The 144,179-nt window shown below is 38.4% G+C and overlaps 1 protein-coding gene across 2 annotated transcripts; it reads right to left on the bottom strand.

Moving 5' to 3' along the window:
- Window positions 1-25,519: 25,519 nt before the first annotated feature.
- dchs1b (dachsous cadherin-related 1b) lies at window positions 25,520-125,590 on the bottom strand. Of its 2 annotated transcripts, none has more exons than XM_028466381.1 (29): window positions 125,220-125,590; window positions 111,364-112,209; window positions 111,091-111,288; window positions 109,962-110,735; window positions 54,157-54,345; window positions 52,440-52,671; window positions 51,224-51,460; window positions 48,537-49,592; window positions 48,273-48,460; window positions 47,405-47,501; window positions 47,182-47,339; window positions 42,137-42,577; window positions 40,627-40,922; window positions 40,379-40,494; window positions 37,347-37,586; window positions 36,305-36,430; window positions 35,967-36,176; window positions 34,919-35,175; window positions 34,628-34,834; window positions 34,150-34,546; window positions 33,955-34,068; window positions 32,140-32,351; window positions 31,795-31,946; window positions 31,578-31,708; window positions 31,203-31,489; window positions 30,558-30,699; window positions 30,278-30,449; window positions 29,789-30,198; window positions 25,520-29,006 (listed from the first exon to the last, which is right to left on the bottom strand). In XM_028466381.1, exons 2-29 carry the CDS (start codon window positions 112,189-112,191, stop codon window positions 26,947-26,949), a joined length of 9,927 nt encoding a protein of 3,308 aa, XP_028322182.1. In that variant the 5' UTR covers window positions 112,192-112,209; window positions 125,220-125,590; the 3' UTR covers window positions 25,520-26,946. The 2 variants fall into 2 exon arrangements, with proteins under 2 accessions (XP_028322182.1, XP_028322183.1); XM_028466382.1 differs by having other exon boundaries at window positions 34,919-35,172.
- Between the last annotated feature and the right edge of the window lie 18,589 nt (window positions 125,591-144,179).

Below are 144,179 nucleotides of genomic sequence, written 5' to 3'. Positions count from 1 at the left end.
GCGGGGTATGGAGTGTCTCATTAGCATTTAAAGAGACCTCACCAAAACGAGTTGCTCTCAGAAGCACATCAGAAAAGGGGTAGAAAAGGGGTGGAGCTATAATAATGAGGAATTCAGACCCAAGCATTGCAGTTCTGCTTTATATAGACCACAACTGTATGATTTATATGTAAAAAGGAAGGGTTTAAAACCATGATATGTCCCCTTTAATGCTCAGATTGGTCATTATGCTAATGCTGACATGAATGTTGATCATGTGGCCCTTCAATCAAACAAACACATTTTTGCGGCCCCCCGCTGTGACAGAGGTTGCCCACCTCTGCTCAAACTAAATTCTACAATGTGAAGAGAAAGAGCTAAAGATGTTTGGGAGACAAACAATCTCATCGGGAAGTGAATTCCTAAAGGGCTTACATGGATTTTGGTATGCAGGGGGGCTACCACCCAAATAACCTCTTACAATCTTCTTTCCTCTGGGTAGGACAACTCATCAAAACCAACTTACCCGTATACAGTACTTAATAAACCTTGAGGTCAGAAACAGGGCAGACTTATATGTAAAAAACAGAGAAAAGTATTTCTAAAATGCTCTTTCCAAATTCTGTGTTTTTTACCCTCGGTCTGTGTCAGATTCAGTTTCTCTTTGCTGTCTAAATGTATTCCAGTGCGAGCACATCTGTAAGCCCCATCAAAACCAGCACAAAGTGTTAGTGAGTCGGCTCTGGCACTGCTGGTTGCCATCATCCTGTTGGGAGATTTACAGTTCAGTAGAGAGGCTCACCTCTCCCACAAGTACGTTTTACACATAACAGTGTGGCTCTCCTTCTAACTTCATTCACATTTTCTTCAAATCTCTGTCTTGGTGGATTTTTTTATTCATGTTAAATGGAGAATATCATCTGACATTGGTAAAAGCTGTCTGGGTGATTAATAACAGCAAACTGCTTTTGCACACTTGGTCGACATGGACAGAAAGCAGAAAATGGCTTCCATATTAGAGGAAAGATAAAAGAAAAGATAAATAAAAAAAACAAATCAACTTCACTTTTCTACTGTGTATGATCCTGTGCATATTTTTCATTCACAACTTTAACAACCAAACAAAGGATCGTATTGTGGTTTTAAATGAGATGTGACAATGCAGCTCGCCTTTGTTTAATGAAATATATATTTTTATGGAAGGGGCAGATGTTGTAACTTTTACTTCTTTCTGCTCCTTCTCATTCATGTTTTTCTTGTTTTTTTAATGTGGAGGAGAAAGAATTGTTTTTTGAATATCTTGAAATGAAATAAATAAGTTAATAAAACAAACAAACAAGGGTGAAACCAGACCAGAAACTTACACACTGAAAAATCCAATGAAAATCCATGACACAAAACTACTTCCTGGGAACATAAATTTAGAAAAAACAAACAACAGCCATTAAGGTGAAGAAATGATGAAATGCAGACAGGGGTTGATAATGTAGGACAATGCATAGACAAACAGTGCACAAGCATCCAATTTTTAAATCAAAGTTAAAGGCACTTTTTTTTCTCTACTGCGTATGATTGAGAGGGAGATTTTTGGTCATGTTGTAGTTGTTGATGTAATGTGTTTGTTGATGATTTTAATTGATTTTACTGACGATTTTAAATGTTCTTATTGATTTTAAGCCGTTGAATGTTTTATCATGTAAGGCACATTGAGTTGCTTTGTGTATGAAATGCGCTATACAAATACATTTGCCTTGCCTTAAGAAGTGTGGGTAATCAGGAAGATGGACTACACCTGAGAACAGAGGAGAGAAAGCTCTCTGCTATACACAATCCATGGCTATTGGATGTTACAACTTAAAGATGCAGTTTGCAATGTTGGAAAGCTAGCATTTGAGCTAGCAAGACCTCCTTTAAGTTCCACCCCCTCCTCTCCTTCCCGTAGGGGCTCCTTTCAAAGCCACGCCCCCATAATCTTGGACACTCATCTGATGTAAAAATAACAAATAAGCAAATCTGTCCAATAGAAAGACAGAAACCAGACAGACATTGAGAAATCTGATTGGTCAATAGTTTTACAGCTGCTACAGAGGTCTGATTATTGATGTTCCTCTTTCTGAATACATAATGTATTGACTACTCTCTCATTGGAAGGACTTTTCACTTTTAACACAGTGCTCCATCAACCCAAACCAACTGGGACTAACACTAGCTGGGTTTCCATTACAGATTTTTGACATATTTCAATATCGAAATGTCTGAAATACCTCCTCATGAAAGCGTAAAAACTTTTGTGCAATATTTGAGTGTTTTTTTGTTTGTTTTTTCCGTAATTCAGATGTTTCCATCACCAGTTTTTTATTGAGCTATTTCGATTTTGCTCATTTCCAAAGGTAATGAAAACGGAGCAACTAACACTTAAAAAGCTGAACATAAGCATGAAATCAAAAACAAAATATACAAACAGAACACAGATCGGGACAGTAATATATTATTTTCAATATATTCAAATTCAATTGCCCATGGCTGACTTCAGCCTACACTTCAAGCAGAATAAAACTTAAGTCAAGTTGTCATAAAGTTGTCAGGTCAGCTGTCGTTATGTTTCCAAGACAGCTTTACTTTTAAGGTCTACACACACGCACACACACAGCTGAGATCGTAGATCAGTCGACATCATGCCCGTAAATGGTCATGCTGTAATTTTTCTCACTGGCCTAAATCTCTTTGGAGAGTTTATGAAAACCTGCAATCCTGGTTTAGCAGAAGATTTGCTGGAGAAAAAGGAGCCAAAGTAGCTGCTTGATGTTTTATCCTGTTTCCAGCTACTGTAAACACCGTGTTGACCTGTTTTTTTGTGTTTTTTTTGAAAAGACGGAGAGGTTTACTGTGCATTTTTTCTGAAGTTCTTCCAAATTCTTTTGTGAGAAAGAAATTACCAAGACATTTTCTTTTTAGTAGATCCAGCTTTACGTTTTACTCTAACCTAAATTGTGTGTAGACGATTTCTTCCATGGTGCAGTTATTCTGCTTTCTACCTTTCAGGGTCATGTTTAAGACTTGTCGATTACAGGGCTTCTCTCTGAACTTCACTCAAAACCAAAACCTTATGTAAATCCAAGAAGCTCCTCACATTTTTTGTTCAAACCCAGCAGTTGAAGAAGTTGGAACTTCTCCTCGGTGGCTGCAGCTTAAAGCAGAGCTCGTCAATGCTCCTCAAAGCCTGCTGTGGCTTACTGTTAAAGCAGCTCATGTTCACTGAGCAGTTTGGGTTGATATCTCTGAGACGTGTGTCTTTCACAGTCATATTTCATCACTGAGCTCTTACAGTATGTAAAACAGTCTTACTGTTCAGTATCTATCTGACTGACTGTGTGAAACTAGTGTTGAGGGGTTTTTGGTTGTGATTTACAACCCAAAGTTAACTTTAATGTATTCTCTTTATACTTGCTGAAGTTCTTTTTACTTTTACAAGCCACAAAAGTAGATCGAAGTAGAAAAGAAATCTGTAAGTGTAACTGTTTTTGACCAGCGACCATTAGGAGAAATTTAGAACGCACTGTAAGATACAGAGAGTTTAAGATATAAACGCATTTATCTTTTTCTTTTTTTGGATTAAAAGTTTCGATACAAAGAAACGGGAACGACTAAACCACTTTATTTGCATAAGTACTTGAGTATATAGTTGCTGAAATATTCCTTAAAAGTAGTTTTAATGCAGCATAATTGTTACTTTTTCAAACTTTATTTACAGTTTTTCACATTTTACAGATTAACACTGTGTAGAAATACAGTATATACATACAAAACAAAACACACCCCATCCCACACATAGGAAAAATAAAAAATGAAACAATGCATACCAAAAAGACATAAAATAAACAGTAAATGTATGAATAAATTACAAAAGTATAGGAACACTTGACATGCATTTGCAACAATAAGACCAGCTTACAAACAAAAGGAGGGGCAACTGTTCAATACAGCATCATTTTAATGAGTGATTTTACCATTTTATATGATAAATAAGTATTGTGATAGGACTGTGAAGAAGAGTTGGAGTTATAAGCAACAGTTTTGTACAAGCTTGTAAATAATTGCAAGCCTGTACTGTTAGCTTTAGTTTAGTTTGAGCATAAAGTTCACAGTAATCAAGAGTTTGTAACAATACATAAAACACTGAGAAAGACTGTCTCCAGAGAAGCATCTTTAAACAATTTGTTGGTGACGAAGACCTCATTTTAATGTACAAACAGCAGCCAGTTTATCTCCTTTTTTCTTCTTGTTGTCAAAAATATAATAAATTGGAGTTTCATAAAATGAAATGTGGCTTTGCATTGCATGTGTATGAGGATGAGGCGATGCGTGTGCATCCAAAACTCCTCACACCAAAAGTAAAGCCATAAACCTGATTTATGACCATCTGAGTGTGTGTAACATTCCCATTTGCTTCTTTCTGCCAATGCCAGAACTCTGTTGTTGCACTCCTGCTGAAGTGTTTTGCTGCACATCATGTACACATAAAACAGCCAAACTCTCAGATGTCGAGCGTTTAAACCCACGCCAATGATTTTGTATATAAAAGCTTTGTTTTTTCAAGATTGCCTAGAATTAATCAGTAAAGAAAATAATTATCATGACTATCAGTGGTGGTGATTTACCTAAAAGGTGATGTCAGGTGAGTGTTTTTCCTTATTAGTCATGCTTCATGAAATACTTCAAGGTAGTTTATGCTTTTTCTGACTTTCAGCTCTTTTAAACATAAATTAGCTCAAAGGGTTTCTGGTTACACTTTGAGTTTGTTTTTCTTCCTCTTAAGGTCAGTCATCCTTTAAAGCTATTCTCACCTATCTAAAACACCATGTATTCTGACCTTTGACCCTTTATACCCACATCATGCATATCAGGTTCACACAGGGTCAGACGTGTCCCCCTCCCTTCTGAAATACAAAGCTGGAACAAAACATTGAAATGCAAACACGTCTAAACGGACTTTTTTGGACATTTCAGCCTGTTTTCTGTGTTTTTGTATTGAGGATAATTAATGCTGCGCTGGGCTCATTGTTGCATGAGAATTCCACAGAGAATTCCCCCTCCTCCATGTGTGCGTGTGTGTGGTTAGCACACAAACGACTAAATCAATAGATGAATAAATTGCGCTCTTCACCATAAGAGGACCCAGAGGGTGAATACAGGCAAGGCAAACGAAAGGTCAACGGAGCATAAATCAGTTTGAAACCAATAATCAGATCATGTTTTTTTTGTATAATTGCTAACTATAAGATATTTTCTTACCCGACATTTAATCCAAATGTAAAGAAAGTACATTTAGATTAAATGTAGCAGCTCTGCTTAGACAAAGAGGAGCTTCTACAGCTCCATCATCCAGTCCATCCTCTGCTCCTCCATCACCATCTGGTACGCTGCAGCTACGGCCAAGGACAAGGCCAGACTGCAGCGTATCATCCACTCTGCAGAGAAGGTCATCGGCTGCAATCTGCCCTCCCTCCAGGACCTGTACGCCTCCAGGATTTTGAGGCGTGCAGGAAAGATTGTGGCCGACCCCTCCCACCCCGGTCATAAACTGTTTCAATCTCTCCCTTCTGGTAGGAGGTTTCGGTCCATCAGGACCAGAACCTCCAGACACAAAAACAGCTTCTTTCCCTCTGCCACCATCCACATGAACACACCCCAAGTCACCCACTGAACCCCCCCCCCCCCCACCCGATCACCACCTCCACCAGCTTGATACCTGCTGCACTGTATATATATATTTATATTTATATTTATCCTATTTATCCTTTATTCTCTATCTATCCTTTATTTATCCCTCATCCTTTATATTTATCATTATTATTATTATTATTGTTGCTGGGTTGTTCTTTGTTGTTTTTGTTTTTATTTCTTTTATTTCTTTTTGTAGCTTGTTTTGTGCACCAACCACCAAGTCAAATTCCTTGTACTGTCCTCAAAACTGTACATGGCAAATAAAACATTTCTGATTCTGATTCTGATTCTGATTCCCAATGTCTTATACGATCTATTCAGTGACAGCGAGCTTCCCATGGGACGACTTTAATTCAAAGGAGGCAAAGCACTCAGCCTGCTGATGTCCTCTGCACTATGTGCATCATATGGCACCCTCAGTGTTGGCTGCAAGGCTCTGATAATCAATGTGCTCTCGGCTTTAAATGTCTGCAAGCACTGCCTTCACTTTGTGGATTTCAAACACGGACCAGTTTTAATGCAAGTCGACCAAGATTATAAGCGGAGAAAATGAATAACTTCAACACAATCCCTTACCAAAAAGAAGTATACCTAAAGTACATTACACTAAGTATACTTAAGTATGTTTAAGTATATTTTGTGCAGTACACTTTTAGGTAACAAGTACACTTACCCAATATACTAGCACTTCAAAATGTATTATTTCATTACTTCTTGGGACTAAATTGGCCCAATTTTAGTTTACCAAAAGCTTTATTTTATACTGCAAGTAAACTTATAGGTATACTAATACTATACTAGAATTAGAATACTGGAATCTAACCCAGTTAAATGAGCACTTTTTGTTATAATATACACTGCAATATACTTTTAACTTTATTTCACAAAGACTTGTTAACGTGATTATCCTACTTAACTATCTCTGTTTTTTTAATAAAAAGATAAGAATTCACACAAAAAAAGTGTTGCATTTTATCACTATTTAAGCCATTATAGATGTGGGGAGAAAGGTATTTAAATCAATCAATCAATCAATCAATCAATCAATCAATCAATCAATCAATATTTATAAAAAGTGCTTTTCATACAAAAAAATGTAGCTAAAAGTGCTTTTACATGATTAAAAATACACCCACCCCATACAAACACAGACACACAAGTTAAAATGAGGACAAAATAAGCACAATGGCACATTGTATTTATTAGGCTGCAATCACTAAAATCTGCGCATTCACAAGCTGAATATACTTAAAGGTATTTCAAATACGTGTACTAAGTATTCTAAAGTGATGCCCTTTTAAGTGTATCTCTGATAAGTACATAAAATGTAAACTGAAAGTATACTTTTAAATTTTTTGTTTAAAATAAGTATACTCTAAGCAAATTAAATAGACTTACTTTTCATAAGGGATTTTTGTGCTCTCATTTGCACTTCTACGTATAAATGATCATAATTCCAGTGGCTCCAGTAAAGAATGTAAGGCACCGACAATATCCAAGCAATAAGTAACAGGTATCAGTGCCTGCGTTATATTGACTCAGTGCATCCGGAAAGTATTCACAGCGCTTCAGTTTTCCCACATTTTGGTATTTCAAGGTCCTGGCCACTCCAGGAACTTGAAATGCTTCTTACAAAGCCACTCCATTGCTCGTGCGGTGTGTTTGGGATCATTGTCGTGCTGAAAGACCCAGCCAGGTTTCATCGTCAATGCTCTTAGTTTTCTGTTTTTCATAAATTCACCAAAAAAAAAAAAAAAAACCTTCCTATTGTCTTTATGAAGTATTTTGTGTAGCATTGTGAGGAAAGAGATTGATTTAATATGATTTGGAATAAGGTTGTAACATAACAAAATGTGGAAAAAGTGATATACTGTCAATTTCTTTGATTGTGTGAACAATTTTTATTTAATTTGGGGAAAATCTGTGAAATGATTTGAATTTTTTACAAAATTGAAAGATTTTCATTACAAAAAAAAAAAAAAAAAAAAAAAAAAAAGGTGAGATTAATGCTCGTTGGCATTAGTTTTTTCTTGTTCTTTGAAATAAAAAAATAAGAAAAATTCTGCTTCTTTTAACTAGGGAGCAAAATCAGTGTGGCAATCCAAACCATACCATAAAAAAAAAGCCAAAGGAAAAGCGGGATAGTGGAATGACATTCGCAGATGGATTCAAATTACAGATTTGGACACCAGAACATGGCTGTTCTTCCTGCAGAACGGATCTCTTGCACCTTTTAAAGAACCCATTTAGAATGTAATGGAAATGAAAGATGTGACTATATGGGGTTGTAATGGTTTAGCATTCTATAGTCGACCCTGTAAACACTCAACATTTGTGTGTTTTTTTACTTGATTGGTGCCAGTGACAGTGTCTTATTCTGGGGTTGTTGTCTGCAGCTGGGAGATTAGGTGACTGTGACGATATCTAAGATAAACATTATTATGACCTTTAGAGTTAATCCACATATCCATCAAGTCCTTATCATGACCAGTGTTTGGAAAACACAGAGAGGAATGTGACCAAGTGCTGCAGGTAAAACACACTAAACAGAAATATTAGAATATGATAATGCTCAAACCAACAATGTGCCAAAAGAATTGTTGGCATTAGCGCGTTGCTGCATGTTTAATGTTGAGTGGAATCCATAAATAATGAATACATATTTGCAAAGGTAAATAATAGACTCTAGCATTATGTATTTCATCAGGCCACACTTTGACACAATGAGCTTCATACAGTATGTGGTGATGAGGAGCATTTTATTTGTCATTTAATAAAAAGCCTAAGCGTTTATGTGAATGTGAGCTTTGATATCTGACCCCAACATGCATTATTTAACTATTCAGGGATAACATGCAAACTCCACAGACAAACTTGGGTTTTCAGACTATATTCTAAAACAAGGCTGTGAAACTCATTTTCACTGCAGGGGCCAAATACGGAACAGTTTGATTTCACAAGGGGCCACAGGGAAAAAAGAGCAATAACAACATGCTTGTGCCCAATTTAGCATTTCCACATATAAATGATATGCAGTCTGTAAGGCGCTGACCATATCCAAGAAATAAATAAATCCGTGCAGGGTCTCCACTATAAAATTGATTGATTTTTGGAACATATTTTTGTGTAATTTAGATGAATTTTTGTGGAATTGGTTGTGGAAAATGCAGGATGTCAAAAAAATTATTTTTTGTGACTGCAGTCATGTGATATAGACACAAGGAAATACAGAGCTCCTGCAAATATTGAAGAGTTTCACTGAATTTATGAATCTGGAGGGACAGATTTATATTCAACTGAATGATTTGGTAATTTACATAATGATCATTGTTTTCCCTGTCGTTCTTACTTTCTCCTGTGGATTTGGATGCTCTAAAGGGCCAGATTTTGTCCCTGAACCTTGAGTTTGACACATGCTCTAGGATTTAAAGCTGCGTAATCACTGAGAGCACATGCAAACTGCACAAAGGAAAGCCTTAAATTCAGAAAATTATTTGAGTGAGGCAGCGTTGCAATTCTCCTGTTTTCCCAAGAAAGGCATTCTTGTTAAAAAATGTAATAAAATGTATTAAAAAAAAAAACAAAAAAAACAAAAGCACTAAGAGAACACAAACCTCTGCCAAACCCCAAATATTGTCTTTGCCAGATATTGGCAGTTATCTGGATCAGTGATTCGAATCATATGCCGTTACTATGTTCTTTTACATTTTAAAAACTTGGGAAAAAAAATCTATCTTTATTAACAATGCAGTAGATCCGAATGTATGGGCACCCCAATATTTTTCAGGGAAAGTTGCAAATAAATGTGGAATCCCAAAGAAAGTCATTGGGGTAATTGAGAAACCAAATCAAATTTCATAACGATCAGTCAATTACGAACCGCAAAATTAATTTTGGGAATTCCGTCATTGAGCAATTGGGATTTTTTTTTTGTTTTTTTAAACTGATCCAGAATCAGTATATGGATCCGGATCCCCTCCAAAATGTAGTGGAATCTTCCATGATGTCAGGTCTGTTTATGGTTAAAATTTTGTCAAAATCTGCCAAGCACTTTTGACGTAACCATGCTAAAAACAAACAAACAAACAAATGCTGGTGAAAATAATTCATCAGTCAATAACTGGAAACAGAATGTTCACTAACAATAAAAGAAAACCTCGTTAAGTCAAGCGTTACACATGCGATAGATGTGATTAGATGTGCAAAACATTTTGGGTCGTACCATCTCAGGCCTTTTTTATGTTAAACCAGTGAGAAAGTAAATGATAGTTATTGTGGTTTAATTCACTTAAACTTATATAGAGTTACGTTTAGTAGAACCTCTGCTCTGAGAAGTCGATACAGAGAAAAGCTGAGCACGAGCAAAGGATAGAAGGAAAGAGAAGGGTTATAAAAGTGTTCATGAGGGATCTTTATTTAGTTTAGACCGACTCTAAAGTAAAAGCAGATGGGACCTGGCTTTGGAATATTTTCCACTGGAAGTCTTGGACTGGTGTTTACTCCGTGTGCTCATTCCACATTTCTTCAACCTGTCTTTTCCTTTTGGACAAACAGGAGCAGTCATGCAAATCCTTTCATTTCTTATAACATAACGGTTGCATGTGTGCATTGGTGCGAGACCCCCCGATAGTGTGAAGTTTTTGTTGCATAACATTGTCAGTTAAGGTTTGTGAACTCAAATACCGTATATGCTGAAACTGATTTTGTGGCATTATAAATTCAAATATTAGACTGTAATGCATTTTAAAATATGGGTTAAAAAACAGAAGTGACAGAGACTGTAAATGATCTTGTTTTGATACTTTCGGTTGGATAAATATGTATAGAAAAAAGAAATGATGGTAATTTTATTTATATTTAATGATTGCATAGCTGAAATTCACAGATGTTTTTTGTTATTTTTTAAGAATTAGGTGATGAAATTTTGTTGGAGAGCCCCTCGGTATTTTCCAAACAATTGCCTCTGCCCATCAACCCTCAAACCTGACTGCAATTTATTTACTAGTTGTGATTTTTTTTTTTAAAGTGTGTGGTTGCCTCATAGCTAACCTTTAAGTTTACAATGGGATGTTACTGCCAATAGTAAATACATCTGCAATCAGCGACTGTTGTGTTCTCTAAACACACAAAAAAGCAACAATGAATGATTTACATTTACTGTGACTTCAGCCAGACACACACACACACACACACACACACAGAGAGAGAGAGAGAGAGAGATAGAGAAAAAGAGCAAGAAAACAAAGGTTATTTTACTTTTTTGTGTTTGGACCTATTCTATATTGAACATTTTCAACTACCTATTTTCCATGTGTTGATTTAGATCCAGTTCAGACATTATATCAGATGCACGCGTCCCACAGTCTGCCACTTATAGCCATGGAGCCAAAAGAGGAAAAACTAAATATGATGGCTAAAAAGTCTGTTCAAGTAGATGCAGTCAGCAATTTTTCAGCATTTTGACCTCAGAATGACTAATGATTCCCCTTTTAAATAAAGTACGTGGTTACCTACAATATGAGTAAATTCAATATTAAGTTTGAACACATTTTTTATGCAAACAATACGAAGGTCAAACACATAGCCAAATGCAAGTTTCTGAAAACATCTCATGTTAGCCTCCACATACATTTACAGTAGTTGAAAAGTTCATAGATTTTATTGCAATTCTATGAAGAGAAAAGAAACTGACGAAGTGAGCAGTGCATACATAATTTACAGATGATTATTTAAGAAAACTTTTGAGTGTGAAATAAACATACTTTTTTGATAGAAAATGTATTAGGAGTTCAGTTTCTTTTAAATGTAATAATTCCTGCAAGATCGCTTTGTCTTCTTTTTAAATAACATGTTAAGGTTTCATTTATTCTGACAACTTTTTTCAGAAATGTAACTTTGATCTCTGGTCATGTTTCAACTGCCAACTGCCAGTTTTCCTCAGAGGGGTCTGCTGATTGCTAGCAGCAGACATCCACACTTAAAGAGTAACTAAAGCCTCTGGTTTTGGCTGACCTGTCACTATGAGGGGGAAATTTAAAAAATGCCTTACTTATGGGCGGGTCTCCTGTATCAGTTAAGACACGGCCACTCTATCATAAAATCTCCAAAGAACAATCTATGCTAAGCTAACTAGCTATTCAATACTCACTATACCTCTTTATTCACAATTCTATCAATCCAACCTACTCACCACAGGATGCAGAGTCCACAGGTCCAAGTTATTATAGGAGGGGCGGAGCCAAGAGTGATGCACGATGGCCCAATGACATCACAGAATCTCGTTCTCAGCCAATACCAAAAATCAATTGTAATAGCTGGGTTTCAACCCATAGAGGGCAGTCACTGACGTTTTACTACAAAATATGCCAAATTAAAATACTTTGACTAAAATGTTGAATGTTGGACTAGAATCAATCAATAACACAACTTAATACCCAAACACATTTGTTTTCAGCAGAAAAAAGTAGTTTTGGAGTTTAGTTACTCTTTAAAGGCGCATAGGGCAGGATTTGAGAAAAAATAATTGCGAATTTTAATTTATTTCTTGCTAATGATGAAGTGCTCTAAACCAAAGAGAATAAGCCCACACATTTCTACCTATTGCCTTGAAAAGATTGTGTGATACATTTCGTACTGCTGTTCTGGACGGGAATTTCCTGCGGACGTGAAGTCTAATGACGCTGATGGTGATGGCAAATGACGTTGCTCATTCTCGATGGCTTGGAGAGGCGTCCCAATACCGTAAATAAAGCAGAATGAGAAGAAGACAAGCACGGCTGACTAAACTAACTGTCCTCTGCTCCATTCTCCCTGCACCGTGAATCACAGCTCTCACTGTTACAGATAAAGTTGCATTCTTCAGGGCTACAGCTGCTGTGGCTGCTGCAGCAGGAAAGCAAGAATGCTGAGCGCAAATGACACTATGTGACCGAACCGAGTTCTAAATATCTGTCCGAACCCAACCTGTCTGGTGCCGTCAGGTCCCGTCAGCGTTCAGTTGGGTATCCATCCTCTAACCACATCAGCTCCGGTGATAAACAAACATTTGATGCGTGCTCTCGCTGCAGCTCGGCTAATAGCTGCAGTTACCCTAACCACCGTGGTGTCACTATGGAGTCTGATTTCAAAATCCTGGCCTTTGCTTCTTTAAGTTAGTATGATATACGGAGCCACTGGAATTTGCTGTATAATGTGATGAATGAAGAATCAATAAACATGGGATGTGATGTTAAGCCGTCCTTTGTGCCAAAACATGGTAGTCAACATGGGGTTTACCATTTGAAAGAGGCTTGGGAGCTGTGTCTCAAATATGGGAAGGATGTACATTTGGGACTCATCATCGGTAGTGTTCCTTTAAATAAGGTGATGTTTTAAACACTAGACACCCTCATCAAAGGTGGCCAGCTACAGGGTGATCAAGTCTGAGCTTGTGTCCTATAACTGTTTCAATAAACAATAAAACAATGATCACGTGTACAATATGTCTCATTAGGAAACACTCTAAATCGTTTCAATGCAGTTTCAAACCTGCATCAATGAGAAAAAAATATTGTATCAACCATTCGGGCAATAGAGCAAATGTCACGACACAATGGCTACATAGCATATACACATCAGGTATTATGAATCACTATTTTGTGGCTATAAATTGGTATTTTGTGGCCACAATTAATTATATTTTTACCATGTTATCAAGTCTGGGGCTCCATAGTAATATTTTAATTGCATATCAGCTTCTGTGCTGTTCTTTGTGAGGCCAGATGTGCATTTTTTAAAATATATTTTATGGCTGCATTGACACACTGAAGATGTGTATGTGTGGTTTTAAACTCCCTGACTAAATTCCCAATGCCCAACACTTGGAAAATTCCGTTGCTGATTTTGACATTTAATACCTCAACTGTAAAATAGTAGGCACTAAAAAAAAAAGTACAAATTGGCCTCTGAAAAGACAAGGAATTCCCACCTCATCTATCTTACTCCAATACACAATCCTCCGGGCTCATTTCTTCCTTCTTCATTCATGTTAGCTGTCCTGACATCTCACTGCGACATGCCATGCTGCCAGAAACTCAATCCATCTGAGCTACCAACGACCACAAACCGTATCATTTACAACCTGGAAAACCTACACAGTGGGAGATGAGAAAACTGTGAGAAGAAGGACTGGGAGAATTTTAAGTGAAGGGTTGCAGAGTTTAAAGTGTATTTTTCTGTTGTCATAATCACTCCCTGTAGCTCTCGTGAAAGTTAAGAGGAAACATAACTTTGTACTTCAAAAATGAAAGATTGTTCATTAAATATATTATCTATTGCAATAAATAAAAAGAAAGGTCAAAACAAGCGTCTTCAATGATGTGGAAAACTTAACTTTCATGACGTTTTCCCCTAAAATCTAGAAATAAAGCTGCTGGTGACAATGACTAACATTCTTTTTAAACCGTACCAGTATTTTATCCAAAAGTTGTTCTCATCCAGTGTTTTCATGGATTTAAAGTTGTGCCAAAACAAAACAGGGTGTTGATATTGTGGCTTTTCCCCAAATACGGCAGAAATGTATTGTTTTGCAGATTGACGCCATCACCATACCATGAAAAGACTAGAACAAAAATGGCATCAAGTGAATCACTTTCCTTCTTATATGGCAAAGAAACAACAAGAAATCACAGTAAAAAATACTTATTTTTTATTCTTTTTTTAAGGAAATACATTTTTAAAACTAACTAACTCATATTTTCTAAATAAAAGTGTTTCTGCCACAGCGACGAGAGATTCTAAGGGATTATGAAACTTTCTGAATGCAAACGGCATTTTGAGACAATGTGGTTTGAGTTTTTCTTATTTATTAATTATAAAAATGATCAAATTTAATTTGTATTATACTGTTGAGGTAGGCAGGTAGTGAACAGATCTATTGGTTTTGGTTATTTCTTCAGTTTGGTGGTCGGGGATTTTTCCTATTATTGGTTAAGTGGTTTGAACACTGGTCTAATCTCACTCTGAAAAAGAAGCAAGCGGGTTGGAAAATGGGTGGATGGATGGATATATGGCCTATTTTCTAAAGTTCTAATCACATGACCATTTGTTAACACATTTTTTGTTTGTGATTGAGTCAAAAACAATTTTTCGAGCAAGAGCATGAGTGCAAACCTTCAGATAAAATGCAATGGAACCAAGAACCTCAAGTTTTATCCAAGGATGAAATCCTTGGATAAATCAGGTGAAATCAGAATATAATATTTACTCACCAAAACATAATTTCCATACAAATTTTTTTATTTTCTTCCATTTTGAACATTGTTTTGCCTGCAATGAAAAAATAAAAATAAAAAAATAAACTGTTCACTTTATGTTCACTATATGTTTGTGTTCTTTGTTAAATGTTGTATATAAAAGAAAGTACATGTGTATATACATTTTTATTTATTTATTTTTGCATCATTTGAAAAAAGGCATTGCATTTCTTTTGTGTGTATTATTGAAAAAAGGTCACTTGAATGTTATGATTTATGTTGGGCATATCAGGATTTTTGCTTCTGCCTGTTTCAGTCTTTGTTATATATTTTCAAATTGTGATTTATGTATTTTTTTGTTAGACTGAAACAAACAAATAAACTTAAACTATATAAAAAGGGTGCACTTCAAAGCCTTCTAATCTCTATATTAATAATAGTAGGAGGAGTTACAGTACCAAAGCCTGGGAGGATAAATTGTATAGATGTATCTATATAGAGTATATTCAGCTGTTTCCTTCTTTCAGAGAAGGACTCGAGTTCTTCTCTTTTTTCCTCCCATTTTGAGCATCTATACAAAATAAAATGTACAGATTACTTCAAACAAAACATCAGCTTTGTAATTTCAGTGGTGGCTCACATAAAAAAAATACATGTATTGAGTCATGTTGAATTATTTTGTATTTTCAACATTGTGTTGTGCCCGCCATGTTTAAACTCACTGCTGCTTGTAAGTGTCTTTGAATAAATAAATACGGCATCGACCATGTTTGCACAAAAAGTAAAAGCAACGCTGCTGAGTAATACATTTCCCTTCGAACTTAATCTAAACAAAGCGTTGAACTTTTTTTTTTCTTCCCCTCCACTGCCTAAGCAGCGCTTTGCTTTAAGCTGAAATGACGTGCACTTGGCTTGTCTCGTGATCCACTATTCCTCTTGTCCAGAAAGCTCCCTACAACTGATCTCCCACTTACCGGTAATACTCTTTAATCCTCAGTTTTGCTTCTATTCTTCTGATGGACTCATTTTAAGTCATGTTTTTCTTTTTTTTTTTAATATCTTAGACTGAAAGCAGTTCTTTTCTATAGAAACGGGAGGATTGTGTGAATGGTGTGAGTGATGATAAGCACAGACACCATGAGATCATGAGGAGAAAAGTTTGGAAGAACTTTCAAATTCCTAAAGTTTCTCCATCGAAGCTAAAACTTTAACAAATGAATAAAACAATTATTGAAAAGATGAAGTCTGAAAATCACATTTTAATCAGATTTCTTTCTTTCTTTTAATTTATTTATATGTGACCAATAAGCTAAACTGAACCTTGGCTTTGTGTTTATCTTCTGTGTTTATCATGTCATTTCTTTCCCGAGGAAATATCGACTTCTGCTCTTCTTTTGGTCGACAAAAAATATGTTTGTACCAGCAATTAAAATTGTTATTTGAAGTTTAAACTTTTCCTTTTAAAGACATTGAAGAGAAACATACTTAAATATCTTCATCAGGGGCTCATAAAACCTGCAGTTATCGATTATTGTTGTAACATTTATGTTAACTGAGCGGTTTTAACTATGTACACTCCTTACCATACACTACAAACTCAATGCGTACATACTCTACTTTATACTACAAGTATGATTAGGATGATGAAGTATACTTCCTCGTTTCCCAAGATGCATTTCGAACCTACAACGGCAAAAACTTGAAGTGCAAAGAGGCTGTTGATTCTTAAAAGCATTTTAAGTGAGAAAATGACCAAGTAGAATATAATATATATAATATATATATAATAACATGTGGTCATTTGATCCATAAAACTCACAAAAAACCCATTTCATGTTGACATTTTGGAGATTTTTGTAGACCCGCCATTGTGATACTGACTAAAGTTCCAGTTCAAAACAAGAGCCCTATTTACAAAAATGTAAAATAAATAAATAATGGAAGACAAGAAGAAATTCTTTTGTTTTGAAAAGATGACGTTTGATCTTTAACTTGAAGCCGGTCGCAGGACAATTTTACATTCCTCTTACAATGCGTCATGGAGCGGTTGAGAATGACGAGTGTCTGGGTATTTCTCACATAACACATCAAGCTTTCCATACGACTACATAATGTATTGTGAACGCACTACAGTACATACTCATACTTAAGTATGAGTACTACGTTAGTATGAGATTTTGAACATAGCCTGTCTCTTCCCATGTTAACCTTGAGCAACATATCATCAAGCTAACTTCAGGTTAGCCTTGTAACATTAGCATACCTATATATGGAAATCAGTTTTATTCTACATATACAGACACATTGTTGTTAGTTTACACTGTTTTAGTAATTCATAACTCATAAACACTCTGATAGCATTGTTTATTAAGAAGATAGATAGATAGATAGATAGATAGTAAAGATAGATAGATAGACATATAGTATAGATAGATAGATAGATAGATAGATAGATAGATAGATAGTAAAGATATACAGATAGATAGAAAAACATATAGTATAGATAGATAGATAGATAGATAGATAGTAAAGATAGATAGACATATAGTATAGATAGATAGATAGATAGATAGATAGATAGATAGATAGTAAAGATAGATAGATAGATAGATAGACATATAGTATAGATAGATAGATAGATAGATAGATAGATAGTAAAGATAGATAGACATATAGTATAGATAGATAGATAGATAGATAGATAGATAGATAGATAGATAGATAGATAGATAGATAGATAGATAGATAGATAGACATATAGTATAGATAGATAGATAGATAGATAGATAGATAGATAGTAAAGATAGATAGACATATAGTATAGATGATAGATAGATAGATGATAGATAGATAGACATATAGTATAGATAGATAGATAGATAGTAAAGATAGATAGATAGATGGATAGATAGATAGATAGATAGATAGATAGTAAAGATAGATAGATAGATAGATAGATAGATAGATAGATAGATAGATAGATAGATAGATAGATAGATAGAAATAAACAAAAGATTTGATGCAGACAGCTTCCCTCCAGAAAAAAAACAAAAAAATAAAACAATTACATATTTTGCTGCAAATGTGACTGGATGATGATCTCCTTATGATTCTGCCAAATAATCACTAAAAATAAATGCTTGTTGACACATATTAGCATGATGTGTAAAGCTCGTGTATGAAAACTGGTCAAATTTAATGGGCAACATGAATTTTCAATTAAAAGTACATCTTAAAAAGGTTGACTCTGCACGACACAATGTTTCTCTGTCATTCTTTTCACATCACACAACTTTAATCTCACAGTGAATGATGCTGCTTACGTTCATTCTAACAGTCCTAGCAGGCTGACAGATATTTGTACTTGGTCCAGCTCTCCTGCTGCTGCTGCTTTGTTGTGTAAAAACATGCTGTGTTAGAGAAAGAGACGGAGAAAGAGAGAACCTGGTAAAAAAAAAAAAAAAAAAAGTGAGGACAAGGGAGAGAAGTATGGAGTCCATTAACATGGAGGAAGAGGGAATAATCCAGGCCATAGCTCACACTACTTTCCTCCCTTTCCTCTTTAGATTCCATCGGGGAACCATTCAGATGACCTTTGAACCCAGTTTCAGAAACTTGGGCCTATAATTCATGCAAATAAAGAATCTACAAACCATAAAGTCACCCCCAGCCCTGTAATGTTGTGACTGGAGACAGTGTCACCTCCTCGGGTTGAAAGGCCCATTCAGGCTTAATAAAGCATGAGAACAGTGAATAAGTGTGTCGCTGTGGCTCATTCTCTATATTCACTGCGTGATATGAATGGTTGTGTTTCAGACGGTTAATGATAAGTGTATGAGGTTCTTCTGTCTGGGGCGAGGCACTTACTGTCACTGATTTTAATCAACCAAGAAGATAAAAAACTCAAACATTAACGAGAAGCCGCCTTAAAGTATTAAGAGTTAGAAGAAAACAGAAAATAAGGAAAATGAAGGCGTTGGGTAATAAGCTGACCATGCAAGCTGATTCATTGTTTTTCATAGTGATTATTTAATGTTAGAATTCAGGTTCATATTTGAAATTCTCATCTGATTTTTGGCTTAAGACCTTATTTTTCAGGACATGCATCAAGATTAAATAGTGAAACTCTACATGTACAGTATGTTACAACTTTCATCACATCGGGGGCAACAAAAATTTCATTTTTTTTTTTTTTCGATCCGAGGACAAATTACCAACATTCATGTCTTTGTTTGAATGGGGAACAATCTGAGCATTAATGCAGAAAACGACAAAGGGTATGTGTCTTTGTTGTTTTTGTGTATTTCTGCTGTTGTTTTGAATGTTTTTCTCTCATTTATGATTGTTGTTGTTTTGTGTTTTTGGAGTCATTTTGTGCATTTTTGTTGTCATTGGACATAGTTTTCTGTCATTCTGTATGAGTTATTTTGTGTTTTTCAGAGTCATTTCTGTAGCTTGTTTTTTTTTTTTTTTTTTTTTTTTTTTTTACATATTTTTTAATTAATTTGTCATTGTGTGTTTTTCTGAGTGATTTTTTGTTCTGTTTTTTGTCTGTTTTTTGGTATTTCTTTTTGTCATTTTGTCTGTTTTTTAGGTAATCTTTATGTAGCTCTATGTATTGTATTGTTAGGCTTCATTTCTTTTTATAGGAAAAACCAGGGTTTTTCTGCTATAGTGCAACAAAATGAAACCCATATTTTTTTGTTAAATTCATTGTTACTCTAAAAAGGATTTGTGCATCACAACCTGGCTCATGTCTAACAAAGCGCTTCGAGTAAAAATCCATACACGGGATTGATCTGTCAGTGCTGTCAGTAGCGTCTGTGATGGATGAGTCAGGAGTGTGTACCAGTGAAACATCAGAATAGTGGTTTGGAAATCTAAGAGCAAAGCTTTTTTTTTTTTCAGTGTCTGGCCAGGACTTCAAAAAAGACTGTTAAAGATTTTAAAACAATATATATGGACTTTAATGTCATACTGAATCAATAATGCATTCTTTTACTGTACTTAAATGTGATATAATACATCAATTCTACTCGTAATATGAGAAAAACCTTTGGGTCAAAACAAGCTGTAATCTTGGCACAGATGAACAAATACCGTACACAGATTTTTTTTTGTGAAACATCCAATTGTGTGATTGTGTTTTGGTTTTTTCTTTCAGTCCGTTCTATTAATTTCACCGTTTTTCTCTCCTCTCCAGCTCCCTTTTCTCTCTCTCTCGCTGTGTGACGTGTGATTGACATTATTGAGCAAGTCCTGCAACACGAGGTCATTACAAATGAGAACCAGTCTCACACTGACTCAGCTGGCTCTTTTCTTTATCATCCGTCATTTTTTCCTAGTGCAAAAAAAAAAAAAAAAAAAAAAAAGGACAAAAAAAAATGGAAAATCACTAAAAGTAGCAACTCAGACGCCAAAAGCCTAATGAGCTTGATAAATCTTATTTCCAAATTTTTTGGTACTCACTCTCATGGCGCAGCGGCAGTAGGAGTAACTGAATATGTAACAATGTAGCTGCCAACACAAATGTTTAAAATCTTAACCATTAAATGTCTTTGAAGTGTAGGGACAATAGGATTAGATATACTATTATTAATAATTTCATATTATATACTGGAAGTCTATCAATCACCCTCTGACGGGGAATCTACCTGTGTATTTAAAAAAAAACTGCTATTCTTCATTTTTGCTCATGTGCTTCATATTATAATATTGTCCCAGGGTAATAAGAAATCCAACATGCAGCTGAATTTTAAATTTATGACTCTCTTGTTGAAATAGTGGGTCATCTGAGGGAGGCCCAGCACGAGGACCTGTGAGTGTAAATCATCAAATATCGTACATTCCTCAGGCAATGTTTAAAGAACAACACTAAATTAATCCATGGTGAGTCTTGCAAGTTTTTTTGTTTTTTTTTTGTTTTTTTTTAGGAAAAACAAATTGGCATCTGTTGAATTCACAACGAACACAAAATTGTTACTTTGCTGTTTTTTGACTGTGGGAAATAAATGGTTTGGAGCGTAGATCAATACTAGTAAACAACAGCTTCGCTAGATGGCTTATCTCTCTCCCAAGAGATCTACCATTTCCTGATGGAAACCTCAGAATTAGAGGTGCTGATCTTCATCCCAGCTGCTTATTTTTTTTTTTTAGTTTCAAACTGTTCCATCAAGAGCTGGAGGCCGTTGTTTGATTAGGCCAAGAAAACGTCATCATCTTCTAGCAGTAGACACTCCGGTCCTCCAACCGCCCGAACTCAACGTCCTTCACCATCAAGCACAATTGCTTTTTCAAAATTAGGCCACTCAACCATCATTAATATTTTGCAAAAAAATGCCTTGATTAAGGGTGTTGCTCCTAGAGTAGTTAAGACTCGCCCAGTCACAGCAGCCCCGCCCCCACAGCGCTGCACAGTTCCTACATGGAGCTGTCAATCAATGCTCACTGAGAGCTGTGAGAGGAGGAAACCTAGTCCCTCCTCCCATCTTTTATTGGAGGGGCGGGGCCAGTGATGTCCTGATCTAATCTCAGCCAATAGCAAAAAATAAATTGGAAAAGCCGGTGTTCAACCCATAAAGCAGTGGTTCTCAACCTTTTCAGCCCCTGACACCCCAAAAAAAGGTGCCAGAGAGCAGGGACCCCCACTTGTACCTGAAGGTGGTTGAACACAGACATGAAAATTGAAGAACAGTCATGTGGAGACAGGGCCATCTATAAGGGGGTATAAAGGGGAGAGATTTTTGGGGCCCATCCATAAAGTCAGCAGAATGATGGTCCATTGTTCTATGAATCTGTGATAACCAACTTTATTTATTTATCTGAATAATATCCACTGTGATCCAGGAAGTTTACTATTATTTGAGCCATAGTATATAGTCATCTTAAAAATGTAAACCCTTGTTTTAATCAGATATGAAATGGGTTCAAAGTGATCATAAATGGTGGAAAAGGTGGTGCAATGGGATTTTAAAAACCACAGAAATTGGTTAAAAGTTGCAAATTAAAGTGGCCAAAAACAGACAGAAAAAGTGATAAAAAGGATTCAAAGTATTAATATTGGAACAATTGAAAATGGCAAACAATGGGCATGACAAATGGTCAATGTGGTTACATTGGCAAAAATAAGCATGAATAATGGTGCAGAAAGTGCCAAAAATGTCTTGAAAGTGTAAAAAATGTGCAGAGAAGGCATTGAAATTTGATGGACAAGTGGCAAAAATGGGAGTAATGTAGCAAAAATGCATTAAAAAAGAGCAAAAATATGGCAGTGATGAAAATAGGTTACAATATGGCAAGTTTGGTAGAGTTGCAGAAAAAGGGTAAAATAAGCAAAAATGGGATTAAATTGTTCAAAAGAAACATTTTGTTTCTTGAAGGCATCTGGTGACCTCATTTCCAGTGTCTTGAGACCCCAAATGGAGTCACGACCCCAAGGTTGAGAACCCCTGCCATAGAGGACAATCACTCATTTTACAACTAAAAACACAAATTTTTAAATACTTTAACTAAAATGTGAAGAGTGGGACTTGGATCAATAAATTACATCAATTCATACCTAATTATACATGTATTCAGCAGAAAAAAGGTTTTAGGGTGTACTTGCACTTTAAACCCGCCTAATTCTGAGATACAAATACTGCCCTCATTGAACTGGTCCCTCTGTGTAGCGTGGAGCATGTTCTCCCTGAGCGTGAGGAGGTTTCATAAGCCCCTCTCAGTCTGAGAATGTATGTTAGCTTTGTAGCTTCTAAATTGGCAGTAGGAGTAAATGCATGTCTGTATATAATTATCTGTCTCTGTGTGTGACGGGCGCCTAAATCCTGTCTTGTGCATTGAATCACCTTGTATGGGCTCCAGTAATCCACACTGCTGTGAACAGGATAAGCAGGTATAGAAGATGATACAACCTACAAAGACTATAATATCTCTTATTTCCCAGTGAGGCCATGCAGTTCTTACATCGTCTCCTGAGGTCAGACTTTATTTGTTAGGCTGGATGTGTCCCAACATAAACTGGGCTGGTTGTTGTGGTGCTGTGTGTATAACTGTGGAGTAGCCCTAAAGCGTGCATTTGACTCTGCTTGTGATTTCACGTTGTGTGGGGTTAGTGAGGGAGCAGGCTGCAAAATCAGCTTTGGGACAGCAGGCGGTAAACACAGCTGTGTATGCATGGAGGGAGGCAATGCCATAGCACCAAACATTCCTTCTCTTTTTCTTTCTCCCACAGCAAGCCTCTCATTTGGTAAGAAATGTTTTCACTGTGAATTTGCCAGATGTTTTGCAGCCGTCTGTAAAACGAACAAACGCAAAGCATGTGCAATCCTCTCTGTAATTAAACAGCACAACATGTAAGACCGTTGGTGTGATTAATCACCTCCTTTCATTCGACCGAACCTTGTGCATTTCTCACTTCCACGAGCTTCTGTCTGGCTCTTCCTTTGCGTCCATGCCTAGTTCCCTCTGTACCCAACAATAACAGAAGATACACTGCATGGCCGTGTGTGATGACCAAATGAGGCAGAAATCCCCAGCAGCTATGAAAACAAGCCTTTTCTCCATATGAAATAAACACTTTTCAGATATTCAGTTGCATAAACGTCACAAGTGTTCCGACAATGCAAAAACTGAACTTCAAGTAGATTCTGAGGTTTTTTTTAGTAAACTAGGTCATATTGCTGTTTTGTTTTAGCTGTTTGTTCAAATAACTCATGTCTACATTTAAGTACTTCCTATCAAACGCAAAAAAACAAACTTACATACACTGTCTTAGTTTATTGGCATGATAGTTTGATTAATTTGTAACACTGTACTTGAAGTTTTATACATAACGCTGACAATACACTGTCATTACAATGTTATTCCCTTTCGAGCTAAGTTGGTATTTCTGGGGTTAGGTAAAGGGATCTAGTGGGGTTAGGGAGGATAGGGAACTAGAGCTAGGCTAGGTTAGGAAAGGGAACTAGAGGTAGGCTAGGTTAAAATAGGGAACTAGAGGTGGCTTGGTTAGGATAGGGAACTAGAGCTAGGCTAGGTTAGGATAGGGAACTAGAGCTAGGCTAGGTTAAGATAGGGAACTAGAGGTAGGCTAGGTTAAGACAGAGAACTAGAGGTAGATGAGGTTAGGATAGGGAACTAGAGGTGGCTAGGTTAGGCTAGGAAACAGGACGTAGACTCGGTTAGGATAGGGAACTAAAGATGGCTTGGTTAGGATAGGGAACTAGAGCTAGGCTAGGTTAAGATAGGGAACTAGAAGTAGGCTAGGTTAAGATAGAGAACTAGAGGTAGATGAGGTTAGGATAGGGAACTAGAGGTGGCCAGGTTAGGCGAGGAAACAAGAGGTAGGCTAGGTTAGGATAGGAAACTAAAGATGGCTTGGGTAGGATGGGAACTAGAGGTAGGCCAGGTTAGAATAGTGAACTAGAGGTGGCTAGGTTTGGATAGGGAACTAGTGGTGGCAAAGATAGGATAGGGAACTAAAGGTGGCTCGGTTAGGATAGGGAACTAGAGGTGGCTAGTGGGGTTATGATTAAGGTTAGGGTAACACACAACACTTAATGACAGCCTTCATGACACCTTATTCATGCTAATGACAGGTGTCATGTCATAAAAAGTGGCTTTGGAGCACTCAGCGCTGTTCACACTGAGGTGGACACTGAACCACAGGACAACTTACAGTATGTGTACAGTATATATCCATGTACGAGAACATTTTTACTATGAAATCTGAAATATATTATTGAATTTGTGTTTAGTGATTACAAATGTGAATGAGAAACAGAAATTGAGAGGTGTGGCTGCACTTTACAGGTGTGATGCTGTGTATGTGTGGGTGCGTGTCAGTGAGAGGGCATGTTCTGATTGCTTATTCATTGCATGCTATTGTTTTTATGTATTCTTGTTTTTACCTGTACTTTGACTTGTATATTATTTATGAAATCAGGGACTGCAGATGGAAACTAGCTATTCAGCTATAATCTGGTGCAGAACATATCTGTCTTTGAGCTTAATGTCTCTGTGCACTGTCCCTTCAATAAATACTACTACTACTACATAATAATAACATCCTTAATGTATAAAACTTCAAGTAAAGTATTACCGATTAATTTTCTTAATCAAAATTCTCATTAAATGACATCTTCTCAATTGACAGCATGCTTCATGACTACAGGGGCTGCAAATGAGCTGTGAGTGCACCTGACTCAGAAATGTGACAAAATGTCAACCTTTCTTTTGACAAATTATAATTGTGATTTGTGTAAAATAAGAAATCTGACTCCGTTTTGTCAACAGGATCAGTAGGTATTTATTATTTGCTTTAAATGCATGTACAACCTTATTTTTCTGCCATTGCATCATTGATGTCAGAGCCTTCATTATAAAGAGGTGGTACTGAAAATAGGCTGATGGCATAAGTTTATTTTTTCATCTATTTTTTATTTTTATTTTAATCTGAATCAGAACCAGCAACGGGTGAGGCGGTAAATGCTGTCTTTGAACTTTGAACTTAACACAGTCGAGGTAGAGGCTATTAGTTGAAATCAAGAGGATGTCACAACGTTTACCCCAAATAATCAAAATAATTAAGCACATTGTTTTAATGTGAATGATGAAAAAGAGAAATTGCAGATAAATAAAACGTATACAGAAACTGAATGCAGACAATTCCAAGAACAAGCTCTCAAAAATAAAATACCAAGAGAAATAAGTTCACATTACACCTAATTACTGCAAAGGGTTGCTAAATCCTTGTACATTCATCAGGACTCATGTGTTTCGGTTTTTGCTCTTTCTGTGCTTTGCTTTTCGTGCTACGTTTCTTAATTGCATGTTGTTGTTGTTGTTGTTGTTGTGTTTTCCAGAGGTTCCCTACCTCGCATTTGCATTTTATTTCCATTGTGCTGAGACAAACAGGTTCACAGTAAATTGCGTTTATGATCATGAGCGATGTAATGGAGTTTCAGGAAGCACTTTCTTTCAAAGACACAGAGGTGATCAGCAAATTGAGTTATCCCTGAATAAAACTGGGAATGTGCAATTGTGCACAAGCAACACCACAACAAAAAGTTGTCAGCTGCAGATGAGAACTTAGAACAGTTTTTTTTTTTCCTGGTTGTGGATGATCAATAAATTGACAAAAAAAAAAAAAAAAAAAATCAGATAATAACTGCACAGCTGAGAATTTCTCATATAAATAAAACACAGACATCTCATTCTCAGTCACATCACAAGTCTGTACAAACCTGGAAAACATACAATACATAGCATAACCTGCATACATACAAATATACATATATGCAAAGAGACAAAACAATAAACTGTCAGTGTGAAATAATGAATGTAAAATAATAAAACCTTATAAAAATATTCAAAAAATAAAAAATAAAATAAAAGTGTAATCTCCTTCTCTTCCACTGTGTGAAGCATTGGCACTTCAATGGATTGAGTGTCTCTGTGAACTCAAACTAGTCCATAGGTTTCACAGAATTGTCCATTTAGACAGCAGCCATTAGTAAGTTTAATACTGGAGGGTAAAAAAAAAGGCCAAAGACACAAAGAGAGGAGAAAAGGTCCTTCATTCGCTGGCCAGCCAGTGAGGTAACATTAAAACAACACATCTATCTACACACTAAGAGATCTCTATCTGCAGGGTTAGTTAAGTGCATACTTCCATGAAGAGGTCAGCGTACCCCTTAACCCTGATGAGTTTTGTAGAGACTTGCGTCATGATGGAAACTAAAGGGTCTGGCACGTTTTTCTTCCTATTTTATTCCAATGGAACAAAGATCCTTGTTAAAATACTCAACCAACACAACTTCATTCACATTTTGCTTGATTCTGATCCATAAGATAAGAAATTGTTGGTCTGGGCAAATGTTCCCAATTGAACCAAAGTGATTTTTTTTACTAGATCAAGGTGGCACTCCCATTGGCCTTTCTTAGTTCCATGTATGTCTTCATCCAATTGGACAGACAAAAATGTAAGTAAAAGTTCCTTCCTGGGAAATCCTCATATTCTCATCTCATGGTCGGGACTCTGGTCCAGCGAAGGCTCCCTGGTGCTGATCATTGATGCCGATGGCCCTTGGTTGACTCCAAAGGGAGACACAGCGGGGGATCGAGCCGCTAAAGGAGATAGAGAAGGTGAGAAGCTTGGGGACATTGCTGCTGACGATATTGATCCCTCATGGCTAATGGGAGACCTGCGAAGTGAGGCCAAATGGGGGAATGTCCTCCCAATTATAGGGACTTTGGGAGGCACAGACATGGCCCCAGGATGAGCTACTGATGTAATGAGAGGAGGAGGATCAATTCTAGGTTTGGGATCGATTTTGGGCTTGGAATGGAAAGGTTGACGAGGTGTCTGGTTTTGCTGAGCAGTTTCGTCTTTCAGTCTTGCGATCTCTGTGAATACGTTAGCAAGAGGTTGGAACTGAGGGCACCAGTTGAGCAGGTAATCCCAATTATAACTTCCACGAAGCTCCTCGTCACTGGCAACAATAGCTGTAAGAGAACCATCAACTGAGGGTTTACCATCCTCTGGAAAGGCATAATCCTTCGGGAGTGAAATGTTCAGACCTCGGCCGACACCCAGGTAACCACTCCCTTCATCCCTGTAGACAGGAAGCTGCCCAGAGAGCAACGTCCCACTGAGACTACCTCCCAGTTTCTTTCCTTTAAACCAGGTGCTGCCCTCCAATGCTGCAGGTTCACAGGAAATATCGGAGAGCTGGTCAGCATCCTGCTGGATCCCAGAGTCTGGTCCCCTGGCTGAGATGTGTTCCTGCATGGACGACGTGATAGAAGCAACCCGTGGGTACTCGTTTATCATTCTGATCTCATCATCCTCTGCCGCCTCAGCTGATCCTCTTCCACTAGAGTGTGATGGATCTAAAGATCCCCCTCTAGTGTAGGGGCCACCGCCTGCACTACCCTGATCTCCAGCATAGCCTGGTAAAGCTTGGTGGTAGAGTCGTTCTCCACCTGATCCTGACTTGCAGTTGTCCAGGTTCTGTAAAGCAGTTCCTGAAGCAGCGGTTCCATTTCCTGTATCCTGACTTTTCTTTTTCCTTTGTGTTTTGACCAGGAACACTACTACAGCCATGACTACAAGTAAAATAATGACACCAAGCGAAACTGCAATGATGATAATCAGCAGGGTGTTGACATCAGCAGCAAGACCAAAGTTGGTGTTTGTGACGTCAATGGAGATCTGAGCTGTAGTAGCACGAGATGTATCCAGAGGGCTGCTGGCTTTCACGTCCAAGGTCATCAACCGTGTTTCTCGTTTATTACGGCCCGATCCACTGCTACTGCTACTACTGCTGCTGCTGCCTAAACTGTCAAGCTTAAGGGAAATCACCCCCGTAGTTTTGTTTACATCAAAGTAAGGGGAGATAGAGGTAAGAGAATAGAGAATAATACCGTCCACGCCTTCATCTTCATCACTTGCAAGGACCTGACCAATGCTCTGGCCTTTCTTGGCTCCCTCTGGCACTTCAAAAAAAAAATCGGAGGACGTAAAGAGTGGCTCGTACTCATCCTCCCCTGTGACAAACACCTGCACTGTCACAGTGGCTGAGTGGTTTCCAGAATCGATCGCCAAGGCAACAAAGTTAAACGAGTTGATTTTCTCAAAGTCAAATGAAGTTTTGCTCCTGATCTCTCCTGAACTTTGGTCTACCGTGAAGCTGTCCTTTCCTGCCCCAGATCGTTCCACCATGTAGTACTTCAATTGACCAAAAACCCCGGTGTCATGATCTATGGCATGTAGAACTGTCACAGCAGAGTTTGCAGGTTGGTTTTCCCTGATACTGGCTGTCAACACCTCCACAGGGAAGAATGGGTGGTTATCATTCACATCTTTGACCTCAATAACAACCGGCGCTAAGGCGAAGTGACCCTGTCCATCACTAGCTTGAATGATCACAATATGCGTCGATTGGTGTTCACGATCGAGTGTACGTTGAAGTCGCAATGCTCCAGTCCACTGGTCAAGCAGAAATAAATTGACTTCATCTCCTGAGCTGATGGTATACTGCACTTCAGCGTTGGGAGTTGAGTCGGGGTCTGGGAATACATGAAAACAGAATAGGATTATGAATATACTGAGGCAAGAAACAAAACAGCTGTAGGAAAGGAAATACAACTTTTTGAGATAATTTTTTTTATTGGATACATCCATAGTGTAGGCCTCATAGATCAATGCATTTAAGATAATTTGCTCAAAGAAATTGTAAATGGGTTGAAATTGCTGCTCAAAAGTTTGTTTTGCTCTCCAGTGTAAACACTCTCTTACTGAAATTGTCAGAAAGGTTTTGTGCATTGCATTGTGGGATGTGGAGTCCCGTAGATGAATGCATATGTGTTTTTTTTACTTGTGTCAGCCACCCAAAACTCTGCCATAGTGACTTTCCAACACATTTGTGGTCTTTCCACGGACTAAAAGTCACAGAACAACAATGGCAGATGTCTATTTTGAGGCTTTTAAATGGAAATCCAGCCCAAATTAAATGTTTTATGGGAACCGGGAAAGAACCACAACAAAAATGGTGACAAGCAAATCACTGTTTCTCATTCTCTGGCAAAGAAACAAGAAATCCTAGTAAGAAAGAAGTAAATTTATTTCTATGCATCCGTCCACATCCCACAATGCAATGCGCAAAGCTTTTTTTCGTCAATGCTACTAAGAGAGTGTTTACAGTTGAGATCAAAACAACAATTTGAAACTTTTCGGAGGTTTTTTCTCGAGCAAATGATCATTGATTGATTATAAGGCCTAAATGATGTCCTTCTCTGATAAAATATGTTAATCTCTAGCAGCTTTAGTGCAACAGCAGAGGTTTTCCCACCTGTAGCAGACAGACGTAAGATCTCAGTGCCAGCAGCAGCTCCCTCACTCAATGACACCATATATTCTCCTCTGCTGAACACTGGAGGGTTGTCGTTCACATCCCCAATGGTTATGACTGCAGCAACACTTGAACTTCTCTGGGGGACGCCACGGTCCGACACCACCACAGTGAGGTTGTAAAAGGGTTTGGTTTCAAAGTCGAGCCCCTCGGCCAACAAGAGAGTCCCGACCGTCTGAAAGCCTCGACCCTCCAGGAAACGCACACTGCTTTCAATCTGGAACGTGTTGCCTTCATTCCCGTTGGCAATGGCAAAGTCAAAGCCACAGTTTTCTCTGGAGAGGTCGCTGTCGAAGGCCTCGAAGGTCAGAATGGTTGACCCGGGAATGGTGTCCTCAGAAACAGTAGCCCTGTAAGACAGAAGTTACAAACTCAAGTATAACTACTTAGGTTTAACAAAAAAAAAAAGTCTATCGCTCACAGGCTGACCTGTACTCTGACTGATGAAAAACAGGAGCGTTGTCATTGACGTCAGAGATTTGAACCTGGATGGTGGTGAGGGAGGAGAGGGAAGGGGAGCCTCCGTCACGAGCTTCAACAACAATGCTGACCGAAGGGCGTTCAGGATCAAACTCAGCTCTGTGGTTGATAAAAAGTGTTCCTGGATATGAAGGGAAAAAAGTTCTAGTAAATGTGTGTTCATCAGGGTAGAATTAGAGGTTATGATTGAAAACGGCAATGTGCTGCAGAGAACAGAGAGACTGAATACCATTGTTAGGGTCGATGATGAAACCCTCCTGTGTCGACGACATCACTCTGTAGACAATCTGTCCATTTTCTCCCGAGTCCCTGTCAGTGGCCGTCACTGTGATAACTGCACTTCCTGCTGGTGTGTGCTCTGGGAGCGTAACCTGTGGTGCAAAAACAAGGGTATGGGACAATTTGTTAACGGATAACTTATCACGATGAAACCTCAACTCTTATCTTCAACTCAATGCCATAGGCTAGTAAGCAGGGTTGGGGTCAATTATAATTGTAATCACGTAATTGTTAAATAATTACATAATTGTAATTGCAAACATTTTTTGCTGTTGGAATCTTAATTGAATTGCAATTGAGAGTTCAGATAATTGACTTTAAATTGTATTTAGCAATTAAATTATATAAAAAATTGAGAAAATAATCATTGCAATTCCAAAAAATGGTGGTCAGCATAATCGTAATTGAGTAGTAATTGAACATGGATCATTTAAGACGTAATTGTAATTGAAAAATGTAATTGACCCCAACTCTGTTAGTAAGCATATTGTTAATAATACAGTGAAACAATATATTTACAGTAATCTCTTAATTTAACAATGAGACAACACTACCAAATGTAATATATCTACATGTATCGTCTGGAGTACCATACCTGATAAAGATCGTGGGTGAATGCAGGAGCATTGTCATTGATATCTTCCACCAGGATTGTGATGTTGGCCTCAGTTTGGTGCTCACTGTCGGTAGCTCGAACCGTCAAGGTGTACCATGTCTTCTCCTCAAAATCCAGGGGCGCGGTGAGAGACACACCTCCACTGTATGTATGAATCCCAAACTTGCCCAAAGACATGGGATCAAGGTGCAGGGAGTATGCAAGGGAGGGGGAGGAGTCAACATCGTTTCCTGTCACAAGTGTGATCTCCGTGCCAATCAAAGTGTCTAAGAGAGGAATATAATGCGTCAGAATGACACCTTTGGTTGGATTGTTTTTTTTTGTTTAACATTGAAATCTATCATGGATACTTACTCTCTGGGATGCGGATTTCTTTAGGCACAGGAATAGTAGGGCTGTTGTCATTCTGATCAACAATTATGACTGTCAGAGTGGCAGAGCCGGCCAGACGTGGACTTCCTCTGTCAGTTGCTGTGACTACCAGCCTGTTGGTGAAGAGAGTTTTATTTTGTTTGTTTTAAAAAAAGTATGCTGAAAGACTGAACATTATTCAACCATGATGTGTCCTTACTTGGTCTGTGTAAAGATCTCTCGGTCCATAATGGCTGCTGTGGTGATACTTCCAGTAACAGGGTCGATCTTGAACAGGCCGCTCATGCTTGAAGACTGGATGGAGTATGTCACCTGCCCATTTTGGCCCTGATCTACATCCTCAGCTACAACCTGGGAGAAGAGGAAAGACAGAGAACACATGGAAGACAGAATGATTAGTTTACTTTTTATTTTTTAGCAGTTCCTACAGCTTTAGTCAAATTAAATTCAAGACTTTTTATTATTTATTTTACACACGCGCCCGCAGAACTTCCTTGATTTATTAGAGAGATGCAGTGTTGTGCAGGTATTAGTGTATACACACCTGTATTATAGGCATTTCATATCCCTGGGCTTCTTTCATGTACGCTACATAATTTTGCAGGTGGAAGCGTGGGAGGTTGTCATTGACATCTTGGAGGATCAAGTTAACAGCCATGAAAGATGTGGAGCTGACAGTTTCAGCCTTTACAACAAGCCGAAGTCTCGGGCTGTCTTCAAAGTCAAGTCCCTTGGAGCTCTGCACCCAGATTTCACCTGCACATCATATAACGGGAGATGTTAATAGGAACTAGTGAAACAAGGACATACGAGATGTCAAAGTTGACATCGGCCTCAAATATTTTAGACATAACTGCTACCCACAATCATTTTTTATTAGATACAATTATAGTGTTTGCCTCATAGATCAATGAATCAAACAACATTTATTTAAAAAAAATAAAAGGAAAGGATGAGATTGCAGCTTGACAGTTTGTTTACATCTCTACTGTAAACTTATTGACATTGTGGGGAAAAGTTTTGTGCATTGCATTGTGGGATGTTGAGTCCCGTAGACGGATGCAGAGAAGTGTTTTTTTCCTTCATTCTTGCTGTCATTTCTTATGTTTCTTTATTAGAGGAGGACAACAGTGATTTGCTTGACAGCTTTTTTGTACTATTTTGTTCCCAGTATTCCCCGTGATAGTGGAATGATTTTAACCAAATTACAAATTATTGCGCGTAGCAGCTTCAGGTCAATGAGTTTCACATTGGTTCATGTTGACTACATCTGTAAAGTATTCAATCATCTTCAATTGCTTCTATTTACATTTATATACAGCGATTACTCTCCTGCAACCAAAGACGATCCACTTAGACAATTGTAACCCCAAAATAGTATATTTATATTATGGTTAGCCCTGTTATAAAGTGTTGACTCTGTTGGAATGCATTGACGAATCTTGATAGAACAGTCAAATCAGCACTAACTGCCAGAACTAGTGGTTGATCGAATGTGACAAAGGCATAATGCCATATTTATATGGTGTAAGTTATTTATGTATAATTAACTTTAATCAAAATAATTTACTCTGAATGAAATAACTGCACAGAGAAAAATAAACAATGTAAATACAACCATATTTCGATCAATATTATAATGAATAACAGGATGGCGAGTTACATCTGTAACTTTTAAGCACATCATCCCAGGATGCTGAGACCATATAAAGATTTTACCGTTTTTAATAAAAATCTGAACTTTCCTCCATAGTGATGTCTTAAGCCCTACAGACTGAACTTTTGTTAATGAAGAAAGAACAAAAAAAAACTCCACTTTTGTGTGTATTTTTGAAACTATTTTAATACTGGGTTTTTGATTTATGCATTTAAAAATGTGAATTAGTTTGATAAATATAAAGGTACCTATTTCTATAAAAAAGATGTTTTCTAGTCTCTGCTTCTGCATATGAATATAATAATACCTAACTAACATAGTCAAGTACTTGTGGTCTGTGCAGTGTATGAGGCCATGATAACAGAAATCACTTCTGATTAGTTGATTCACCATCATGTCCATCATGTCATGTCAGCTTGGCTCACCTCAAATTTATAAACATATTGAACAATATTAGCTATGGTTGGATTGAGCCTTTTATAGAGCATTTATACCAGTTTTTCCTATTTTAAAAAGTAGTAGTAGTAGTAGTAGTAATAATTTTAGTCATCCTGTCTTTGTCTAAGATTTGTTTTTGCCAAATAAACAACTATGATTTAGCCATGATAAACTATGATGACAAATCTGAGTTAAAAAAGATTAATGCTAGTTGACATTGTAAATAACATCATTTGTTTCAAACACAATGGGAGAAAAACAAACCTGATGAGGAGCTGATGCTGAAGGCCTGCCCTCTGTTTCCACTGAAGAGACTGTAGCTGATACCCTTACGTGTACCATTAGGATGTTGGGCCTGAGCTTGAGCCACTGCTGTGCCTGTTTTATCACCAAAAAAAGAAGATGAGGAGGTTTGCAACATCGGAACAGAACAGCTACCAGTTAACAGTAGCTCCTCACCTTTTGATGCATTCTCTTGAAGGCTGACATCTCGAGCATTCCTTGAGAAACGAATGCCAGTGTACTCCACTTCTTTCATGTAGATCACCACCACACCCTGTGCAGACTGTGCTGGACTGCCTTGGTCCATAGCTTCTACTATCAGGGTTCTTTGAGCCTGAGACAGTCCTGCTAGTGGCTCAGTTGCCTGGATTTCACCGGTGAGGGAGTTGATACTGAAGCCCTTCACCGGGGCGGCAAATCTATAGAACACAGAACCATTGGCACCAAAGTCTTTGTCCTCAGCTTTCATTGTAGCTAAAACCCGCTGCGACCGCCTGCTGGACGCTTCAATGACCAACGGATCTTGTATGAAGAAAGGAGCATTGTCGTTGACATCTAGAACGTTGACGGTGACCTGTAAAATGCAGAAGTTTGAGGAAAGTTAGTACAATATTTTTCCCTCATCACCTAGGATCTACAGTAACCTCCTGTTTACCTGAGCGGAGGAGTTCCTGGGCTCGGCAGGTGAAAGGTCAACAGCAAACACTTGGAAATTGTAGGATGCTATTTTTTCTCGGTCCAATGGGGCTGATGTGGTAATTCGGCCTGTTTGCTCATTCACAGCGAAAGCTCCATGAGCCTCTTGACTGAGGAAATACAGAACCTTCCCATTGAGCTCACTGTCAGCATCTGTTGCAGATACCTTAAAAACAAACATTTGAAGAATATCAGTGAGACGGTTTTTTTTCTCCAATTCTAAATCTTGCCAATTTCATGACTTACTCACCTCAAGAACTTGGTAGCCTTCTGCAGCATCCTCCGACACTTCCACTGAGTAGCTACTTCTGCTGAAAACAGGGCTGTTGTCATTGACGTCCAGTACTCTGACTTCCACTGTGACGGTGGCACTAAGAGTAGGACTTCCTCGATCTGTGGCCACCACCTCCAGAGCGTAATCTGCTCTCGTTTCCCTGTCCAGCCCTCTGGAGGTGGAAAGGGCTCCTGTGCTGGGATTGAGATGGAAATCTCCATCCAGGTCTCCTGCTGGGGCAAACAAAAATAAATAGTGAAAAAGTTATTTAAAGAATTATAAGCAAACAGAATATTGATTAAATAAAGCAGGATAATATATATACAATATAAAGTCATTTTATCTGAGTCAGGTTGAAAAGAGCTGATCCCCAAATTGAAGAAAGCTTTGTACATTTAAACCTATTACAAACTTAGAAGTCCATTACTCTTTTTTTTTCTCCTCCCACAACTTTTGCATCTTCAGATTGTTCTACTCAAACATTCCACAAAGATTTTTGATTTGTCAGAAAATTGAGCCTACAGTGCATCAAAATGTTTGACTGTAAATTGTGTTGTAAATACATGTACATTTAAATTCTTGCTAAATGCATTTTCATTGTTCACTGAAAAATGAAAATTTTGGAGTAATTGTAGATGATGTTTGAAAATATCAACATTTTTATCTGAAAAACAGAATATTTTACAGCATTTCAAATTGGAGTAAATTCAAAAATGTCATTTTAAAACATCAGTTTTTTGATGGAGCCAATAAATCATTGATAAAAATCACCAACACCTCCATGCTGTGTATATGCAATATGTGCTCAAATTTGCTTGGCCCCGTCCATTGCTGCACAGTAGCTATATCATTTCAGTCGTATTTCACTATTTAAAACACACTGAAATAAAGTTTTAGGCAAAAAATGTTTGCTTTGCACCGAGGACGCCTGGAATCAACAAACAAACATGGTAGGAAAAACCCTGAAGAAGAAACAGGCTGAATAGTTTTTCATGAAAGGTGACCAATCAGGCTGCATCTTCACCTGTGATTCTGTACTCTAGCTCTCCACCAGGACCTGAGTCGGGATCTGTGGCTTTAAGGAAGCAAAGCTCAACTGGGTTCTGATTCTCTGGCACCTCGATTTCGTACCACATCTTTGCAAAGACCGGAGCGTTGTCGTTCACATCCTGCACTTCCACACGAACTACGGCCTTGGCAAAGTTTGGAGGCAGTCCACCATCCCTGGCATAGACTGTTAAAAGATGGAAACAATTACAACGACTGACACCTCTGCAGAAATACATGAGAAATATAAAATAGATGATGAGGTGTGACTTAAAACATTGACAATGTATAAAAAGTCAACTGTTATATTCATACCAGTGAGTGTATAGTGATTCTGTTGCTCTGCATCCAGTTCCTTTGTAGTTGTGATGGTTCCGGTCACAGGGTTGATGATGAAGCCTTCCTCTGTCACACCTCCATATGTTATGTGGCCATTGGAGCCTTTGGTGAAGACGTACATAGGTAAAAATATAATGGTTATGCAGTTAAATTGGAAGTAAAGCTAGGCATTATATTGGTGGTGATGCTCATAAATCCAAAGCCACACGATGTTGGAAGAATATCTTAATGAAAGGTCCAGAAACCACATGTGCTTTCTTCAGCATGTGTCAGTAGTTAAGTTTTAAATAGATTTGGTTTCTCGAAAGCATTTATGTCTCTCTACTGTTTAAATATATGTGGGTTTTCTGCTGTTCGCTGGCTTTTCAAATAATTTTCTTTAAAACAAAATACAATTTCACTTTAAAAAAAAAAAAAAGCCTGTAGAAACTTCATACATGCTGTTCTTGTTTCCCAAAGCATTTACAGGTGGGCTGTAAACCCCTACACACTTCATAAAGTTACCGCAATGTGAAGTATGGTTCCCTTCCATAGCTTTTATTTTTTTAAATCATTAGATGAAATTTGTCAATAAAATGTTTCAAGGGGAAAAAAATGCAAATGCTCATTTAAACCCAGAGCAGCTTTGAGTTCTACATTTTTAAAAACTTGAGAATGTTGACCATAAAACTAAAGGACCTGCCTAACAGAGAAAAGCTCAAACTACCAACATGTTTAATTTAGTCTCAAGAGAATCATGTTCTCTAGGTTTCTGGAATGGAGAAGTAGCATTTTGGTCTCAAATGAGTCGTGCTGAGCTGAAAAGCCTTTCACAAGTAGCAGAAGTGGTTGTTGGTTTGCGTCTTTTTACGTCAAGACTTCATCTTCAAAGGTCTTAAAAGTACCTAGCTCATTTTTAAAATGTAAGGTGTATAAAGTACATATATTTGTTTAAAAAAGTAAGGAGTAAAGGTAAAAAGTTGTAAAGAAAAGTACAGATACCAGGAAAAAACTACTTAAGTACTACACTCCAACCCACCTTGGTCCCGGTCCGTTGCAGTTACGACCAACACTGTGGTCCCAGGCCCTTGGTTTTCCATTACCTGGGCCTCAAACTCGGCTCGCTGGAACACTGGAGGCTCATCGTTGACGTCGATCACTTGCACACACAGCATATGAGAGGTAGAAAGCTGAGGCGATCCGTGATCCTCTGCAACAATGGTAAGATTGAAGAGTTCTCGCTCTTCACGGTCCAAGGCTTTGAGAATAAAGAGAGAACCTACGAGACGGAGAAAGGCAGAAACCTGTTAATTCTGCTGTAATCTATTGTCTAAGTGCGTCTTTGGGTCGTTTTCTGGGAATCTGTAATTTTCCGTAGCCGAGCCAGTGTTTGCATACCCACAAGACAAGTGAAAACAAAACATTTACGGCTTTGTGAGATTTTCCAGAATTCCAGAGCAGACCGGTTTCTTTGGACATGTTAATCGGTTCTGGCTATTTGAACAGGCAATCAAATGGGGAACCGTTATAAATATCAGTTAATATTACCCATAGCCAACCTAACCCTCGTCCTTCACCTTAGAGTCTGAGTTGTTTTTCTCCCTTTATGCCAAAGCACTACATGTACTGTTTGTGTATGTATTTTACGTAGCTCATGCTCTTTCTCAAAGGAACTGTGATTCAGACACTGGCTTCAGTTTCTCTTCAGCGTTAATGTTTGTGTCCCACAGCCTTGTCATCGCTGATTGCAGACAGAACCAGCCAGAGCCAGAGGAAAATATTCAACGTGTGTGTGAGTGAGTGAGTGAGTGAGTGAGTGCATGTTTGGCTCAGTACTAATAAGTAATTTATGCGTGTGCCAAACATACATTGTATTTCAGTGAGAAATTATTTTAAGTACTCCACACTAATGCAAACCATTCACTGCACTATAGTTATGTCTTCTCTCGCCTACTGAGTTTTTGGGGTTTTTTTCCACTGAGGAATTCCACTGTGTATCATCAACATGTTTTTATTCTTTGTCATCACATGTCATGATGCATTTACAGCAATGTCCAGATCGGAGATATTTGCCATTTAAGTGCAACCATTGAAACATTTTTAGAGAATTTAGTGTTATCCTTGTGGTGCCGGACAGGGTACAGAGATGATCCACAAAATGATGATTACATTTCAGTCATGAAATTATGGTACACAACAACACAAGTAACCACAGCCACAACTGAATAAATACTGAAAAACAAAACCTTCCAAAAGCAACATTTGATCTATCTTTTCACTTAGATTCAAAAGAGGCAACTACATTTACTATCACTCTTACAGTATTTACTTACTTTTCACAAAATTACAAGTAGTTATTAACATAAAAACACCAACACAAACCATTTACCTATACGCTACATATGGGGAATATGAGAAGCTCCTGTGCAAATTTCTCTCTTGTGATGAGCCCTGGTCTGACATTTGCTCACCTTATTCAAAAAATCCTTAGTTTTTACATTAATAAATGTGTTGTATACATAATTTTTTGGTTGTTAAAGGTAGGGTAGGCGATTTTCAAAAGCTAGCATGATTTTGTATGTAGCCTCCCTGACGGCTCTGCCTTTACCCCCCTCCCCTCTGTGCTCCGTCTCACAGCTGCTGCAGAAGAGGAGCTCAGCTCATCGCTTGTATTGTGTAGAAACGTCGTTGTCTCATGTCTCATTCAACAGTAGGTAAACAATAAACTTTACCATTATATTTGTTACCAAAAACTCTGTTTTAATCGTGTCAGCAGTGACGCGCTTTCAGCGTGAGCTTGTGCATGCGAGGGGTCGAGAAAAAAAGGTTTGTTTTTTTCCACCGGTCAAAGTTATTACAGGTTTACAGCTGCTACAGTTGATGGATTTTCTTCGTTCCTTTTTCAGAGCACACATCATCTTAATTTCTGTCAAGACAAAGACAATTTCAACCAAAAACTTTAAAAAGTGTATCTGGAGGAAATCGCAAACCTCTGTCATGGATATAAGCAGAGCAGAAGTATAAAGAACATGCAATAAAAATCCTAAAAAAAACAACAACCCAAACTCCGCCCCCAGAAACACATTATAGCATGTAGAGTGTTCAATGCCTGAACACTAAATCTAACGTTACAACCATTATAAACCAAATGTTTAACACTAAAGTTAAACAAACCAGATCCACTATTAGAACACCAGACAATTTGACTCTAAAGACGTAAAAAAGAACCACCCCCTCCATCTGGAACATACATTAATGTCTGACTTACATTTCCATATCCTTCCTTAATCCTAGTCATAGCAAAGCCTGCGCGCGCTCCCCAGCACAAACAAAGAAGAGACAACACAAGAGGATCTATATGATATCACCAGATGTCTATAACTCTAGCCTAAATAAAGATCTATGCCCATCAATGCATTTGTCAGGAAAAGGATTTTATTGTTTTGAAAAAAAAGCCGTAGCTCACATTGAATGAGAACTGGAGACGTAGCTCTGCAGCATGGAATTACAACCAAATAGGAAGTTCTATAGACGTTTCTGCAGGTGAAGTCATGTAGGACATGTTATTGGACTGACAGTGGATGTTTAAGTAAATCTCTAAAAGAATCCAACACTATGACTTCCACTTCTTGTCTAAAATAGTACATGGTAACCCTGTGAGAGGATAGTGATGACATACAGGAGAAATGCAGCCCTAAGTCTACAAAATTTTGTGCGGCTACCAAAGTAAATGCTAAGAAATGACCTCAAAAACAGCCAAAATTACAGAAAAATACACAAAATGAAAACAAAAATACACAAAACTGCCGTAAGCGGAGAGAGTCACATTTTTGTGGCTCCGCTATGATAAAATTAGCCCATCTCTGACATACAATATTTTTATTCAATGAGTCAGAATGCATATTTTTTTTTTAATGCACCTACAAAAGCCCAAAGGACGGCTGTTAAAGTAATGACTCGTCTGTTTCTGTGAGCAGATAATCGTCCAGTGTCTGTGTTGTATCTGTGAGTTTCCAGAAGCAATAATAACACGCACATCTAACACTCGTCTGACTGTAAAATAATACTCACCAGTGTTGGGATTCAGGTTGAAATGACCGGCACTGTTGCCTGCTTGGATTCTGTAAGACACTCGACCATTTTCCCCTTCATCCTCATCTCTTGCCATCACGTGTAAAATCACAAATCTATGAATATATTAGACAAGCATGAATGTGTCACATCATTGAAGGTCCATCATATTGAATCATGAATATGTTTATATTTATCTCCTAATGAGTGAAACCAGGCACTTAACCAACAAACCGGAGAAGACTCACCCTACAGGCTGATCCTCCATAACGCTGACTGCAGACGGCGAGCTGAAGGTCGGAGGATTGTCGTTTTCATCCGTCACAAAAAGCTGTGCAGTGACCGAACCCCAGCGTCTCTGTGTGGGATCCACGGCCTGGTCTGTGGCTCGCACCACCATGTAGAGGGAGGGCGTGGACTCACGGTCTAACTTCTGCCCTAAGGTCAGAACTCCACTGGAAGGGTCGAGGTTGAGGAGGTCAGGAGTGTTGGGCCACTGGTGCTCGATGGAGTATCTTAGCTCACTGTTGGGTCCACTGCCGTCCTTTAAAAAGGTGAAGATTCAACAATGGTTAAACAAGTATTTCTCAAGGGCAAATAAATACAATTAGGGCTGTAACTTTACGCATTCATTGCAATTAATTAAGGCAGTGGCTATTGCCATATCAATATACCAACATTCTATCCGTACGCAGCGCCCCTCATTGGCCAGTTTAGGTCACGTGTCAAGTCAGTCATTGGCCAGTTTAGACTAAACCTAACCGGAAACCTTTACCTAACCTTAAAAATTGTTTTGCTATAGGGTTATAACATAACCCTAAGATGCTACGTACGTGTACTTCGGTAAACGTAACATAGCACCGGGGCCGGGGGTTGTCCGTACGGCAACGGTACGAATAGATACTTTCAATGATTAATTACAAGAAAAAATACTAAATACAAAAAAAATAATGCTGTTAATCACTTTTTTTTTGCAATCCAAACAGCGCGTAACCTTTCTCTTTTCAAGAGTTCCCGGTATAGCCATAATACTAATGAACAGACTACAATAACACAACTGGAAACAGAGAAGCTTCTCAGCTTCATTTGTGTTAATTTTGGTTTATAAAAACACTAGAAAACAAAAGCCCAGTTGTGTGCAAATTGTGCAAGAAAAGGTTTGCCAATCACCGGAGCTTTGTAGCCTCCGCTACCACCTCAATGCTAAACATGTAGCAGCTAGCACAGACATTCGGACAGTGCTAGCTGTAAAATGCTGTGAGCACGCAGTGTGACTGACAAATGAACAAAATCACAGGATGAATATTATGATCTGAAGGACAGAAAAAGCAACAAGTTTGGTGTTCAATAATTGTATGACTCAGAAAAGTGTTCGATGTGCTAACTTTATAGCACTTCATACGGACCTGATGTTTTTTATAATTTTTATTTTCTATTATTTGGAGATTGACAAAAGTACACATCAATATTTCCCCTGATGGTCAAAACTAAAGGTGTCAGCAGCCCTTAGGACTAGTCTCACATACAGAGGAATGTACTGGAAATGGCTACAAGTCTGTTAAAAACAATAAATGACTTTATAAAGCCACTTTGTTGTATATCAATCTTTTGATCTGCCACAATAATGTAATTAAATACCTCAAGTTGAGGGCTTTTCTCAGCAATTTTTAGGTGAGATTAAAAAGAAATTAATTAGATTAATTAATTAAAGAGCATAATAAATTATCTTGACGGCACAATCATGAAAGAATTCCAAACCTCATCCAAAGCTTGGAAAGTAAATATAGAAGCTCCTGGTTCCATGTTCTCTGGGATGACAATTGAAACAGGGTCTTCTGTGAACTGGGGGGCGTGGTCATTGCTGTCCTGCACATGGATGTCCAGCTTGACAAGGTGGCTGCTGGGAAATGTCTGAGAGAAGTCCGACACCTCCACGTGCAGCGTGTATCTCGACCCTTTCTCGTAGTCCAGCTTACGCACCAAGTACACGTCGCCCTTTAACCGGTCCACCATGAATGTCCCGTCACGGTCTGTCCCGCCCACCACCAAGTAGGTCACCTGGCCATCAAGTGCTGCAGATTCGTGCAGGTGAGGTGGACGGACTGAACCGATGACGGAGCCCGGAGCTACTAATTCAATAGTGTTCAAGATCATGGAGAGGACGTTGGGCTTTGGGGCGGACCTGGAGGAGCTGAGAACCTGAAGACAGAAAACACAGGACAGCATGGACAAGCGTTACAGCAGACATGAGCACTGGCGGCTCGGGGGCCACACGCTGCTCTCATTCTAATTCAACGTGGCCCCTAAAGTAAATGACAACAGAAAAAAACTACAAAATTACACAAAATGACTCCAAACCACACAAAAATGTACGGAAAAATACACACATTGAAAAATAAACACACACAAGACAATTACTAATGTAAAATAATTACACAAAACAACAACAAATGCACACAAAATGACCCAAAAACCCCATGGAATGACGAAACCCTCCACAAAATTACAGAAAAACACACAATTTGAAAAGAAAAATACACAAGACCATTACAAAAGTAGAAGAATTACACAAAACAAGAAAAATACACAAAATGACAACCCCCCTCCAAAAAAATTACAGAACAATACACAAAAAGAAAACAAAAATACACATGAAGATTACAAAAGTAAATACAAAAAAAAAAAAAAATCAAAACCAGCAAAGTGTCTCCAAAAACACACAAAAATACACAAAATGACTCCAAAAAAACACAAAAAAACAAAAACAAAACAACAACAAACACACTTTGTTGTTCTTTGTATTAATGCTCAGTTCGGTCATTATTCTAAATGATGACATGAATGTTGATAATGTGGCCCTCGGATCAGACAATCACATTTTTGTGGCCCTGACTGTCATAAAAGTTGCCCATTTCTCCATCACATTATTTCAATACATTTTTACTTGAACAATAATTAAGCTAAAAACTGCACATTTTAAATTAACTGTCGAAACGTTCAAGAACAAATACACCCGAACCCCTCCATAAAAATAGTGGTGCTTTTGCTCAGTTATAAGCACCACTTCCTGTGTTTATCATTATACTGTATCCTCTGTGCATGTGTCAGCATTTGCTACCTGTAGCAGAATAATACAAGAACAGGAAAATTAAAAAAAATTCCTCTTCAAATATCGTAGAGTGAACTCTCCACCTCCATTTGACACGGTGTCAAATGTTAGCGTCTAATTGGAAACAAACACATGACAGAGGGGCTTTGACACTTCATAGTCTGGAAAAGATCAAAAACCTCTAAAGATAGACGACAAGCAGATTTTTAACAAGCTCTTGTTACATCACTTGAAAAATATCTATCTGAGCGTGCCCATTGTCTAAGTTTGACACTACGACGGATTGTAGCGTTGTTTTCTCTGGAGTCCTGATGGCAAATACAAGTGGAAACATGTCAGGCTGACTCTGTGTTTGTTGGGATTTGAAATTCACCGCAAACCAAAGAGAGAAAATTATCTGAATGATCAATTTTCACGAGGCTTTTAAAAGAAAAAAAAAATACTGTACATCCATATTCTTGGACAGTTTGATGAGCTCCATCCCAAAGACATCACCATGTTGGCTGAATGATTCAATGTGAAAAGGCAAATGAAATTCCCTATTTCACAATATGTGTATAAGTACGTTTTTTATCTGCAGGCATGTTTTGTACATTAAATGGTGTTCATTTCTAGTCCTTGTATTAATGTGGTTTTATCAAACTGTCCATCCATTGTGAGTGAGGTTGAAGGGTCATCAAGTTTATTCTGTCAACTTGTATTGCCATTAAGGCAAAGTCCTTTGATAAATCACAAAAATATGTGTCTTGAGGTTGTGTTTTAAAAAGGCTGCAGACATTGTTTCTAAAGTAAAGCCTAACTTTTGTTTATGATGCTGGTTAAAGTTAGGGTAGACGATTTTCAAACTCTAGCATGATTTTGAATCTGTACTCCGTCTCACTCGCATGCATGTGCACAGCTGTTGCAGTGAGGGATCGAGAACGAGCAGGGAGACGTGATTGGTTTTTTTCATTGGCCGAAGTTATTGGAGGTTTACGGCTGCTACAGTTAATGGATTTTCTTTGTTCCTTTTTCAGAGCACATAAGATCTTAATTTCTGTCAGGACATAAAGGCAATTTTAACCAAAAACTAAAAAGTATATCTGGAGAAAATCGTCTACCCTAGCTTTAAGGTCAATAAAGCAGATATGGATCAACATTAAATGTTACAGTCCATTAACGGCAGTAAACCAGAATAAGTTGATATTTAACATCAAATCGCTGGTTAACATGATTACCGTACTTTTTTTTAAATAATAAAACAATACTATCAAAAGTTGAAAAATGTTGTTGGAAAAACAAACAAAATCACAATTGTTTATAATTATTAAATGGGTCCATTGTAGTGATACTTCATTCCTCATACTGTAAAAGTATGACCCATCTAATTGCGTAAAGAAATAAAGCAAGGATATAAAGCCCCACCCTAAACTCACTCCTCAATGTTTTATTTATGCAAACAAACACCAAAGTGAATTCCCTGTACATGGAAAAATACAGTTAAAACTTTCTGATTCTGATAAATACCTTGCATATGTTTTTTATTTATTAATAGTTGACTGCCACTCAGATAAAATACCTCATTAGAAACTAAATTCAGATTAAAGACAGTGTCCCAGCCTTAGCTCCAGCTCTGCTCTGCTAATCAGCCTGACTCATCTCACCTGTGTCTCCCAGCTGCAGCTAATCATGTGCTCTCATTCTCTGCTCTGAGCTCTCCCACTGTGAATCTGCCACTTCATCTGTATTCTTCCTTTTAATAACTCATTTTTTGGACCTTTGTCTTTGCACTGCACTTTTGTACTCCTGCCCTCGCTGATTCCTTCTGTACTCAACATGGACTGTGTTTGAAATCACATATACTACTCATACTAAGTCTGATGTCAAAATTAGTATGTAGTGCGTTCACATTAGATAGCGTGCAAAGATTGAGTACCCAGGATATACCCGGATGTAGAGGAAAGGCTTTAAGTATGCATGGTGAGCACTCGTCATACTTATCTGCCCCATTATTAGTGTTTTCCCGGGACAGTCCCGGTTTTTCCGATTTACGTCCCGTGTCCCAGTTTTTTTTTCCCATAATCATTGATTTGTCCCGGTTTTTCACAACCTCAGTCCCGTTTGTCCCATTTATTAAGAAATTGACGTCTGTTGCAGCACATTTTGCTTAAAAACGTGATCTCTGTGGACTGTGATCTGTCAATCACAACCGTTGTCATACTAGCGCTTGCAATATAAACCAATTAAAAAGCTCAAAAGTCTTCCACACGTTTGCAACTCGATGCTGATTGGTCGATGGCATTGACAATATTTACTCGTTTGCTTCCTCTCATGCTTTCTCCTTCAAAATGCCAGAAAGAAAAACAAGTTTTTTTTCGATTATTCAAAACAATTTTGTTAACTTTTGTTTTACTGGTGGCCACTTTAAATTTGTTTCAGCCGTTGCAATAATACATTTCATCCTAAAGGAAAACAAAAAAAACCTAATTTATTGTGCCCTTTTTCATTACAAATAAAAGCGTTCCGATTTGAGTTTTAAAAATCTTGCCACCCTACCCATGATGCATTGCGAGCGAAATGTAAAATTGCCCTGGGCCCTCCTTCAAGCTAAAAATCAAACATTCCCCTGATCAAAACAAAAGCATCTCTTCTTGTCTTCCATTAGTCATTTTAACGCTTTTGTAAATATGGCTTTTGTTTTGAAGTTAACCAGATGTTTTGTCAATAGCACAATGGAGGGTCACTGAAAATCTCTGAAATGTCGGCATGAATGATTTTCCACAAGTTTTATGGATCAAATGACCACATGTTGATATTCTACTTGGTCTCTTTCCTACTTAAAATGTTTTCAAATCAATGGAGATATTTAGCCTCAGTGTGCTTCAGGTTTTTGTCGTAGGTTCAAAATGCATCTTGGGAAACTTGGAAGTATAATTCAGTGGGAATAAATGCTCATCATCCTAGTCCTCCAAATCATACTTCTACTACTTCATACTACTATAGAATATAGTAGACAGTACTCATTGAGTTTGTAGAGCATAGTACAGAGTATGCCATTTGGAACACAGCCATAGTATCTGGAAGTGTTTTCTTGTGTACTTGTGTACAGACTCCCATTCTTACCCTTGCTCTAGCCTATTGCCATGAGGTTATCAAGGTTCACATTTCCCTTATGTCTAATCTCAGCGCCACACAATCAAAAGCTCCGGCCAGCATTCCCACTGTAATTAGCATCCCTTTCCTCTCTAGAGTCACATCCCGTGAAAACATGGAGCTCAGACGACCTCCAAAGTCAAAGCAGAGCAACACCCAAATCTGGCTGAGAGCCTGAGCGGTGGACGCAGCTTTTCCTCACCAATGTTGAACTTCTGATATTGTCTGTTGATATGAACGACTGACCCTTTCCACACAAAGTTCAATACATTAGCTCCCTCCTAAAGCTCCGGGTCTCTGGTTACCTCACTGACCTGTAATTTAGGAAACACGCATTCAATCGACTAGACCCCTATGTTTATAAAGGCAACAGTTCAACTTCCCTCGTTCTCACGTTTACCTCATTTTCTAATTCCTTTGACAGCTATGCTGCCCACAGAGTAAAATAATTGTTCACAGCAGGTAATGGAATCAGACTGAGGTAATGCTACGGTAGGAGGACTGATTTTGTACAAGACGCTGAACGATAGATTGACGTAACAAAATGTGAAAATATATCTACCTGTATCCGTAGCTGACAGGTGGAGCTAAGGCTTGGAGTTCCGTGGTCAGCAGCCGTCACCGTAAACGTATACTCGGCACGCTCTGGCCATCTCAGAAGGGAAGCGGTTCGAAGCTCACCAGTGTTTGGGTTGAAGGAAAAACGCTCTGCTCTGGAACCTTAAGGAGGAAGAAACATTTATCAGATTGATCATGTATTTTAAAATATATCATTTTTGACTTACCAGATAAAGAGTAGTATATAGTGCCATTCTCTCCCTCATCTGGGTCTTTAGCTGTCACTGTTCCCACCACTGTCCCAGATGGAAGCCCCTCTGTTACCTACAAGAAATTGTTTTACCTCCTATTAAAATCATTTATCACACATAACACAACATGCCTGTAAACAGAAGGTCTTCAGTGATTGTACCGGTAATATCCTTAACTTGTATGATCTGTTTTTCTATCATATTTTACACCAAAATAAGATTGGGATGCTCATACTCAAGTCATTAAGAAAAACAATCAAAGTGACAAATCATTTCTTTTTAAAGTTGCTACGCACAATATTTTTTCATTAGAGAAAATTAGTGTAAGACTAATAGATCAAAAAATCAAACATTGACATTTTCAGAAATATTTCGAGCATTGCATTGTGGGATGTTGAGTCCCGTAAACAGATGCATGAAAGTTACATTTTTTTGTATGAAGAACACTTTTTATTAATAAAGTTTGATTTGATTTGAAGTGTTTGTACTACATTCTTCGCGTGATTTCCTGTGTTTTTCTTTTCTTTATAGTTTGTTCACAGTATTCCAGTGTGAAGTAAAAACGTTTCTCTGTACAATGTAATGCGTGAAAATGTCAACAAAGGTGAAGAAACAAACTTAGGTTTCTGGGTCTATGAGGCCTACAATATTTCTTTATCTGACACCAAATGTTCATGTCCAGCAGCTTTAAGCATAGTTAAAGATAATGTAGTATGGATGGTAATGAAACATAAAGATCCACTTCTGACTCCTCCTTTTTAGTGACAGCATTTCACTAAAAAGTACAAAACTAGTATAAATCCATGTCTTCCTGATGGTAAGATGTAATCTAACTCTGATTTACCTGAAAGAGCAGCTCCCTGTCAGGCCTGGTGTGAGTAAAACTGGGGGCGTGGTCATTTTCATCCAGCACAGTAATGTGAGCGGTACCAGTTGCACTGCGAGGAGGTGTTCCACCGTCCTGTACGACAACCACAACCTGATAGCTGGACTGCTGCTCTCTGTCCAGAGCCAGGCGGGTGCTGATCTCACCTGTATCCAATAAAAACATATCATATTAATGCACCATCGCTAATATAAATATAAATCTGTGCTTGTAACCATTTACCAGTTTGTGTGTTGATCTGAAAATGCTTGTCTGTGTGCAGCAGCCGGTAGGAGAGCCTAGCGTTCAGTCCTGCGTCCCTGTCTGTAGCAGTCACTCTACCAAAGCCTGACCCAGCGTGCAGGTTCTCTCTGACGGCCAAAAACACCCTGTCCTGGCTCAGTCGTGGGGAATTATCGTTCTCGTCAGTGACGGACACCCTGACTGTGGCGCTCCCAGTTCTTCCAGCGCCCCCTGGGCCTGACGTGGCGAGGACAGTCAACAGGTACATGTCTTTGACCTCCCGGTCCAGAGAGCTTCTCACAAACAGCCAGCCAGTATCGGACATGACGCCGAAGCCTGCGGCGTCACCATCGGGCCTGAGGCGGTACGATATCGTGGAGGAGGATGAAGAAGGGCTTCCACCGTTTCCTGAAGTTTCTCTGTTTAAAGCTCGAACCTGAAGGAAACGCGTGTTGAGAGGTGTGTTTTCTCTCAGCTCAACGCGATAGGTCAGGGTGTCGAAGTTAGGGCCTTGGGCATCTTGGGCTTGGATGTGAACTACAAGGGTGAAAGTAGAGCTAAGCTGAGGTGCTCCTCCATCTTTGGCCACAACCTGAAGGTCATAACGTGGGACGCTTTCATACGACAGACTCCCAATCAGACGAATCTCTCCAGTGCCTCGGACAACTCCGAATGTCCTCTGGCCACTGCTCCCAGCAGCCCCAGCAGACATTAAATCAAAACTCAGCTGACCATTGTGACCAGAGTCCTTATCTGTTGCCTGAATTTGGTAGATGACTGCTCCCATTTTAGTGACCTCAGGTAACAGCAGAGACTCTGATGACGATGGAAGGAAGGTGGGGGCATTGTCATTAATATCCGAAATGGTTACACGAACCCGGCTTGCGCCATACGCTGGAGGGGAGCCGATGCGGGCCTGGATTTCTAAGTCAAGACTTGAGCAGGTCTCATGATCCAAAGGAATTGCTGTGCGAATGGTACCAGACGCACTATCAACGGTGAAGTAACCATCAGGGTCGCCAGAAGAGATAGAGTAGAAGATGCTCTTTGAGACGCCTAACGTCATAAACACAGCAAAAGAGTGTGTGAGAAAACAGTGCAGCAAAAACAGAAAACAAGTGAAGAATTCAAAGTTTGTTTAGAAAAAATTAGAAACCATCAAAAAATGAAGTCATAAAAGACCAACAATGTAAAAAGGACCGAACAGTACTAATGAATTACTATAAAACAGTGGTTCCAAACTTTTTCTGCTGCGCCCCCCTTTGAAGAATGAAAAACCCTCAAGGCCCCACATTGCGACAATTTTTATTTTTTTTTAAAGTGATAACGTACAATTCGCAATCACATATATTATAACAATATTAAAGTTCCTTCTTATTAATAAAGTGTAATTTTTAATGCTCAAGGTGCCCCGTCATAACATCTCAACCACCACCCCCACCCCCCATCACCACCACCAGGGGGCACGCTCCTTAGTTTGGGAACCACTTCCCTAAGGTTTCTGTTTTGTGTTTGTACGTGTGATATTCATGCACCTAAATCGCAGTTGCATTTTTAAATGTATTCCTGTTAATACAAATCCAACACGATAAATTACTATCAAAATAATGTTACGAAGTCACACGTATTATGTGTTGATTCAAAAATTGCAATTCCAATACTGCATTTCAAGTTCTGACCAGTGGTGGCGGTAATGCATCAAAATACTGAATACCAACTGCTCTTTGAAAGTTGTAGAAGAAGAACAAAACACAACCATACAGCTCTGTGCAAACCCTATATTATTATAAATAAAAAGTATTCCAAAAAAAGTAGAGCAAGATTAACTTGATTTTGTTCACCTTGTCAAATTTTGGCACACTGTTTCAATACTTCTTCTACCTCTCGTGGCAAACAGCGGCGGGCATTCAGAATTTTGATGCATTCCCTCCACCACTGGTCAAAACTGGAAACGTGGTATTTTTTATTGCAGATCTTTAATCAACACATGATGCCTGTGATCCTGTGATGGAATTTTTACAGTAATGTGTCGGATTCGTGTCGTTTCGTATCCATGGGAATATAATCCACTAATGCAACTTTGATTTGAGTGCACAAAGCTTTTTACAGTAACCTCACCCCATAATATACCCTGCTTAAAACTAAGAGTTCAATAGACATCTCTATATGATGACCAGATAAACACTACGAATGTACATGAACAATAGCTATACTGTCGAGGACACAGTGTTTACTTCGGTCTTTATCTTGAAGAGTCAAAAGAAGAGCTGGATTGTGTCAAAGTACAACCCTTTAACACTAACACAGAAGTACAGACTCTTAAGTGCACATCTGTCTACTATAACACTGATAATCTGGGTGTTGTAACTCCCACTCAGCGATACACCATCATTAGATTCATTTTTCCATCGTTAATGGCAAAAGAAAGCGAAAGCCTGACAGCAGAATGAATAATTCTGCTTAAGAATGACTCCATCTGATATATATGATGTCCTAATAGACTGCATGTCTGTCAGGAAGGGCCACTCTTTAATCCATTAGTGTATTTCCATCCTGGTACTTGTCAGAATGATGAAAAATGTCATAAATACAGAGGAAGTTTACATTAGCACAGAAAGGTGAGTGCGACCCAGTAGCAAGAACACAGAAAAAAATAAAAGAATCAACGGGTGTAAGGACGTCCTTACTTGTCTTTGCAGCAGCGCGGACCACTCCCACCGCCGTCCCCCGCAGGACGTCCTCAGACACGGTGAAAAAATACTGTGCCTGTTCAAAGACGGGAGACGCCACAGAGCCTCCCACAACGCTGACGTTCACCCTGGCGTTTTCTGGGGCCGTCTGACCACCACCGTCCTCAGCTGATATTAGCATAGAGATGACGGTGTTAGCTTTGCCGTGGAGTGACCGAGAGAGGGAAATCACACCTGTGGACAAAGAGATAAATATAGTTCAACAAGAGCAAGAATGTAGATTTTAGGAAAATACAAAACCAAGCATTTACCTATAATTTAATATAACAGAATAAAGTTATGGTTGGTAGTGGCACTACATAACTCATATAACAGTCGTATGGAATGCTAAAATATTGACAGATGTTAACATTTATGACTATTTTGCTTTAAATAGTGCAAAAAATATTGATGATAATGTAAAGAAAAGCTGAGGAGTGAATATTTGCACTGCCAGAAAAAGTCCATTGTGGTTAACATTATTATTATACTGATTCTGATTCTTAAAAGGTATCAATATAACCTTAAAATAAACCATAATAAATGAAAATAACTTCTTTTGTCCCAGAATGGGAAAACTGAGTAATCTTGATTTTCTAAATGTGAATAATATATACGTATAAACGTAGTATGGGGAGTTCCAGTTCAATCTGAAAATAACATCTAAAATGTGATTATTTTCCCTGCTCGCGCCAGTATTGACCAGTATCATTCATCAGCATTATGAAGGGCTGAATACAGTTACCATTAGTCACCAATGTCAATGTTACAATCACAACTGTACCTTTTTCATATACTTTTTATTATTGTCAACCGTGTTTCTTTCTATTTTATTTTTCTTAATGACACATGTACCAGGGGAGGAATATAGGTGGGGGTTTAATTGTCTGTATTTACAGTATGTGTTGATCTTGTTTTTTGTTGTTAAAAAGAAAACAGAAAATATATTCTGTATGAACGTTTCTAAATGGGAATACTGTTAATATGTAAAAGCAATAAAGAAAGATTAAAGAAACAAACAAACAATCACAATGGTACCTTATTTAATTAATAAGACGAGTGTTTTTTTGCATTTTGAACATGACAATGAAAATCATACATTGCTGCAAAGATATTAAGGGCCGTAGTTATAGGTTTATTTTTAATATTGCATTTGTAACATCTTGCTTCTCACCCGTGTCCTTGTTCAGCGTGAAGAAAGTAGAGCCCCCTCCAGGCACGGTGCGGTACGTCACCCTGCCGTTGGCTCCAGCGTCGGGGTCATTGGCCGTCACCTTGACGACGGAGGTTCCTGGGGCGCTGTGGGTGCTGAGGCTGACTGTGTACAGCACTGGATAGAAGGTGGGCCGGTTGTCATTGATGTCCACTACCGTGACCCTCACTCGGGCAACAGAGCTCAGGCCACCCTGAATAATAATAATAATAATAATAAAAAACAAACTTAGCCTTCTGTAATAAAGGTCAAGATTAATCAGATGTTTGATTGTGGAAATTGTAAAAATGAGCAAAGGTTTGCAGTGACTGAAATTATATCTGATTATTCTGTATATGATGGTTTATCTGAGGCCATCAAAATAGTAAAAAGCTAACTGACTACACCTGGATGGAGGTGCTGAGAAGAATTAGTTTGGACCTTGCCAACAAATCTTCAACTAAGAAGTATTCCATTATGATGAGAGAGGCTTAGAAATAAATAATTTAATGGAAACATTTTTTAGGTTTTAAAATACTGTTGTGCATTTGCGATGCTTTAAAAAGGTAAAATAATCACTTTAAACTTCACTTAATTCCAAAAGTGCATCTGCTTTTCCACTTGTTTACTTTTCTCCTCTGTTTTCCTCTGATTGTTTTGTCATGCAGTTGCCTTTCTAGAGAGGAAGCGCTCTTTGAAAGCACTTTGATCTGATAGCTGGTGGTGTACACGGCTTTGATGATTAGGTATTGCATTATGAATCACCAGAGATTTCACATAGAAAAAGTTGTTCTGCTCCAATCACTCTCCTGTTTCAAGTCCATTCAAACTTTGTTTTCCAGCCCACTTTATTTTGAAATTTGTAAATACTTCTATGCCTAAAATAGGGCTTGGTTAAGCCATTACCGTATTATGGTCAAAAACATCACTTAACACTTAAGTGCTAACAATCCTCTTTGCAAGAAACATAAAATTCTATATACATAACCAATAATGCAACCCTTATGGAAACTTGTAAATACAGTTCAGGGGCCAAATACCGACAAGTTTGACCTCAAGTGGGCTAAACAATTTCAACATTAGTGCTACTTCGCATTTCCATGCATAAATAAAAGTGTCTATGTAGACTATAAAAGGCACCGACAATATCCAAGCAATAGCTGACATTTGGGGAAATGTCAAAAAATCAGGATTTTGTAAAAATTAGGATTTCTTTCAACAATGAGTATAAAAATGACTTCCATCGTGTTATACATGCATGGGAAAACTGTGAACCCCTGCAAATATTGTAATATTGTGGAGTTTCAATGAAATTCTGTGATGAATTCAATGAAACTCTTGTTAAATAATTGTAAAGTTATAGTTTCAAATAAATCTGTTGAAGTGTATTGTTTTTGCATGGATGGATATGACACAGCGATTTAAAATTGCTCCCATTTTTTGGTTAATTTCAATAAATAATTCCCATGAAAAGTTTAATTTATTTGTTATTATTGCCAAAATTCATCAGCTTAAGTTCCCCTGGAAATTGCCAGATATTTTGGCAACCCTACTGAGAAATCCACAACCAAAGGATTTGGTAAGTTTCCTCAGGGATTTTTACTTTCCACTAAGGGACGATTTGGATGCTTCAAAGGGCCGGATTTGGCCCTCGAGCCTTGAGTTTGACATGTGTGGTTTAAGGTAAATGTGGTCTTACTCCATCAGTTGCTGTGACTGTCAGGTCATATTTGTCCACTTCTTGGTCTCTATCCAAAGCAGTGCTGGTGCAGAGCTGCCCGGTTTCTTTGTCGATGCTGAAGTGGGATGGAACTGCACTTCCAGATCCTGAACCCAGATTGTAAGTTATAGCACCGAAGGAACCTCGGTCCTCATCTGTGGCTGAAACCTGAAGGGGAAAAAACACATGAGACATCAGGATTTGCAGAAAGCATCACATCCAATAAATCCTCACCGAGTTGGCATGAAAAGTAGACGGGCATTAGTCATGTTTATATATACACGCTTAGGGCTTTTCTGTTATGTGCCATAATATGTCTAAATATCATGTGTTATAACACTATGAAAGAAAGGCGGATAAATTGGCAAATTATTTGAGAATAAAGCACAAACTATCACCCATACACTTGCACACACACCTGTTACATCTACTGGTCTTATTTGCCTAACATTATTTCTTTCTCCACACAACACAAACCCATTAAAAGGTCTCGCACAATAACACACAGTCAAAATCTATAAAAACACTCAGAAAAAAAAACATTACACGACAAGATTTCTTGCAAAACACAAAAAAGGAAACACGCCGTGTGCTCGAGGGGGTCCGACCTCTGACTAAAGTTTTAAACTGCCCCATAACATTGTTTAGTGGCATTTATGATGCCTGTTAAAGTCGTTTTTTTTTTGCTTAGATGTTGAAGCCTTGAAAGGAAGCATGGATCCAGCATGCCTACTTCCATTATCAATCATTATGGAATGCATTAGATCCGTACTCTAAGGTTTCCTTTCTAAACAATGGTAAACATCATAAGAGCTGTGATTGAATACTTCTGCCATTGATGTTGATGGTTTCATTATACATTTAAAACCTACTTTGGTCATCTACATCAGTGGTTCTCAAACTTTTTTTTTTTGGCACAAGTACTGAGTGTTTTTCTGAATCCAAGGACCCCTTTTGTCCATCTACAACATTTTGCTTAGAAAACTATTTAAAAACAACCAAAGAACATAATGACGGAATAAACGAGTGATAACACACATTTTAAATAATCTCATTTTGTAAATAAGTGGAAATAAACAGTATTTAGTGCAGTGGTTCCCAACCTTTTTTGGATCGTGACCCCGATCCCAAAGACATTTTTTTCTAGAATCAGTTTTTGATCATGGTTGAGCTCAAATATTCATTTTTCATTTTTTTTTTTTTTTTACTGCATTTTAGTTAAACTAGATTTATATTTCACAGAGTGAAAGTATAGAAATGGTACGGAAGAGGATTAGGGCCAGTTTCTTTTTTTTTTTTATAGTCCTCTTTGTTCTTTTCTTTTTCCAGTGGCCCAAATCGTCTTCCGTAAATACGAGATTGTGTTGTTTTTATTAAAAAAAAAAAAAAAAAAAAAAAACATCTAAAAATTCCAAAAATCTATTTAAAAATTTCCCAACTATCAGGCAACCCCATTTCAACTCCAGGCGACCCCAAGGTTGAAAAACCCTGCTTTAGTGGCACCTGCATAGATCTATTTCTATAGTTTTTCTCACTTCCAGTCACTTTATTTGTTAATTCTCTACTCTCTTTCTCTCAAGTACTCCCTGTCGTGCCATCGCGTACCCCTAGGGCCACACGTACCACCATTTGAGAAACACTGGTCTACATGGAAACAAAATCCACCACAGTATAGCAGAAATCTAATGTATATTGACCTGACATAAATCCAGACTACACATCGTCACATGAATTCCTCAACTCAGACTTTTGCTTCTTACAGGAAATGAAGAAAATAGTTTGACGGCTGTGTGGTCACACGTATGATCACACTTCTGTTGGTTTGTGTTTACACCTGAGGATTTTACATCATTCCTGAGACTTCCTATGAAGTCTTACGCTGTTTAGTCTAAACTATCTCTGAGATCTAGGCTCTCGTCGTAGTGGTCATCGAACCTTCCGGGCTGTCTGTGATGGATTAGCCACCTGTGGTGATGAGAGTTGGATGACGGGCTTAAATGCTCACACACACGTTGTCGTTGCAAGCGTATAGGATGAGCAATCCTTCGCTTGAAATTTAATTAAAAGGCTTTAAACACCGATGACTGCCCTCCTGCTTTTAGAGTGACTTCATTGTCACTTCTATCTTTACAGCAAGACATCTGTCCTGTGTTAATAACTAAGAAGTGAGACATGTATTTTCGACCACAGATAATATCTGAATAATGTGAACGCCACGGATAGAGGAGAATACATTGATTCCCTATGAAAATGTTTTAGGTTTTCCCTTTGTATACACCAGAGAAAGGCAACTGTTGGCACAGGGGGCACATGTGGCCCTCGGTCTAATATTGTGCGGCCCCCAAAGTTAATGAGCAAGATTACCCAAAATACACACAAAATGATAAAAATAAACACCAAAAAACCCCACAAAATGACTCAGAAAAAAATTAAAAATGACAGAAAAATACACAAAAAGGATAACAACAAAAAACACACAAGACAAGATGACTACAAATGAATTCCTGAAAAACACTAAATGAAAAATGACTCAGAAACACACAAAATAACTCATAACACGATACATAATGACAGAAAACTATGCAAGACAACAACAAATACACGCAAAATGACTCCAAAAACACATAAAACAACACTAAAAACAATAAAACCAACAATAATGTACATTTTTGTTGTTGTTTTTAGGTTATTGTTGTTTTGTTTAAACAAAAATTACATAAAAGTACACAAAACAACAACAACAAAAAAAACTGAGAAAAACATACAACAGCAGAAATACACAAAACAATAAACAAAAACACTCAAACCCTTTGTTTTTTCCGCATTAATAATCAGATTGGTCCTCATTCTAAACAATGACCTGAATGTTGATAATTTGGCCCTCGGATTGGAAAAATCACATTTTTGTGGCCCTTGATGTGATGAAAGTTGCTCATCTCTGGTTTACACATTGGCAAGTTTTAAAATGCTAACGCAGGAAATCAAATGCGAAGCACTGAGGCTCGGAAACTGAACTGTCTGACTTCAAAAACTATCAAATGGTAAATTATGCTACATTCTCTGAAAATAGTAAATGGTTTAAGAGGATAAAAATCTGTCATCGGCAATATAATCCCCTGTTTGAGTCCAAAGGACCACAGCTTGTCTCATATTTAGTCCTAAAAAACTTCCCTGAATGTGTTTGTGTATCCGTCACTGACAGAAGTAACCTCAGTTTTTAAAAGTTGCCAAATCTTGAAGCCAGTAAGGTAAGTGAGTAAACACTGGATTTGACAGGTCATCTTAAATCAAGATATCTAGTGGCCCAGACGAGTTGGTTTGCCAAGGAGGAATCCCTCCCACTCGCACTCATCCATGACCAGCTGGCCAACCTCAACTCTACACAGCTATTCCTAATCGTACTCTCTGGAGGTAGTACCCGGACCGCCCGTGAAAAACAACTGCACCCAGGCTTACATGGTAACACAAACAAAAACATTCAAAAACATTGCAATGACTAATTCCTACTGGTTTTTAGTGCACGCCGTACTTGTATCGGTGTTGTTTCGTCTCTTTGATGTTTTTGGTCACATGCCCACGTGAATCTTCCACATTTACTTACAATATAGGATTGTATATATTTCCTTTTTCTGAGGTCAAAAGTTTTTCTTCTCCAAAACCGACTCAAGATCCTCTTTGTGTATTACTTGCACTTGGTTTCAAAAGTATTCTATTTTTAGTCTCGATGGATGGATGCATTTACAGTACATATTCTGAAAAGGCAACCTTATAGGCAACAATGGGGCAAAACTTGTGATCATAATCAAGTAGTAGTCTTCATTTGTTTACTCTCTTATTCAATCCCTATGATTTTAACAGGAACATGGCCTTACATTATTGGATGTCGTAAGATGTTACTACAGGTGTCCCGATTCCATATTGACAACGGATATTGATCTGACACCACTAATAAACGAGTACCGGATTCTATCTGCCTGCATCTAAAGTTTTTCTTTTACCTGCTGTTGCTGACTATTGTTCTCAGCTTGAGTAATATCACTTGATCAAGTCTTTTCTAACATTTCACGTAATAAAAGTATGTATGATTCGTCGTGATATTGTATCAAATCAATATCTGTATCGGCCAATGCGCAAAGTTACAATAATGATATCCTATCGGAAAAAGTGATTGGGAAACCGTAAAATGATATCTAGCAAAAGTGGTGAAAAAACACCCGCACTACAGCATTTTTATAGAACATCCTGGAGGATTCCTCAAAGCTCGATTAAACCTCCAAACTCACTTTTGTACCTCTGGACCATCTTTTGAATTTTGAATTATATTTTTTGAAATACTTTGTTATTTTAGGAACATTCTTCTCACACACATAGGCCTGAATCAGGCGTGGACATGCATTAATGGAGAGATGTCAGAGTGGGACTGCTTTTACTATGAAGGGAGGGCACCAAAGCAGTGTTGGGGTTTGGTGCCTTGCTCAAGGACACCTCTGCAGTGCTCGAGAGGTGCCCTGCCCTGAGACCTCTCCAGCTACCAGAACAACTTCCTTTTTTTTGGTCCGCACCGGGACTTGAACCGGCGACTCTCCGGTTCCCAACCAATGTCCCTACGGATGCATAATTCAGAGAGTGAATGGTAATCAGACATCTTTCTTGACACACCTGGAACCCAGTGAAGGTAAAAGTCAGTAGAAATGTTGCAGTATGAGATTTAGCGAATATAGAAGATGAATGTGCGCCACTTAGTTTTTGGAGGGCCATTTATCCAAGACCAAGAGACCCCTTAATGGCCTACGTCACGAGTGACGTGGCTGGAGGCAAAAACAGGAAATGCTGCTGGCTAAAGCCTGTCCACGAATTCTTCAATTTTATTCTTTAAATAAATGCTAAGCCTTGACTTTGAAAAATATTGGCGATGCTTGAAAAAGCAATGTCTATTATTAAAGCTGCTGGAGATCAATAAATCCATTCCATCCATCCATTTTCTGACCCCCTTGCTCCTTTTTTCAAGGTCGGGGGGTCTGGTGGTGCTTATCTGCAGCTCTTCAATAAATCCAAGATCATTAAATAACAACAAAAAGATGGAAAAGTTACCACAGTTTTAATATGTTTACCACAGTAAATGTGGTAAAGTTGTTAAAAAGAATGGGAAGTTCTTTGAAAAATGTTTTAACCATCCACTCCAAACCCAAAAAGCTGTGTTAGTTTAGAAGAATTAGAAAATTGTGCTTCCAATTTATATTACAAACACATTACCTGTAGCCTTATTGTATGTCAGAACACTTCTTACACTTTTACTTTCTATGACTGAACATCATTTTGCAGCTTTATTTGTTCTTGTAAATTGATGATGAAGTCTCCACTCTGCCTTTCACTTTAGATTAACAGCTAGTGTTGAATGTTAAACATCAGTGAAAACTGCCTTCATTTTTTTTGGATATGTTCTCATTTAATCAAACTCCACAAGGGACAGTCATTACATCAGCTGATGTGTTCCAGCTTCTATTTGCTTTCACTTCTCTAATAGATCGTGGGTTTTGGTTTTTTTTCTTGTTAGCCCTTCTTCTCTGCTCTATTATACTCATGGGTTTATCCCTTCTGTCTGTTCTCTTTTCCATTCCTCTGTTCTCATCTCCCCCAGATGTGGGCGCACATCCAGATTGATCCTGCTGCTCTCTGCAGTTTGTCTCTGTAAAACATCAGTTAGTGTCAGAGGGAGTCTGCACACAGCTGCAGTGCTGCTGCCGTGGATCAGGACTTTTTATAGCTTCCCGGGAACGAGAGAGAGAGAGAGAGAAAGAGAGAGAGAGAGATTTTCTATGTGCTTTCATTGCAAAACCTGTAAAACACAACATCGCCCCATCTCAGTCCGTTTCCTTCCAACTGGTGCCGGTTCAAATGTTTATGAAGCCATCATCATTGTCTGGAGTCACGTAGACAAGGAATATTCCGATTAGGAGCACAAACATAGTCCCTACAAACTTCTGAGTTATTACAACACAGGCCTTTCTTAGTTTTGGCAGTTTTCTCTTTCTCTTTTGTTGTTATGATGCGTGCCTGATTCACCGGACACATGTTCTGTCTTTTAAATCTAAAATGTTCCTTGTGTTTAAACAATTATTTGGATAATTTTCAGGTTAGTCTGACCCTTAAATAAGCGTAGTTACTGACTATAAAAGGCATCTGCTTCTTTTACAAGCAAACTTGTGTTTTTTGATGTTTTCGCATGAGTGTTGTTGGTACGATTTGGTTGAGAAACATTTTCAACTGAAGATGCCAGAAAAAAAGCTTCGTAAGCTTGTTTAAAATGTGCAGATCTGGAGGCTTTTCACCTGTTAGAACAAAGGGGATTTTAGTCCTTTTTGGAAGTGTATGCCAATTGGATCCCAATGTAGAAGACATCTACTCCCCAACGATGGGGGTCCCATGGTACATTGCATTGAATTAAACGGTACCAGTCTGCTGATCTCTAATTGCTATTTTGGTTTATAGATTTTATTTTATTGGTTTTTCTCTTATCTGGCAACAGTAAACAGTCATGGTTATGCATATTGAGAAGTGAGCAGATGCCTTACCAATATTTCTTAAACATTTAAAAATGTATATCTATATATATCTATGATGCCTGTTTTGCTGCCACATGCACACATTTCCATGTCAGAGCTCATCTATAATGTACGCCTCACTTTGTAAACTGGGCACATCTTCAGGGAAGGACCTGGAGTCACTGGATGTTTCATGTTTTATCTTCAGACATCGTCTACCAGGCAACCATGCCGGGGTTAATCTGTCCCTGACCTGTGTCCAGGTACCTATCTGCACCAATTCGTCACCCCTTTTCAATCTAAAGCCACCAAACATTCCCACAGATTCCCACAAGAACCTATTTGCAAAGAATTCCTGCAAAGCCCCTGCAGCACTACTTCAGAATATTTTCACCAGCATTTATTTATTTATTTGTTTGTCTGTTTGCAGGATTACGTCAAAAGTACATACTGTAACAGATTTTGACTACATTCCAACCAGAAATGTAGTGGAACATTCCATTACATTTTGTAGAGGATCCAGATCAATATATTGATCCTGGATCATGTTCAAAAATCATCATAAGTAAAAATTCAAAAATGTATATCTCAGTTTTTAATTGACTGATCTTCATGAAATTTGACGCAGTTATGTCGGGTTGGTTCCTCAATTACTCCACAAAGTTTCATCTCGACTGGATCTGGATTTTGCTGGGAAAAAAGGGGTGTCCATACATTTGGACCTACTGTATGGTTAATAATGGAGATCAGAATAACTGATACAGATAACTGGCGCTTGGAGGACATTTGCGCTCCGAGTTAAATTTTTTCATTCATATTTATGAAGATAAGGAATAAATAACATTTTTTTGTCTTTTTTCCTTTTCAAGATATCGTGTTATATCGATTTTGTGAAACCAAAATTGTGCATCTTATTGTATCGTGAAATTTGTGTATCATTCTACCCCTACTTTTTTATAACTTTATTTATGCAAAATAAATCTGTACACTTGGATCAATGCGAGTAAATAAAATATATTTCCAAGCTTTTGGTCAGAGGACCTTCACCAGGGTAACAAAACAAGCTCTGGCAGATTTGGTCGTGAGTGCGATGATTGTACTTCTGATTAATAACTTTATTTAAAAATATCTAACTTGTACTTTCTTCCCCCTACCTTAACATCTCAAAACATTCTCCAGGGAACGTTTTACCTAATATTGTGGGTGAGCTGAGGTTATTATTACACTTCATTAGTGCAAGGACATCGTTATTATTTAACGGTTTCACAGAAAGTGAAGTGCTTTTTAACAGGAAATGAAAATCTAAGATGTGACTAACAATGTAAAATCAAACAGAATCTACATCATCTTTTCACTTATTATTTCCTGCATACACATTTTATATCTAGTGATTTACATTCCCATGTAAGGCATGAAGTCTCTGGAAACGTTTCACTCGCTCAGTCACGTTTGAGCACTACGGGTACAATTAGAATATATGACACGGAATAAGAGACGGAAGGGAAAGGTGGGAGAGAGGGGAGAGTTTGGCAAAGGAACTGAAGGGTCTGGCTAATGATAACATGAGACCTTGAAATGGGAACGGGGAGGACTGAGGCCTCGTCCGCCTCCTCGTTCATTCTCCATTCCTCTCTTGACCTTCCTTTTCTTTTATAGTGTCTGTCTTGCCTATCCTCCGTCCTCTCACTCGTTCTTTCAGCACCCTATTATGGAAAGTGCTTGTTGTCTTTCATGTTGAGTTCACAGCTGGGAATGATTACAAGTATCAAACCACTCAGGAGGAGAAGAGGGAGGTGGAAGAGCCTCGGTATAGGATTGATTTCTATATTTAGAAGAAAGAATGCTGAAATTATTAATAAGAGCATTAAGGAGATGATGATTGTCACAAAAACCTCTTATCTTTTCCCTTTGAATCCCACAATTGTGCATAATTGCAAACTCATAAAAACACTTAAGTAAATCCAAAGATTAATTCACTCATCACTTGTAAACTACATAACGCAGCTACACCCTTAACCTGTGGAGTTACCATGTAAACATGTGGCGTGTGTTAGAAACATATCTTTGGGTTGTATCTCTAGTTTAAGAAAACTAGACATGGTTCAACTGCGTTGCTGTCACTCCGTGTGCCTGCTTTTACTCAAACTTTGCAACAAACACGTGGAGCTGAACTGGAGCCCAAAGTAAGTTGCCCGAGAAGGACAATGAGAGGAGATACAAACTCGGTAACTGTACAATCAAAGGCAGGATTGTGTTTGATGGACTGTCTGACAACTGTCGATCACAGCTCCCTCCCCCTTCCGCCTTGGCTAGCTCATGCTTGCGACTGCCGATACCTCCGTTAAAATGAACAGCTTACACGGCAAAGACGACGAGTAAAAATATGAATCAAGAAGAAAGAAAAGCTAAAAAGAAAGAATTAGACAGTCAACATCAAAGTGGCTTTTTAGAGGTGGAGGGAACTCTGTGATCTGGAAAGACTCAAAACTGACGCAGAGTTGGCGAATTTTCTGCTTGATAGGTAATTACCGTTGGTTATGTTTGATTTGTAATTGTTACACTAGTTCTTCGTAGTGCATGTTATATTACTGTGATGTTGCAGTTGGGCTAACATTAGCTTGTTTCCGATACTAATGCTAACATTACTGGTTGGTGTTGTTTTATTAGAAAGTAGCAGATGATATCTTTATGAAGTGACCTGACAATCTTATCGGTTTTGTTGTGTGGTTTACTGGCCATTTAGCAATATTCACGCCAGCCCCCTCTGCAGGAGGGACTGTGGAGGCAGGGCAAAAGAGCAGCGGAGAGGGAGGGGGAGGGATCTCAAAGTTGTACTTGTTCAAATTTAATGTTAAGTCCTCTCTCTCCTCTAAGTTACTGACTGCACCTTTAAGCTCCACACTTGTCACCAGACTGGCTGAACTGATTGTACACAAAAAGCACAACTATACCATCACATCTCACTCTCACTTTAAAACAGTCAACTCTTCCACACCCTTTCCATTTCCTACCCTGACTCCCTCTTCCCTGTTCAAATCCCCCTCACCCAGGTGTAACACTGCCCTCTCTTTTTATATCCTCCCTATAATAAAGTGTTTCTTACCCTTCCTTAGGGTAATTGTCACAATTATGCAATAAAATTAATTCATTTATTTAATTGCAATAATAAAACATGCATTGCTGTCTTTAAAAAAAATCACTTCTTGTAGTGTTGACCTTCGGCAGCATGTGCAGACAAAGTAAAAAAAAAAAGAAAGAAAAGGAAAGGGTGGAGGGTTGATACAACACAGCCATAAACTGTTAATGTTGATTAGGTACACGCCTACAGAGGTGACATGTGATTTAGAGATTTTAAAATGTGGGGCAACTACGCTATTTGGTGTTACAACATGGGGAATTGTTGGATTGCATTGCTAATTAAGTTGCTTATCATTGGATTTCTATAGTGTTCATTTGGTTCAGTGTATCTAGTTTTTAATACATTTTCATTGTATATTTCACTGCATTATGTGTCCCTCGCATTCATGAGGGCCACAAAAATATGAATGTCTAAACAAAAATACAGGAAACAACGGGTTTTGTGTATTTCTTTATTTTTAGTCTTTTTGTATATTCTTTAATTTTGTATGTTTTGTTGGTTTTTTTGTTGTCCATAATTTTTTGTTGTTCTGTGTGTTATTGTGTCGTTTTTCTATATTTTTCTGGCTGTTTTGTGTACTTTACTCTCATTTTGTATATTTTTGCTGTCATTTTATACATCTTTCTCTCATTTTGAATGCTTTTGTCATAATTTTGTTTGTTTTTGGAGTCAATTTGTACATTTTTTCTTTAATTTTTTTCTTTTTTTAGAGTCATTCTTTTAGTTCTTGTAACTTTTCTGTATTTTTCTTGCTGTTTTGTGTACTTTACTTTTATATTGTGTATTTTTGCTGTCATTGTCTTTCTCTCATTTCAAATGCTTTCATTATCATTTTGTGACAATTTGTCATTTTTGTAGTTTTTGTTTGTACTTTACTCTCATTTTGAGTATTTTTGATGTAATTTTATATATCTATCTCTCATTTTGAATGCGTGTGTCATCATTGTGTGTGTTCTTGGAGTAATTTTTTGCATTTTCAAACCATTTCATCCTTTTGGTTAAAAAAGCATTTGCCTTGGTTATAGTTACAGTTATATTTTATCGGAGATGAATTCTTAGGTTTTCATTATTCTTGCACTCTTGTATCAATCATTACAGTGTTTTGTGTTTGCGTGTCTATGCCTTCCTCTTGTTCTGATTAAATTCCACAGGCCATGATTGACAGCTGGTGTAATGTGAAAAGAAAGTTTAGCTCTATTTTTTGCTTATTGTGAAATATTTTTAGCTGTTAACACATTGTCTGTCTGTCTGCGGCCGAGGCTGGTTCTAAAATGTGTGGCAGCTGCCTACGGCAAATCTGCAGATCTGTGAAACACCCTGGGTTTATTCACTGTCCACCAACAGCTAATATAATGAAGAGCTCAGGTTCTTTCCACGTAGAAAAGCCACGACTATATTTCAAGGTTGTCTCAAGCCTGGACGTTGCATTACGTCCCACAAATAACAGAAGGGGGAACGTTGTATACATATAAAAATAAACAATTTATGCACTGTAGGAATATTTAAACTGCGAAAATATCAAGACAGTTTACAAGCATTAAACAATATTTGAAAATCAGGAATGTGTTCGGGATTGTGTTGGTTGTAAATTTTAAGCAACACACGGCAATCAGTTTTGTATACATTATACAACAAATTGATTTTTAACATTTACTGTACTTACTTGTTTAAGTGTGTTTATATTATCTTTATGGGGGGGGGGGGGGGGGGAGCCACTAACTATAAACATGATTATGTGTCTGTTATGAGCTGGAGGTAGACCCCGGTGACCCTGAACAGGAAAAGGTGGGTCAGATGATGAATGAATACACATAACGTTATGTGTTGGGATAAAATGGGCTGAGTTCATTTTGTGAAAGAAAAACCTCCAGAGATCTAAAATATTAAAAATCACTCCGACTCATCATCAATATGTTTTCAAATGCAGAAAATAACTTTTCAAAATGTTAATTTGAAAAGTTATTTTCAGCTGCATGAGTAAGACTTGTCCATGTTACTGTATGTGCAAACTGATGGAGCTCATGATTTACCGTCCAAAAATAAACAGAGTCACCATTGTTTTATTAGTCTCCAATGTTTAGATAAAGTTTTCTCAATGGAGACACGTCGGAAAAACTCCCACCCTTCACATAACTATTCAAGCTAATTCATAAACAGAGACACACTATACCCTCTAAACAGGCTGCTGTTTACTGCATCACTAAACCAAAATAGTGTCTCTAAGCCTCTGTAGGCCCAGTCTATTCAGTCATACTTCCTATTGAGAATGAGGAGTTGTCGTCACGGTCTAGAGCCCCTCCCCCCGATCCTCCCCGCCGCCATGTTGGCATAAGTCCCACGGCAAAACAGATTGTTTACATGTGTTTTTAACGCGGTAGTAGCGGAGGTACTTGCTATTCCGCACTGTTTGGCCATGCCTGGAAGTCACTGCTGCGTTAAGAACTGCTCCAATACCTCCCACGATAGCCATGGAAGACGGAGGAACAACGGGATACAGTTTTTTAGGTTACCGAAATGGACACAGCATCTAGGAGAGCAAGTGTCTGACCTGACGAGGAGACGTCGGATTGCTTGGTTGGCTGCAATTAGAAGAAATGACCTAACTTTCGATCGCACACCCCCGTGGATGAGAGTGTGTTTTCTGCATTTTCACTCTGGAACGTTCTCTTAAAATGCCTTTATGTAGTTGTCTCTTAAAGTTATCTTATGTGATTGTGGACGCTGTAGTGCCTTCGTCTCTGACACACTAAAACACCTATGTGAAGAAACTTACTTTTGCCAGTACAACGCTGTTTTCACCAGCTGGAGGCTTGTAGATGACCAAGTCCTGGACCCAGCCGCAGCAGAAAGTCTCGTAACTTTCCAGAGACTTGTGGCTTTTGAACTCCTGCATTGTGTAGTGACTTACACCAAAAACTAGGTCATTTACGATGTCCATGTATGTGCACGGAGGTAAAAGGTCCAGGTCTCTGTGCCACTCCGCTGCAGATAGCTCGTACGGGTCGATGTTGCGAATGTCCACTAGCTTCTCCAAATACCTCTATTTTGCGCTTGGTATCAGTTTGTCCCTGTAAGGTCCCTTTTCTTTCGCCTTCTCTTTTTGAATTGCTTTTCTTCTTTTTCCTTGTCGTATTCCTCTACGTAAATGCGCAAAAAGTAAAGCTCTGGCGAATGCGTGAAATTCTGGGGGCGTCTACCACCATCATGGCTGACGGGCTCAGACCCCCCCCAAAACAACCCAACTCACCACGTGACTCCTCACTCTTAATATGTGATCCTCGAGGGCACGAGACAGTTTCATTATGACCTCATCGCTCCCTGTGTCAACAATGGGCTACGACGCTAAGAAAAATGAGGATGGATTTAATTATAAGGGCAGACAAAGACCAAAGATCAATGGGGTAATTCCATGTCATTTCAAAAATGGCCCACACACTTTGGTCTCAAAAAATTCTGAATTTGTTCTCTGATTCACTACACATACTGTACATTTTTAGTTTGATCAGATGAACACTTTCTGAGATATAAACAATTTAGTGAGGGGATATGTGTTTATTTTTGTGTGTCCTTATTTTTCTTCCATTTTCAGCTTCCAATATCTCAGGAATCACATGGGACACTGATTTGGTATAGTAATACAGCTCCACCTACTCTCTCAGAAAAAACAAAATGATGTGCTATACATTCTATCTGGTGGACATGTTTGGGCCTTCAGTAAACCCTGTAATTTCATCAGCTTCGAGCTATGTACATGACTGTTCACGCCACTAATGATTAGTCACATACTGTATATGCATGTCTTGAAATCCGAAAAAATATAGTATAAATATTTCTTTCTTGGGACATAAAAAAAAAAAGTTCTTTATGCCATTTCTTCACTTTTATTTTGGACCTCAACTTGTGAATATTGAAAATCCTTTACACGAGGCCATTGTAGCTTTCCTCTGTGTCTTATAAACATTTGTTGTTTATTAGATTTAATAATGAAGCTCCACATGGTGAGCGCTCACAGCTCTTTGGCCTCAACCTATACAGGGAAAGAAGGGACTGGGTTTTTTAGACCTGCATCTCGGAGTCTATGAAAGAAGTAAAACATTTTAAAACTTCAAACAGTTTCAAATTTAACAAAACTGGAATAGTGACTACTTTGGAAACATAAAGCAATTTGGGAAACTTAAAAATTCACCACATGGAAAGAAAAAAAAACTTCACCTTGTATGACACACAAGTTAACTCTCAAACCCAATTCTCCTGATAGTCACAATGGCTTTTTGTTCAATAACGTTGACTGCACTCACTGGTCCCATACAGGCATTGTCATCTGCTGAGGCATTGTTACTTGTTGCCATATGGAAGCCTTTATTCAATTATATTTCTATTATTTTTGCTCAGGGGTTAACGACACAATAAATCTACCCAAAGTTGAAGAAAGGGAGTCGGTACTGACATGGTTCCAATCCAAACTCAGTCATGGAGGCATTAAGTGTGATTGACTGTGGAGCAGAAGGCTTTCTAGCAGGCCGAGGCCTGATTCTCTCAAAGTAAACATTTATGTCTTGGTGTGATTTTTGTGTGATTTTATCTGTGGATGTGTAAACCAACACACAGCTCTGTGGGAGGCTCACTGTAATAAGGGGCAGTGTGTGTTTGTGGATGTTAGTAAGCTTGGCTCTGCTGGGGACAGACTACACACTAAGTTTGCATTATTAGTTCCAGGGTTGATGGTCATCCCACTCTGTGTGTGTGTGTGTGTGTGTGTGTGTGTGTGTGTGTGTGTGTGCACATTTGTGTATACATGTGTGTGCACATGTGTGTGGCACATGTGTATCTGTGCATGATCTAATTAGTGCTAGTCTTAAGGGTCAAAGGTCAAATTTCCAGCTGCACTTCTTTTAGGGTGACCGTGAGTGACATGTGTTTGTGAGTGTGTGTGTGTGTGTGTGCGTGCGTGTGTGTGTGTGTGTAGCAGTCACCCATGATAGGATATGAATGCTCCATTGACAAAGCAATGAAAAGCAACACCTGCTAGTTTTGCATAATAAAACACAATGTTGCAAAATGAACGGTAGGGGTGGGACGATATATCGGCTACATCAGTCTAAAGCGAGTCCGTCTTTTCAACTGCAGGAGACATAGTCAATGTCCTAAGGTCTCAATGTAGACATGCAAATATTGTTGAAAAAGAACATGTTGATGGTATTACATCTGGGCTGTGTATTGCTGTAGTTTTATGTTTTAAAAAAAAAAAGCTTCATGCAAGTTCATGCACTTGATTAAATATTTGGTTTTAATTTTAGACGGGCATACATATTCAAAGCCATTCTGCAAACACTGTTTTTACAATTCAAACAGGAAAAACAGTTTTTTTGTATGTACATTAAAAAATGTTCCTAATGTGTTAAAAAGGTCATACCCAGAGTAAAGATGTGTTCACACCTAAACTCTACAGCAACTCTGACAACTAGATTACATTCAAAGTCAATGTTAACGACTCACGCTCATAGGTGAAAATGTTTTACTTTTAAAGTGACTTCGAGTGACACTGTGTCGAGACATCCAATCGGGAATGAGTTTCTCCCTACGTCACGGGGAGTAGATGAAGTGACGAAGCGAAAAAAAGCGAGACTATGTTCAAGCAACTCATCATGGGCGATTTAAGCAATTATAGTTGCTGAAGTCACATTCAGTGTCAACGTAATTTAAGTATGTAAGTTTGTCCAGAGTTAAAGTTAAAAACAAATCATGGCTATTTTTCCAACTGTAATTCATTGTTTTGGACTTGTTTCCTTCTTTTCAAACTATCGTATCGTTTCATTACTGTAAACCCTGTATTGTACACTGTATCGTATTGCAAACTTTGTATATCGTGCCACCTCTAATGAACGTGTCTCTCTTTTTTTTTAACTGAAAAATCATTAAAGCTGCTATCCTCCCCTGCCTCTACCGATCTACCAGAAGCTACGCGTCTACATTTGTGCTACAAAAACTGCACATTTATTGTTAGACTGCCATAACTTTTGGATTAAAACATGTTTATTACCTGGTCCGTTCTAAATGGGATAAATTCTGTTGCGGTCACGAAGACGTTTATACACAAGCTTTGTACCCGGACTTCTCTTTTCTTTTTTAGTTGAAGCTTTACACGTTGGCAATCGTGGAACGGGGAACTGGAGTTTCGGAGAGCTCCTCCATGATGCTATGCTGCTCAGATGATACAGATGATACGCTGTTGTGGCCCGCTCCAGGAAGTCGAAGCCTATTGGCTGGGCGAAGTTGGCGCTTTCTTACATTTGTATAGGGGTCTATAGGACGAAGGCGGGACTTATATACATTAATGTATATGAATGACTACCAGCAGTAGACCATATTAAAAGACTAGTTAGGAAGGAATTTGTGACCAAACACACATTAAACATTTATTCATATTATTGTTTATTTTCCCTAGTAAGTATGTACGCTTGTCCAGAGTTAAAGTCAAATAAAAGCATTGCTATTTCTCCAATTTTTTGGGGACTTCTCCCCCCTTTTGAAGCTCACTTATTGTATCATTATGGTACGCCCTGTATCGTATACATATCATATTGCAAACTTTGTATATATCGCGCCACCGCTAATTAACGGGTGTCTCTTTCTCTCTTTTTAAAAAAAACTGAAATATCATTAAGGAAGAAATTTGTGACCAAACACGCGTGAGAAGTAACACTGCAGAAGAAATTAAGGTTAATCTCGCAGTTCAGGGCAAAGACCAGATTCAGCAGTGTGTGCGTATGTGTGCGTGTGTGTTTTCCTTCAGTGGCGTCTGTAGTTTCTCCATGTGCTGCCTCTGATTGGTTCTCCCTCCTGAGGTCAGGCGTTTAGTGACCTTCACCTCTGAGAGGTTATACTAGTAAAAGATAACAGAAAGACCCCTGGGTTTTGGGTTTAAGGCTGGCGTCTGGTTACTCTGATCGTGGTTGACTGCAGAGCGTCACAGCAGGTTCCGTACCGTAAGATTTGAGTGTGTGCTTCAGCTGCACACAGTTACACACCATTTCCAAGTTTAAGGGAAAGAATAAAACTCTGTCCGTGCATCTCTGTTAAGACTATACCCTGGGGTGTGTGGCACATTTTGTCGGTAATGCCTAAAACAGCTTGGTGAAGCAAACTCCAGAGATGTAATTTGCTTGCTTTTCCACAAACAAGCACACATATGTTTAAATAAGTACAAACAGGAACTTCCTATTAAAACAAGATACAGATTCAAAAATTATTTATTGTTCATTGCCTACGAATTACAAAATAAAACTTTATGACTTGGCAAGCTGTAAGAGAATGACATAAGAAAGACAATAAAGAACTATGACACGTTTCGACATGTTCCTCAAATTAAAGCAATGCTCTCAGCTCTCATAAAGGTATGGAAACCATAACCTAATCTCATGACATGTGGATGCTATGGACTATACTCAGGACTTTAGTGGACATCATGAATTTAATGTTCCACAGAGACAAAATACTCCCAAAATCTATGGCTTTTACCTCAGTTTATCATTGATCTCTAGGCTTCAAACAGAAAACTACCATGTTGTTGATGCATCAACATGCCTGCTTCCCTCCAGATGTTTATTTTTTGGAGCTGATGCAAACATCTGTTTTGCATGATATGAAACAAGCTCTTTACCAGCTAACAGTAAAACTGTAAATCACACTGACAAGGACTCATGGGTTTCTGATTGTTTCAGCCTCCCTTTGCATTTTCAGGTCATGTGTTTCACCCAATGGGTCAAACAACAGGCGGCTAATTTACAGAGCGCTAATAGTGGACACCAGACTGACAATAGAACTAAGTTGATAGTGTAGTTAAGGATAATAAGGGAGCTATGGTGATTGGATTAGCCTTTTTTTAACCTAGAACTGAACCACGACCAGGGTCAGCGATGGGTCACCAAATGGTCGATCCATCCATCGGCGACTGTTAAGTGAATCATGACAAGGTTTGGGGCGTTAATTCTAATTAGCATCACATGAAAATGAAATTACAACAATTGGCAAATCTAAAGTTGAGAAGGTTAAATCATTCTAGTCTTGTGCATGACCCTGGGGTTCAAAAAAGTGCAGCTACAACATGTGGTGATTGTTGCATAAGACGGGACATACTGTGGGGGGCGTTTATATAGAGGAGTGGACTACTTTGCTCCTAAAGTGTATTAGGGTAGGTTACAGTAGACCTCTGTAACCCCGTACACAGGAGAGTAAGTATGAAACAAGGCATAAAAGCCACTGTTATGATAATAGAAGACGCCAATGTTCAAAGAACTTAAACTCAATGTGTGGCCACATCCTGCCTGGGTATCTTTACCAGTTAGGAACTTCTCAGATTGGGGTTCTCTCAAATCCATTGAATTATCTAATTCTGCCGACAATTTTAGGTGTATTTCTATTCAGTTGAGAATGTGATACACTAAAATCTTTAGAAACAACAAATGCATATGCAGAAATGCTTAATAAGTATCGATAATAAGGGGTCATTAGCACATCAAGCCAACTGGTCACTATTGTTCTCTCTTAAGCCCTCTGATTTTCTGTGAATGTGGGAAATGGATGGAAAGTATGGAATAAACGTCCTGAAAATGAAATGGCAATATTGCTTTTTATCATTATTATTGTTATGTTTTTAAAAAGATAAAAATGAAATTGTAATATTACAGGAAATATCCTGTCACTTGCATGTTTTTTTAAAAAAGATCACGCAAGGAAATGTCAAATTTTGTGTAAAAATTCTCCACAAATTCTGAGGATATGCGAAACCTGACCTAAAATGTAAATAGTAATATGACACAAACTAAACCCTCACATATACAGTATATTTTGGAACAACATCACGCATTTCCACAATACTTTGCGCCTAATGTCTAGCAAGTGTAGCAAAAACAGAAAATGTTGAGCTACGTAATCCCGTTTGATTTCAGTATGTGCTTTCGGGGCACTTTTTCAGCAGCAATAATAATAATAATAATAATAACAGTCGGTAACTCAATTAACCGTATTAAGCACAGTTTGGCATGGTTTTCGGGAAGTTTTAACAGCCAGTAAATGATATCTGATTAGGGAAAGCTGATGAAACAGAAACAAAATTATTAATTTTGTAAATTGACGCAGAAAAGACAAAAAAGGTATAGTCTTAAACGGAAATAAGGGGCTCTACTCATCGTGTTTTATTAAAAAAAAAAAAATAGAGCCTACAAAGTGTGTGTGTGTGTGTGTGCTAAGACACATTTTCCCACTTTGCACTGGAGCTGACACGGAAACTGCTGACTGGTCAACAGCATTACATCTTAATGAATTCTATTGATTAACTTTATTCTGCTGAAGGCTCAGGAGCCATCGTGTTGTCTCTTGGGCACAACCACACTCTTCATAACCAGGTTCTTTTAAATGGTCCAGCAGTGACGGTAAAACCTCTTTTAACGGACAAAGAAAAAATACTACACACTGCACTTGTATGTTCGTGTGTAGCCTGAGGCGGAGAACAACTGGCTTATCCTTTTTGAATTAATTTCCTGACCGTCCACATGTGAGATAAATATGAGGAAGTGGTGCGAAGCTCAGCTTTGATTCCTAAAGCACCTGCTAAATCACAGTTCGTGCAGAAGCAAAGCCTGTTTTCCCAGCAGTTTGGCATTGCCGCAAACTCATTTCAAAGTTGAACTGTTCCGTCTCCAAACAACCTAGCTGCTGGAAAAAATGATCATTTCCCCATTGATTTAATCGTCCAACATGTTGTCATAATTTCTAGAAGAGTCCACTGTTGTAGCGAGCTGGAAATTTCTGCTTCCTCTTGTTTCACAGCCATTGCAAGGTGAGTGATGAATGAAGGAAGTACGCAGACCAAAGCAAACACTGCAAGTCTCCTTAAACCCTACCAACACCAGGTAGTGAGTAACGTAAACCATATATTAAAGCCACGTTTATGTCCGCAGAGGTACACGAGCATGTGTGTGTACTCTCCCTTAACCGTTATCAACCCGTACTACACAGCTAAGCTCAGCTAACTGGAATTTCCAAGAAAAACAGGTCGACTAAGTATAATGCAGCCCTAGGGTCAGAGATGCAGCCGAGGGAGGGAATATGGCAGCGATGGAGAAAGCAGAAAAAGGGAGAACCGAGGTGAAATAAAAAAGTTGGCTAAAGAGAAGAATTAATGCCGGACACCTACAGACGTGTGGAAAGAGAAGTTAAATCAGCTGTACGGCTGCACATCATCAGTCAGTCGACTGGGATCCATCTCAACACAGCTGGGAACGCTGTACACCAGCATTAGCTTCAAATGCAAACACTTTGGTATGAGTTCAGCTAGCAGAGCATGGCCAACAGATAATCCTGTGTCCCTAATAAAACAAAAAAATGGGAATGAAAGCATAGCACTAGTGCTGCTCAGGGAATGTTGATTACTTACTTAGCCCCTTTATCTGAATGATGAGAAGCTGAGAATCTTAACTGCTTGAACAGATGCCTGAGATACGCTGGAATTTAAATTAATTTGAAGCTGAATTGCTTCCATTCGCATAGATTATGTGTTCAGACAAGAAACGATAAGACATCAGTGACTAATTAATTGAGGCGCTAGTTTTGTCCTCATCAGTCCATCTTTCTCAAATGTACGTGTACCCCTAGAAGTACGCGATGGCACTACAGGAGGTACTTGAGGGAGAGAGAGAGAGACAGAGAGGAAAATTAACAAATAAAATGTCAATCTTGGTCTCCCAGAAATTCTTGATATCAAACCGGGGTCACGACCCAAAAAAGTTGGGAACCACTGCACTAAGTACTGTTTCTTTCACACATTAGTGTTTTCCAACCTTTGGGGTCAGGACCCCATGTGGGGTCACCTAAAATTTTGGAAAAAACTAAAATAGATTTTTGAAATGTTTCAATTACATTAACTTTAATTTAATTACAACACACAACACAGTTTCACTTTGTATGTGTAAATATAAATCTAGTTAAACTAAAATGCAGTAATCAAAACATATCTTAACTCAAACATGATCAAAAAATTATTCTAGAAAAAAATAGTCTTTTGGGTCACCAGAAATTCTTGATATCAAAATCCAGAAAAGTTTGGGAACCACTGCACTAAATACTGTTTCTTTCCACGTACTGTATTTACAAAATTAGATTATTTAAAATGTGTGTTATCACTCATTCATTCCATTATTATGCTCTATTCTCTCTAGCTGTTTTTAAATAGTGTCCTAAGCAAGTAGTAGTAGTAGTCGGACAATGGGGCTACTTGGAGAACCACTGCAATAAGTCACTGAACAGCTTTATAGGAATATTAAAAAAAAAGGAAAATTCTTTTTTTACAGAAGGGAAAATACAAGTGTATGAAATGAAAAGCTGTTTAAGTTTTGTTCTAATGTTTAGACCTCCCAAAGTAAGAAAAAGAGCGGAGGTGTGAATGGAATCAGAAGGAAAAGGGATGAAAGCAAGATTACACTAATGGCCATGATACTGAGAGATGAGGTGATGATATGCAGGGAATGTGTCATTTATGACGTGTGTCGGAGGAGTGGAAACTTTTGGAGAAAATGAGGATAGTTGAATAGCACGTAAAGGGATGGGAGGGGGTGGACAAGGGGAGAGGGGACTGCACTGATGTGGTGTTTTTGGAATTATGAAGCAGAAGTAAAGAAAGACAAAAGTACAGCGGAATCCAGGACAACTGGTGGCCTGTTGAATGACATCGATCATATGTGGTCACATCAGCTTTACCAAAGGGAGGACAGGGAAATGAGATAGAGAGAGATTTACTTGAGCGTTAGTGGCTAGATTAACCAAAAGTCATGGGGTAAACAGACCTCCAACACAGTAAGCCAAGGGGTTGAAGGTAGGAGGTGCTGACTAAGATGCACTAAGCTACATATTAATGGGGAATGATGGGGAACCAGCTATCACATGGCTGGTCACACCAAGGCTGCCTGGGTGAGAGATGAGAGGTGGAGTAAGGGCAGTGCTGAGTATTGCGTAGATCAAAGGCTCATTAAAGCAGATTTGGGTTTTAGAGATGGGAGGAGAACAGCGGCGGGTTGTGTAATGAGAGGGTGAGAGCTAAGGAACCAGTAACAAGTCTTTTAAATGAGGTAAAGTAAGCCAGTGAACCCCATAGTCATCATTTCTCCTTTATTTAGTCATAAAGAAACATGCATTTGTTTTCCATCACTCCAGCTTTGAAGCTGCTGGAGATGAAATGTTGTTATCAGATAAAGACATAGTGTAGGACTCAGATTATTTATCATTTATCGACATTGTTGGAATAGTTTTGCGCATTACATTGTGGGATGTGGAGTTCCGAAGACAGATGCATAGTAGTGTTTTTACTTAATTCTTGTTGTGGTTTCTTGTGGATGCCACAAAAAACTCTGCCAAAGTGACTTCCCAACACATTTCTGGTGTTTTCACAGACAGAAAGTTGCGGCAAAACGTTTATTTTGGGACTTACCCAAAAAGATCCACATTCAAAATTGAATGTCTCGCAGAATGAGGTGATGTCACGAGGAATACCAGAAACAAACTACAACAAAAATGATGTAAAACGAAATGCTGTCCTCCTTGTCTGGTGAAAAAATACCAGAAATCACAAAAAGAATGCATCCGTCTATGGGACGCCGCATCCCACAATGCAATGAACAAAACTTTTCTGAAAATGTCAATAAGAGTGTTTACGGTGGAGATGAAAACAAACTTTTCAGCAGCAGTTTCAACCTTTGACATTTTTTTTCATGCAAATGGTCTTTTGTTTATTAGCCTACACTGTCTTTATCTGATTAAAAAAAACCTAATCTCCAGCAGATTTAACTCAACATACACCTGCTATGACATGTTGGCATCCAAACTCTCAGCCTAATGCGTCCAAAGCATCAACAGCATCAGGTTTACATAGACAATATATAGTAGACAAGCTTCTAGAAGCGTCGAAAGGTCTTGCTGCACGTCCCGCGCCTCCTGTGCAGCGCGTTTTGAAGCTTTATATGTGGCAGACGCTGCGTAATTTCAGATTTCAAGCTTTTGACGTGCGTCCGGTGCCTCGAATGCGGCCAATGCTAGAGTTGGGATTGTTGAACTTTTGGGGCATATCGTGGCGCATTGACCAATCAGGAGTGTTCCCCAATCGTGACGTATTCATAATGAGAAAAAAAACACTAACCAGAGACAGATGGACAGGCTCTTTTGCTGGAATGGAGGGCCTGTAGTTGGTGTCCTGGTAGGCAATGCGAGCGCTGATGCGGGTCAGCAGCTCGTCAAACTGGGCACGGGAGAGACGGAAGTAGCGCTAAAAGCGGCTCTTGTCCGAGCGCTTTCAGCGGTGAATCCAGAAACGGCGCCGAGGCGCAAATAAAGCCAAGCCACTCTCAGCATTAGTCCAGGGTTCCCACACTTTTTTCACAATCATTTTTCTAAACTTTCCCAAAATTTTCAAAAATATTTTACCAAATTTCCATGACATAGTTCTGAACCACTAAGATCTATTTAGGATCATTAGAGTGTAAAAATTAGCAGGTCTTTTCTACGTACTAGTGTAACAGAGGTCTGCAAATGTGCCACGGCTAGGAGCAAAAATGTGGCACAGGGAATGCAAGTTGTGTCCATCATGTACAATCTTCAGCCATTGTTGGTATTTCACATTTGCCAGCCATATTGCTTTGAATGCACATTTTCCAGTGATTTCTAAAAGTTTGAGATACCATTCCAACCACTTATTCTCCCAGGCTCGTCTCAGCAGTGTTCAAACTAACTTACCTAGAGAGTAAATTTGCGTGGATTTGTGAGATCTCGTGATTCCCACTCAATGATGCTGCCGCTATGCAGCACTTTCACTTTGAGATAACACTTAACATCTTTGGGGTTTAATATATTTTAAATAGGCTATATTTCCAAAACAGTGCAATTATTCTGACTTTTCAAGACTGATCTGTTTTTCAAATTCCATAACTTTTCCAGGAATTTCATGACCGTGCGGACCCTGTTAATCTTACACAATGATGCTTACAGCCAAAATCCACCCAGTGCTTCTTTATTTACTTGACCTCGAAAACCATCCACTTGATGACATTTTCCTCACTCTTCAACCAAGCGCAGCTCAGATAGCAGAATTGTACCTTAGCTGGCAAAACTCAGCCTCACCAGGAGTCAAATTCAGCTGCGCTTAGCACTTAGAAAAAGGGAATGACGGAGGGACAACTGATACAGCTGCAGAAGAAAGACAGCTGTACAGGAGGGAAACAACAGAGGTAGAGGGATGGAACTTAGAGAGGTATGAACTAGTGCTCTAGGGGGGAAGGAAAGGTTCCTGGTGTCTTTAAAGTCTTATTGGTTTTCTCTTTTATTACACTCTGTTGACGCTGCACATGGCTTGTCTCATGTGGATTAACCACAATGCCTTGACCCTCACATGCAGGAACACGGATGCACTAAACCAGTATTAGTAAAGTAATACATCATCTCTTTGTATCTTTCACAACCTTCCATAAAAAGTGCAAATAAAAAGACTATTGTGAAAATGATGATCAACTTGAGAGTATAATCTGCGAATGGAGACACACGCCCTAATGTAAGAGAAGGTCTCGCCTTCTACAGTATGAACCAAGCATGAAAGGAGGCCCTGTTTATGAGACGAAACGACAGCAGCCACGGTGGACGATGTAGAAACAACATGTCCCTGTACATTTCTATCTCAAACACATTGCTCCCCAAGGAACCATTCAAAACAGGTCTGTCAAACACAGTTAGCAAGAAACTGTAGACACACAATGGCTCCTTGTGTACAAGGGGCCAAGCAAAACTTCTCCCAGGTTTCCTCTTGTTGGCCTGTCGTCGCACTGACGGGGTGTTTCCCCATCAGGCTCTAGCCTAGCTCTATCCTGCTTCTGTATCCTTATCACCCCAGCCTGGTTTTCTGGGCCTCTCTCCCAATTCTGTTCTATAGATTATTGGACCCTGCTGAATTAAACTCTAAAGGCTACGTGTGCAATACTCCTAGCTGACTGCAAAAGCCAGGGAGGCTGGTGGGTTGTGTGTTTAACTACAATGATCAGCTTTTTTTTTCTCATTTTCTAATCTGCCTTGTTAAGTTTGGCCAAAATCCATCTCCATTGTTGAGTTTTACTCTTTTGTTGAACTTAATTTTACTGCAGGAATTCGCTGTTGGTGCAGTTTTGGTTACAGTTTATCATCCAATATTTTACTGACAGGATGGGCCACATTCAATTCTGTGTTTTTCACTGTTTTTGTCAAACACACGCTGCTCATTTTACTTCTGACCAAAAAGCAGAAACCCAAAAGCTTTTGTGGTATATTTTTCCTTCTATTTCAAGAATGCACTGGAAATGCTTAAACTCATTTAGCAACGGCAGCACAACAAAAATGCTCGGACGCACCCACAGCTGTTAGAAAATATGACTGATGAGTTTTTGAGCCTCTCCTCAGAGCAGTTTTACTTTCGACGTGGGCAGTTTTTTCTTTGTGATATACAATAAAAGTAAGTTATGCATTTAGATTGCGAAAAAAAATTTAGCGTGATTGACATTGCAATGTGGCATGCAAGCGGAAAACAAGCAAAAACATGGGACAGCAACACAGGCTGGAAAATGTGTCCAAAGTGGACTTACTTTACATTCAGGGTTATTTTGATTGTTTGCAAAACTTAAATCAAGTTAACATTAAAAAAAAAAATTACGTCAGTCAGATAGCATCAAGGCTGAAAATTGACCTCCGTAAATCAACCCAGCCTTGTATTTCCTGCACATGAAGAAACCAGTAAATTACTCTGTGACTTTAACAAGACCCTTTGATGTCTTAGATTTATCTCGAGAAGCAGTCAACCAATCATCAGAGCAGCTGAGGCCAGATCTATTATGAATATTTTGTGACATCATCGGGCTAAAACCCTTTAAAGAAGGAAAAACACTTCAATCCCTTCTCAGTGCTATCACCGCCAGGCCTCGTTATCCCCATTGTTTCAAATCTTAGATTTCCTCTTTAGTCTTTCAATTTCCACTCCCCTTGTTCTCTCTCCGTCCTCCCGTTAGTGCCAGCCTCCACCGTCTTTGTTCTCCTCGAGGTGTGGCTAATGACGAAAGGCTAGGGGGCAGTAAACCGAAACACTGCGCTAACAGCTTCACTGATTTGCAGTTTTGATGCTCTCTCTCTCCAATCTGTAGCGCTCACTCTGGCACACACTGAGTTTCACAGATATCAACCACACATGCACACAGATCTTAAAACTCAATGTGCTTGGTAAAAAATAAAGACTACCACACTAAACCATTGCTTCAAGTAACAAACTGAATTAAAGTTAAAAAAAAACAGGAAAATTAAGATTCAAACAATTTCTATTGCAAAAATACAAAGCACTAACATGCTAATTATAGCCTTAATCATGAGTTTGATGCAAACAAGTATCTTGAATTACAAACAATCAGGTTGATTTTTCTACGATTTCCTGAACCGTTGGGCCGATGTTGGCTATTACTTGGTGCAACACTTTTTCTGACAAGTAAAAACCTTGGAATAGGCTGTGATGGATGTTTAAGCAACCATTGACCACTGGTTAAAACAAGATAATTCATGTATTCATCTTCTACACATGAATTTTCTATTGCTTCTACATTGAACATTCTTCTCTTCATCTGGGTTGTCTTAACTTATACAACTTTTGGAGAAGTCAGGTGGAATTAATTCTGTCAGTGACTTCCATGTGTAAGAGTGTGAGCTGTGTCCTTGGCTTGTTTTCAAATCACCCAGGAAGTCAGAGGTCATCAACAAGTCCCTGTGTTATTGTAAAGTTTTATGATTTCAAAGCAGTTCCTCTTAGATATCCAGGGAAAAAAAATGAAATTTAGGCAATTTAAAGTTTTTTTCTGATGACAAATGATGATCATAGTTAAGATAAGACCCCATGCTACACGGCAAAGCACCTTATCAGGACAAAATCTGCTGAATGGAAGAAACAAGTAATACACCGTTCCAGATTAACGTCAAAGTCATTACTGCTGGACTCAGTTCCATTCTTGTCTGTGTCACAGTGTGTGTGTGGCATAAAGAGAAGAGCTGAAATGGCATGTTCGTCAGACCAATCCTTATTGGACATCGGTATATCAAGTCCACACACTCTTCATCACAGTCGGCATCTTCATTAAACAAGGCTCAGGGCCAGGTGTATCAGGTAGCTTCTGTCAACATTTCAGGGAGATTCAGCCTTTTACTGGCAAGACTTGATTAAACAATGACAAAACGTACAAGCAGAGCTCAGAGATGTTGTCATTGTTGGGTGTTGCTGAACTCTGCCTTACAAGAATTTTGAAACTTAAATTTCACACCAGAAAAAAACCACTAAAAGAGAAACTCACATTTTGACCAGTATTTTCAAACCTTTTGTGAACCACATAACACCTCATTCTATGAAAGATGTATTGCAACACAATGCATAGCTGCAAAAGTACCCCAAAGTAGCCCTATTCTGCAATCTACTACCACCTCATGTCACAAATGATTAGGGATGTAACGATTAATCGTAAGGCAGTTAAAAATCGATTCATAGGTATCACAGTTCACATTGATACACTGAAAAATGAATCACAGTACTTTTTTAAACAGCAGAGGGCGCTATCTATTTATTCTCTTGTCCAGAAGTGTAGGCGGTGGGCGAAATCTGCTACTACTTTCTACTTTCCTTACCCCTTTAGCACCGAAAGAATATCTGAAATATTACGTGAATATCTGTAAAAGTCACGTTTTTCTATTAGCTCTGTCTGCTAGCGCATAGCATCTCTTCTTCACTGCAAGAATATATACATGCCAACCGACCACTGGGTTACCAGCGCCCTCTGCTGGTCCAAACAAATATCTGATGTAAATACAATGCAATGACTGCTTTTTTTTTTTTTAAAAGTCCAATTATTAAGGCACAAAAAACATTTTCAGTTGCACTTTTAGAAAGAAAAAGAACTATTATGCAGTTTTGCATTGTTTACTATAGAATCAGAATTTAAACTAATAGGCTTCTTCTTCATTTGTATTATTCCTTTATTTATTTCATTCAAGATTTATTTTTAGTTAAATTGCAGTGTTTGGAATAGTTTATCAAGGGATTATTTTGCCAATGAAAAATAAAAGGAAAATAGTACAGTATTTTGTATATATATATATTTTTCCCCCAAAAAATAAGGGAATATTTTTTAGTCATCATTTGTCTACAGTCCCATTTTGTAAAATAAATCGTGAGAGAATCGTATCGTGAACCCAGTATCGTGAATCGAATCGTATCGAGAGTTGAGTGAATCGTTACATCCCAACAAATGATTATCCGACTTTTCTCCCCGTGTATGGTAAATGCACTTATGATAATCTAAGACGTAAAGTATCAGTAGAAATGCACAATCTATCAAGGTTAGCTTAGTTCATTTATCACCTATAGCTACTGCTTTGAGTAAAGTTGGGTTCCAATCTTTTAACAGGAGGCTGTGGTGTGAGACTGTACTAAAACTGAGACAGGAAATGATGTGATAAAGCAGGAAGCTGCCACTATTGTTGGAACCAGAAGCGGAAGGTCTGCACCCAACGATATGGTCAAGGAGAAATGGACTAAACACAGCGGACACCTCTGAAAGAAGTTCCATCTGTACTTGGGGAAAAGTGGAAAAGTCACTTCCAAGAACATTCTATCTGTATTTAGGCTTTTAATGAATCTAAATAGGCAACAACTAAATAGTTGTTTGCATATTTCTACAAACCTTCCAGATGTAAATTAGTCTTTCTAGTCAAAACTGAAAAACACAGCTTAGTGACAAACAATTGGCACCTCTGCTGCACCATAATCAATTCAACACTTTCACCGTACTGCCCCAAGAGAAACATAGAGCTCGCGCTACACCTCCACCATCTCTTATTCCTATTGTTTCACACACAAAAAAACAGTGACAGAAGTTCGATCCTCTGTGACTCTGCACCATGTAGCCTCGATTCAAAGATCTGAGCCAGGCATGAACTCAATAGTCGTGCGCACCATAGAGCTGCTAATTATAGTCTCTTCAGTATCTTCTTGTTTTGTGTGCGCGTGAGTGTGTCCAGTGTGTCCACGTACGTGTGTGAACATACAGTATGAATGTACATTAAAAACTGCACTCCCAAAGGAGACAGCCAGTCCATACGAGGCGTCAGGGATTAGACATGAAAACCAATCTCAGCCGGCCATGACCGTGTAACATAATAAAGAAGAAAAGCTTTGCAGACAGAGGCTGAGATGAAATGGACCATTCATTGGTTCATTATGGCTGCAGGCGCACAAGACGACACATCTGGAAGAGTCATACAGCCATAATCCAACAGCCAGCGTCAAAAACGATTAATTCAGAGTATGAATGGCAGGTACTGGCCCTGATGCAGAGTTGGGAACATTTGGATATATTTGATACAAATTGGGAAAGTGTAATACAGAATAATTAGCCTTTTAACTCACATTAGACTATCAAAGTGATCCAAAAATGACCATTCAAAAAGCATTCATTGAAATATTATCTTGACTAAAGCTGTCAAGCATGAAGAATATCAAAAAATAGTATACATTGAATCACATTCAAGAAAAAATATAACAAAATCAACACAAATATAGTAAACATGCAAACTAAATACTGACATTTATTCATGTATTTTTCCTATATATTTATATTTGAATATAAAAACCTTTTTTCTCATTAAATAAATATTAAACTAATATTTGATATGTTGTTGAAAGACCTAATTAGGTCTAAGTAATTTTGATTAAAAAAAACAAACAAAAAAAATCAGTGCGTTAAGCTCTTTTCCCCAAACTACGACATTTGATCACATGACTTAATCAGACCAATAGCCAAATTCGTTGTCATGACTATGACAATATTCAAAACATGGTATTATCAAAAATTCCTCTTTTTTTGTGAGCGTCATGTCCCATCACGCAACAGACTTCAGCTACATTTTAGCCTCTACACAAAATCTTAAGTTCTCCTCCACAACTTTCACATTTTAAATCAACGAGTCTGAACGAGCACGGGATTTACAGCACAGGGACGTCACACAATGTTGATATATTTATTTTTACATTTTGAAACAACCAACCAGCCCCTGGTTTAAATTCATCTTCTGTTTCTGTGCATGTTGGACTGGGGGGAAAATGGCCAACTCTTCTGACAGAAAACTCACAAAGTTTACCTCCTGCTGTCAGATCGAGCAATGTGCAGCTTTTATGAGCTCAACAAGTTTAGATGTTGTTAGAGTTTGTACGTGAAAGAAGTTCTTTGAAGTTCATACATTCTAAGGTAATTATTTCCAGAAAGATAGGGAAATAATTCTGTTACCTGAGTTGTTGGAAAAACATAGTCCACTGCTTTTATACTGTAAGTGGGAACAGAATATAAAATTTAAGTTTTCATCTTACAAGTCTTTCAGTTTTTGTTTGTCTTGCCAGGTAAATTTTTTTAAATAACCCCTTCATACAATGCGTCTGTTACGGAGGCGGATTAGGGTCAATTTTGATGGAGAAAATCAAGATTAAAGTCCAAATGTCGAGAGCAAAGTTGAAAAAATTTGATTAAAGTTGAAATTTCTAAAATAAACTCAAAATACAATATTGTAATAAAAGTCAAAGGTTTGCTCATCAAGTCAAATCTACGGAAGCTGACTAGGGCCATTTCACCATATACGACAATAGTCTCCATCCAAACTGACCCTAATCTGTTTCCGTAGCTCCTCAATAGCCACAGACGAACTGAACGCTCCACCTCTTCCAAACTGAACAGAATCAGTTTTTTGCAATGTCTCTTCAAATTCTGCAAAGAGCTAACAATGCTGTGTTTATGAGCTAAAAGAGAAAGAATCTCTTTGTTATTAAACTGAACTTTGAGGTATAGTTTAACGCAGGGGTCAACAACTTTTCTGAAACCGTGAGCTACTTCAATGCTAGTGAATAATCCGAAGGGCTACCAAACTTAAAGTTTTCACTTTAAGTTTCAATATGCAACACTTTTTTCTCCCCTTATTTATGCAATTGTTTCATTTTCATTACGTTTCACGGGAAATCCTCATGTTCCTGTTTCACTAGCCTCTTTAAATAATCGTAAAACATGTAACATGTTTTATACTTTTTAACCATTATAAACCCATATACCAAATCTGACACTTAAAAACATGTCACGTTTCAGTGAATTTTTTTCTAAAGATGTGTATATTAATAGTATATCTTTGTCATCTGTATTTATCTGTGTGGGTTTGAAGCCTTGCAATTAAATCAGATTTTAGATGGAGCTCATTGGTGACGAGAACTCCAGAACAGGCCTGAGGGCACCTCATTTGGTCCATGCGGGCTAGCCCGTGTGGGCACAAGGTTGGTGACCCCTGGTTTAACCCATTCATCGATACATGGCGTTTTGTAGACGGCCATGATCTGCTGTTGGTTGTCATGTGGTGAATTGGCCCTTGTCAGCTTCTATAGATTTGACTTTATTAGCAAACCTTCGACTTTTATCACGATACTGTAGTTTGTGTTTATTTTCAAAAGGTCAACTTTAATCTCGACATTTTGACTTAATTCTGGATTTGCCCAAAACTATTTTCTCCATCAAAATTGGCCCCTTATCCGCTTCCGTGCTACAGTATGTGATCAATAGGCCTGTGAATGTGTTAGCAGTGGTGCTCCAGCAGCATGAAATATTGAGCAGACTGAGTGAAATACAACCCTGTGGGATAAAAGATTGATCGTACCTGTGTAGATGAGTAACAGGGAGAGAGTAACACACAAGAGCGTAGTCTGCATTCTGTTTAGCTCGATCACTCACTCAGTGTTTGTAGGGAAAGAGAAACATGGGACGAGAGCCTTTTACTCTGTGTTTACATTGATCTTTAATTCACAGGGCTGTTAGTTTCCTGATAAGGGGAGAAACCGGGCCTCATTTTCACCATCTCATCGCTCATACTTGTCTCTGTCTGTCACAGGCTGATCGCTGGTTCAGTTATCCGTCTTTACAAGAAAAACACACGTAGACGACCCAATGACATTTGTTTACGCATAAACCGTTACGTATGGCTCCAACTTCAGCTTTCCATTCACCAAGACTTTAACAACAGCTGTTGCACTCACCAACACAATCACTCAGCACAGACGCCACATTATTTAAAAAAATACATAAACACACAAAATAAAAAAGAAGTAGTCAAACCTAAACATGCACGCTGGTGCATTAACACTGCATCAATATACATCAGGTAACTTTTAAATGTGAGCAGTTGTTCAGGAGTAAAGCTGACCTCAGGTTACTACGAGTGTTATGTGACATCAGAGCGTGAGTGAGTGCAAGGTAGGATTGAACACGAGTCCAACTTTATGACAGGAGTAACATGATAGGCTGTATTTATGACTAACAGAGCTGGCCTGCACTCAGTAGGAAGCTTTGAGAAAGCGACAGAAGCATAGATTAGCATTAAACCACTTAAAAAAAGTCTTTTTTTTTTAAAAAAAAAAAAAGAAAACACCCTCCAAGTGGAAGCATACTCTAATTTCCAGTTAAACTGAGGCGAGTTAGGCAAAAATAGAGCTAAAGCAACAGCAAACCACACTACGCTAAACCTGCTGAATTCCACATTTTTCAAGCTCTGAGCTTCATAGCTGCATGACTCTGTGACGACCTCCAGCTGGGACACAAACACCACACAAATAACATTATATCCTCAAGAAGCAACACAATTTGGGTGAGTTGTTTGCTTCTTTTTACAGCAAACTCAACAAAAGTTGTGTAGCACAGCATGTTACACAGCCGTCTCTGTTTGTTTAACCCAGTTTTCATCCGTAACAATGGCACCAGTGCCCTCTTCTGTGTTCTACGTCTTCATTTAACGCTTTGACAGAGTGACGACAGATGATAACCACAATTTGTTACTCAAATGCCAAAAGCATGACTTTCCTCAGTGAATGAGTTTACACAAATTCTACAGCCATGAAACCTAATCCTAAACCTTTAATTACTCTGTACAATTTTAATTCAGACTCGGGGTCCATCCAAACAAACACAAAAGGTCTAACAGTCCAGTATACAGTATACACTCCACTACAGTTATGTAACAAGGCTTGTGTTTTGTCTTTTTTCAGTCTGCGTGTTTATATGTATATCATGTGAGTGAGACAGGGATGACAAATGGCACCTTGTCTGAGCATTAGGCCCTCAGAACCAAATCTTTCCCCAGTTTCTTCCAGAAGACCAGACCCTAACCCAATCAGAGAGATGGTTAAACCAGACCAAGATAAACATCTGCTAAACCTATCCCTGAGGAAAAAGAGAAATTAAGACGATGAGGGGAGTGATTGAATTAGCATAAAGTGAGTAAATCTGCATTTCCTCTGTAAACTTACATAAGTTGTCAGTTTTTTTTTTTTTTTAATCTTCTGAGTGAAAAGTCTTTAAAACATCAAGTATCCAACACGATCATTACAATAGTGCAAGAACATGGACCCATAATGAGGTACGTCTAGATTCTGCATTCTGATAATCAAGTTGGTCTTTACTTTTAAATCACTGACTAATCAAATTTGCCAAACTTGATTGAAAATGTTCTACGACCTAATAAATCGTCCCATCTTCCTCCTCTTTTTATCCAACACTTTATAGTCAAAGTTTGCATCCTGGTGGTCACTTCAGTACATGGTTTCTACAAATTTAGACCAGCAATTAAACTAATTTCCCAAATGACTCACATTTTAAACTGTAAGCCAGATGGAGAATCCAGCACACAGCGCTGAGATCATTGCTGATAATTCACTTTTTCCCACTTCTCAATTCACGTGCACTGAGACAAAGTGGGGATGCAGAAATTTACTGCATCATAAAAATCTTTAAATAGAGAAAAGAAGAAAAAAAAGGTGACCGTGAGTATTAACTGTGCCGCAGATCGTAGTACTTAAGGAGAACATGTGCCAGTGTTCAGGGACAGGGTTGGACGGGGAGGGGCATGATTGGCCAAAACTGATCAGGATAAAAGATTAAGATTGAGGGGGATAATAAAGTAAAAAGTAGTGAATTACACGAGATTATGACCATGTGTAGGCAGGCATACACACTGAAGTTTACTGCATGCATAAAGGTACTATGTGCTGTACCGGATGAACAGCCTGGTTTATTGAGCGGGTACCAAAAGACTGAGTGCCACGAGAAATATGAACGGACCCACAAATGCGAGTGTAGACTATTTGGAGCTGTCCACAGTAAATCACTGTAATAGTTCCCTTTGAAATCTCCCATAAGAGAAAAGCCACAAAGGGGTACCGCTGGCTAATTTAACAGCTCCGATTAAATCTCCATAGCTGGACGTCTCTTTTTCCATACGACCTCCATAGCCAACATCTCACGTTACATCTGTCCTCACTCTGTGGTCGGCTGGCTAACAAACTTTGACTCCAAACTCTGAAAACCAACCCAGGTCTCCTGCAGGTGCCATTAAGCCAACAGAAATGGGTCCCTAACTGGACAATGGAGGCCATCGGGGTCACTGAAGGTTGGAAATGAAATAATAAAGAGTAAGTTCATCACTCATTCGATGGACTTACTCTATGCAGCATGGTAGCAAACCTGGATGGATGATTTCATGTTCGCCAATGTTGGGAATTGCCTTTGAACCTCCAATATCAAATGGAACATTAGCTTATTTTAGCAGAAATGTAGATCCAATACCATTAAATTAACAAAATATACATGATAACAATAAATCAGGTGAAATTTCCATTTATTGTCGTCACATTTATTGACTAAACTCATACAAATCTTCATATTATTAACTTTCCTATTGATTTAAACCAATCAAATTAGTACAATCACTGAATTTAACAAACAAAACGAACAAAAAAAACCCATGATAATAGTATAGTAAAAGAAAAATGCCCATCTGTGCTTACAATAATTTCCACTGGACATAAACATCACCAAACAAGGTGACGTGCACTTCTTTAAAAGCACATTGTGTAACTTTTGGCCACTAGGGGTGCTAGACCAGTAACTTTCACGCAAGCGCCCTTAGTGGCCACAAGCGCCGCAGCACTGTCGCAAAAAACAACAAACAGTCAGTCAGACCAGCCTCCCTTGTCTTTTGATTGTGTATGCAGACAGTAATTGATCTGGAACTTCGGGATAAGGATTGACTCTAAGGGCTGGGATGCGAAGGGGGCCGACAACTGGCGGAGAGGCCAGGGAGTAGGGGGGAAGTGCCACCGATGCGGCGAGGCGGGCCGAGCACCGGATCTCTGGCGGCGGGGAGATGAGTGCGGTGGTGGCGGCTGCTGCTTCTCCAGCCCATAGACTGTAGCCACGGTGCGAGCCCAGCCCCGCTTCGCACCCCAGCCCTGAGAGCCAATCCTTATCCCGAATTTCATACATTATTAAAGAATCCACGTTTAACTGAACTATCACAGTGATTAGTGCACCATTAACACAACACGAAACTACCATATTGTGCTCTTTTCGCTGTAAACAGAGGCTACCCGCTGCTGCCCACAGCAATGGCGCCGGGTCGGGAAATGCCCGTATGTTGTGACCTCACATGGGAACTCTGTATAACCGAGCCTGTGGTCACGTGACTGCCGTAAAGTGAAACGTTCTCCAGGCATTCGCCAGGTCACATGACCTGGTGAAAGACGGTCCGTCTCCTTCAAACTTACATAGTCGGTATATTAAGCATTGATACTGTCAAGCACTGTATATTGGCCTGAGGAATCATTTAAAATAACTCATATGGGTCAACTCTTTAGGTCAAAAAGTCCACGGTGTGCCTTTATAAAAGGGTGATCTAAAAATGAGGAACATGAGTGTTTGATGGCCCAGTGCTTAGTTTGACATGTGGAAATAAAATGGTTTAAACAATTTTTAAAAAAGTGCAAAAATAACTAGGCTTTAAAATTTTACACATGTCACTGGTCCAATTTGTCTTCCACTCTAGATGGAATTACATTTAAAAAAATATCTAAATAATATTACCAAATTTTAAAACAAACATAGCTTTAGAGCCTGACAAAACAGCTGATGAGTTTGACCACATTTGATCTGTTTTTTGTCGACGATATTAGCTAAACTTCACACTTTATTGTCTTTATGTCCAAGAATTTAAACTTTATTCCATTTTATTTCTCAAAGAATCCAGTGCTTTCCAATGTGCAATAGACTTTATGACAATTTGTATTATTCAGTCAATGGTGAGAATTATTTTCATGAGTTATAAGGTTATGCGTTGCTTTGACATTTGATTATTTTTGTCAAGGTAGGGACCTCAATCTTATGTACAATGCAAAAATCATTTCTCAATACCAATGTTCACCTTTCTCCATAATAAGAAACTCTTATGCCAGTCCAAACTCCACCCTACAGTCTTTCAGACATTTTTTGCTTTTTGCATTTACTGTAACTCCCTGTTTAGGAATTCAGGTGCAAGCTGCAGTTTTGCCTCCAGGATGGACGTGTCAGCTGTAATTCTGTCACAGGTGTGGGGGAAATAAACGTCCCTTTGTCTTGCTTACCTGAAAAATTCCAGCACATCTGATATCTACCACCGTTCAATATTTTTTCCCCAACTTCTGTTTCAGTACAGGACACACGGAGCGCCACACCTTTCCTCTCTTGTGTGTTTCCAGCAGTGGACGCCTAATGGATAAAACAGCCAGAACGCTCAAGTCCCTAATCCAGGTCTCGAGATACCGCGTTTACTGTAAGGAACTGTGAGGGGTTTGTCATGGGTTTGGTAAAATTCAGACAAAGAAGTCTGGGCGGCAAAATATTAGTGTCATAGTCAGGGGTGGACTGGCCATCTGCCGGTGAGCCGTCAAACCAAAGTGGACCAGTCCGGTCGTCTACATTTTTTCTTAGTTTTTTTTTTGAGGAGCGAGTGGAGGCAGACATGGTAACAGATGGCAAAAATGATCCAAAAGTGGCAAAAACGTGGCAAGAAAAGAGTGAAAAGTGACTAAAATGGGCCAAAAGCAGTCAAGAGTGGCCAAAAATTGGGTAAAAGAAGAACTAGGTGGTATGTAATGACAAAGGGCAGCTTAAATGGTCAAAACGTGGCCAACATTAGTGAAAAAGGGCAAAAATGTGGAACAAAAAGAGGCAAAATGTAGGGGGAAAAAAGGAAACAAGTGATATTTATTGGGCAAAAGTGAGCTTATTTAGATGAAAAGTGGCCAACAAAATTAAGGAAAGGACAAAAATTGGATAAAAATGTCAAAAAGAACTTGCAAAAATGGACAAAAAGTATGAAAAAAGGGATATTTATTGGCCAAATGTATCAAAAGTCTGAAAAACGTGTCAAAAGGGGCAAAAAAGGGACAAAGCAAGTTGCAAAATGGCCGGAGGAAATGGGTAAAAAACGGTTAAAAGTTTCCCCTTTTAAGGTTTTCTGGGGGAATAATAAGTAAAATTAAGACATAAAGAGCCTCATATCGATCATCACTGACTTAATAACGGCTTCTACGTGGTGTTTGTTGATAATGTAGTGGACTGGTCTGGACACAAAATATTTGTCCACCCTTGGTCATAATTATGTCACTTCATAATCTAGCTGTTAATTATGAGTTTGTTTTATCAGCACATGGTCCAGTAAAAGCTGTACCTCTAAATTAATACAATCGTACAAAGCTCTGAGTTTCAGAACCTTTACGTCCATGAATGTGTGTGTAAAGATGTAAGAGTGAGTTGGTAAAAGGGAGAGAGTGCAGAGTGAGCGCATACATACAGTACATACATAGAATGAGTGAATGACTGATTTATGAGGTGTATAATTGCTACAGTTGAGCTGTATCTTGGCTGTGGATCTCTGTTGAGTGTTCAGTTCATTTGCGAGGGGAGTGCATGTGATTGGGTCACGACTAATGGAACACTCAGCAGACTAACTCCATGTAGACCTCCAGCATCGGGGTAACCACATATTCGGAGATGTTGAGATGGAGCGGCCGTGAAATTGCAAGTACAGTCCAATATGAGGCTGTTTGTGAGGCCACCTCTACGCTTGTCAATCTCATTCTTATATCCAAACATCTCCTCTTCTCTTTAGAGTTCAAGCTGGGGGTTTTCATTCCGACTAAATACCTTCGAACCTTTTATTCAGATCTCTGAAATTAAGGGAGTCAGCGTTTTAGCCTCTATTTGAGAACTTTCTCCTAAATGAACTCAATATCATTTGCTGTCTGGTTTATGTCACGGTTATGTGATGGCTTCAGCTCACATGCACTCTCGGACGCCCTCAGAGTTATGCCAGAGAAAATCCTATGCATCAGACCTGACCTTGTTAAAACAAAGACTTCACTACAGTTCTCAAAACACAGGGCAGAGAAAGCCAAATGGCATTATTACACCGTGCCAAGTCTTGGAGCAAATACAAATACAACAAACCAATATGGATTGAACTCTTTTTTACATTTGGTGATTTATATCTTTCAGTTATTTTCAAGTTAACGTAATTATTTTTCCAATTGACGACACCTGTTTCAGCAATTCAGAGCGTGCCTATGAATAGTTAGGTTTAGCCATTTCATCATCTTTCCCTGTTTAGATAACTTTACGAGCTATTAAACTTCCCGAAATCATACCAAACATGCAAAGTAAGGTTAACAGCGTGAACTACAATGATCAATCTTACATTTTATATGCTTCAGGTGATTTATGAAAAAAAAGGATGTTACGCTGAAATCATGCAAGATTTTATCGCAAGAGCGACGTAAGCCCCACTACTACCGGTAGTCCCCTCAGCCAACTGTTTAACATGAATACCATGAAAATGTGTGATATGTTTCAAAAACATGATTTGTAAAAACTTAAATGACTTACCGGTACTTGAATTGTCACCAACTTCTAAATCCGTCCTTGTACAAGTGCCTTTTAATATTTGAATTCTGGAATAATAATCTAAGCATGCTTGTTCATCACAAAATTGAAAACTTCCTTAAGATGAAGCATTTATTTACAATTACAGGATAACATGGTTACTAGACAAACCTTTAAACATATCAAAAGATTTTGAACAGGATTATGGCTGGAATTAGACACTTTCTAGTCATTCAGTCACCTGTTTTCAGGTGGAAAATAGTGTGTAATGATGTGATATTGTCCCAAAACATACATGTGAGGCATTTCCGTGTCATGTTGGAGCTTGATTTGAAATAAAGAGAGAGAGAGTTTAAAACCTGCCTTTTCCCCCTCACCTCTCCTCCTGTTGTTCTCTCATTTTTCATCTAAACACGGGGCGCCGCCCTTGTGGTGACCCACAGTTCTCTTGTTCTTGTTCTCCCATGTTATTTGTGATTGTCTTTTCATGTTTCTAGGATGAAACTGAAATGAAATTCGGTTGCTCTGTAACATGTGCAGTGACAAATTAAGCCGATTCTGATTTTTCCGTTTCAGAAAGTAAATTCCGATTTATTTCCGTCTGTTTGCCACAATAACGAGGCCCTAAATAGGAAACCCTAATTATGTGTATTTATGGCTCTGCAGGCATTACATGATTACACAAGCACTCAAAGAATAAACCGGGAGAATATTGTGAAATATAAGTTTGTATTGTACATGTCTGTAGATCGCAGCTGGAAGAAAGGCCAGACTAAAGTGCAACACCAGGGACATGTGATTAGACGTTTGCTGCACAAATTACTACTAAAAAAAAAAAAAGACTAATTACCAACAGAACAGTACATACGTCTACCCTGTTTCAGAATGATCTAATTTTAAGGCTGGCTCCACCCTCAGTCGTCATACATCATCTGCATAACCAAGATAAATGGAGCTTTCAAGTGGCACTCTGGGAATTTGAAACACACAAATAAACACATTGGGACACACACACACAGACTTGTCTCGACTACATATCCCACATTACAACACAGACAGTAAGACACACACTGACAAATACACACACAAAGAAGCAAGAATTTGTGGAGGCCCGTGTGGTGATTGTTACCAGATGGAGGGCGTTCATCCACGCTCACTGGGTGACAGACAAAAGATTGCAACGACCCTTCCTCATCCTCTCCTCATTGTGTGTGTGAGAGAGGGAGGCACAGAGGGAACGATGTTTTAGGCATGTTCAAGTCGTTTTTGGGGGGAAGGGGGCTCGTGCCTTTAATGAATGAGCCCTAAAAGCCCCTTTTTGCATCGGATGAGCAGGCAGCTGGCATATGTGTGTCCTATTCAAACCAAGTGTAATGTCTAACTTGACAATTAAGAAAACAAAAGGGCATCATTTAAGCCCCGGTTGGAGGTAATGTATGCAGTGTGTGCCCTAAATTGAAAAAGACAACAGAGGAAGTATTTTGGACTCAGAAGAAATCAACAAGCTGGATTTTATCAAAAGTTGCCATTTAGATAAGTAGGAAACTGAAAGGTGTACTATCATTTCAGCTAAATACACAATATAAATGGTCCCATTTTAGTGCATGTATATTATTATTATCAAAAGGATGTTTTTTAGTAAGGAGGTAATATTTTACACGGCATATATTTATTTATTTGATTGTTTGATAGGATTACATCATTAGCATGATTACGTCAAAAGTCGTATTTTGACAAAATCTTAACTGTCGGTCTCACGCCACTACATTTTGTTGGGGATCTGGATTAATATACTGATTCTGGATCAGTTTGTGAAAATAAAAAATAAATCTTTATCTCTCATCATTGGCAAAATTAAAAAGAAAATCATATCTTGGTTCGTAATTGACTGAATAATTATTCATGTTGGGTTGGTTCTTCATTGAGTTTCATCCAAATCAGATACAGATTGAGCATTTCATTGCAATTTTTCCCCCCCAAAAAATAGTGGTGCCAATACCTTTGGACCCACTGTATGATTATTAATACTTTAAAGTGTGAATGATCATGTTACCATGATCAGGATCAGTGATTCACCAATATCTGGCAAAGAGGATATTTGGTGTTTGATTTACGGTAGATTAGATTTTTACAATTATTTCTTATTTTTTGTAATAAAAACCCTTTTTTTTTTTTAAATGTGTCTTTTTTAACCAGGTCCCAATGAGACAAAAAAAGAGCTTTTTGTCAAAGAATTACCAGTAAATAATTTTTCCTGGTAATTGCTTTTACATGTAATTAATGACCAACTGCTCGTCACCAAATAAAAAAAAAAAAAAAAAAAAAAAAAAAAAAACACAGTTAGGGAGTTCCTTCAATTCCTTCTGTCTCCTTCATCTGCTCCGTCCTCTTCCCGTCTGCTTCCCTGTGGTCCTAAGAGTCCAGTTGCCATAGTTACCAGAAAATGATGGCTACAACCCATTCAACACCAGCGCCATTGTACACACACGCACACACACATCGCCCCACATGTTATCTGTACACAGTAATGACAATCATCCTTCACCTGGGTGAGTGTTCGTATGAAAAGTGTCTGCCTGCTCCTCCTTGTGCCCAGTTACAATAACATGACCCCCCCTTCTCCCCCTGACAGCAATGAAAAATACCATTGATGGAAGATTCCTGCCTACGATCTCACACACACACACACACACACACAAAAGAAGTCTACACCCATTCCCATCCAATGTTGTAATTAGTACAGACTGATACAGACTCCGTGTTAGCCACCACAGCAGCTTTTAGAGCATGATGTCATGAAATACGGCTCCTTTATGATGTACAGTCCGAGGTAGAAATATTTGTTCTGTATTTTCTCTGCTCTTTTTTTGGTGCCGCATTAAGTTAAACAAAACCAACAGCAATAGTTTGTGTTAAACGTGTGTCTGTGTGAAGTAAAATGAAAGAACACGAGAGTAAAAAGGTCTTTTCAAGGGCGTACTATAAGGACGCACTCAGACACACACACACAGCTAATGGTGATGAATCGTCTCGGCCCCACCTTTTATGTCCTCCATCTACGTCTATCTCATCGTCATGGTAACCATCGCCACCTGGGCTCAATCTCTCAAGCCGCTCCTGCTTTATTCTATTTTCGCTTTTTCTCTCGTCATCTAAAATCTGATGAGGCGACATGTTTTCGGCAATTCTCACAATAAATCATCCACGATGTGTTAAACCAAATTTGCATCATTATAAAAAGCTCAAATATTAAAACAGAGATTTGAATTTTTTGTGCGGTTCAGGAATTTTGGAATATATTGGGCTTTGTGTGGCACACTAACCTAATTTCTTTTGTCCACAGTAAAGAAAAAAAAAAGTGTGTGAGGAAGCTGTGATTGGGATAAAAATAACAAGTCCTGCTGAATTCAATCATTATTAACAATTTGAAAATGTCCTTGACACTCTCTAAAACACAACATTTTAGCATAATGAAAACTAAACCAAGATAGATTAAGTTGTGAGACATAAAAATCAGTTGGAATTTGTAAAAACAATATAGGAATGCATACATTTTTATTCCATGAAATCACTCTTAACTCATACACAAAACATCCACTTCTGCTTTACACATTCCACAACAAGTGCTTAGAAGAAAAGCTATACAATTATAGTTAACAAAAACTTTAAATTATATTTACTGCTAGTAAAATTAATAATAATAATAATAATAATAATAATAATAATAATAATAATAATAATAGTGTAGCAAATAAACTCATTTTAAAGAACTGCCATTCATGTATTTTAGTCAATCTTTAACTGCTAGATCTTTTATCATACTGGAAGTTCGGCATATATTTCTATCAACTGTAGCATCTCCAGGAATTAGTTAGATATGTACAAAATTATGAAATACAAGTGCTCAAAAGCCCTGAAAATGCATGTATCAAACATGACACACCTGGCTTTAAAAAGCACAATATTTTTAGTATCCAAAACAAAACCATAATTACACTAAATGCCTCATTGCATTGTTAATTATAAACTGCCCTTTTAAATGTAAGTGCTATCATCTGTGCTTGTAATCCTTCTCAATCATTTATTTCCCATCTGGAAGCCCTCAAACATCTATTCTTTAGATAAGAACCAAATACTCGTTCCAATCATATGGTAACCCCTGTATCCTGTGTGGAAGTTGGAGATTTGTTGCTCTGAGAAGCCAAAAATCAGGCTCCGATTCAGCCTCTGAGTGGTAAGATAAGTCTGTTGGTGGAGAGCCATGCATTCATATGTGAAGTAGTGCTGGGCGATATGGACCAAAACTCATATCTCAATATTTTTTCTCAAAATCAATATTTTTAATTCAAATGAAATCTGACCAGAAAAAAAATATTCTGGGTTAAATTTGCTGATACAAAATGTTACACAGGCTCATTTATTAACAAACATCTGCACAGTATGGGCCACTTTTGGCTTTTTCTCCAAAAAGGGACAGCACGTGTGAGTGAGTTCTGTAGCGTAGCTTGTTTAGGGGAAGGTCTGTGTGAGGACGCACTCTTTAATCCATCTAACTGTGCTTTTCATGCTGTTCTGAGAAGTAGAGAAAGCAGCAACTCCTAAAGTGAGTATTTTAATACAAAATGAGCTATAAATATATATATATATATATATATATATATATATATAGTAATTTTTTATATCACCAAAATAGAAAATTTGATTCATGATATATTGCCCAGCCCTGACAGACATGAAATAATCCATATGCAAACTCTCACATCTCTATAGGAATGAACATTGTATTCCTCACTCTGTTTGTGAAAAGGAACGAGTGGGACAATAAATTCAATGAAAACGTGAACTCTTCATCTTCCAACCAACCAACCAAGTGCTCCCTCTCACCACAACAGTCCCGCTCTGCTGAGCCGTGATGTGAAAACATTAAACTGTGGTGAGTGACAGCTCCAGGGACACCAGATGTTTGATATTTAAGGAAGCCTGGTGTAGCTTCTCTACTCCTCTTGTCACTGACTTTGATCTCCTCGGTAGGAACAGAGGAACATCTTTAGATTGATCTCTCTCTCTTTTTGTTCATTCTGGAAAAAAATGTATTATCACTGTTACATCACTCAACATGACTGGCATGTTTTTCTAAACTGAGGCAATTATTCCAAGTAGCATGAAATGCTTCTTAACCAACAGTCATTTCTGATCCAAAACCACAATAACTGCTTTTGGCCCACAGGCTCCATGCAGAAATGTTTGTTCCCCTACATTGACCTAAAATCTGACACATCCTTGCACAAGCGAAACGGAGTGGTTCAATACGTTGATTTATACCTAACCTCAGCCGGCATTTATCAGCCAACGCCAAAGGCCTGTGAATTCATTCAGTGTGAGGTTAAAACATCATGGGAGAAACCTTCATCCTCGAGCTGGTACACAACTCCAACACAAACACCCTTTGCTTCGTCTGACTGCCGTGTTGTATTTAGGAACGAGACCTTGTATAAATTGCAGGACGAGTGCACTTAAAAGTGTCATGATAACAAAGATGAAGAACTGCTTCACTTTAATTATCAGTTAGAGTTGGAGTCAGACCACTGTGAAAGAACTGTGAAGTGGTTTATAGGTAAAATTCTCATTGATTAATAGCAAACGCAAACAGGTGAGAAGTAAATAAGGATCTTTTATTTTATTTTATTAATCTTTCAATTTTATTTATATAGCGCGAATTACAACAATAGTCATTTTGAAACGCTAACAAAATATACAATTCTTGAGAAAAAAAATGAATACATATCCACAAGAACATGCATCAGCTACAGTGGGGAGAAAAAACTACCTTTTAACAGGAAGAAATCTCCAGCAGAACCGGGCTCATTAAATCAAAGATCATTTGCGCAAAAGAAGACGTAAAAGGTTGAAATTGCTGCTCGAAAATTTATTTTTGATCTCCACTGTAAACACTCAAAATGTAATTACAGAACTCTCACCTGGTTGTTTCTGGTCAGACTTCCCTAAGCAGGCCAGATACCATCATACACTGATGGCACACACCAAGGCCTCAGCGAGGAGGTTCAGCTCTGCTTTGACTACAGCTATCAGCAGCGTATATAACACTAAGAGCGCTGAACAGCAGCAGATTCACTGAGAAAGCTGGTTTACCTCCAAAGCCCAGACCGGTCTGTTCCTCCAAACCCTTTGACATAATAAACCCTGTGTCTGCATCTGACCAGCAACCCTAAAGCTGGACTCCGACTCATTCGTAAAAACTGCCACAACAGTTGGGGGCTCGTCTCGAGATCTAAACACACCAGATAATGAGGTAAATGCAGAAGTTTCCTTCTTAACATGTCAGATGGAAATCAGTGCCTTGTCTGTTAAATGATTGACCACATAAAGAACTTGTTAAAATCTTAACTGGTGGTGGTGGAATTGTGGGAATTTTTTTTATTTTTTTTCCAAAACAAGAGACAATCAGTCAAGAATGAGGGGTCCAAATTATCAGAGATTTTTGTACATTGCATTGTGGGATGTGGAGTCCCGTAGACTGATGCATTGAAGTTTTTTCCTTCATTCTTACCATGAACAAGAAGAACAGTTATTCACTCTTTCAGATTGTTTACGGTGGAGATCAAAACAAACTTTTGAGCGTTAATTTTAATCGAGCAAATGATCTTACATACAAGCATACAGCTTTAATAAAGTCAAAGAACCAAATTAGTTTCCAGCTAATCCTTCACTAATGAGTTCATTGAGTGCAGAAGGCCAGAGCATTAAAGACTACATACTAAAGATGGGACTTTTCCTCCCAAAACGTGAACATTTTATATACTCAAACTCAGTAAACCGTGCTCCTATTTGATGTTCATTCCTCAATTTCCTTTCATCACTAGGATGTAGTCCTGTTCCCTCACCCTTTGCAGCTGAAAAACCGCCCACAGATCATTGAATCAAATCACGGCAGCTGCCCATGCAAACAGACTAGTTCCACTCCTGCAGTCCTTCAGCCCTGCCTGACAGACCACAGCCAGTAACCACAAACACACGTGCACGCTCACATGCACGGAAGCCAAAGGTGGAAACAAGGATAGATTTCAGATTTCCAGCGGGTTCAGTCTCAATTTGTAGCGTCAAGAAAAGTTAACATCAGCTTACAGGCATATTTCTCTAGAGACGTGGGGAAACTTTTTTGATACTTCTTTGACATTATTATACAAAATCCAAATTTCAAAGAAAAGACAATAGAAGACGCTGGCGTGGTGGAAAATCATTTGGGAAATGTAAGGCAATAAAAACAAGAATGTTAGCTTCATTAACTGTCTTAAAACGTTTATTGGTTGTTTTTATGAGCTCATGTCATCTCAGAAATGTATTTTCAATATCAATATGTATAATAATGGTTGATCTGGGATTTATTTCATCAAAAGAAACATCAGGGACTGCTCATTTTAGAGAATAATAAAGAAATGGTGCATAAGGCACATACATACATCACCAATGTAGGCTTATAAAAACATCACACACAAACATCAAACCACAGTGTGACCCCAAGATGTAAAATCATTGGTGTCTCGAGTCCTCATCACGTATAGTTATAAGTGTGATTTCAGATGAGAAATCCATCTCATTTTAAAGCATAAATGACCCGGTGAGAAACACACACTTATTCTGCCCTTCACCCCGGGGTTTTTCACCACCTGCTGTCCCAAAATATCCGGCCCCTCACAAAGCTGCACAATGTAAAGAAATACAGGAAGTCTGCTAATTTACACCGGCTTCATCCGTAGTGTCATAAAATTAAATTAGTGTGACCCAATGAACTGCACAGAGTCACTGGATCACCTGCTGCGCGCTGTGTGTGTAACTCAGTCTGAAAGTTTGTTCATTCAACACTTAGAATGAACAAACAGAGTGACGCAGAAGGACACAACACTCTTTGTCCTTCTCTAATGCATGCAATTCTTGTAATTATGAACTGAAAATATGAGAATCTAGGGTAAAAGAGACGGAATTTGAGCAAAAAGGAGAGAAGCGAGAGATAAAATGGAGAACCAGACAGAGATTGTAGGGAGACGTCTGGACAGGAGATAAGTTTGAAAAGAAAGACAAAGCTGAAGTGACGTAAGAAAGCTGCAGCAGAGAGATAGGTAGGAGCATAAAGGGGTTCGAAAAATGTACCGGCAACAGTGTTTCCTGCAGAAGTCTGATATCGATGTCTTCAACTAAGTAGATGCAATTTGGAATGTTTTTCTCTAAAAGTAAACGCAGCAGAACAGAAACAGGGAGGACACATTACAGTATTCGCGACATAAAATCTGATATAAATGTGGATCGAACAGTGGATTTAAGGGGAATGTAAGGTTGGGCTGGAGTTAGACCAAAAGAAACCAATTCATCTAAAGAAATATGAGGAACACAAACAGTCACTAAAGCAAATGTGGCTGTCATCGAGCAGCAGAGTGTAAGAGACATTGTGTGATTTAAAGTAGAGCACCAGTAAATCTTCTGAAATGTGGTGCACGAGGAGTAGAACTAATGATACATATTTCTGGCTTGTACGAGTGGTAAGAAAACTCAAACCCTCCTGGAAAAAGGTGAGCTTTTAATGAGAGACCAACTCTTGCTTAAAAGCAGACAAAAAGTGAATGTTTAAACTTCTGGTAAAAATGTACAATTTCAGTCAGTTTGTATGTTTTTGCGAATATTAATCCATGAATTTAGCGAGAAAATGTCACTGCGGGTAGAGAGTGTGGCTAAATAAAAAGGTTACAACATGATAAATGAATTGATCTTGTGCTGTGAGACCTTATAATGTGGTGCACAGGTAGATTGATGAACAAGCATTCCCGATATATCACATATGTATACAATTATGGTATAACTAGTAGCTTTAAGTGAAAATATTGACGTAAAGTGGGGTGAGTGTCATAAAAAATCTGTTTTCTTTTTTTTTCAGAACTCAAATTAAAATATTGGTAACATTTTATGTTAGGGAACACCTATTAACTATTAATTTAGTTGCTTATTGGCATGAAAATTAGTAACATAATGACTCTTAATAAGTCATTATTAAGTACTTATTAATGCCTTATTCTGCATGGCCATATCATACAACCAGTACACCATTAACTAATAATTTTCCCTCAATAACCTCAGAATTATTACTTATTACTTAATAGTAAGTAAGGGAGTTGTTGTATATGAATTACAATCTCAATATGCTCGGGCAGGGGTCTTCAACCTGCGGCTCTGGAGCCTCATGTGGCTCTTTGAGTCCTCTGCCATGGCTCCATATAGCTTTAAAAAAAATACTGAAATAAAGAGTTATTTTCTTACAGAGGCTATTAATGATTAATGACAAATAAAATCATGATGTAACAATTTGTTAACTTAAAAATAAATCACGTTGTGCACCTTCCTACTTCATCTCCTTCAACATCTACAGACCATCAACTTTCCTGCACCTGTGGTTAACCTTAAGTTTTAAATCCCTGGTAAGATAATTAAAGCAACAAAAACACTATTCTGGAAGAAAACAGAGATTTTAATTGTGTGGGAACAGATTCTTTTAACTACCAATGTGCCGGTTAAATATGCATGCTTTATGTGTAGCAAGAAATTATCAATTAGCATGTGTTGACCACATGATCATGCATTAATACATTAAATACGTTAACATAAAAAATATTATTTATATAAATTGTGTTCATGTAAACTGAAATGTGTAAGAATTTGAAGATGCAAGACACGGTTTTGTTGTTATTTTTTTTTTATGTCAATTCATTTTATTTTATTTTAAACTGTTTTTAAGTTGCCATTTACTTGATCAAATCAAATTAAATCAAACATTATTCTATATCATTTTAACTGTATAGAATTTAATACACTGTATTGTATACATTGAGGCGGTATTTTTCCGGCTCCAGGAGGACTTTATTCGGGGTGAGATGAGGTTAAATGCTAGGGTTAAGGGTTAGAGTTAGGGTTAATGTTAACCCTAGCCCTGTATGAACTGCGAGACTAAGGTATTAATAAGTACTTAATAATTACTAATTAAGAGCCAATATGTTACTAATGCTAATAAACAACTACCGTAATAAGCGGATTCGGCATCTCGCTGCGCGCAAAGCATGCTGGTCCGGGTCAAAGGTCATAACTACCCAGCTCCCGCCTAGCTCGTATCATAAAACGTAAACATGGCCGAGTCTGACAAAGATATTGAATATTTTGAGCATTGTAAAGTGGATGTTTTAAAAGAATATTGTAAGAGACGTGGACACATTGTTACTGGGAAGAGGAAGAAAGAACTGGTGGCCCTCGCTTGGGCATTGTCATTTCAAAAAGCGCCTATAGTTTTGACAAAACAGCAGGAACGAGAGGCTGTCAACCTTGATTATAAATCTCTGCTCGAGATCGATGTTGACAGTTGATCCTGGGGGGATCGGGCATATTGTGGCGAGAAAGAAAAGGATGCCAACAAACCCCCGAAACCTGCTGGGTGAGAGACACCTCTCTAACATGTACACCACAATATAATATTTATATACTAGTTTACTAGTTAGCTTTAATGTAGTACAGTATATGTCAAACTTACTGATTTAATCCATTCGGCACGACGTTCTGGATCTTTTCTTTCAGTAGGAAATGGGATGAGTACGTATGGCGGGTCGCATATACATCGTGAGGTTCCTTTATTGCACTCGTGAACGGGGCAAAACTCTTTCATCCACGTATTAAGCCCACGTGTACCGTTGGAACAGCCACGCACTGAACAATGGGACCCTGGCATATTGCCTTAAAACGACCTTAAGCAAAGTAAATGCCTAAAAGTCCGTATAAGTAGCCGGTTGTTCCGCTAGACAGGGGCTTTGTTGACACGCTGGGTAGTCGTGAACTCTGACCCGGATATATTGACCCGGGAATCGCGCATGCGTACTGATAATGCTGATTTGGCTTATTAATGGTTAATAGGTGTTCCCAAATATAAAGTGTTACCAAAATATTTTATTTAGTTGTTTTTTTTCTGACAAATTCCTTTATATTTGTTTTAGCTGAATAATGACCAACATTATATAATTTAATTTTCGATATATTGAAATATTTTAATGTGTGTTAAAACCCACATCACTAGGTGACAAAACTAAAAAAAAAAAACTAAAACACAGATAGTGTTTAGAAGGATATTCACACCCAGGAGGGATTCAGAACTCCAGGAGAAACCAGTCACAGGAAAAAGTTGTTGTTACCATATGGTTCAATGTAGTGGGCTTAATGGGGCGTGGCCTGTCCAGGCAGTCACACATGAACGATCACGCCAGTTGGATTAAAACACATAACACATCAACCAGTTATATTAAGTAGACAAACCACTACATGAAAAAGATGCTATTAACGATACATGTTTATTGAATATATTTCAATACTTTTCTCCTAACACCGCTCACATTTATTCTAATATGAAAAATCACAGCAGAGGACTTAGTACTTATAAAGAAATTAAGCTTGAAGATAACATTTCTTGAAGCCATTAAAAAATATGTGACTTTTTTTTTTTGCCACTTCCTTTTTTTGCGAAACCCCTGGAAAAGTTATGACATGAATCCAGCATGGGCACAATTTTTTGAGTTTTGTGGAATCTGCAAGCCTAGGGAGAACATGCAACCTTTCCTCCTCTGAGGCCACAGTGCTAAACATTAAACCACAATGCTGCCACAAACATTCACATAACTATGATGACATTCAGGCTAAACCTTCAGTGTCCTTCCCACAGACTTCATTTAATGTTAATTTCATTCACATAAAGGAAATCTTCAGAAACAACATCCATCAGACATGGCTAAAACCCAAATGAATTTCCGCCCTGGCCTTTGGTGGCAAACAGGTGATAAATTCACACAAGGTGTTGATGGATGTTATAAGAATAGTTCGCATAGCTGACACACCACCCTGATCCCTCGTCACACACATCCTGTCAACATCCCTAACAGCTGAGCGACGTGCGTGTTGGTGAGGGAAGTAGAGGTACAGACAGATATACTGTACCAGACAGACGGTAAGTAAGCGTGTCACAACAGAGGCCAGCTGTTAACAGCATGAAACGATTCAGCGAATATTCATTTTCACTGCCAGTAAGTGTGAAGCCTACCATTTGTTAGCGGTTATCACCTGCTAGAAGCAACTGCGGCATGTTGTGACGATAATAGTGAAGCCTATAGGCTTTCTTCACTTAGATATTGATGCAAGTGAATTTAACATACTGACAGATTCATTAACATACACGGGAAAATTGTTCCAACAAAGCAGCAACGTATTAAAGCTGCCACTTAGCACACGCAACAATTAATGTTTCCTCTCTTTACACTTTTTCAAGTTTGATAAAAGCTAAAAAATGGCTGTATTCGAAATGGCACAGTCCATACTATACACTACAAACTCAATGAATATATACTGTCTACTAGGCCTGGGCAATATATCGAGATTCAAGATATATCAATTTTTCTATTTTGAAAATTAAAATGTCGCCTATATTGATATACTTTTTTATTTTATAGCTTACTTTGTATTAAATAACTTGTTTTAGGAGTCGCTGCTTTTGCTTCTTCACAGAGAAGTATAAAAAGCAGAGTTAGATGGATTACTGAGTGCGTTCTAATCCAGACCTTCCCCTTAACAAGCCACACTACAGAACTCACTCACACGTGCTGTCCCTTATTACTAAATATCTCCGTTGATTCGCCACCTTTGAAAGTTCTGGAAGCATTTTTAAGCGAGAATGTGACCAAGTAGAATATCAACATGAGGTCATTTGATCCATAAAACTTGCATATACACATTTCATTCCGGAGATTTCCGGAGACCTGCCATTGTGCTCCTGAAAAAACTTCAAAACAAGAGTCCTATTTACAAAAGCGTTAAAAAACGAAGAGAAAACAAGAAGAGATGCTTTTGTTTTGAAAAGGAGATGTTTGATTTTTAGCGTGAAGCCGGTCCCTGGACGAGTTTACATTCCGCTTGCAATGCATCATGGGATGGTTAAGTAACACTGGTGTGCCCACCGTGCATACTTAAAAAATGTCCCGTTATAGTATACATCAGTGTACTTCTCGCTAACTCAAATCTTTTCATGTTCAATCTAATGTGAACGAATTACATGCTCATTTTGACGTCAAACTTAGTAAGAGTAGTATGTTAATATGCGATTTCGAACATAGCAACAAAGTGCTGTAAATCTGTGTTGAAGAGCAATGTTTGGTCCATGTGCAAGCTCTGGTTAATTCTGGTTATAATGGGAGCTTGATTCAACACAACACTGGCTGGAGCTGGTTCTGTGTCACAGAAAGATCAAATCCAACGGCTTTGACCTTTATTAATGCACCTCAGGCTTAGTTACTATTTGTTTAACTAATGTGATTAGTCTCAAAGTCCACGCATGTGTATATTTTGGGAATATGATTAGTATTTCCTGAAAGAGTCTCGGGGTCTCCCGACTTGGAACCAAACTGGACTGATTGCTTTGACAGACGCACGTCCTGTGTTAGTCTAAGTGGTTTTGTGGGAAGTTCACGAGGACTTACTGCACCTGTCAAAAGAAACCTGCTAGCCTTCCTTATATGTTTTACTCTATTTTAAGCCCCTGCAAACCACAATCAAATGTTTTTGGGGGAAATTATTCAACAATTTGTCAGTCGAGAGTGACGTGTAGCGGAGCTTAGATTATCATCAGAATGAGGCTGAACATGATACATTTTTAAAAACATAGTAAAGCAGATTTTAGTTGTTGCTTTACTATTGCCCAAATTCAAGGGTCAGAACCTTCAGGAAACAGCCTTTGGCAACTGTTAACGCTTTACATTTGCCTACGTGATGCATACTTTGAACCTAAAACTGTAAATGTTGTGACAAATTTTAAATCAGAATCAGAATCATCTTTATTGACCAAGTAATGTATGTTATACACACGAGGAATTTGACTTGGTGAAATCGTTTTAAGCCCAAAGCTGGGTTTTTTTGTACTGTATTACTGCGTTACTTCAGTATCAACATGGTTCCCCTTTGCTTTGTGTATTTCCCAGATGAGCACATCTGTGTGTCTGTCAACAAGATTGATTGCTGCGTAACAGGCTTGACCAACAAACCACATGCTGAACATCACAAGGAAGAGGCATCACCTGCTGAAAGTCAGGCCTGGGCCTCAAAGGAGCTCACACAGGCACAGATGTACGGTATAGACGTAAGAAAAGGCACAAGTTATGATTGTCAATCAAAATATTTCTTTAAAATAAAACAGAGGTATTAATCTACATTTGGGAGAAAGGGTGACCCCTAAAAATGATTAATTTATGTGCAAATACTACGTAGTATTACCACCCAGTACACTGGTTTAATACCAACCCCTTTTCTTTCCCTTTATCCTTATTCATAACCTGTATCTGAACTTTATTAGTTTAGATTAATGTACTGTAGACACAAGTGTTCGTAATCCATGAACGGACACTCTGACCTCTCACGCCTGGGAAAAATTAACAAGGAAGTGGAGGAAGAGGAAAAAGCAGGAAAAACAAGAAATAAATAACTCCTTTGTGTCACTGCTGTTACATAAACACCACAGCACGTCTCTACAGTCGCCCATGCTGATAAGAAGCCTCTTTATGGGAGAAAGCCAAAGAGACGCAGCAGAAAAGTTAAAAAGAAACAAAATATAGAAAAAAAAAGGAAGTAAAACAGATAAAAATGGTGGGGGGCATACAGAAAAAACAAAAGTTATGAATGGTAAAAAGAACAAAAGTGAGAAACTACAGAGAAAACACCCTTTATACACTGATAATATACTTCCTTGCATTGATACTAAACATTCGCTGATTTTTCTTATTTTTAACACAATTGTCAAATGAAATTACAAAGCCCACTGGCCTATAGCCAAAAACATATCCTTGGAAACAACTTGAGTTTGTGATCTATTATAGACATTGATGCAATTCTGAAAAGTTTATCCCTTTGTCACAATTCTTAAAGGTGCAGTCTGCAACTCTTCTAAAAGTGACTTTTTGTCATATTTGCTAAAGCTGTTACTATGTAAGGACAGCTTTACATGAAACTAGTAGCTAGTAGTGAAAATAAAACAGGCTAATTGAGTCCCGCCCCTTGCTGCTCCTGCAGCCTTTGATAGATTGCCAGAATGCACCGCGACCGAGCAAAAAGAACCAATCAGAGCCAGGATTGTGTTTGATGGGCTGTCTGACAGCTGTTGCTCACAGGCCCCGCCCCTTTCCCGGGCTGGAACGCCATCTTTTTTACAGTGTATGGTCTGGAAGGGCAGAATATAGAATTGGTGACTTTTCTGCTTGTGAATTAATTACTGCTGCTTGATTGACGTTAAGTTTGATTTTTAATTGTTACACTAGAACTCTGTGGTGCATGTGTTTGTTCATGTGCACGCAGCAGCCTCCGTGTGAGCTGCTGTAAGTGACACTGTGTTGTTGCTGCTGCTGAGGTGTGTGCACATTGAGAGAGCAAAGCGATGCAGTAAGATGCTTTTAACAGAGCATGTTATATTACTGTGATGTTGCTGTTGGACTAACGTTAGCTTGTTAGCTCCTCTGAGGGATGGACTTTGGAAAGTTTGGATGCAGGGTAAAAGAGCAGCGGGGAGGGAGGGGGAGCGAGGGATCTGAGAGTTGTGGACTGCACCTTTAAGTGTGACAGTCTCACAACGATATCAGTGCCAAATAATATCAGACCAAAATGTTAGCTGGCTGTTCTAGGAGAAAAGGATCTTTGAATAAATGTTCACTAAATTGAGTGAAACACAGTCTTACTAAACAGCAAAAAAAACAATGAAGAGTCATTGTATTAAAAACTTCAACTTAAAGCATAACAACTACTCACACACAAAGGAAAAAGAACAAATCTGTTGAGAGAGCCTGCCTGGAAAGCCTCTTGGAATGACTAATTCTGGACTTATTCTCTCAGTCTGGCATTCTAGAATACCACCCGTGATGTCTGGCATGGGATTAGGCATGCAACTAGTGCCCAAAAAACTGCCAACTAGGATTATTTGTATGAGTAACAGAAACAATGCAAGAGTTAGATTCTCAAAAAATTGTGGTAAGGGAGGTTTATTTAGTATGTTGGTGGGATAAAATATTAAATTAAACAACAGCGTCACAGACTGGAACAACTTTCCAATTAATTTTTTTCTCTTTCCAAATGCCCTTCATGTCTTTTTCTCTCCATTTTAATTAGTCATTTATTTCCTGACGAACCAAGACCTACCAATGAGTTTTTTCAGTGAGATAACAAAAAGTTAAAGGAATCTTTTATTTTTCTTGGTTTGCTTCTCTAATAAATTCTAAAAAGCCATTCTTTTAAGCTGTCATGCACTGTCAAATTCAAGCAGTGGACAAGTGGAACAACCTTTAAACTTCATTTCCCTCTGCTGCATGTCAGATGGTCATATTCTGCCTGTAAAAACACTGGGTCTAAAAAAGTGGGGACTTTGCTGAAAAACAATATTTCTCAGGAAAGGCCCCAATTTACAAAGACTTGCACGAATCAAGATAAAAGCTGAATGATGGAGCAGTGGCGACAGTGCACAGATACCTAATGCTTCATATACCCGCTGTTAGATTGGTCACTATGGAAACCACAGGAGGTGAAAGAAAGGACACACTAAAACAGAGTAAATCTCCTCTTTTAGTTTCAGGAATTCAGGTGACGTATCCCGGCCATTGTCGTGTAGTTTCTTTTTTTTTCCTCATACCTAAAGAAATTCTTTCCTTTTAAATGAACATATTGAATAGCTGTAGTTCGTTCATAGCTCAGACTTTATGAATCACATCGCAATGCATCAGTGCTTCCAAGTGCACCATCCTGAACATTCTTTAGGCTGCTTTGCACTTCAGAGATGTCTTTACCTTCCCAACTGCTTAATACGATGCATATAAATCATACTTATGCCCGGGGAGTAATCAGAGACAGCCTGAAGGGGGTACAAGTGAACAGAGCAAGAGAGTGAGTCGGTAGAAATCAGAGCACAAGGGAAACAGCAAAAATATTGGGTTCCTGGCAGCATGAGTAGGACATTAGTGTTGAGCCAATATGCAACAAGATTGAGTGCTGTGAACATTAGGAATGGCAAGTTACTCCTAAAAAATGAAGACAAGTAATGTGAAAAAAGGAAAATTAAAGATAGATAAAAGAAGAAAAACAGGGGAGGGGAGAGGGGAAAACTTTCGTTACCAGACGTTTTCTTACCTCTAAGAAACAGGTCCCAGCTGGGGTGTTTTCCTTGATAGAGGCATTGTAGAAGTTGCTGGCAAAAACAGGCGTGTTGTCATTAACATCCTGCAGCAGAATGTCTACCTTGGCTGTGGATGACAGAGGAGGACGGCCACTGTCTGTGGCAACAACAGTCACACTTGGGGCTGGCTCTGATTCAAAGTCTAGACCTGTTGCAGTGGTAATGATTCCTGTAACTGGGTCAATCGAAAACCAATTGGAGTGAGAATTTTTCCCCTTTAGAAGGCTATATCGCACATCGCCGTTGGGGCCTTGGTCTTTGTCCCTGGCAGTCACCTGAAGAACAAAGGATCCAGGATATACAACCTCAGGAATGGTTTGTCTGTAGGCCTGCTGATCAAAAAGAGGGGGGTTGTCATTAACATCAGTCACTTGGATGGTAAAGGATGACTCTGCTCTGAGTGGCGGTGTGCCAGAGTCTGTGGCCATGACCCGAAGGTCATATGAGTCACGTTCCTCTCTGTCCAAGACCTGGTCAACGTATATCAAATAGATAATGCTGTCTTTAGTGGTGAGAGCAAATTTCCCATCACCACCCTCGAGGGAGACATTGACGTTGGCGTACTCTCCGTAGTCTGGGTCGGTGACAGATATTCGAGCCACGTACTGACCCGGTTGAGCTCCTTCAGAGATTTTGGGGGAACCGTCCTCACTGAGGAAGATGATGGTCATCGTCGGCTGGTTATCATTGTAGTCTCGGACATGAATAGTAACAAAGGCATTGGTCACCTGGAGCAAGATAATAAAGAAAGAGTTGCATTATTTGGAGCACTGTTCTCATTTAAAATACATCAAAATATCATGTTGATCAATTTATTAATGGGGTTAAGAGTAAGTGATTTCAGTTTTTGGTCAAATAGCCAACTTTAGCACTGAACTAATGACTAAATTACAATCAACAATTTACATTTTCATAATTTCTTTAATGTTTAAGATAATGAAATTGATACAAATAATAACTATATTAATCAACATTATTTCACATTCTCTAACTACAATACAAAACCAATGATTTTGGTATAAATGGTCAACATAACAAATGATCATCATAACGTGTTCTGATGAATACCCATGAAGCGGTTACCTCAGGGTGGCTGGCATTATCTCTGGCCTGGACCACCAGTTCATGAACTCTTTTCAGCTCATAGTCTAGTGGTCTATTCAGAGTGATGACCCCCGACTTTGTATCAATAACAAAGTAGCGGTCAGGGTCACTCTGACGGCGGTTAATTTCATAAAGTACCAGGCCATTATCACCTTCGTCATCGTCTTTTGCAAAAACCTGCAAAGATAAAGACAAAAAAATTGAATGGATAGATAACTAGCTATGATTTACTACCTTAACACATAGACTTACCTGCAGGATACTGCTCCCTTGGGGGAGACTTTCAGAGATAATAGCGTGGTATCTGCTTTGATTGAAAACTGGAGCATGGTCATTGATGTCAGTCACTGCTACTTCCACTGTCATGGATCCCATCCTTTTTGGTGAACCCCGATCAAAAGCTTCCAGAACCAGGGTATATGTTGACCGCGCCTCCCTGTCCAGGAGCCCGTTGACCACCAGGTCCAGATAAAGCATCTTGTTAGCAGCTCTCTTTGTCTCAAGCCTGAAGGCCTGGCCGACATTGCCCTCTTGAATGGAATAGCCCTGAGTTGTGAGCTGGTCCTTGTCAGCGTCGGTTGCAGGCTCTAAAGAAAATCTTGTCCCTACTGCTGAGTGCTCGGGAATCTTAAGAACCACTTTCTTTTTGGGAAACACAGGAGCGTGGTCATTGATGTCGTTGACAGTGATTGACACCTCGATAGTCACACCGGTCATCGTCACAGCTATGAAGCTGTAGTGGTCCTTCTGTTCACGATCCAGTCGGCGTGCAGTGCTGATGATGCCGGTGGTCTCATCGATGTTAAGGTCGCTGCCAACCCCCGTGCCCTCATGGTCTGAAATAAAATAACGGCTTGCAGTTTCACCCGGAGGTAAACCGGCACTGATGTCACCGACAATTGTCCCTGCGGGTTGTTCTTCATCAAGCTGGAGTTCTAGTGCTCCATGAACGGTTGGTGACTGAACTAAAACCAGGATGGCGCATAAATAAAAGAAAAGCCTCTGCTGCCAGGAACTTGATTGCACAAAGGGTCTGCTGACCCAAGACCTTGGTCTGGATCCTTTACTTGTTATCGACATGGCTGGCTTTTGCTAAGCCTGTGGAAAAAAACAGAAAATGAATAGTATTGAGTAAGAAAAAATCATTTTCAGTGTCTTTAAAAATAAAACCAAGCAGATGTTTTGCCACCAGAACTTCTATGATCTGTCATTCAGATGTATATACAGTATATAATCTGTTCATATTTTCATTTTTATTATAATTTCCTCAAACGGTTCGGCCAGATTTAAGAGACCACAAAAAGAGAAGTTTAATATCTGTCCATAATCTTCTTTGGCACTGATCACACTAAGGAGAGAAGCATTAAATACTTTATTTTTCTAAAAAAAAAACTGTTGGATTGACTGGATATTTATCCAGTGAAAGCATCACATAGAGAAATCCTTCCTAAAGAAACATTAAGCATGACAAAAAGGGCCTTAACATACAAGAATTTTATTCAACACAGATCACAATAACAAAAGTGCCCATTCACACACGGACATGCACAGAGACACACTTTCACACACAGACTCAGAATGTATCAGGAAGGCGTTTTAAAGCTGCTGCAGCCTTCATAAGGGAAAAAAACGTTAATTTAAGACCGTGGGCTTAGCTGGTAGATAATGTCCTGACTCCTTCTCATTCCACCAGTAAACCCGTCTCATCATTCACACTTAGTGAATTAACACACCAAAGTCAAACTACAGGCCAATGCTTTAAAAATGCAAAAGGGAGGAAAGGGAAAGGCTCATTGAATAGCACATTGGCAGCAAGAAAGTGGAATTACTTGAGTTAAAGCGGCGAACCAAATTTCACCTGACTAAGCCAGAGTTTCACTGATACAAATGCACCATCTGTTACTTCTACCGAATGAAAACAAACGCTAATAATTGTTTGCAAATGGAACTTGACCCTGACATGCTTTTGCACATTCTCATGAAAATACAAGATCAGTGTTGTTCTGGCAATTTACAAATTCTTGCAGAATAGATGCATATTTTTTCCTTGATGACAACCACTAATTTAGTGATTAATCCAAAAATCACAACATTGTGATTGTTTTTGCTTTAGTCATATTTATCAATAAAGAATTTTTACCTACGTCAATATTTAATTGTCCATTAGCAGGATTACGTCAAAAGTTCTTTAATTTATTGAAACATTAGGACTGCCCATATATACTGTATCATTAGTAATGGAGATAAAATAAATCTTTTAAAGTGTGAATGATCATAGTACCATGATCAGGATCACTCATCCAGATTCAGCTCTTGTTGAGTATGCAACCTTTCAAAACAATGGGGATAACGTACCCATTCTGCACAAAATATTAATTTTAAAGAAATACATAAGGAAGTTTTATAAACAGGTTATACTCTCTATAATCTCTATTTCTTATTTAATTTCCTCATCAGCCACATCACCAGCCTTTTTGACCTTGACCTCTAGCGGTAGTATGTTGGGTCTCAGAGGAGGAAAGATTAATAAAGACTATGGCTCCATGGGGACAGGGATAGGGACACTGATACTGGCCTGACCTCTACGTCTGGTCCAGACGGCTGCTCTGGACAGTTGCTGCACTCCCACACTAAAAGGGAGAGTCGAGCGAAGGCTAAGCACATGTCTGCACTCCCTTTTTGATCTTTGCCTATGTTGGGACAGATTGTGTGTTTTTTTTATTACACTGTCTATCTCGAGAAGGGGGAGAGGTAGAAGCTGACGGAATAGGTCAAAAAAAGAGAAAATTAAAGGCAGAAATTCTCTAAAGCTGTAAGAATGTGCATTTCATTAAAACAATGCAGTCCTCCTGAACATGTTTGGCAAACCACATAGAAACAAACTAGAAATGTGGAAAATGTATGAGTGAAATAATTACTGTTTAGTCTTCAGGGAACATTACAATTGGCACAGGCAGTTTAGGAAATGTAGAAAAGTATGTATTTAAAATGTTTGTTACAACCTGCAAGTGTTTCTACCTCTACTGATGATAAGATTGCATGGCAGCAATCTGTCACTGTCAAAGAGTAGTCGGAGCGATGACATCATCTCCCTTTTGACACGAGCTGTATTACACTTGTGTTTATGTTGGAAAACTCTAACCGATGAGGAGCGAAATGATACAACTCATGCTGAAAGAAGCCTGGTTTGAGCAGCTAATCAGACAAACATCTGGTTTACTCCCTCTAGTGGCACATTGTATTTTTAAACATTCCATTTAAAAGTAAAACGCCAAGAAACTTGTTCTAATCGAGGCAAACTTTACAATCTACAAATTTAAAGCTCAGTACAAACCAAGTGTTAATCTTTTGGCGTAGCTTTCTGAGTCTTTATGGGGTCGAGACAGGCTTTGTGTGACATCATCAGGGCAGAGACAGAAGGCGCCATATAGTCTACATTTCATCCAACATCGCACCTCCATATTCTGCCTCTGCTGTGTTTAAGTCTCAAATCTTCAAAAACTGGAACTGTTCAGTATTCTACAATAGAACAGAAACTGTATTTTATTTCTCACAGGCATGTGGGTTACTGATTATGCTCTTAAAGGCAAAGCATTTCCCACCTTATTCTCTGTCTTCCATAATTGAGTAGGCCTACCAGTAATTTTTGTTTGGGGAAACATTGGAACCTGTAACCAATCAGGCAAAGCAGGACTGGTGTATTCTTTGTACATCTAACCATGCTTCTTCTGCTTTGACAAGACAGAATCAGGTTGAATTCAGCAAGTTCCTTAGAAGTTTGAGAAGTTCAACAATGCCTGAAAATGTTTGGCCATAAATCTTATTACTACCTCTATTTCCAATACTTAGACCTACTGTATTAAATGGCGGCAAAGGTACTTTTTTCTGTGTGTATTGACTCTTTAAGAAAGGTTTTAATGAATGAAATGAAAACAAAGACAAACTTAGTTTGAATGGGGCTTAAAGGATAATAGAATGTCTTGGATCTCAGTCTAAACAATGAGCCAATAACCCTCACCCACTACCAGATAGGCTAATGTCCATAGCACCATCATTTCATTTAGATGCATTTCCATGGATATCATCATCCCATTTCTACCCACTTCTGTTCTTTCACCAGTACTTAGAACGTGTGCATGTTGTCTATGTGAATTCCCATCAAAGTGCATGTACATAACTCTCGATCTGAACAAGGACCTATCATACCATGACAATGTCAGACGACGCTCCATCAAGCTCCATCCATTACTCAAAGAAAGAGCTATGTTTTTATATTTCATAGAATTTCCCTTTTATGTTGTAGACATATCTGCTCGGAATACCAAACCTTGACTGTCTGGACAGTGGACACACACGCACACGCACACGCACACACACACAGAAATATAGATGCATAAAATCTCTGGCCAATCAATATTAATAGCGTTTTCTTAAAGAGTTCATGACTGTTCCATTGCACTATTAAGGCAACGCACCCATGGGACGCACTGAATCGTAAAAAATCTGGACACATAGCCTGGCTGGTTTGCAAGCATCGGTGGAGTCAAAGTAAGTGTGTTTGAATTAATCATGATGAAGTGAGGCTGTTTTCTGGCAGATTTTCACTGAAGTTCAGGTGGTTTTCATTGAAATACATGAGGCATTAAAAGAAGAAGATTACAAGAAAGTACCTTTAACTTTGTGTTAATAAGCTTGTCTTGTCAATCTTTGCAACTAATGTGTGACCAATTACAAACAGTGCTGGTATTAAGTAAACCATTGTTTTATTTATTTTTTCCTCAGTTTCAACAAATGTTAATTCTCCTGAGTTTGATTTCATGACTTCTCCCCTCCATAAATGATGGTGTCAGTGACATCAGACTCCAGAGGGTGGTTTGGAGGCGATCATGGTGGCTACATAGTTCACAGTCAGAGAACAGAATGTTTTTAACTCTGAAAGGTATTCAGAAAGTGAGATGTTTATTTTTCATGGTTTGGCTCCGAGTCCTCATTTGGATGCGAAAATGAGGTTAAAGTGCTGACTTCTTGTTTGACTTTTATTTTATAGCTCAGCCATAAAAGATCAGCCTCGACCCTATGTTTTGTGTCCTTATTTTGGAGGTCGGATATATATAAAAATATCCCATAAAGTCGCTGATGTTGCTTGTTTTTCTCTGCCAGAGAAAAGCCTAAAACCTCGTCAGAAACCTTTGAAGTCATTATGTACCCAATTCACTTATTGACATATAAACTGTAGCAGTTTATAGTCATGTCTGACATTAAATGTCGTCTTTTTTTTTAAGTATATATAAGCAAGGCTGAAATGTAAATAATCACCAACACTTTAGATTGACGTAAAAGAAAAAATACCTTTAAAAAGTCCTCCTGTACATCTATCCATCAATACTGAGCTGATGTGGTTTCTTCTTTTGATTTATCTATAACTCATAGATGCTGTCACACACAGACCAAAACTGCACCAAACTCCCAGTGCAAAGATGTCCTATATTTAACTCCCACACCAGAGTAAGAAAAGTTCAAGTGTGTGTAGAATAAATGGAAAATTTGTTTCAAAAACTTTTGGTAACAACTCTGTGAAGGTAGATGAATTTAACAGATGAAGAAGCTAAAATGAAGTCAGATGGCGTAAGATAAAGCACCGCTGAAGGTCCCTCAATAACCGTCAAGGCCACACATTGCCAAGTCGTTCTGCACCGTGAGTTTTGCTGTTATGATCAATTTTGAGGCTTTTTTGAAATTATGATGAAGCACATGAGGTGAAAAACGATAAAGAAAGGACAAAAGAAGATGAGCCTAAAAAAAAAAAAGCAAACGTAGTGAGATGTTAAGGAAGGTGAAGCAGAAGCTGTCATCTATAATCAGTCATCACCTCTCTGCATCAGAGCATGTTTAATATCCCACGAGGGCAAGCTGTCGAACTGAACCATAACCATGACTCTGTCAAACGCCATTACATCTCAGGTAAAACAAAGATAACAGGAGATCGAGCAGAAGGAAACAATTGGAAGCTTTTCAGGATTTGGAAAAATCCGTGTTCCCAATGCTTAGTGTTCAATGTGTAAGTTAGTAAACGGCAAACTTTAGATGGTTTAACCTTTTTTTTTTTTTTTAATGCTGATCAAAAATAAAGTGTTCAGTAACACTTTACTTTAAGTTTTATACATTAAGGCTGACATTATGCTTTCATTATTATGACACCTGTCATTAGCATTAATAAGGCGTCATGAAGGCTACGATTAAGTGTTGTTCGTTACCCTAACCCAGGGGTGGACTGAGACAAAAATTCCCTCCTGGCATTTTGTGTCCAGACCAGCCCACGACATTATCATCGACGCCACGTAGAAGCTGTTATTAAGTCAGTGATGCTCAACATGTGGCTCTTTATGTCTTCATTTATTACTCCCCAGAAAATCTTAAAAAGGGGAACTTTTTAACCCCTTTTAACCTATTGTCTTTGGCCATTTTGCAACTCGTTTTGTCCCATTGTAAAATCTTTTGACACTTTTTTAGGACTTTAGCTACCTTTTGCCAATAAATATCACTTTTTTTCATATTTTTGTCCATTTCTGAAGTTTTTTTACTTCCAATTTTTGTCTTTTCTTTAATTTTTTTGGCCACTTTTTATCCAAATAAGCTAACGTTTGCCCAATAAATACCACTTGTTTCCTGTTTTTCCCTCTTTTTGTTCCACATTTTTGCTCTTTTTCACTACTGTTGGCCACATTTTGCTCATTAAGCTACCCTTTTCCATTACATACCACCTGGTTCCTCTTTATTTGCAGATTTTTTGGCCACTCTTGACTTGTCACTTTTCACGCCACGTTTTTGCTGTTTTGGACCATTTTTGGCCACTTGTTACCACGTCTGCCTCTACTCGCTTGTCAAAAAAAAAAAAAAGTAGCGTATCGGACTGGCTCACCGGGACGATGCCTGGTATGCCAGATGGCCTAACCCTAACCCTTTGTTACCCTAACCCCTAACCCCACGAGATCCTTCACTTTAACCCAAAAAATGCAAATGAAAATGACACTTCATGATACCTTATTCATGCTAATGACAGATAATGACAGCGTAATGTCAGCCTTATGCATAAAACTTCAAGTAAAGTCTTACAGAGTGTTCATTTTACAAAAACTATGGCGTGTGTGAACCTGCACATGCATTGTTTGCATGCAATCATATGGATACTCAAGTAAAAGTTCAGTGTTGGTGATAATGATCAAATACAAAAGAAAAAGGCAGTGGCTATCCGTACGGTTGCCGTATCAATATACCGTCATTCTATTCGTACGCAGCGCCCCTATTTGGCCAGTTTAGGTCACGTGACAGGTCAGTCATTGGCCAGTTTATGTCGCGTAACTAAGACTAAACCTTACCCCCTAAAGCTAACCCTAAAAATTGTTGAGATATTGGGTGATTACCTAACCTAATCACCCTGTGACACACATTCACCCACAATTGAATCCTTTTTGGCATTTTATTCAACACAACAATGAATGACTGTGTCAAGATAGCTGTCAAACCCTAAGTCAACAAACTGATGTCAGTTTTTTGTTTTTCTTTCAGAAGACTAATACATCACAATCAAAGAGATAAAGAGGCTTTGCCCGCTAACACATTTTTCAAAGGTGAAATAAGGATATTTCACAGTGGTGTGGATTTTCTTTTTTGGCTGGGATATTCAAAAGGTGTAATTACTCATTTCCCAGTGATAATATGGGACAATGGCTTGGCTTATTGCTTTTTAGGCTCTCCAACAACTTTTGAGTGAGTTGCCGAGACGACAGCTGTTGTTGAAGAAATGCCTTTGGATCATGTTTCTCTATTATAGTTTGTAAGCTGGGTCTGTCTGTCTGTCTTTGCTTTCATTTGTTCTGCGCCATTTAATATCAATTGAATTATTAACTTCACAAATAATGGAAATGCAAGTCAACATTTAACAAAAACAATGAGAAAAGGCTTTTATGATTTAAACTCTACACTAAAGTTCTGAAGTTCATCATATAATATTAAATACGACAACTGTTTTTTCTTCAGAATTAAAGTACACCGCAACGTTTAATGTTTTTTGAATTAATCCAATGGTTGGAGCTTTTAACCTCCAAGCCACAAGAAAAAAAAATACCTTCTTTCCTGATTTTGCTCCACACCACCCACACATCCAGTCATCTCTAACGTTCGTACCACATGGCAAACCTGAGCGACGACGCCTTACGCAGCGTCCAGGCTGGCGGAACACGTTTGAAGTTACCAGGAGCTCAGCTCATCTCACTTACATCATTAAAAACACATGAGATGCTCCACAGACAGGCTCTCTCATCCCCCGCTCTGCTTAGCCAGCTCGTCTCAGACTTTAGACACTTCTCATCCATCCAAGCACCCAGATGGGCACCGCTCACCACATTTCATTTATCTTTCTTCTGAGTCATTCCAATATTTATCTCTTTGTGGGACAAATGAAATGAATACATAGCTTTTGTTGAGATACATGTGAACACATGCTAGCACTGATTGTTCCCACAGCTGAAACAAATCCATAAAAATGACTGAGCTGAAACCTCTCTGCTGGGACCGAGGAGAGCAAACTGAGTAGAGCCAATTACAAAGAATTAATTCACCCTAATCGCGTTAACAGTATAGACGTGTTTTTTTTTTTTTTTAACTTGGATCAGCATTGAAATGAAAACTGTTGATTGGTAAAAAATGTGAGTTCTGAGGGGTTTTTTTGGCAAATCACTCAGCATTGTTAATTAAATTTGATCCCACAAATTGCTTACAATAGCTTATAATTTAAAGATTTAGATTAAAACCCAATCTTAAGGTTCCTCACTTAACTAATTGAAGTTAACTTTTGATGCATGCCTTGACTTGAGTTGACTTGCCTGAGACCAGAATGCACCGAGACCTTGATGAGACTTTTTGGAGTCGAAATCGATTCAACACCAAGACCGTAAAAATGAATTTGAAAAACTCTGTCAGTTAAAGAGAGTTCTCTATTTATTATAGTTTTTTATATAAAGACTGACAAAAACAAGGTGTCTGCAACTCTTAAAAAGCCCAACATGCAAAGATCTCCAATCTCAACCAATTTGTTTAACGAACTTCTTGCAAAAAAGAAATCCTTGCATGTATTTTAAAGCCATTGATAAGTCCAGAATGATATCAAATACAGTACCTAAAAATCAGATGTTTATTTGTTGTGGTGAATGAGGCTCTAAAGTAAATGTTCAGAGGTATTTTTAACTAGAAATAAGATGGACTGATGTCTGAGTTTTTGCAGGTGTCGACACATAAAGGTTTGAAGTGGAATTACTACATTAACTAAAAAGGAACTCGTGCTTCTCATTATAATCACATTAATTAGGCTGAAAATCAGTGCTGGTTTCAACTGGTTTTGAGAGAAAAACCTCAGTCTGGCCCATCAGAGACCGAGTAAAAAGGTTCTCGAGTCCGACCGAGACAAGACCAAGACACAAAATGGGGTCTGGAGACCAACAATGATCACGAGAACTACAAGACTAGTCTCTTAATATGAGCAACAACATTTCCTGGTATCTGCTTTCTTGTTCTCGTCTCAACCTGGTACCGAATCCCGCTACAGGTACTCGTCCTTTAAACCATGTGGTATTAACGTACAGCTGTAGTTGTATTGTATACGGTTGTTTCAATAATGAAGTCCACACACTTGAGTTCACAAAAATACCAATATATAACCAAGAAGCCTGTATTTCAAATATGATAATAATGCTTCACATCCACATATCATGTACAATTGCTTCTTCAACTCTTTTGCCAAAAGGCTTAACAACACAGAACTGGTTTCCATTCAGGATGCTCATCTAAAAAAGATTAATTTAAAGTTAATGCATTGCTTTGTTGACAGCTCCACCTGTACGGTAAAGATGTACTGTATTCACAAAGTGTCTGTAGTGAAGCTCATTCAACTGATTATTGCAAGGGTCTCTTCTGTTTGAACAAAGACCATGAATAAAGAATACTAAACGTAACATTTCACTTAAAACTTTTCACATCTATACTATAATTCAAGGGAGGTCTGTGTGTGTAACAAAAATATGAAAATGACTCAAAATACACAAACTAAATATTTAAACAAAAAATACACAAAATACAACAGAAATGCAAAAAACTACACTAAAAAAAGATACAAAATGACTCCAGAATCACATTACAAATGCAACAAAAAACAATAATTATACAAAAAAATGCACAAATGACGTAAAACAAAAAATAAACAATATTTATACAGAAAAATACACCAAACAACAAAAATATAAAAATGAGTAAAAAACCCAACACATTCATCATGCGCATGTCTCATAGAATTAAACCAGAGAAATTGCACACGTTATTTTACTTTGCACCTGCAAATATACCCCTTAATAATACTACAGAGTATATTATTATGCCCGTAGTTGACAACTCTCCTTAAGCGCCCACTATATGAATGCATACTTCCGACGGGCACTGTACTAGTCATTCTAAATTCAAGAGATTAGTCCAATGTTTACCTATGATTGCATCAGATGAACTTTAGAATTTACCTTTAGTTCTAATGTTTTATTTTTTTTTCGCCATTATTATTTTAGTCCTGATGTACAGTAAAGACATGAATTTGCAGCTACGCTAAATTAGATGTTTAAACCAAATTACCAAACCTTGTATATAAATACTGAAGACCCTGAAAAATTGAGGGGCGTAAATCGACTACTGATTATAATTATAGATAATTAGCTGTTTTGGTGGGTATCGTTGCCAAGCCAACCAACAGGCCTTAGGGTAAAACTGAAAGAAATGTGGGGCACCCAACAAAGGGGATCCCATCATCAAAGAGAATTTTACTGTATTTTCCTATTGTTCTACAGAAAGCATCCACAACTATCAAAAGGTAATTTTCATTAAAAAACACAGTGCTGAGTTATGCCGTTACTTTTTCTATCTGTCTAAAATGAAGGTCAACACAGACAGTTGATGTGGATAAATGCATATTTAATGTCTGACACTATGTTTTTATTCTGAGGGAGAGGAAACCTGTTTAGGTTTTGCAACTTATTACCACTAACATATTTGTATGGTTTAAGTATTTATTTCACAGTCCTTGTTTTTTTTGTTTTTTTTTGGGGGGGGGGGTTCAGTTCTTGTCATTTTTGGGTTCCTATTTATGAGTTTGTAAAAATTAGTATTCAGAAATGTGCGTATATAGGGAAAAGTTAACAACATAATTTAGAGTGGCTAGTTCCGATATTAATATCAGTCCGATATCGGCAAAAAAAACTATATTGGATTACTTTGGCCTGCATCTAAAATCTTCGATATAAGCGATAGACTCCACTCCAGCACCACTATCCTTAATTTATTTATTTTTTTATTTATTTATTGTGGTTATTTTCAGGGTCTAATTTATGTATTTATTGAATTTAATTGTAGAGTAGCTTTACGTTTAAGGTTAATGTATGTAGCCTTCATTCTACGTTAGAAAATAACTAATAAAAGTATGTATGATTTGTGACGATATTGTGCCAAAACTCAAGGCTCCAATATCGGTATTGTATTAAAATTGAAAAGGTTTGTATTGGGACAACCCTAAACATAATACTCAGTGCAATATTGTCTAGCATTTCCTTCTAACACAGCAGCTCATCTGTCAGATCTGACCACATGCAGCAGACGTGGTTCCCTGCGTGCATCAGTGAGCCTCAGCCACCCCTGACCCTGCAGCGGTACGTCGCTTTTCCTTTCTTGGACCTTATTCTTTTGATAAATATCCTGACCACATCAGCATGAGACCATCCCACAGGAGCTGCATTTTGGAGATGCTCTGACCCACTTCTCTGGAAAAGTCACTGTGGTTCTTGACGAACGATATAAAATCTCACCACTGAGTGATTTTTTGCGAGAGGTTCTTATATTACAGCCAAAGACTGTAAATTTACTGACGTAGGTCAAAGGAAAGAACTGGGAAGGAAGTCACTGAGTCACTTCCTTATTTTTGTTCTAAGATTTTAATTTCCCAGGGAGGGGGGGAAATGTTTGGGAAAACAATAAACATGACTTAGGTTTGACATGCAAAGGTTTCAATGGGAAGAAGGATCCTGTCTTTTGTCTTTTCTTTTTTTACTAACATTTAACAACCTAAATGTATAGATTTTCACAAGAAAAGGTTTCCACCTCAGTAACTTAAAACTCGGATTTTCTCCTTCACAATCCAAAATCATGAAAAACAAATGTATTCAGTGACGCCAGAATGTTTTCTTACAATATAGACTAGTATTCACTCAGACGTACACTGGCACCAGTTAACTATGAACAGAACAAACAAAAAATAAATAAGATATAATACAAGAATTGAGAAATCGAATATAATTGTCAGTATGTCTTATAGGATTCACAAAGAGAATCAGTGTGACTGTGACCAATGCATGATTTGATTTGTTTGCACCATTATCTCAACAGTTTGCAGAAAACCCTCAAATTGCTGCCATATTGCAAAAGAATAAAACCTCAACATGGATATTCCACAGAGACAACAATTAAAACCAACAGAAAACTTTGAAAACAAAAAAAGAAAAAACACATTCTGTACAGTATGTTCAGAGAAAAACGAAGCTGAACAAAAACGTTTCTACAGTCCTACTAAAGTGAATAAAAAACATGGATAAACAATAGATTAAAAGAAAAGGGATTTGGGGAAAATTCACCCAAAACTATCATTGATGCACTCAGCAGAGGCAGTTTTTAGGTGCTGTGTAGATTCAGGAACACATTAAGTGCAAGGCAAACAGCAGCCTGTTTACTTTGTTGATAGGCTCAACAAAAAGAATGGACATAGAACAGAGTTAGTAGACCTCTCTGCTCTTTTAAAGCTAAGCGTAGTAGCCTACTATCCATTAGCAGAGCATTTTTTATTAACTAAACGCAGAGAAAGTATGAGCTCTGCATATTTTAATATTGTGACTGTTAGTCCGCCACATTTGTACGTACGTTCTGAGGCACGATTGAACAGCTTTCCTCCATATAAACAAGGACTCCTTTCCCCCACTGAGCAGTTGATGTGATTAATTAAATGTTGCTTGAATGTACTTAAGCTGTACTTAGTCGTAGCCACACTAACTGGATATCCATGTGGTTCCTGTTTAACAAAAAAATGACTTTCTGCATGCCAAACCAGTATGCAGAGCTGGAACACACAAGACCATGAAAGTGGATAGTGTAATATGTAATAATGCAAAGATCTGGATCTCTACTAACAGCCAAAAAAGCCAAGAGCCATGAACGCCAGCGGATACTAGATATAGCGAGAATGACTGTTGTGGTTAGATGCTTAAATATGCCCTTGGGTTCCCATTTTCAGCTATATTGGTTATGTAGACACACACACACACACACACACACACACACACACACACACACACACACACACACACACACACACACACACACACACACACACACACACAGAGAGAGAGAAATGGCTACTATAAACACATTTCAGGCATGAAAAATAGTACAAATGTGTCAAAATCCATTGGCTGGAGAAATAAAATACAAAAACATTTGTATATTGTATTCTTCACTGTCTGCTTATAGCTAATGTACAACCTTCACTTGTGTTTTTACAATAAAGACTAGACATGTGGCAACTGCAGCAGGTATTAAGTGCTATGCTCATTGCTCAAGGGTAAATCCTCCCTTAGAGATGCTGTGTGGTTAAATATTCTCATAGCAGTTGTTGGACTCTGTGGGGAAAGGCTTTGATAAAATGTTGGCCCACTTTGAGAGGCCTACTGTGTTCTCCATGTGATTATGTCCCCCCTATAAAATAACTGACAGTACTGTGACTGAATGTTCCCTTTATTTAAATATTTATGGCAGAGAACCACATTTTAAATAAGGCATCAGTTGCACCTTCTATTGTAATTCCCAGTATCCCAGCAGTGCAACCAGCAGCTATACCAGCTCATGCATGCATGCAAGGTGCACCCCCTCCCCACCCAGTAGGAGCTAATTTCACCCCTTTATTTCAGTCTAATGAACTGTAACAGTGATCGCAAACACTGGAGCAGATGAGAAGAAAAGGAGCTGTCACTTACATTCATCAGAGCCACTTGGCTGCTGTGGATGAGGGTCTGGATGAGGGTCTCCACCTCCACAACCTGATTAGTATGCAAACGCTTTTCCACAAAACCCTCCGTTCACTGACAATCCAAGTGGTGAATGAAGCCGTGATGTCAAGCTGGACCGGGCTGTGTTCTTACATAATATCCACACACACACACAAAAAGAAAAATCACTTCATTCAACAGATTTCCCAAATGAGGATAATCAGCCGGTAGGTTCGGGTTAATCCGTGGTGCGCGTCACCGTCCCTGCGTCAGGTAGCGCGCCGCTCTGCCAGTCTCTCTGGATCCACTCACTCACTCACATAACGGTGTAGGTACGTGTGCTGTGGCCCAAACACACAGTAGACACCTCACCAGTAGAAAAAAGAAAAGAAAAACCCAGCCCCCAGTTTTCTCTCCCTCTCTCACCTCCTTGGAAGGGTAATTTATTCTGGTAGCTACACAAAAGGAGGGACAGGGGAGAGAGTTGGAGAGACTGCAGAGCAGACTTTGGTGCCCCCCAGCTTCAAACAGTGGAAGTAGTCCCTGAAACAAAGGGGAACAGCATCTCTAAAGGAGACATTAGTCCCAGCATCACTTCCTTAGAATAAAATCCTCCAATTAACTGGTATCTTTGTAGAACTGTCCTTCAAAACCACAAGGTTTGATTGCTCAATTATGAGCATTCAACTCACAAGTGTGGACCCAAGACTCCAGGACGAATCCTTCAAATGATTATGTTTTTTTCTGACAGCCAAAACTGGCATATAGAGTAACAAGAACAAGCCCCACATACTGTCATTCACTTCTTTATCCATTTTCTGAGCTGCTTGTTCCTGTTTTCAGGTTGGTGGGGGTCTGCTGGGTGCCTATCTCCAGCTCCCATTGGGCGTTAGGCGAGGGGTCCACCCTGGGCAGGGTGCCAGTCCATCGCAGGGCAACCAAGACGACGACAACCACTCACACTTATATTCACTCCTAAGGGCTATCTGCACGGGGAGAACATGCAAATTCCACACAGAAAGGACCCCAGTGTCCACCCCAGGGATTGAACCACTAACCCACCGCTCACATCTTTGTGCCAGACTTTAACTCACACCTCATAACTAAACAAAGCCCAGTTGTCATGCAGGTAGAGGTGTGCATTGCCACGAATCTGACGATACGATTCACGATTTGCATGTCACGATATGATAAATCCCGATACTAAACTAATATATACATCACAATATGAATAATTTCACAAGTACAAAATGGTATAAAATACAATTGTTTCCTTTTTTTATTTGCGAGAAAAAGTAGATGGTAACTAACTCTAATTCAAGTATCAATATCAAAAACAAGTGGTATATGCTTATCAAACTGTCAAATTACATTTCACAAAAAAGTTAACTTTTGCTTCTACAACAGATTGTGATCAGAAAGTAAATATCATCATTTTAAATAATCACATCTATTAAAAGTGCCCAGTATGTTTTATGAAAATAAAGTGCTATCAATTTTTAAAATGCATTGAGGATTAAGGTAGTTTAACAATGTCTGATGTGGTTCACTGACACCTAGTGACTGGGTGCATGTTTTTTGTTAAAATGATTTTAAAAAAAAATCAATTTGGAAATTTTTTGGATCAATACAATAATCGGGCGGTGAAATATTGTAATATATTGCTAAATTTAGTTTTTTCTTACACCCTTATATGCAGGCGTTGGCCTGACTTAACTGTAGTTGCATCATCAGTGCTTATTTAGGCCTTGGACCCTAAACATCACGCAAACTTAATGTATGGACTGTGAACATTTGCTTCTTCTAAATTTTACTGCAGCTATTTTTGCTGAACTGTCAACTTGAGACGCTAAAAATGTGTTCTTTCACATTTTGTCATCTTCAATTATGTACTGTTAACTCAATTTTCTCTAACATTGATTAAAATGTACACCCCCAATGCATGCGCTCTGTTTAATTTGAGTCTGTCTGTGTTCCTACTATTGGTCCTCAGTATTCTATATTTAGTTTGCATTTATTAGATGTTATAACCTCAAAGTACCTCTCACTTACTTTCACATGCACAATCACACACGCGCACACACACGCACACGCACACACACACACACGGCTGCTGATTGTAGTCATTCATCAACCCACATTTTAGGTCAAATCCTCCACCTGCACCACTGAGCCTCAGCACAGAAGCTGTGGAGGAGGGTGAGACTGTGAGTGTGAGGACGTGGGCTTTGGGACCAAAAAATGGGAGGAGTCTATGTAGGAGACAGTAGAGACCAAGACCAAGGTCAACAATCATACACACCCATCTATCATGGAGACTCAAGGCAAGAGGGGTCAGTGGGATTAAATGGTTGCCTTACACCAGACATGGACAACTTGGTCTAATTTTGTGGGGGCCCCTAAGTAAACATACAAAATGACACAAAAAACACACAAAATGAAAGAAAATGACATAATATTGACTCCAAAAAACACATGACTACAAAAAGGCAGAAATATGACAGAAAACGACATCAAATGCAAAAACAAAAATACTCCTAAAAACACAATAAAAAACACAAAATCACAACAAAAAAACACAAAACAGCACAAACACAAACAGAATCAAAATACAAAACGACAACAAAATGACTCCAAAAATCACACAAGACGACGACAAGAACACACAATTAAAAACTCATACAATGACAGCATATGCAAAACGAGCCCTGTAGTACGAAGCTGGATAAATAAATCTGGGCTATCTCTCCTTTAGCAGGCTTCATCTAACCAAACATTTGAAATCAACAAAAATACACAAATTGACTTCAAACACACACAAAACACGACAGAAACACAAGCAAATAAAAGAAAGAAAATACAAACCAATAACAAAATTACACAAAATGAGTGAAAAATAGACAAAATAGCAACAAAAATACACAAATCGACTCCAAAAACACAGGGGATGACGATCAGACCATAATTTTATTATTTAAATATGGCCACATGCAGAGAGCAACGGCATATGAATCATAAACAGATTTCATTACGCCATTTCTCCACATTGTGGTGGAGGTCCCCTGGGGACTGACTATCAGTCACATCAGTAATTTGAGCAACTGTCAAAGCCTTTAACTCTGCCCTGAAGGAGTGGGAGGTGTTTATTCACTTACTCTAATTATTTAAGTGAGGAGACATTCATGGTAGCTAGTACCGTACAAGGCTTTTATTCCCAATTTAATGAGAAAATAATATTAATATTAATAATTGGCGAGGTTCTTACGTTTAATCCTGTCATGGGGTTTTTCTTACTTCTGATTTATTGTGTTTTTATATGTTTCTGTTAGGCTTTGTAGTCCTGCTTTGATCAATCTAAATTCATGGGGATTTAGTTAGTTTGTTTCACCAAAAATTGGTTTTTGGCTCCTGATTGTGCCATTGGTTTAAATTACTGCCTTTCAGAGCAGTGGTCATTGGCTCAAATCCCACTAACATTAACTCATCCATCAGCTCCGTGAGAAGCTGGCTTTATTACATGGGGATTTAGTCTGTCCTTTATCAGCTGCAGCAATAGCCATGACCTTACAATGGTAATGTGTGTTTTTATGTGTTTTATTACTTGGATTTTCTGTCAGTTTTTATTTAGTCTTGTGCGTATCATTCAGGTTAGTAGGTTTTAGTTAGGCAAGACAAAGCAAATTTATTTGTGTAGCGCATTTCATACACAAGGCAACTCAATGTGCTTTACATGATCAAAAAAGTGCAACAGAAAACATTCAGCAGCTTTAAATCAACAAGAACATTAAAATCGGTAGCAAAAAAATATTTAAAATTATCAGTAAAAACAAGTAAAATCATCAAAAAACACATTACATCAACAACATGACCGAAAATCTCCCTCTCAATCATACACAGTAGAGAAAAAGAGTGACATTGGATGCTGACTTCAGCTCTGCTGGAAGTTTGTTCCACTTCTTTGCAGCATAACAACTAAAAGCAGCATCACCATGTTTACTGTGAGCTCTGGGCTCCACTATCTGACCTGTGTCCATAGATCTGAGAGACCTGCTGGGTTCATACCTGACCAACATCTCGCTGATGTATTCTGGACCAAACCCATTCACAGATTTATACACCAGCAGCAGAACTTTAAAGTCTATTCTGAGGCTGACTGGGAGCCAGTGTAAAGACTTTAAAACTGGAGTAATATGTTCTGACCTCTTTGTTCTGGTTAAGACCCGAGCTGCAGCGTTCTGAACCAGCTGTAGATGTTTGATGCTCTTTTGGGGGATTCCTGTCAGAAGACCATTACAATAGTCCAGTCTGCTGGAGATAAAAGCATGGACCAGTTTCTCCTGATCTTTCTGGTCCTGATCTTAGTCTTTAGCTGACTCTTCCTGTTATCAGTGTATGAATAGACTAAATACAGTAGATTGACTCTTAGATGTCCCTGTTTCTCACAAAATTGTGACCAATTTCCTGATTAGCTTTTGTCAACTAATTAATTAAGGTATCTTGAATACATGTGGGAATAAATCCTAAAATACATTTTGTTCATTTAAAAAAAAAAGTTCCTTTGGATATATTCAGCGTTTATATATTGTATTCAAAGCAAATTCAGAAACATTATGCTTTACCTACCTTTGTAAAACAAACAAACCAATTCAATACTTGTTAAACACCGTAATTTTAAAATCAGATTTCACACACTGATACACACTGTACAACCTTCCTCAACCTTAAACTTCCTTTGTCGGACTGAACTTACGGCTCCAAATCCAGTTGCATTTTACACATACCAAAGGGTTAAAAGATGGAAAGATTAACTTTACAGCCATGATAAGGAATAATCCTCGGGCCCACGGCCAGCTGCCCCCGTAGGCTACTAGGCTTTAGGTTATAGGGATAGGGTTATATATACAGTATTATGTTGAAATATGTGCCGCTTTTGAAATGTCTTTCATGAGGTTTCTATGGTAACCAGTTCAAAAGTGATCCATTCTCTTAAAAGGACATGAAGACATAAAAACTATCACATACAGACACTTTTGAACTCCAAAAAAAAGAAGCTCATTATGTCAGTGAAAGAAATTACAATAAGCTCCAAAAAGAGCATACACCAAACAGAAAAATATGTCAATAAAGTAGTGAACATGAACTATTTTGCAATGTGGCAACAACTCCAATCTCTGTACCTTCATTCTGCATTTACTGTATCCTTTGCTGCATGTGTGCCATAACGCTACAATTACATGGTTTTAATCAAGTGTGACAGCTGAAATACTGCTTCCCATGATGGGGGAGGGTCCTTTAAGATGCTATTTTTATTTTATTTTTTTACACATATTTACACGTGTCTCTGGACACTACCAGTATAAACTGTCACATTGCAGCAAAGAAGTCTTTACTGCAAATATGGGCAACTTTTATTCCAGTGAGGACCATATTATCAACATTCATGTCAGCATTTAGAATAATGACCAATCTGAGCATTAATACAGTGTGACTATTTCTGTTTTGTGCATTTTTGGCATTTTCCTGTATATTATTCTGATATTTTAGTTTCTTTTGGTAGATGTATTGTATATTTTTCTATAATTTTGTATGTTTTTTAGAGGCATTTTGTGTATGGAGTGATTTAGCGATCATTTTCTATATTATTTTTCTGGTCGTTTTGTGTGTTTGGGAAGTAAATTTGTCATTAAGATTTTGGGAGCCACATAAAATTAGACCTGAAGTCGCATGTGGTCAGTTTTGTTTTTCTCAGCTTATACGATAAAAATTGTTTTAAAAATATCCTGTTGGGTTTTTTTTTTTTTTTTTCTGTGTGGTGATTTTGTTTGGGGTTATTTGGGAAAAGTCTGCAACGATACGTTACAAAATAAATGGTTAGTTTGAAAAATGATGCCGTTATCTGAGGCTCAGTGAGGAATGGGGCTTTCTGAGAGCTTTGCAGAATGAAACTTTCACATAATGCTTTGAAGCCGAAAGGAAATTAAAGTTTGACCTGAAAAGTTTTCAGCCTTGATATCATCGTAGCAGCTTCTCATCCATTAAACACATGGTGCAGGGTTTTCCAAAATCCATCATTTAATCATTTTCTCACTCAGTGAAGGTTTCTACTAAATGTAGGCTTCATTTTTTAAACCATATCTGGATTTATGTAATTAACATACTCTGCTTAAAAAGCGAAACAAGTTATTGTGTAGTTCTCCTGCTAAAATGATATAAACCCAAAACCTCTACTCGAAGATTTTGAGTGAAGAATTAAGTTTAATGCCACTCCCACAAAGTGATTTTGAGGCAGTTCCTTCATTTAATCATTAATTTATTGAGTTTTCACCTTTTGGGCAGAAAAACAAACTGTACTTCTCTATGACACCCCCCTTCCTCTCCAACTCTTCCTCCCTTCAGAATGCATTAAAGCCAAGAATAAAAGGCAGGAAGTTGATCATCATTAAATGCTCAGTCAAAAACTGAACTTTTTACCTGCGATTAATCCTTTCATTTTTTATGTGAGAGCGTTTTTACCTTTGGTGGAATAAAAACTCAACATTGTATAAGTATCACCATCTATGCGCAGGACATCATATTAGGAATGCTGGGATAATTAACGTTATCATGAGCAATTATCGAAAGTATTTGTTCCAACAATCGGGAGATTTTACTCTGAGGTGGAAATTGTCGCTCGCAAGTTGGTTTTTGACTTCATCAACAATGTTGTTGCTGTCAAATGGTCATGTGATTTGAACTTTGGAAAAGTTTCACATTGCATTGTGGGATTTAGAGTCCTATTGAAGAATGCAATGAGGGCAAAGACACAGAAGTTCTTTTAAGTAGGTTTATTTTTTTTTTTCTTTTTCAGACAAGGAAAACAATTATGTCATTTTTGTTCAACTTTTATCGTTTTCCCCGTGATATGACATTATTCTAGTTTTGGCCATAATTGGGTGTCTGCGAGAAACAAAAATATCCACATTGCCTATTACTTTGTTTTTCAATCCGTGAAAACACCAGAAATGTCAGTTTGGCAGGATGTTTGGAGGGCACACGGGCATTGATAGTGGATGAGAACAACAAATAGGTACAGTTTGAAAAAAAAAAACATTATATACACTTATTTGTATAACAAGAACTTAAATGTCACTGGTAGCTTTCTCTCCCACATAGCCAGAAACTCTAGCTGCTTAAAATATTTTCCTTCAACAATCTCTTTCTGCTTAGTTACACTTTGTAAAAAGCTGCTGAAAAGCTTTGCTCCCTCACAATGTGCGACTAATACGAGCGTCCAGCTAACAGGAATCAGTCAAAGCTCAGAATTTCCGGTATCGGACGATCCAAGGGCTGCAGCTTCTGCAGCTCTGGGCACCGGAGGTTCCTGAATTCTCTGTGTGTGTGCTGGGTGTGTGTGCCATTCACTGTTCCATGGTCTACTTTACTTCCTTCCCTTAAGCCCGAGCCTGCTGGTGCACGGCATCGTGGGAAAGGGTGAGTTTCACCTCTGCGTACACTGCCTCTCTCATCACACTCGTGAAAAATAGCAACAACGGAGAAAGATTGAGTGGCTGTTGTTGTTAGCTAGATGAGATGTTGTGTTGCACAGTAATGACACTGTGCTGCTGATGTGCCACTGTAATTCCATTTTTGGAATGGGTGGAAAAAGCTCAGGAAGGGACTTAAAAAAGAAAAAAGGCAGAGGCATTATATAACCTCATTTGTTACAGTGGTATTTTGGTCAATTTATCATACAGCAGTGAAATAGTAAGTTTTGAACTGACCATGAATTTGTGAAACAATGCAGTGATTACTATTGAGACTCCAAGTTATTGTTTCACCAACTGCCTGCCTAACAAACCTTAGTACTAGGTCATTCAAATACAAGGGGTTTGGTTCCCATAAACAATAAACACATTTTTAGCATAATTTTCTTAACTAATATTTCATATAATTAAAGTTGCAGGTGACGATATGTATATCTCTGCATCAATAAAGACACAGTTTAGGCCTCATAGGTCAATAAAAATAAAGTATTTATTCCACCAAACTGGAGAATGTACTGAAACAAATGTCGAAGGTTGAAATAGCCGCTCACAAGATTGTTTTGGACTCCAACACGGGGTTTGTTGACAAACAGTCACGTGACTTGAACTTCGGAAAAGTTTTACGCATCGCATTGTGTGATTGGGAACCCTGGCTAAATATGTGCCGACACAGAGAAAGCAGAATCTATTATTTTTCCTGGTTTTGCCACAGTTTATATGAACGCCTCAAGTTTGTCTTTGTTTCTTGTGTTTCTCTTCCAGACACGGAAGACAGTAGTTTGTTTGATGCCGTTATTGTTCAGGTCTGACTATGACGTTCCCCCTAATACGTCAATCCGGGTTGGTTTTGTGGAAAACCACAAAATCAACTTTTACCATTGTTTTGGCACAACTTCCAATCTGTGAAAACACCAGAAATGTTTTGGGTAGTCACTTTGACAAGGTTTTTAAAGAACGTTTTTGAGTTTTTAAAGAATGTTTGAGATTGCATTAACTGCCAAAAAACGACTATCATGGACAGTTATTATCCGTATCAATTGAATCAGTTTACATCACAGATCCTTTATGATTCATTATTTGGACAGATTTAAAAGTATGTAATAAAGATATAAATGTGTGTCTGCTGCTCTTCTTTACACCAGTGGATGCTTCATCTTTGGCTTGCAGAACTCTTGGTGAGAGAACTCTCATGCAATATGAGATAACTTGAGGGTCGAGGTGACTCCAAGTAATACTTGGACACATAAACATGCAAGAAGTCAAACCACAAACCAAAACTTCTGCCTAAAGCACAAAACACACCTCACAAGACAATCCACTTAAAGGCTGTAGACCTCCTGCTCTCAGAATACGAGTATTCCATTATTTATATTTATGTGTATTAAACTGTAATATTGTGGTACTGGGAATATATAATGTGCATACAACGGGCCCCATAACAGCACGAACATTTGAAACCGACACAGATTGGAGTTGTTATTTGATCTGTGAGAAGCTTTTCACTCCTTGCTCTCGAGGTGAAGTTTTTGGATGTATATCGTGAACACAAACATTCACAGTCACACTCCCTTCCTTTGTTGTATTATCTATAACACCTTCAACAACTTTGCAGTTTCATGTGACAACAATACCGATTCCTTTTTAGGCATGTACGTGTGTGGTGCGTCTAAAACTTGGCTTAGCCCGTCTGTCAGAGACTTGGAAGGAAGGGGAAGATGAGAAGGTCAAGAGCATCTGGGGAGATTAGTGGTCCCTCGCACAAGTCCTCTGAATCAGCTGCTTCCTGTTTGTTTCGACACTAGAGTGTTGTTCGATGAAGATAAGAAGGCTTTGACCTTTGACTTGAGCGGAACAGAAGCACATCCTGCGACGGATGCTATATTGTTCAGAAGCTCGTCACACCTGGAACATTGTGACCTGTTATCTTCTCGAAGTTTGGATGTGATATCACTAGGGTTCAAGCCTTTTTTTTCTTTTTTTACCAAAAACCTACTGCAATCATTGCAAGGAAAGGACTCACAAAGGTTTGCAAGAGATTAGGTTGAGTTTGGGTTGATAAAACTTTTTAAAATTGCAACACAAAAAAATCCATTCATGCAGTTTTTTCCCCATCAACGGAGAATATATTCGTACTTTACTACAACTGAGATGATAGAAAACAAATTTGTCTACTATCGTTGAATCGAATAGCGAGACCATATGGTCACTGTGTGTCTGGAAAGTCGTCAAGAAAATCTCCCAATATCAGCTCTCACAGCTGCGTGAGGCTAAAGCCAGGACCAACGCTGTTTTTTGTTCTTCTTCTGTCTCGGAGGTTGATTTATGTCCCGTCCAGTCTTCTCCCACTGCCGCCACTTTCTTTGATTGTTTGTTTTGTTGGAAGACTTTGGGTTTCTTTTTAAAATAAATGGCTTTCTCCAGTGGAACAATAAGCAAGATAAGGTATTGCTGCTTTTCTCAAGTAATGCCACACACACACTACAGACCACAATATGTTTATATGATGAAGGGCTGTCTGAGCTTTTAAAGGGCTTAGGGCAAGGAAATGGAAAAGCTCCGTAACAATTCATATTAGTGAGGACACTGGGATTAGTTTGGCTAAGTGACAAAGGTAAACGTGGCCTTGCAGAAGATGATAGCAACAGTTAGTAATGTACAAAAGCAGAAATATAATATATATTTGACTGTTTTTTGGACTTTCCTTTCTTTCTTTTCCAGCTTTACTACTACTTTACTATTACTATTACTGCAGGGGATAACTCATATCTGTGTCATCGTGTGTATTTCCACGAGTACGAAGATATGACCTCAGTGTTTGTACCTCAGCATGTGATCACAAATTGCTCCGTGTAGACTGCATCTTCCACAGTCTCCTTCTGCCCAGGGTTGGAAAGGAATGATGGAACGCACGCAGAGACAGAAAACAGTGCACAACTTTGTAAACACATTTACAAAGTTCATCACTAATACAGTTAAACAGGTTAAGTCTAGACTCCACACTGATAAGAGATGGAGACAGACCAAAGCTAATGCGATAAAGTGAGTTTTTACAAAACCAAATAACCACTTGGGATGAAATTAAAGTAATAGTATTCTACGGCACGCACTATCCAGATCAATTTTCTCTTTATGTAACTTTACTTTGGTTGTATTGATTCTTAGCTGAAATTAATTCAACATTCTAATCATCATGACATTGTTGATGCAATATCTTGCTGCCTAATAGCACCATGTGTGTTGCATCCAGGCTTCCATCCTCAGGGGCTTCTCTCTCTCCTTCTGTAGGACCCAAATATTTACGCTGCTTGTCCATCATCTAAACACCCTTCCCCCTGACATATTTATTAAATTATACCTCATTTCACAGAAACAAAAGTTCCAGCCAAGTCGTGAGCATTTTCCACCAACAATAGTGTAATCCCCGTGGCTTTGATTCAAACCAGACCAGGAGAGCCTTCAGAGGAATGCATGACATTTGTTAAATGCTCGCTGTAAACCATACTGACTGCTGAGGAAATCGTAAACACTTCTTTTGCACGAATAAAAGGTAAAGGTACGCCACTCGAAGCCGACTGCAAAGTAGGGAGTTTTTTGGCTCTACAAAGCACTGTATGAGCTACCGGTGATTATCCACCACAGGGGAGGTGTTCTCCCTTTTACAGTTTATTTTTGATTCGATATTTGTTGCTCCTTTGGCATTACTTTACAAACTGTGCGCACTAGTCAAGAACTGCTATTTGAATATTCTAAACAGACATTCAAAACAATAGGATGTTCTAGTGCCCGCCAGATATTGGCAGTTATCTATTCTGGATCAGTAATGGCCACAATTTAAGGCTTGGATTAAATTTCTATCCCTTTTAATGCTGATACATTTGGTCCAAATCAATGCACAACACAATTTTTCTGAAAAACCACAAGGAAATGCGCAAAACGATCCAATCCAGAGGAAACTCGGGTGCCCGATCTCGTTAGGTCTGGGCCTGGTTACTAGTTGGATGGGAGACCACTGAGATTTCCAGGTGCCACAGTGGGATGGCAGTCACCCCAGTGGTATCTGTCATTGCTTGCTTGGGCAAGACACTTTGCCTAGTATGAATGTAGTGTGTGAGTGAGTGTTTGTGGTGGTCGGAAGGGCAGATGGTGCACTATGGCAGCCTCAGTCTGTCAGTCTGCCCCAGGGCAGCTGTGGCTACAATAGTAGTTTACCACCACTAAGTGTGGAGTGAAAGAATAATCCCTTAATTCTGTAAAGCGACTTTGAGCGTCCAAAATGCGCCATATAAAATTGATGTATTATTATTAAATTACAAACCGAGATATGAACATTTTTGGGTTTTTTAAACTGATCCAGAATCAGTATGTTGATTTGGATCCCCCCAAAATTATGGTAAACAGAATCTTCATAAGGTAAGGTCTATTTTCAGACAAACAAGCATACGCCGGTGAAAATATGACCTCCTTTGCAAAAGTAATAAAAAGCATGTCCTGGGTTTAAAGTTGCAGTATGTAGAATCTGAGAGACTGGTATAGAAAACAAACCCCTCCCCTCTCGCTTATTTCCTGTACTTAAAATGGGTTTCCTCTGGTTAACTCAAGACATGCATGTCAGTTAGCTCAGTCATAGTTGTTTGAAAGTCGCGACTGCTCTACATACTTCTCCATAAAAGTATGTTCCATTATGTGGCACAATATAAAGTTGCAAAGAGATTTTTTGTATTTATTTGTTATGACTCTGGACTTTTGAGTTTCCTGCCATGAAGATTTAGATTTTGCAAAGGGGAAAGAAGAAAGGTTATTGGCCCATGTGAGCTTTGGCAGTCACAATGACTTGATCTTTCCTGCGCTTTGGTTTTCAAAATGAGTCAAACGCATCAATCCCTGGATGCTCAGAAATGCTGAAGTGTGTTCAATGACCCTCGTCGCCTGCTGACGTCCCTCTTTTGGTTTTTCTCCCTGAAAGTCATTGGTTCCTTGTTTGTTGGAAACCAATTTCCCGGTACATTTCCTTCTCAGTTTACCTTGGAAGCCTGGATTAATATTTTCCTTAGATGTATAGCTGTGCCTTGCGAATGCCCTCTGTTGTATCATTGCAGGCTCAATGCAAGGATTAGATGAAACTGGTTGTGGTGAAAGGAGGAAACGTTGCTCGTCTATTTGCCAGTCCATTTTGTTCCTACATTTTCCATTAAAATGGAATTAAGGTAGTCATTATTGAACTATTGCAGCTTTTAAACTCTCACTTTCACAGATACAGTGCACAAGTACACCACCACGTCATAAAGGGCCGAGCAGTCCCTGTGTTTCCCATCATTCTCTGCACACACAGATAACCCTCAATGGAAAAACAAGGTGGTGTGTGAAAACGTGTGTGTGCGGCCAAAACCAAAAAGCCTGCTACACTGCTTAGGGATACCCACCGGCTGCCCACATCAAAGTGACCACTGATTTCTGAGCTCTGTAATCACTGATACTCAAGACTATTTTGGTCCAATCTGACGCTGGATTAGACAGCAAATTGCCAGGGATAGGCGGCGTTTCCATGGAGAGGAAGAGAGTTGCTCATGAGAAACATTAAACAGAGTCAGATTTAGTCTGGATGTCCTAACCACCTCTGTCTACGCATGTCTGACCAACAATTTCTATTACAATTCTTCAATCGGGTGTATTGACAAACTAACACTACCATAAATGTTGACAAAAACATAAGCCTTACATGTGAGTGTTGGGGACCTGGAATCTTAACCCACGTGTTTCTAAACTGATCTAATTAAATTGTTAGTGGTTCCAACTGCCAGGACTGTCAACACAACCCAATGATTAACTCCCTTAATGAAAGAATCTTAAAAAAAAAAAAAAAACTCTTCTTTGAAAGACAGTGTACATAAATTTGACTCTTTCGATGTGTCATAGGTTTTTGGTTTTATATGGATTTTTTCTTTCTCTTTTGTCAAGTTTGCCATTTAAAGTCCAAGATCATTTGACAGAATAACTTTTGTACCAGTATCCAGATGGATGTTGTTTTGCACAAGAGAGGAATCGTTACAATAATCATTAAATGGCCCATAAGCTGTTAAAGGGAAAGTGTAGTCTTAAATGACTCATTTGTCCAGTAACTTTACGCTGCTCTCAGTCATCCAGATTACTTAGAATAAGCATGAAAAATCCCAAAAAATTATTGCCATATAATCTTTTTTAGAAAATTTTTAATAGTTATTTTTCTCTGTTAAGCTGGATTAGTGACCTTGTTCATGGAATCATGATCATTCACACTTTAAAGACTTGTAAGAAATGTCTATTCTATCCTCATTAATAATGATAGAGTAGGTCAAAATGGATCGGGACCCCAGTTTTTGGAATAATCGAGATGAAATTCCCAATCCTGATCTAATCCAGATCAAGCTCGGAGGAACTAATTCAACATAACAAGTCAAATTTTATAAAGATCGGTCAATAATGAACCAAAATATGAATTTTAGAAATTTCGCCAGACTAAGGCTCGCAGACACCATCAGACTCATCAGACTCATCCACAAGGCCAGTGACGTTGTGGGGATTAAACTGAACTCACTGACAGTGGTGACAGAGAGGAGGAGCCTGTCCAAGGTGAAGGTCATCTTGGTCATTGAGTCCCACCCACTCCATGATGTGCTGGTCAGCCACAGAAGCACCTTCAGCACCAGGCTGATCCCACCACGGTGCTCCACAGAACGCCACAAGAAATCATTCCTGCCTGTGGAGATCAAACTGTATAATTCATCACTGTAACCTGTACTATATATGCATTATTATTATTATTATCTTGTTTTATTTTGTACTACTATAATGTGCGCTTGTATGCAATCCTTATTTCATTAACAGTCTTTTACTTAATTATATACATTTTTTCTTCTTTCTTTCTTTCTTTCTTTGTTTAATGTTTATTCTTTTTATTTATTTTATTTCTTGAGCAACTGTAACGCAAGTAATTTCCCCTTAGAAAAAATTAAGTATTTCTGTTTCTGATTCTGATTAAAGGGATTTTTTTTAATTTTTTAAATTGATCCAAAATAAGTATATAATAATAATAATAATAATAATGCAATGGCCTAACATTTTTCCCAAATTTGTTTAGTACTTTTGATGTAATCCTGCTCACAGACAAACAAATAAATGTCTAAAAATGTTTCCCCTTGGCAGAGGTAACAATAAATTGAACCGCGTGCATTACCATAACGTTGCTTAACTTTCCCAGACCTCAGAAAATCTGTAATCACTTCAAAACCTGACGTCCTGCCTCACCTGTTCTCCAAATGGCTAATTTCCTGCAGAGATCAAAGAGTCAGCTACAAAGACAGGAAAGAGTTAGAAAAATTGACGGCTTTGATAGTTATGGGCTTTATGCTACACTAAACACTCCTATGCAGCCGTGAGCGTGTGTGAAGGGAAATATGGGCTCCATGTGGGGCTGAGGGTGTCACAGGAAGTCTAGCAGGCCCAGGAACACCGACTGCTACACACTCAGAAGGCTTTGATGACTATTCGTGCACCTCACACGGTGCTCCAGGTGTTCACTGTGAGCATTCATCTGTGCAGAGTAGCAACCCTACCACTGAACTGTAAATGACTAGGTTGCAACGTTCTTTGGTGCAACAGTTAACAATGAATAAACGAAGTATTTTATTTGATTTTTACAACTTGCGGCTCTTGTTTTCTGTCATTTGTCACATACAGCATTGTTTGAATAAAGCTAAATCCCTGTCACTCTCTGATGCAGAGGTTCTCAACCTTGGGGTCGCCAGAGACCTTCAAGAAATTAAGAATATTTTTCAACAATTTGAGTCCTTTTGACCCTTTTTTGCAACTACACCAAACTTGTCATATTTGAATCTATTTTCATCACTTTTTTTTGCTCTTTTTAATGCATTTTTGCTACATTACTCCAAATCCTGTCACTTCTCCATCAAATTTCAATGCCTTTTCTGCACATTTTTTCCACTTTCAAGACACTTTTGCCATTTTTAAACCCTTTCCACCACTTTTCACACCTAATGTCACGTATGTTGACTCACTGTCACTTTTAACCTCTTTTCGTGTTTATTTTTGCCAGTTTACCCACATTCACAAGTTGTAATGCTTATTATTCACCAGTTTAAATTGGATAACAGTGAACATTATTCAGATAAATAAATAAAAGGGCTCATCACACATTCATAGAACAATGGACCATCATTTTTTCTGACTTTATGGATGAGACCCAAAAAGCTCTCCCCTTTATTCCCCCTTGTAGATGGCCCTGTTTACACGTGATTGCTCTTCAATGTTCATGTCTGCACTCAACCACCTTCAGGTACAGTTGGGTTCCCTGGTCTCTGGAACCTTTATTTTGGGGGGGTCGCAACCTGAAAAGGCTGAGAACCACTGCTCTGATGTAGTGATAAATGTTGTAACTGTGATAAATAAGGATGATTGAAGAAGATTTGAATCTGTTCTTGTTAAAACACAAGACGTAGATGAGCAGGAATGTAGCCCTTCGTGCGTGTTTTCATTTATTTAGTGCGTTTGCATGTAAACACTAAGCTATTATTTAATCCCACCTATTTATTTGTTAGTGTGAGAAAGTCTGATTTGAACAGTGCTTTTTTTGGACACGTTGAACCCACTCTTAGATGAGATCAATGTCAGATTACAGGAAAGTCTTTGTGCAGTTTCAGTAATTTTCATTTTGCAGGTGGTTTTGATTTTTTGCGATAATATTATCTTTAACTTCTGCTCAATCTCAGCTGTCTGGCCTTCACCGAGGCTCCTTCTCGTGTCCGCACTCTTGTGTCCCCACTTACCCTCATAAAGCTTCTGTATCCGCTTAATTTCTTCCTTTCTTTAAGACTCTGGCATTGTAACAGAAAAAAAAAGACTTCCAGCGAACATGACTCATTTAGAAATAAGAAACATGCAAAAAGACTTTGGCAAGTTAAACATTTTGAAATGATGTACCATTATGAATGCCTTTACTGAGGTTTAATGTATAGTTACATACAACTCATTAAATTTGGAAATTACCTTGTTCTTATTTATCATTAACATTATAAACTAGGACAGGGGTTCTCAACCTCTGAGTCAGGACCCCATTTAGGAATATTTTCTGAACAATTTGAGCCCATTTTTACTTATTTTGACTCTTTCTGCAACTACACCAACATTTTAACCTATTTTTCATTACAGTACTTTTTCTTGCCATATTTTTGCTACATTACTCCCATTTCTGTCACTTCATCAAATTCCAATGCCTTTTCTGCTTCTAAACCCTTTCCACCACTTACTGTCACATATGTTGACCCCTTGTTGTCACTTTTAACCTCTTTTCACCATTTTTCATTCATGATTTATCTTCCCCATTATTTGCCATGCAGTTTAAACTAATTGGTCCTACTTTTTTCTGCCACTTTTAAGCCAATATTGACACTTTGAATCCTTTTTACCACTTTTTGCATTTTTGCTACATTACTTCCATTTCTGCCACTTCTCCATCAAACTCCAATGCCTTTTCTGCACTTTTTTCCATTTTCAAGACATTTTTGGTGTCTATAAACCCTTTCTACACATTATTCTCACTTATAACCCTTTTTCACCATATTGCATGCTTATTTTTGCCAATTCAACCACATTCTCATTTTGCCATGCCGGTTATTTGCCAGTTTAAAGTAACTGTTCCTACTTTTAAATTACATCACTTTCTAATTACTTTTCTGTTGATAAAAGTAGTCTTGATCATTCTATCTAAGACTGGATTCACAATGAAGTGATGTTGGATCCAAAGTGTGGAGTATTCTTGTTATGTTTTTGTATGTAATTCACTATGGCAGGGTACTGGAGTTGATTTTGGGGGAAAACTGAGGAAATTATTTGCAGATTTGATGCATTGCGATACAGTTTTGAACAATTTCATCAATTCCATTGGTGATTACTGATGTCTATCATGACATCACGTGACAACACAGATGAACAGAGTGCCAGTCAACGTCTCATCTGATGTAATATTTAAAATATGTTGGTGAGTTAAGTTTTAAAAAACAGTTTCTTGCCCTTTGTATTTGATCATCAGATTTATTTGTGTGAAGGTTTTTTGATGGGCGATATTATCAGCCCACAAATATTTGGATTTGGTTTTTCCCCCCATATTGAAAAAAACTGATGTTTTAAAAATACATATAGCAATTTTTTCATCAATGAAGTGGAATAGTTTTTCTTTTTTGCACAGATGGACATCATAGTAAAAGTAGGTAGGGTTAATGTGTCAATTCCACTGAAATATATATGTATATATACAAATGTAACCTAAAATTAGGTTGGTTAATATTGGAAATTAGGTGTTTCGGCAAAAAGCAAATATCGAACATCTGTATTTTCAAGCATTTTCATTAGAAATTTCAAAATAGTATGTTTTAAAATACCAAAAAGTTGAAGATGACACAAATAAATGCACATCCATCCAGACAGTTACAGACTGTGGCGAGCAGAATGTTGTCTGTTACTTTTAGGAAGCACATCATTATCAAAGAGGCACTTAAAGCTGCTCCAGCTTTAGCCACCCACCTTAAACTATGCAATCATCCTCATGGGTTGCCCTGAAATTATCAGGGCATCCTACACCAACACTACTGACCTCAGCAGACCTTAATCCATAGCAGACACAACCCGTGTGTGGACGTGTGGAGCACACAGGGTGCAATGCGTCTGCTATTCATTACAAGGCATCAGAGAAAGTGTTAGCTCTTTAAAGAGCTGCAGGCTGTAATTTACTAAATCTGTGTTTAGAGCTTGTGCTGGGAGCTGGTGGAGTTGAGGGCATGTGCTTTTTGACTGTCAGGCCCAGTTGTTGCTTTTTTTTTTCCTCCTCTGAAACTCAGCAGTAGCAAACCTCAAAAACAATTCACGAGTCAAAACTTCTGCATGCTGAAAAACTCACTTTTTTCCCACTCAATAATTCTATCTCCTCTGCCACCTTCTTTTTCCATTTTATAAAAACATCCACAGCAATCCATGCACTATGAACCAACCAATTCATCGAGATAATTTAAGATGTAGATTATATCAGACTATTGAGACGGAGCGGCCTGTTTGAGCCTTTGATCTTGGGTTTTTCCAAGGATAGCTGAAAACCCAGCATTTATTGAAAATGTTAAATCTGAGTGATATGAATGGTCTTTACTTTGGTAGTATTGAAACTCTCTCAGAGAGATTATAGTCACATCTGTTAAAACTGTGACTGGAGCCAGAAACAAACGTCCTTCTCATGTATTAGAGCAGCCATGTGCCATTATTCCATCCATAGGCCTACATCAGAGATGGGAAACTTTTAGCACAACAGGGTCACTTTTATTATAATGACCAATCTGAGAGTTAATACAGGAAAGAACAATGTGATTGTGTGGAAATCTCTTTTCTT

Source organism: Gouania willdenowi, chromosome 14 (assembly GCF_900634775.1).
Source record: "Gouania willdenowi chromosome 14, fGouWil2.1, whole genome shotgun sequence".
NCBI classification, from domain to species: domain Eukaryota; kingdom Metazoa; phylum Chordata; class Actinopteri; order Blenniiformes; family Gobiesocidae; genus Gouania; species Gouania willdenowi.
The sequence above is the reverse complement of the archived record's forward strand: the minus strand, read 5'-3'. Positions and strand labels throughout refer to the sequence as shown.

Bases quoted from the DNA above. Each gene is read 5' to 3' on its own strand.
- dchs1b (XM_028466381.1), bottom strand. From the start codon at position 112,191: ATGTCGATAACAAGTAAAGGATCCAGACCAAGGTCTTGGGTCAGCAGA. The intron at 49,593-51,223 runs GTAAGGACGTCC...TTATGACGTTAG, and splicing joins CCGCGCTGCTGCAAAGACAA to GCGTCTCAAAGAGCATCTTC. The intron at 36,431-37,346 runs GTGGGTTGGAGT...TCTTCACCAAAG, and splicing joins TGCAACGGACCGGGACCAAG to GCTCCAATGGCCACATAACA.